The sequence below is a fragment of the Myxocyprinus asiaticus genome, chromosome 2, assembly GCF_019703515.2.
Source record: "Myxocyprinus asiaticus isolate MX2 ecotype Aquarium Trade chromosome 2, UBuf_Myxa_2, whole genome shotgun sequence".
In the NCBI taxonomy this organism is placed as follows: Eukaryota; Metazoa; Chordata; class Actinopteri; order Cypriniformes; family Catostomidae; genus Myxocyprinus; species Myxocyprinus asiaticus.
In genome coordinates this window covers 63,029,971-63,174,149 of record NC_059345.1, presented here as the reverse complement: position 1 = coordinate 63,174,149, position 144,179 = coordinate 63,029,971, and the positions used below count along the sequence as shown (strand labels likewise).

At 41.6% G+C, this 144,179-nt stretch overlaps 4 protein-coding genes across 18 annotated transcripts; 3 read left to right on the top strand and 1 right to left on the bottom strand.

Annotated features, from left to right (window-relative positions):
• Positions 1–30,980: 30,980 nt before the first annotated feature.
• si:dkey-185m8.2 (trichohyalin) lies at positions 30,981–43,649 on the bottom strand. 2 transcript variants are annotated; one of them, XM_051718279.1, is made up of 4 exons: positions 43,421–43,649; positions 41,569–42,330; positions 31,475–36,676; positions 31,154–31,335 (listed from the first exon to the last, which is right to left on the bottom strand). In XM_051718279.1, the coding sequence occupies exons 1-4, from the start codon at positions 43,452–43,454 to the stop codon at positions 31,304–31,306; spliced, it is 6,030 nt and encodes a 2,009-aa protein (XP_051574239.1). In that variant the 5' UTR covers positions 43,455–43,649; the 3' UTR covers positions 31,154–31,303. The 2 variants fall into 2 exon arrangements, with proteins under 2 accessions (XP_051574234.1, XP_051574239.1); XM_051718274.1 differs by having other exon boundaries at positions 30,981–36,676; positions 43,421–43,646.
• Positions 43,650–47,368: 3,719 nt separating this feature from the next.
• Positions 47,369–85,469, top strand: LOC127453271 (coagulation factor XIII A chain-like). Of its 3 annotated transcripts, none has more exons than XR_007899395.1 (8): positions 47,369–47,869; positions 59,982–60,085; positions 61,012–61,119; positions 62,411–62,901; positions 73,289–73,564; positions 73,700–73,860; positions 74,756–74,892; positions 85,337–85,469. XR_007899395.1 is itself a non-coding variant. In XM_051719516.1 (7 exons), exons 4-7 carry the CDS (start codon positions 62,778–62,780, stop codon positions 74,831–74,833), a joined length of 639 nt encoding a protein of 212 aa, XP_051575476.1. In that variant the 5' UTR covers positions 47,369–47,869; positions 59,982–60,085; positions 61,012–61,119; positions 62,411–62,777; the 3' UTR covers positions 74,834–75,314. The 3 variants fall into 3 exon arrangements, 1 of the variants encoding a protein (XP_051575476.1); XR_007899394.1 differs by lacking the exon at positions 85,337–85,469 and adding an exon at positions 75,206–75,314; XM_051719516.1 differs by lacking the exon at positions 85,337–85,469 and having other exon boundaries at positions 74,756–75,314.
• Positions 85,338–90,674, top strand: LOC127453009 (uncharacterized). Its single transcript, XM_051718992.1, has 3 exons — positions 85,338–85,635; positions 85,767–85,894; positions 89,441–90,674. The coding sequence occupies exons 1-3, from the start codon at positions 85,467–85,469 to the stop codon at positions 90,506–90,508; spliced, it is 1,365 nt and encodes a 454-aa protein (XP_051574952.1). The 5' UTR covers positions 85,338–85,466; the 3' UTR covers positions 90,509–90,674.
• Positions 90,522–141,822, top strand: LOC127452923 (protein mono-ADP-ribosyltransferase PARP14-like). Of its 12 annotated transcripts, none has more exons than XR_007899334.1 (11): positions 90,522–90,974; positions 91,102–91,338; positions 93,567–93,788; positions 93,962–94,019; positions 94,259–94,402; positions 94,497–94,556; positions 104,917–105,093; positions 107,037–107,219; positions 107,336–107,769; positions 139,301–139,417; positions 139,498–141,822. XR_007899334.1 is itself a non-coding variant. In XM_051718866.1 (11 exons), the coding sequence occupies exons 1-10, from the start codon at positions 90,537–90,539 to the stop codon at positions 130,992–130,994; spliced, it is 1,908 nt and encodes a 635-aa protein (XP_051574826.1). In that variant the 5' UTR covers positions 90,522–90,536; the 3' UTR covers positions 130,995–131,006; positions 131,206–132,185. The 12 variants fall into 12 exon arrangements, 9 of the variants coding, with proteins under 9 accessions (XP_051574826.1, XP_051574805.1, XP_051574788.1 ...); XR_007899338.1 differs by having other exon boundaries at positions 107,336–107,700; positions 139,587–141,821; XR_007899333.1 differs by having other exon boundaries at positions 139,587–141,818.
• The last annotated feature ends 2,357 nt before the right edge of the window (positions 141,823–144,179 follow it).

The window sequence follows — 144,179 nt, the reverse complement described above, 5'->3', positions numbered from 1 at the left end:
TATATATATATATATATATATATATATATATATATATAGTTGCATAGTGAGGATGTCTTAAAAAATAATGCCATAAATAGTTTTCAGTTATCAATTAATGTCATACAAAGTCCAGTAAACATAAAAGAGCTAAATCAATATTTGGTGTGGCCACCTTTCCCTTTAAAACAGCACCAATTCTCCTAGGTACACCTGGACACAGTTTTTCTTGGTTGTTGGCAGATAGGATGTACCAAGCTTCTTGGAGAATTTGCCACAGTTCTTCAATCTATTTAGGCTGTCTCAATTGCTTCTGTCTCTTTTTGTAATCCCAGACTGACTCGATGTTCAGTTGGGGGCTCTGTGGGGGCAATGCCATCTCTTGCGGAGCGCCCTGTTCTTCTATTCTATTCTATTTGCAGAAGTAATGTTTGGGAGTCTAAAAAGTATTTTTCCTGTTCATACACTAAGAACAGGGGCGGGCGAGCGACCACGAGGGAACGGGAGGTACTCGCATTCGCCTGATTGACCGGAAAGACTTCCAGCACCTGGCCTTCGTAAGTGCGCTGGCCCAGGGAATGAGGAAACTGCTCTTTTATTGACCATGTGGGTGCCGAGGCCCAGGGGGGTGCCGATGGTGCGGGAGCCAGGGCCTGCACCGCAGGGGAACTGCTCTGGCGAGAAGCAGATGGGGCGCGGGACTTTGGAGGCCTGAAGGTGGCGGAGTCGCGCCACGGATGCGCTTAAGTGCTTCGGTCTGCTTTCTCACTGTCGAGAACTGATGGGCAAAATCCTCGACGGTGTTACCAAAAAGCCTCCCTTGGGAGATGGCCGCATCGAGAAAGCGGATTTTTCGGGCAGAAAAAGGTGCCTTCCGCAACTTCGTTAGCTCCTCGTGCACTTCCGGGAAGAAAGGCACCAGGGTGGGGCACCGCCACGAGTCGCGCTCCGAGCCCAGAAACCAATCATCCAGCCGCGAACGGCAGGGTGGAGGGTTCCACTTTAGCCCGATGTTCGCAGCCACCCAGGCAAGCACGGCTGCCATCTCAGCATCCGCCTCATCCTGTGCCCTACCACCCGTGGGCGGGAGCTCAGAAGATTCGTCCGCTTCCGATAGCAGAAGCCCACCCTCTGATGCTACGACCGAAAGCTCATCCTCGTCGCGAGCCGCGAACAACACATTAAACCGCCTGTATCACTCGACAGCTCTTCCGGATAGAACGAGCGTGCTGGGGGATGGGAGGTCCACGGGGGCTGAGCCAGCAGAAATGCTCCCATGTCCACATCCAGATCGCCCGTGGTGCTTGCCGACCCGGCCTGCTGAGCATCAGCCCAGGACGGACCAGGTTGGGGAGCAGCCGTGGTGGCTCCTTGCTTCATGAAGAAGGAAGTGAGCTGCGACCACAACATTCTGATAGGCATGTTCTCACAATGAGAACATGACCCTTCTACGAAAGCTGCCTCGGCATGCTGGTGCCCCAAGCACTTGAGACAGATTTCATGGCTGTCTGGAGAGGAGAGATAACGACCACATCCAGTAGTGCAAATGCTGAAGGACATCTTTAAAAAGACACCAAGCGTTTGCACAAGCTCTTTTAGAAGGAAATATACTCTTTTGAATATACTCTTTTAGCAACCGTGGACTCAGCTGCCGAAGCACCCAGGGGAAACACAACACTCGACCGTGCGAGGCTGACCGCTGATATGCGGCGTAAAAATCCAGCAGCGTAAGCAAAGGATAATAGGGATGAACACACGTGTTCGGCTCTGTAGAAAAAATTTGAATGAGTGGTGCACGTCCTTTTATACCCGTATGTCCGGGGCGGAGAGTGGCATGCAAATTCCACTCGCCAATTCTCATTGGCCTTTTCTAATTTAAGCAAAGGTGATTGGGGCTCTCAAGATCGAACCCCTAGTGTCACTACATCGACACAACGTCGAGTGAGTGACAGACAGGGAACAAGGGCTTAAATACACAAGGGCAAACAAGGGAATGAGGAACACCTGGGGAAAACAATCAGGGGAAAACCAATAATGAAAGAAAACTACAAAGGACTACAAAACTAACAGGAAACAGGAATGGGGAACTAAACAAGAACTTCAACATAAAAGTCAAGGCAAAAACAGGGAATACGTGACATTCGGGGTCCAAGCATATACTGTATAGAGAGCACGACCAAAATAACCAAATTTAAAAGACTTGATCGTGGGTGCTGTGTAAAAGAAGTTTTGGTGTTACTTTTCCACTTCGTTGATTAGAGTTATAATTTTTAAGGTTTTTCTCAATTTATAACGCCCCCTGGCATGATAAATAAATTACATTTTGCAAGTTTTGTTAACTTTGGATATTCCAGTCAAAAGATACAGCCCAAGTACTAATAATGGGCCATACTGAAAATTGTATTGGCTTATATCTTCCGAACGACATAAATCAAAAATCTTTTTATAACTTAGTCACTATTGTCAGAAGCATCTCTAGTTGAATTATACCAAATTTCATGCAGACAAACGGTCTAGGTTGAGTTACAAAAAGTATGTTCCAGTCCATAGGTTCGCTCGATGCAGCATCAGAAGCTGACTCTATGGGAACACCTCCTAGGTGTGACTATACCTCAGCCTTTTATAAAATCACACCAATTTATTGGCTTATGACTCGAAGCACTTCCATCAGGGGACCATTTTACCGATGCCTTATACAGTATATGGAAATTGTGGGTTTGGCCCCTAAAGGGTTGGCATTGTTGAATAATGGTGTAAGGAGGAGGCGAGAAGCAGCTTTCCTGGTTCAGGTAAGGATTTATTTTCTCTCTCTGCAGCACAATTACAGTCTCACAGTCTTTGCGTTATGCACTAAGTTAATCTACAATCACACACCGCTTCACAAAATAAACTCTCATCATTTGTAATAAAAACTCTTTGCTTCTTGTTCGCGTCTGTGGTGCCCAGGCTCTCTCTCTTCTATTTGCGGTGTGTCTCTATTTATGCCGCTCTCCCCGTGCTCACTGAAATTAGAGACAGGTGTTAGACATAATTTAGCTCAGGTGAAAGCGCCCTTACCGCTTTCTCTCTCTCCGGAGAGATGCTTGACCACACCCCTGCTGCCACAAATGGGTTATCCCCCTCCATGGCAGATTGTCAGGATCCTACCACCTCTGTTTGAGTTTCAGTAGTAGGATCCTGTCCTGGTTTCTTTTGGCTTTTGGTTCGAGCACTTGGTTTGTTTCCATTTGCTATGTGCTTTCCTTGCCCTTCTCCACTTGTTTGTCTCCCCACCAAACCATCTTGTTAGCTCTCATTTGTTAATTAGTTTCACCTGTTCCCTAGCACCATTTCTGTGTGTATATATAAAGTATACTTGTCTTGTTTTGTTGGCTGGATTGTCTTATCAGACAAAACAGAGGTACTAATGATTGGACCAACATCCTCTAAAAGTAAGCTACTAAAATATAATTTGACTCTCGATGGATGTACTGTTACGTTGTTTTCTTCTGCAAAGAACTTAGGTGTTATATTTGATACCAATCTGTCCTTTGAAAATCACATTTCCAATGTTTGTAGAACAGCATTTTTCCACCTGAGAAATATTGCCAAATTATGACACATGCTCTTGTTGCTGATGCTGAAAAATTAATTTATGCATTCATGACCTCAAGATTAGATTATTGTCATGCATTACTGGGAGGATATCCAGCAAGTTCAATAAATAAACTTCAACTGGTTCAAAATGCAGCTGCCAGAGTGCTGACTAGAACCAAGGAATATGATCATATTAGCCCAATTTTATTGTCATTACATAGGCTACCTGTTAAATTTCATATTAATTTTAAAATTCTGTTAACTACATGCAAAGCTTTGAATGATCTAGCTCCACAGTGCTTAAGTGACCTTCTGACATGCTATATTCTGTCACATTCATTACGATCACAAAATTCTGGCATGTTAATAATTCCAAGAATATCAAAATCCACAAAAGGAGGTAGATCCTTTTCATATTTGGGTCCTAAACTGTGGAATAGTCTCCCTAACAGTGTTCGGGATGCAGGCACACTCACTCAGTTTAAGTCTAGACTAAAGACTTATCTATTTAGCCAGGCATACACTTCAGTTATCCATCAACTCACAATTAGGTTGCTTTAGTTAGGTCTGCCAGAACCAGAAACATCCATCATGATCTATAACTCTGCATAAAATTGAATGCCGTCTATGCTAATATTATTATATTTGTTTCCAAATTGATTGATTCATATCCCGAGGTTACCAGAGCCTGCTAGATCCAGCTCCGTTCCTGCTTAGTGTCGGACTCCACTGCAACGTGTCACTGAGAGATGATGACAAAATACAGCCAGTGCTAGCCAGACATCACTTGGTGAACAGAGAATGAACTGATGCCAACTCCAACTGTAAAACATCAGATACTTCATATGCCACTGCCTGAACTGCGATGCACCTCATCATATACACTATATTGCCAAAAGTATTCGCTCATCTGCCTTTAGACGTATATGAACTTAAGTGACATCCCATTCTTAATCCATAGGGTTTAATATGACGTCGGCCCACCATTTGCACTATAACAGCTTCAACTCTTCTGGAAAGCTTTCCACAAGGTTTAGGAGTGTGTTTATGGGAATTTTTGACCATTCTTCCAGAAGCGCATTTGTGAGGTCAGACACTGATGTTGGACGAGAAGGCCTGGCTCGCAGTCTTCGCTCTAATTCATCCCAAAGGTGCTCTATCGGGTAGAGGTCAGGACTCTGTGCAGGCCAGTCAAGTTCTTCCACACCAAACTCGCTCATCCATGTCTTTATGGACCTTGCTTTGTGCACTGGTGCGCAGTCGTGTTGGAACAGGAAGGGGCCATCCCCAAACTGTTCCCACAAAGTTGGGAGCATGGAATTGTCCAAAATCTCTTGGTATGCTGAAGCATTCAGAGTTCCTTTCACTGGAACTAAGGGGCCAAGCCCAGCTCCTGAAAAACAACCCCACATCATAATCCCCCCTCCACCAAACTTCACAGTAGGCACAATGCAGTCAGACAAGTACTGTTCTCCTGGCAACCGCCAAACCCAGACTCGTCCATCAGATTGCCAGATGGAGAAGCGTGATTCGTCACTCCAGAGAACGCGTCTCCACTGCACTAGAATCCAGTGGCGGCGTGCTTTACACCACTGCATCCGACACTTTGCATTGCACTTGGTGATGTATGGCTTGGATGCAGCTGCTCGGCCATGGAAACCCATTCCATGAAGCTCTCTATGCACTGTTCTTGAGCTAATCTGAAGGCCACATGAACTTTGGAGGTCTGTAGCGATTGACTCTGCAGAAAGTTGGCGACCTCTGCGCACTATGCGCCTCAGCATCCGCTGACCCCGCTCTGTCATTTTACGTGACCTTACGAGTTGCTGTCATTCCCAATCGCTTCCACTTTGTTATAATACCACTGAATATTTAGTAGCGAGGAAATTTCACGACTGGACTTGTTGCACAGGTGGCATCCTATCAAAGTACCACACTGGAATTCACTGAGCTCCTGAGAGCGGCCCATTCTTTCACAAATGTTTGTAGAAGCAGTCTGCATGCCTAGGTGCTTCATTTTATACACCTGTGGCCATGGAAGTGATTGGAACACCTGAATTAAATTATTTGGATGGGTGAGCAAATACTTTTGGCAATATAGTGTATCTCTGCCTGCATCACCTCTGTCTATTGATGGACTATACTCTTGAAATGGAATACACAGACTATCATTTAATTGCCAACAAAAGCCTTCATCAGTCAACTAACAAAGGACAATGCATCTATGTGAACTTCTGCAGTTAATCCAGGATGGACTTCAAAGACATTAGTCATTCATCTTAAAGTTCATTAAAAAAATATTTTATTTTTATTTTTAAAACTCTGGACCTTAACAAATTTAAAACCATGACTTGCACTGCACAAAAATAATACTGGCATTATATTCATGTTGTTTAGCCAGAGGGGAACTGGACCCCACAGTGAGCCTGGTTTCTCCCAAGGTTGTTATTTTTCTCCATTAACCAACATCTTATGGAGTTTTGTGTTCCTTGCCACAGTCACCTTCAGCTTGCTTACAGGGGTTATAAATACAATTATTATTTAATTATTTAATTTCTACACATTTCACAATCATATTTAATCAAACTACACAATGATCACTGTAAGACATTACAGATATTACAGTTTCATTTTTATTTATTTTTAATGCATGATTTCCTATAAAGCTGCATTGAAATGATGTGTGTTGTGAAAAGTGCTATACAAATAAAAATGGCTTGACTTGACTTATGTTAGTTACTCTTTTGGTACCTCTGTCATGTCAGACTGTTATTTAACTTTGTTATTGAACTCTGCTCTGTTTTCATTTTCTTTTATGGTTTTTCTATAAAACTGTCCCCCATTCACCCATCCATCGTTTGAGTCCTTTGCTCTGGTAAAAAACCTGACATTACAATCAAGCCAGTCAGGACTCTCAGGACATACAATCCAGATTTTCCAGCCACCCAAGGAAGAGGCAGAGAAGGAAGAGGTCTGCAATTCCTCCCAGGGTTGCTTTACAGAGGCGTCTGCCCTCATTGCTGCTTTGCCTCTGGAGGAGCCCGAGTCTGCTGCAGCTTTCCTCACCACTGCACTGGAGGTGCTCGCCTTTGCCACTGCAGCTCCCCAGGTGGTGCCTGCTCTTGACACTGCAGCTCTTCAGTCCCGAGTTCCCACTCCCTGCTCCGCTGATCAGGGCTACAGAGGCCCTCTGTTTCAACTATTCCTTGTCCCGGCCAAAGAGGCCATTCCAGCCCTTTCCCCTGCTTTCGCTGCTGACCCATCTTTCTACCCTATGGCCATTCTAATGCTTTCCCCAGCAGCCACCACTGACCCAGCCCTTGTCACCCCTGCATTTCCCTGCTGTCCTGTCTGTCCCATACAACCCTGCTCTTTTGTATGCCCACCAGGGTTGACTCTCCAGGGGTCTCCAGGGCTGCTGCCTCCTTAGTCCTCTGCTTCTGAACTGGAGCCGCTCTGTCGTGTCAGTCTGTTATTTAACTCTGTTGGTCAAATTGCTATGCTTTCATTTTCTGTTATGGGTTTTCTATTAAAATTTCCCTCATTCATCCCATCCCCAGTGTTTGAATCCTTTGCTCCAGTGAAAACCTTGTATAAAAACCATTATTAATGCATGGGTGCAGTCTATGCAGCATCTGTATTCTTAGTAGTGCCACACGTTTTCGTCTTTATGCACTGCGCACACTGAGGACCCAGTTCAATGACCTACTGGTTCAAAAGCAATGCTCAAAGTATCCATGGCAGCAATTTTGGGTTGGTTAGCATCATCTCATTTCTTAGTTCATAAGAGGTGTGCACAGGATGAACCTTTTTGCGCTTTACGTGTCCCTGCTTGGGACCTGTCCATGGTGCTGGAAGTGCTCTCGGGTTCTCCATTTAAGCCTCTAGTGTCTTAAGAACTGCTTACTATTGAGGCCACTCTGCTTTTGGTATTAGCATCTCATGGTATTTTCATGTTGAGTAGGGGACATTGCAAGTTTACATTATAAGTCGGAACAGCAGTTTATTTGTTTTGGTGGCTGTCGTATGGGTTTGACCATCACCAAATAGAGAGATCTCATTTGGTGGTATATGCAATCTTGCTCACGTACAAGTCGAGCAGATTGCCTGTGCCCATGGTTATCAAGGCCCACTCTTTGAGAAGCATGGCTTCCTTATGGGCATTGGTTAAGTGTATTTCCTTGGAGGACATTTATATGGCAGCAGTCTGGGCCTAACTGCATTCATTTGTTCATTTTCATAACTTAGATGGTGGGCTAACTCCTGCTTCTTAGCTTCTTTCTGTTTGAAGAGGGTTAGTTGTGTGTGTTAGTCTCTTGGGCCACTATGCACTTTCTACACAGGCTAGCAAAGGTGGAAAACAATGAAAGTGTGGCACAAGTGTCAGCTACTGATGCAACACTGAGTAAACCTGTGAAAGGGAATAAGATACTACATAGCTTTGCAACACTTCCTCATCACTGTCTGGTTGATCGTGCCCCTTGGCAGAAACTCTAGGAGATAACATGAGCACCTATAAGGCACCAATGATGCGGCCCCCTGATTGGTGATACATTGCATCATCAGCCAATGACTTGCCTTAATTTTATACAGGCTTCAGGTATTGTCACACCTGGGAGGTGTTGCCATAGCGTCAGCTACTGAGTTAGCATCTCATTCCATTATTCAGGGAACTAAGGTTACCAAGACATTAGCCAGGTGAGCCAGGTGTGGGAGGGATATGGGCAAGCTCTTGTATCTGTTCGCACCACCCAGAAATGCTCTTACTTACTGGAACCACTGTCAAATTCGAAACCGCATGAGAGAGACCCAGCATCTGCGTGATAAAGACTGAACAGCAGTCAAATAAAATAATAGTTTAGAGATTTTAAACTTAAACGTAAATTTTTCTTAACCTTTCCCGCAGTGCCCCCCCAGAGTGAGTTATTTCTGCATGTGACACTGCACAGCCGTTAGAGGGGGGCGGAGTGTAGAGGAGTATTTTTTTCTTTTTTTGATTTCTTGTCATTTCACAAAATTACAAATACTGTACATCACTTAGTAAACATGAACAAATGGGTTATGTCTGCTTTACTGTACTTGTTTTATTTAGTTTATATTAAGCCATAAAAATAAATGAACAAATATTATCAGCAGTATGGTTTGCCTGTGAACTGTTTGTCATTTCAGACATTGTGTGTGTGTGTGACAAACACTAATGTAAACATACGTGGCAGCGTACATTGGACAATCATGCTCAGTATGTGTTCACTGAGTATACGACTTTTAAACTGTTATCGTAGTGCTTTTGTGATAGTTTGGCTGTCTGTTTCAGAAAGCAAACATATCATATGCCTGACAAGACTGTGAGATGCTGTTTGTGTTAATGAAAATTGCATATCTACAAATAAGCAGATATGGCTGCGTGCATGGGATGAACACGTTTATACAGTAGATTTGACGGCTGTTAACTGTTATCGTGGTACTTTGGTGATAAAGTACCATGTAAAAAGTTACATAAAATAAAAGTTTTAATCAAAACCACTTCCGTCAAATCAATACTTCAATACTATATTCACTTATAGACAAGTGAAGCATTCTGTTGGTGTTGGGAATATGGTTCTGTTCTGGGCAATTTCTTTTCCCATCCATGCAGTAATGCATGGACAGACAGAGTGTAGCAAATAAAACCCACCTCCAGGGTTAACATAACAGATCCAGCAGAATTATTATAACATTGTTCCATTTTTTAACATTCTGACAGTGCTACATGCTACAATTGTTTATTTGCATAACACTTACTAGAACTTGAAATACTGTTTATCAAGTTGACAGTCAGGCTCAAGGCAGAATAACACATTGAAGCTAGGGATTCCAAAATGAAAATCAACTGTAGTCTTAGAGCACAAAACAAGACAGATGTAGAAAAACTAAAGGCAAGCTGCCATACAGAGGTGGAGCTGGGGATGGAGGAGGGTGTTAAGTGCAGCTCGCATCCATGCAATGGAAAGACATCTAAGCAATGAATGAATGAATGAATGAATGAATGGAGGACTTAAATAACACTGCTCTGATAAGCGTCTGAATTGTTTTGGTAGCCGTTATAATCAGCTGAGCATCAGCTGATTGCGAGCTTGACTCATGTGACCAGACAGAACTAATGCTATGCTTGATATCATGTGCTTGAAAAGACTCTTTGAGTAGCTGTTTGTGTGACGAATGACAACCGCTACTAAGGTAAACAAACATGGTTGCACACATCATATGATCGCATCTGTGCGTATTTGAGCTGTAGAATTTTTATCGTGGTACTTTGGTGACGAGCTGGATGTATGTGTATAAAATAAAACTTATCCTGTGTTTCAAAAGACTGTATGAGTAACTGTTTGAGCAAATATAAATTACAGGCACTTGACCAGCGCAGCATGTGTCAGCACAAAAGCCGTTATGAATCTGGCAGCTTGTAACTATTCGCAATAGCAGAAACACATGTGAAGCTCCTTTGCGGGGGCCAGTTATTAACCGTCACATATGTATGACGGTACGTATGAAAGGGTCAATTTCAAACAATGCATTTACCATTAATACAGCATAAACCAGCTTAAACACTGGCTAGAAGGGCGGAACCTTTGCTATGTGTCCTCCTGGACTCATTACACTGATGCACACACCAACAAACACACACAAGAGCGCTTCTGTGTCAGTAATAAAATGATGGAGAAAGGGGCTCTTCAAGCTCTTTGTTGTACAAAACAAGCCCAGGGGACTTGTGACACAAATCAAGTATTTTTCAGCCTAAGTACGGTACATTTTAATTACCACAGAAGCACATCAAATCTTAACTATCACCAAAATGCTGAATGAGATGTTTTTGTGTGCAAGTGCTTTTCATGTGTAGTTAGGGTTGATGCCCTAATGAGAATCATGAACATGGCTTCGTGATTGTTGTAACAAAGTGGATAGCCACAGTCTACCGGCAGATTAATATTGTGAAGGATCCGAATTTAAGAGATTTAATGCCTATTGCAATGAATATGCAACGTATGTGGGGACTATCTCTTTCAATTATTCAAACTCCCACTTAGACTTGGGAAACTTTTATTGTTAATTGAATTGGTGCTATTTTAGTGCATTTCTGTCTTTATACTGTGGAAGGCTTTGTATGGAAAATTTTAATAAAGCATGATATTGTTACATATTGTTTTGTTTTCTTTCCTAAGAAGGAAATAAATTCATTTTGACAGGAAAACAAGTATATTTCAGCACTTTCAAAATCTGCGAATAATCGGGATTAACTACAGAAAATTATGCAATTAATTGCAATTAAAAATTAAAACACAATTAAAATGGGCCTTAAAATGAGACCCAAACCTGACCTTTACCCGAGACTATGTGGCCTGACCCTACTCGGCCCGAACGATACCGTCAAATTTTAAACCCGACATCGCTCATGGTCTTTATAATTTCTTCTCCTAGCAAATACTGTTGCAATAGGCTGTATTTTATGTTAGCATTGTAGGCAACATTTGTAACAGTCTTGTAACAGCAAACATGTTTTAACAAGGCACAGCAGCCCCTCAGTACACTAGATCAGAAGGGAAAGAAACATTGCCTCACCGTTTGTCAAGCGCTGAAACTTTGCTTGGTGCAGAACAAAGTGTAATAATCTGAAAACATGTAACAATCACTTCTATGCAGTCTGAACATGTTCAGAACATTTAATCTTTGTAACACCTGTGCTTAAAACAAGCTAGAAGCAGCGCAATGAATAAATCAGAACACAGGTGTCTCGACATGCATTTTTTTTATTATTTGAAGTTCTTTTCAACTTGACACGGTGTCTAAAAATGTGCCGGTCCTGCACAAGACACTAAAGAAACAGTGAGACGCGGTGCAACAGTCTAATACATTCGTCCAGATTAGTTTTACATAGGAAAACTATGGGAAAACAGAGCTGACGTGCACAAAAACACTTTCAGTGTGAACGGCCCCTAACTCGTCCGTTTGTGCATGTCTGTGTGTGAGTGAGTGAGAGAGCATGTGTGAAACAAGTTCAGTAGGCCTGTTTATTTTTTCATTAATTGCAAACCCGATCCGAACCCGACCTGAACCCAATGTTCTACTTGAAAACATGACCCTGGGTCTGGTTGCAGACCTCTACTTCAGTCAAAAAGAGGTGCAAGACTCCAGATTGTCATTTAACAGAACATTTAATCCGGTTGATGTGAATATAAAACATAGGATACTGTTGGATAAACTAATTAGATGAATGATATAAACTTTCAAGCTATCTCCAGAATGCAAAAATAAAGGTACATTATTACTATGAATATTCAGTTAGTTGTTAGATAATATTTCGTCAACTGTAAGATTTTATTAGAAACACAGAATTGCCCTGATAACACACATCTTGTGTAAACCCTACTATCTTCAACGTGTTAGATAACACACCCACATAGAAATAGAAATATCCATAAATAAGGATATGTAGAAGCTGCCATAGTGTCGAGTGACATTAAAGGGATAGTTCATCCAAAAATGAAAATGTTCTCATCATTTACTCCATCATTGCCATCCCAGATGTGTATGAATTTCTTTCTTCTGCCGAACACAAACAAAGATTTTACAATGCAAGTGAATGTTGGTCAGAACTTTGAAGGTCCAAAAAGCATATGAAGGAAGCATAAGAGTAATCCATATGACTCCAATAGTTAAATCCATATATTCAGAAGTGATATATGTGTGGGTGAGAAACAGATCAATATTTAAGTCCTTTTTTATTATAAATCTGCACTTTCATTTTCACATTCTTCTTTTGTTTTTGGCCACTAAGTCATATCAAGTCCAATGCTGACACCTGCCAGTGGAGCTGTGTTACATTGGGAGATTTTTACAGCCACCCCACAAATATACTTTGTAATATTTATAATTAAACAAAGGTGCTGTCATCAAGTTTTAGGAGCTGTCATCATTTTTAGGCAGTTTAGGTGGCACCAACAAACTTGGCTACAGGGCGAGTATAGGTATGACCTTTGATGTCTACCTCTGCATTCCATACTTTACCATCATCATCGGGTATGATTCTTGTAATTCCCAATAGGTCACTTGGTCCATATACAGCTTGCAGAAGATAGGCATCCCCCATGAGCAGCAAGCAGCGTGATCAGATCGGCCCTCAACTTCGATCAGTGCAGTCATTAGGACCTCTTCAGGAACAATCAGGTCTTTTTGGACTACTTGGAGGGAGGCTTTGATAGATTTTATTTCTCTTTCCCATGCTCCACCGAAGCATGGGGTGGTTTGAATTTGAAGGCAATGATTTGCCCTGCTAATTGTTCTTGCAGAACAGGCTCAAGGGCAGCAAAGGCTTCCTGCAATTCCCTTTCTAAACTGCAAAAGTTGGTGCCTCAATCACAGAGGAGTTCATAAAGCTTCATATGGACAGCAAAAAGGAATCAGTATCCATACTACAGAGGAGGTCCAAGTGTACACACCTTGTAGTTAGACATTTTAAAATAATCCTCCTTCATTTCTCATGCCGCGTTCCAATTTTTATATGGCAGATCAGCCATTTTGGGTACAGTAGGCTTGCGACACCTCTTGACACACTACACGCAATTACATTGATGTTTTTTGACAGCCTGTCTACCCCTTAGGATCCAATAAGTCTTTCTTAACTCAGTAAATACCCTATCAGGACCAGAATAGAGAAGGCAGTTATAAAAGTCCTTTATTAGTAACTCCGTAACTGGGTGATTTGGTTCAAGCACTACAGAGTGGATTGCAGCCTCCTCTAGTACTTCAGATTTGCAGAGTCGGCCATCAATACGAATCATACCTAGGAATTGATCATAGATTGGAGAAAGGGAACTCAGTCAGCTGTTAGTGGGCACTGGTTAATGAATTTGCAGGGCTTTGAGTTCTTCAGGAAAACTCTCTGATTGTGCAGTGTAGAAGGGCAATTTCAGTTTGCATGCAGGCTTCAGCAAACATGGATGGTGCGGCAGCCCCAAGACTGTGCTTGTATGCAGCATCTACTAGTTCTTCCCAAGACTCATAATCTATCAGATCAAGAGTTGGATTAGATGGTGACACAGAAGGTAGTCTTATGTACCTCCTCCTCCTCCAAGTAAAGTGGGGGACATGCAGGCCACTGATTTGGAGGCTGAAGCAGGAAAGAAGGCAGCCATTCCTCCAGCTGCAGGGAGCAGACAGCTCTAACAATGTTCTTCCCATTGTTATATCCTCTGCAGGATTGCTGCTGGAATCAACATACCTCCAATTCTCAACTCCAACATATCTTGATTCTCTGAGATTTGGGTCCCCACAAATACTTTATACTGGCAGGACTCTGAGTTCTGTGTGTAGTACTCTTGTCATCTGGGCCCCAGTCAATGCAGCACAAAGTTCTCAGCATGGAACTGACAGCTGCCTTTTAGGTCTGACCCGGGACCTGGCAATAACAAAGGTTAAATAGATGTGGCCCTGCTCATTCTCTCCTCGATGGCAGGCCACAGACTCATAAGCAATCTCTGATGCATCACAAAATATGTGGAGATCAGAGACAGCAGAGTGAGAGTCAGCACATGTGGGAGTGTAGCATCTAGGCAGATATATTTTTTGTACATTAGACAGTTAATTCTCCTATGTTTGCCAAACAGAGAGGATGTCATCTTCTATAGAATTGTCCAATACTGCATCCTTCTTCCAGAGAACCTGAATGAGGACCATGGCCCTGTACACATTTCTCATGGTGGGTGTAACATCAGATAAGGGTTGGTGCTTGTAACCAAGGGTGTCAGAGAGGCAGTACCACTACAGCCCGAGAGTAGACTCCTAAGGTTCAACTTTGTCTTCCATTAGCCAGAGTTCACAATCTTGTGATGTTGCTTTTTTGAGCTACAATATCTGTAATGTTACTAGTCCACTGATGTATCTCAAAACCCACAGCAGCAAGAAGAACTTGGAGCTTATTGATGAATTCTTTGGCTTGTTGTGGGGTATGGAACAATTGGAGACCATTGTCTACACAGAAAGCTTGCAGTACAGACTCCATCACATCCTCTTTGCCTGCTATGTGGTCTCTGACATATTGTTGGGGGACATAGACAGATAAGCATGGGCTACATGTTGTGCCAAATGGCAAAACATGCCATTCATTAAAAAAAAATTGATCCCCTTTTCTCACAATTTGGAATGCCCAATTCCCACTACTTAGTAGGTACTCGTGGTGGCGAGGTTAATCGCCTCAATCCGGGTGGCAGAGGACAAGTCTCAGTTGCCGCTTCTAAGACAGTCAATCTGTGCATCTTATCACGTGGCTCGCTGTGCATGACACTGTTGAGACTCAGCACAAGGGGCTCATGCTACTCTCTGCGATCCATGCCCAAATTACCATGCGCCCCATTGAGAGCGAGAACCCCCATTCTCGACCACAAGGAGGTTACCCCATGTGACTCTACCCTCCCTAGCAACTGGGCCAATTTGGTTGCTTAGGAGACCTGGCTGGAGTCACTCAGCATGCTCTGGATTCGAAATCGTGACTCCAGGGTTGGTAAACACATGCCACTCATAAATGTCTGGACTGTGTCCTCTCTTTCCATATTCCTCCACAAGAAACAAAGCAGGGGCTGGTCTTCAGGGAGAAGTCTCACCTGATGGAACATGGCCTTGATATCCCCACTGATAGCCACTGCATGCTCTCTGAACCATAGGAGTATCCCAAGTAGTGAAGGACCGAGGGTAGGCCCTGGCAGCAGATTATCATTCAGACAGGCTTGCTAACAGTGGTATGAACAACTGAAAACCACTCTAGCCTTTCCATTATGATATACAGTACCATGTGATATGGTATGTACCAAGACTCCTGACTCCTCCGTCATTGCTGATTTTCACAGCGTAACCAGCTTTCTCCAGCTTTTCTATTTCACTGTTGTTTATTGTAGCTTGCTCAGGATTATGGCTCAGGTGAGGTTCCATTGATCTGAAAATAGCCATTACTGCATTGGGGGGAGCTTGGATGTGTGCAGCATTCTTTTGGCAGATAAGGAGAGTAGCATAACGCCGTATTCCATCCACCCTGAAACAAACCATTTTTTCTTCAAGCATGGCAACAGCAGTTTGATCCTGCTTAGTGTGAGTCACCTCCTTGCCATTCTGGAAAGGTTTATCTATGTTCTGATGTAGGGTTTCAGCAGGGGAAAGAAATATGGCATGCAGACAGGAGTTTTCACCTAGGGGGTGTTGTAGAAAGGTTATATGACCATGAACTGTCACTCACAGCAGAGAATAGGCTGCACATTGTTGAAAGCCTTCAGTGGACCCTTTTCACACATCTGCGTGCCGCAAAGAGGAAGTCGTCATAGTTGGCTAAACTTGAATGGCGGTGAATGGGGAACCACAGCAAATGTAATTTTTGCTTCCCTGTTTGCTCCAACAGCAAAAGAAAAAATCAACGATTATGCTTTCAAAGCTTTGAAAAAAAGATAAGAATATACAGTGCTGAATAACATCAGTAAGAAGAGAGAAACAGACCAAATTTTCTGTCACCCCCTCAGCAGCTGTGTTAGAAGCCTCATCGCAGTTATGGTAACTGATTTTTTAAAACATATTCCAGGGTTATATGATACAAAGTACAATGTTATAAATTTACAGTAAAGAAGGAAGAAACACATCATAGCAGGTCTGTGAAAAGGGTCCATGAGATTCCTTTCAAGTGCCCATACCTTTGTTGTAGAGTATCTACTGAACATGACTGTTTTGCCAAGTTCAACTCACTGGCAGTGAAGACATGTAGGATCTGGAACTTAACCTTTGGGTTTGAGATAGCAGACACTTCAAAGAATATGGTAACAATATCCTGTCTGAATGTTCTCAGCATCAATACTTCATCTGTATCTTTTAGGCAGAGGTGCATTGCTGCTGCTTCCAGTATAATTGTCCTTTCAGAACTATTGTCCTATACAGCATATGTATCAAGTGTATACGGAGCTGGACAGGGACTATTTTTAACATGACTCTCCCTGAATGGCTGACTTTATGCATGAAGATAGTATGAGAGTATGTGCAGAGAGTGAGGACACTTGGAGTTTCTAAAGCTGCAGTCTCATGTTGAACATTGAGATGCTGTCCACCACAGCGGGAGCAAGGTTTCTTTAGAGTGCACTTATTAGTCTTGTGTACTTGACCACACCTCCTACACCTTTCCTTCTCTTTTATTCAGTTTTCCTTTTCAGACTGACTCAGTTTGGCAAATTCAACTCAAGTACTGAGGTAATAGTCCTGATTAATACAGTGAGGACAGAATGGCTTAAGTGTCTCTCTCTTATTTGATGTAACTGGAGCTGAAGCACAAGAAGGAGTGGTATTAGTGTTCGCAGTAGCCTTTGTCTCATGCATATTACCAAGGAGAATAGCCATAGTCTTGAACTTCTGAAGCTTTGGCTGTATTTGTTCTCTCTGTGTGGGCCCTATGTGAACTGCCTCTGAAACTCTGCAGGAGATCTGTATAGCTTGACATATTTTCTCAAGCCATTGAGCAAAATCGGTAGAGTGTAGGTTTGAGTACTGCCACTCATGAGAATGCCTTGGGCAAAACAATGTTCAACAAAGGAATCTGTAACTGACAGGTAACTTAGTGAATAATGTGTCCACATGAGAACGCATAGTAGTTTGGCTATAGCAGGCCCATCCAGTGTGCTCAACATACTAAAGTATTCACTGCAGCAGCAAAGTCTTCAAACTCTTGAGCATCATCTGGTTTCATGACTGAGGCATTGAGGATCTCTTTAAGTTCACTTTGAGCCTGCTATCTGGGCTGTCCACAGTGTTGTAGTAGGGCCTGCATTGCATGGGCATATGGCATTGGGCTTTTTACAAAGCACTTGGCATCCTAATAAGCAGTAGGCAATTTCAAATGATCTAAAAGAACTTGGTACTTAGAATCCTCAGTCAGATGGGGGTGAGGGCCAAGTATACCATCAAGGCCTTTCTTGAGGATGAGAAAGTCACTCTTTTTAACTGAAGAGAAAGTACAAGTGTGGACTTTGGTATGTCAAAGGAAGCAGCAATAGTTATCTCCATCGGCCCTGGCATTGTAAGCTGGTTTGGTTGATAGCCTGGGGCTGAGGTTGGAACATATAGTGGCATGGAATAAAATGGATAAGGCTATTGAACTTGTGGAAAGTCCTCTGAGTGGTGGTGGTGAATAGCATGTAGTTTGGTTTGCTGGCTGATTTGGAGGGAATTGCACCACTAATGGTTGCTGTACTTGCTGCAATGGGGATGTGTGTGGTACAGACAGTATGTGGCCAAAATAAGGACTGTGCTGAATGTAACTGTATCTGAAGTGTAACCTGACTTGTGAAGGCATCTGTGGCAGTGAACATGACCAGGGAATTTGCCTTGGCTGTGCAGCTGACTGTGGCCCTGGCACATAGGCTGGACGGGCTAGCTGTATTGGCGGTTATGCAGTGGATGTCCCTGGATTTGGCAGTGTGTGTGCAGGCTGACCTAGCTGTTGAGCAGACGGCTCATAATGCTGTGTTGCTACATCAGGATTTAGGTGTACCACTGAAATTGGTCAATGAAACACATCTCACACTGTCAATTTCTGTCTTAAAATCTCTCATTTCTGCATCCACTCTCCTCCACCGAGTCTCCAAATGCTGACATCCTGAATCATTTTCTCTGCTGGCAGTTATTGCTGGTGTTGAGGTTGTACATATCAACTGATGTGGTGGAAAGAACTCTTCTCTCACTTGATTCGATTCCATCGACACAGGAGAGATGTTCTGTTGTGGTGAATAGCTGTACACAAAGTCCTCCAGATAGGCTGGGGCCCTCTGGCTGCAGACCATCCGACTGAGTGGTTTCTGACCATCATAATAGTCTCAGGAGGTTGCCATGGCGCAGCTGATGAAGATCCGGCTCGAAGGACCACTTGTGAAAGATGTTGTGTGTTGCTAAACTGTTTTTTGTCAGCTGGCCAAGCTATTCATTCAAAAAGAGATGCAAGACTCCAGATTGTCATTTAACAGAACATTTAATCTGGTTGATGAGTGATACAGGTTGTGATCATTCAGATATATATGTGAAGTGTCATGGTTTTCTACAAGAAATATAAAGATGCAAAATGTTTAAATAATGTTGATACATTTTGAATACAAACAGTTGCAAATATACATACATTACCTATGTGAAAATAAAACACAGGATACAGTTGAATATACTAATTAGATGAATAATACAAACTTTCAAGCTATCTCAGAGTACAAAAAGAAAGGCACATTATTACTATAAAAATTCAGTCAAAGGTAAGATTCTAATTACCACCAATTACAATCACAAAATGGCACTGATAACACACCTCTTATGTAAACACCATTGTCGTCAATGTGTTAGATAACACACCAGCATAGAAATATAAACACCCAAAAATAAGGATACGTAGATGTCAGGTTTTGGGGTAGGAAGAGGTAGAGGACTCAATTGCAGAGTTACAAAGGGCTTTATTTAATACAAAATAAACAAAAAATAAACAAAACCCACCCCGAATGAGGAATAAAAAAATGTCACAGGCTGTGTCTCGTTTCAAAGGTTGGTGCCAGGTAGGATGCGTCCTCTGTAGGCAATGGTGTATATAAAGTCCTCAACATAGAATTAGATTTGTTGAAACGAGACAGGACAAACAGAAACCAAATGTATCATGGTTGCTATGACAGCATGCATTGCTCTCAACCTGAGCTAGTGCTCTGAGTGAGAAGGGAATCTCAGAGGTAAACTTTTGGAGCGTTATAACGATGTAGAGCGAAAATAAAAATTGATTTTGTGGCTGTACTTTTACATTGACTTCATAATACATTAATTTACATTATATATTATTATAATTTTATATAATATATATTTTAGTCCTGTCTACTGAGGTACTTCAGCTTGGGAATTAACATTACTTGCATTTGAACACCATATTTTAGCCTCTGTGACATATGCGGCCGACAAATGCGACCTCCGGAGCAAGCCTTCGAAACGAGACACAGCCACAGTCCAGGGCAACAATAAAGATGACAGGCTGGGCTGGAGCAGGGAAGCCTCACATACTGTGCTATCCAGAGCCAACAGGATGGACCAACAGGGAAACTGGACAGGCTTTTAATCAGGAAACGACAGGAATCCAAAACCGAGAACAATGACAGACACCTAACAGGGGAGTAATCCACAACAAACATCCCACAACGAAATGGGAAAAGGCAAAGAACACAGGGTGATTAAATAGGGAAGAAATTAGGAGGGTACAGAGACAAGGCAGTCATAACAGATGACTAACCAGGCAAATGAGGGGGTGGGGTTTCACTAAAGACAAAGCAAATAGGAGTGCACATGGCAATGAAAAAACAACAAAGCCAAGTGCACTCACACAACAAAAGACAAAACATGATTGTCAGGATCCAGCCACAAAAACTATAAACAAGAGCAACAGAAGTGGCAGGATCCTGACAGTAGAAGCTGCCATTGTGAAAAATGAACTTAATTCAAACATTATTACAACCGAATAATTATTGATATATGAAACTGCTGAGTCATTCGGAGTAGAATGAACATACTAAGGCATTAAATGCAACTTACTGTATACACACTGTACTGACATAATTATAGCTAAAACGTTAAATTAAAGCATTAACCATTGGAAACTACTTAATTTGTCAACAACTCACAATACTGCACAAGAAAATACTCCACCAAGATAATATTAATACTGCCAGGTGCGATCAAACCCCACTCAATTTTATCCAGTTCAATGCTGCCACCTGCTGGCGGAGCTGTGTTACTAAGGTAACTTTGTACAGTACACTTAAGCTTGCCAATAAAGCTTGATCTGAATGAAATCTGCCCATTTGATTCTTATAATTAGAAAAGTCCACTGGAAAACGCCAGAAGATTTTGCCAAACTTTTAATTACAGCATGCCCTCTGATTTTATAGCATGTATAGGCTACATATACTTGTATCATATATTTATACCTGTAAAAAATAATTTAACTGATTTAATATTTTAACGTACATAATTTTTTTTTTTTTTTTTAAAACTCACATAAATGATTACTAACCAAGTTCTTACAAGTTCTTTGAGACAATGTATTAAGTAAATATATTGATGGTTATATTTTAATATATATTTTAATGTACCATGATGAATAATCACAATTAATCAGAGAAAACTGTGTGATTGATTAGTTAACACATTTTAATAGATTCACAGCCCTTTTATAAATAAATAAATAAGTATGGTTCGAGTTACATTAAAGTGTGCTGTAAACTGTATTTGTTCAGTATATGCAACACGTTTGTTTGAAGACTACTCTGTCTGAGGGTGTAAGGGTGTTTGCCAGCAAAAGCCTGCCCCCTTTAAATCTCTATTTAAGCACTAGACTGGTCAAACAGATATCTCCTTTCTGCCTTTTACTCTACCGGCTGGACTACTACAGGCTATATTTTTCCATGTAAGTGTATTTCCAGAGAAGGGCACTTAAGTTAATGTAATTCATGAAGCAGCTTGTAATAAATTGTATGACGTTATTAAGGTAAGGGATACATGAATAAAAGAGACATCAATTAATGTACACAATATTTATAAAACATTGTAGAATTCATGAACATGTTTACAGCATATTGTGACCAGACAGTATCCAAAATATTTACTATATCTTATATTACTTTTAAAGGAATAGTTCACCCAAAAATTAAAATGTTGTCATCATTAACTTACATCCTTATGACTTTACAAACCTGTGTGCTGTAATTTTTTTCAGAGCAGCCAGGTTCCTTTGAAGAAGAAAAAACTTGGCGGGTGTATGTTACACTGTGATTGCTTTGTACACCATCCAGCTTGTACCTTGCTGCCATCACCAGAATTAATTAGCTCGAATGAGAGAGATGATATGGACAGATATAACTTAATATTAAATTGTGTTGTAGTATTGTTTGAAAATACATACCTAAAGAGCATTAATTAGAGCTAAAAATTATATATATTGTTTAATTAGTTAGTTTTTAATAGATTTAATTCTGTCATTGACTAAGTTGCTCAATTCTAATGTTAATCTGTGATGTAATTCTCAGATCCAGTTACTTCAAAGATGCCCTACCCAACAAGTCTGCGTTTAATTGGTGGCAGTAAAGGCTGTCCATTTTCATTTACTGGTAAGAAGAATGGTGCCAATTTAGAGAAGATTGGAGTATGCAATACTTTAACAAGTTACTTTAGTTACTTTATCATTTAAAAATATTAACTGTGTTTAATCTGATATTCAATAAAAGCATTTCATGCTATGAGTATCCTATGTCATGAATACACAAAACACTGTGAATAGCAAGATTGCCACACCAAAAAACAACAACAATCTGACCAATTTAATCTGAGTTTGTTTCCAGCACAGTCCTGACCTGCTGTAAGGAGAATGTTTTCCCAATAGGGTCCATAATAAACACTTGCCAAGTACCAAATGAGAGTAAAAAGTGGATTTGGCAACTAAATAGAACTTGCCAATTAACCAGTAACTTGTTACTGTAAACTGTTTTGTTGATTTTTTTCTTTTCTTCTCCAGATTAACCTTATGTAGTCAGACTAATTCAGACATTTAAAATAATATGTATTTTATTTATAATGTTCATTTGTTTAAACTTTTAAAATATAAAATATTAATTTAATGAAAAAGTTTGCACTGTCAATTTGACGTGTTATTTAGTGCGAATACATAACAAAATTGTGTTAAAAAATGAACAATTTCCTTCTGAGCAATTACTGATATGCGATTAATTTGATTAATTAATCGGCACATCAGGTAATTAATTTTATGACTAATTTTCATTGATTGACAGCCTTCAAAAAGATATTGACAATTTAAAGCAGGGGTGTCCAAACTATGGATGAAAGATTTTGGAAATAGAACATAATTTGGCCTGCAATTAAGAAAGTATATGAAATTCATATTCTGAACACTGGGTGTCGCTATCCACATTTCACAGCATATTTGTCTCCACAAGTTGCCACCAGCTTCATCCACTGGACAAGTTCAGTAGTTTGGAATCCTCCACGGTTGGAGGATGTGCCACGCAAAAAGAATGATGCATTTGTTATAGGATTGGTATTGGGTTAGATACTTTGCTCATTTACTCATTCTCAATAAAATGTACCACACATCGTACAACTGAGTAGAACTGCTGTTGTGCAGCGCAACCGGCCACACCGAGATTATTGCATGAGGAGCTCACGAGGTCGTGGCAGGCACCTTTCACCGGTCTCTGAGCTCTTCTGCTCTCACTACCCTCGACGGTGGGGCTGCCAGGGGGTACTCGGCGATTCTCCAGGTGGATAAGGTGATTGCGGTGCACCTGTGCCCACAAAACATGGCGTAAACACCGCGGAGCCGCCCGAGATTCCCGTCCAGCGCCTGTAGGTTTACGTCATCTCTGGCAACTAAGGCCTACAGTGCCACTAGACAGGCCGCCTCCGCCCTGCACGCCATGGCTCTCCTGCAGGTGCACCAAGCTAAGGCGCTAAGAACTGCACGAGGGTAGTTCTGATCCAGGATTGATGCAGGAGCTGCGCTCGCTGACCGATCTCACCCTCCGGGTGATGAAGGTCACAGCACGGACTCTCGGGCATGCGATGTCCACCCTGGTGGTCCAGGAGCACCACCTATGGCTCAACTTGGTCGAGATGAAGGAGGCTGACAAGGTACAGTTCCTTGATGCCCCGTCTCCCAGGTCGGCCTATTTGGCAACACCATCAAGGACTTTTCCCAGCAGTTCTTGGTGGTTAAGTAGATGGAGGCTATTCAGCATATCCTGCCCTGGGATCAAGATCCCACACCCCGTCTGGTCGTCGCCAGGGGTGTCCCCGTGCGGCGACAACACAGGCTCGCCGTAGCCCGGACCAGCAGCATGGCCCCGGCGTAGAGCCACCTGCAGGAAGCAGATGCCTCCCTGTCTCACGGTCCGCCACCAAGAACCCAAGGAGGGCTTCTAGCCGCCCCTGAGATGGGTAACCCATCCTGGGTCACACACCCGGTGTTTACGGCCATCGTTATTGTGATCGCCGGACACTGCACAGGCACGATGCTACGGAGGCGGGCCCCCCGCCCCTGCACGCCCAGCTGCAGCACAACACGCCCGGGCGGTTGTGACAGATTATGAGGACGGTTCCCTCCTCCCCCATCACTAACCGGTCCTATAGTGGGTACCCGGAGCCAGGTAAGTGCTTCGATGTCCCAGAATCAGCATGGCCACGAGTTCAGGGTCAGAGCCTCCTCAACGTGGCACCTCCGGCTCAGCCCCGCCGCGAGGCCCCACCCGCCGGTACGTCCAACGCAGTTGTCTCCTTGTTGCGATGGCTGACCGGGACCATCCGACTCGGCTATGCGATTCAGTTCGCCAGGCACCCGCCTGGGGCTGTAGTAGGGGCTGTAGAACCCTTTCTTCATCTTGGCTGGAGGAACAGGCTCTACCACATCCTTCCGCAGAAGGAACGTGATCTCCGCCGGGAGGGCAGCGGCGTTCTCACCCTACACTTGAGGTAAAACGGACGCCACTGCCCTCCCGGTGGAGATCGCGTTCCTTCTGCGGAAGGATGCGGTAGAGCCTGTTCCTCCAGCCAAGATGAAGAAAGGGTTCTACAGCCCCTACTTCATCATACCAATGAAAGGCAGTGGGTTGCAGCCAATCCCGGACCTGCGAGTTCTGAAACGGGTCTTGCACAGACTCCCGTTCAAGATGCTGACGCGGAAATGCATTTTAGCATCTGGCATCAGGATTGGTTCACGGCGGTAGATCTGAAGGACGCGTACTTCAACATCTCGGTTTCTCCTCGGCACAGGCCCTCTCTTCGATTCGCCTTCGAGGGCCGGGCGCAATAGTACAAGGTCCTCCCCTTCGGTCAGTCCCTGTTTCCTTGCATCTTCACAGAAGTCGCAGAGGCAGCCCTTGCTCCACTAAGGAAAATGGGCATCCGCATCCTCAACTGTCTCGATGACTGTCTGGCTCTAGCTCACTCTCGAGACTTGTTGTGTGTGCACAGGAACCTGGTGCTCAGGCACCTCAGCTGGTTGGGGCTTCAGGTCAACTGGGGAAAGAGCAGCTCTCCCCGGTACAGAGCATCTCTTTTCTCGGGTTGGAGTTAGACTCAGTCTCTATGATGGCACGCCTCACGAGCGAGCGCATGCAGTCAGTGCTGAACTGCCTGAAGTTGTTCAGGCAGGCCACGGCGGTCCCACTGAAGCATTTTCAGAGGCTCCTGGGGCATATGGCATCCACGAAGGTGGTCACGCCGCTCGGGTCGATGCATATGAGACCGCTTCAGCACTGGCGTCAGACTCGAGTCGCGAGGTGGGCATGGCACCGCGGCACACATCGCGTGGTCATCACGCCGATCTGCCGCTACCTGTTCAGCCCTTGGACGGGCCTTGCATTCCTGTGGGCAGGAATCCCCTTAGTGCAAGTTCCCCAGGCATGTCGTGGTTACGACAGATGCCTCCGAGCGTGGTTGGGGTGGCGTGTGCAATGGGCATGCAGCCGCGGGCTCCGGGACAGGGCCGCAACTGCGTTGGCATGTCAACTGCCTCGAGTTGCTCGCAACGTTGCTCACACTGCGGAGGCTTTGGCCGTTGATACAGGTCAAACACCTGTTGGTCTGGACAGACAACACAGCAATGGTAGCATACAGTAGCCGCCAAGGTGGCTTGCGCTTGCGCCGCATGTCGCAACTCACCTACCGCCTCCTCCTCTGGAGTCAGCAGCAACTCAAGTCAGATGCACTGTCGTGGCAGGTCACGTTCAGGGAGAGTGGAGACTCCACCCCTGCTTGAACCTGCAAGCACTGCCCCAGGAGGAGGCAGACCCAGCCTTGTCATTGCTGTGTCCAGTGCGTGCTTTGCAAATATATTTGGACCGCACACAGAGCTTTAGACGCTCTGAGCAGCTCTTTGTCTGCCTTGGAGGACAGCGGAAATGGAGCGCTGTCTCCAAACAGAGGATCGCCAACTGGGACATTGACACCATCACCTTGGCATATCATGCCCAGGATGTGCCACTCCCCTTGGGGCTACGAGCACACCCTACCAGGAGTGTGGCGGTCTCCTGGGCCCTGACCAATGGCGCCTCTTTAGCAGACATCTGCAGAGCAGCGGGCTGGGCAACACCCAATACCTTCGCGAGGTTCTACAATCTCCAGGTTGAGCCTGTATCGTCCCGTGTATTGTCAGGTATGAACAGGTAAGTGTATGGAACAACTGGCCGAGTGTACCACTTGCGCATAGCGCCTTTCCCCTCCTGGAGGGGGAGACGTGCACTTTTACCCCCCAGCCATGTTCACGAGACCTTGGACCCTGGATGTCCTTCCTCCTTAGCCTTGTGACAGGCGAGTTTGCGGAGAAACTCGATGCCGGCCCAGTACTGGGGTAGGTGCTCCACATGCGCTGGTTACCTGTCTGTAACCCCATGTGATGTATCTTCCGCGAGAGGTTTCCCTGTTGGTAAACCCACGTATTTCTTGGGCAGAGTCCCCTCTGCTCCGGTCGCCATGTCTGTAGAGCTCCGTCCACTCTGGGTAGGACCTACCATGGGGACTTCTCCACATGCAACACTGCCGACAAAACTTGGTAAGACCATGTGATGTATTTCCACACACTTCCTCCCCTTCGGGCAGGATGTGGTCTCCACAGTGTCTTCCCTTTGGGAGTGACACCCTCCCCCCCCCAACGCGGACACTTATGGCCCCCAGGCGATTGATTTCCATTCTTTTTTGGGGAGAAAAAAGAAGAGAGTAGGCCACAGCTGGGGTAGCCTGTCCCCATTTTTTTTTGGGCAGTCGACTTGTCCCCGAGGTGCAGGGGACCAAACGACGCTTGTAGGAGCTTTGGGGGATGCCAGGTGCGCTGGATATGAGGCACACAGTGGTCTGCCCGTCTCGCACCGCCAGTCCACATAACACAGTTCAGCTAGTTGTGGCATTTCGTATAGGGACCCCTAGTGTTACTACATCAACACAACATTGAGTCAGTGACAGATAGGGAACGTCCTGGTTATTTTCGTAACCTCCGTTTCCTGATGGAGGGAACGAGATGTTGTGTCCCTCCTGCCACAACACTGAACTACCCGCTGAAATGGCTGGGACCTTGTCTCGGCTCCTCAGCACAAAACCTGAATGAGTGGTTGTGAGCCAGCTCCTTTTATACCCGTATGTCCGGGGGAGTGGCATGCAAATTCCACTCGCCAATTCCCATTGGCCTTTTCTCAAAGATCAGAGGTATTTGGGGCTCCCAAGAGCGACCCCTAGTGTCACTACATCGACACAATGTCTCGTTCCCTCCATCAGGGAATGGTTACAAAAGTAACCAGGACGTTTTGTCTTACAACAGTTCAGAAAGATCAATCAAAACACAGCAAATGATGCTTTCTCACCTTCAAAATCAAAAGTGATCAAAAGAAAGCCTCAAAAGTGACCTGTTACTGTCTAAATGGCCTTGTTTACAGCTAGTCTTATCCATGTCGGGCGGTTGTATGTACAAACCCAAATCCGAAAAAATTGGTGATCTGTAAATTCTATTCACCCTGTGGTATATTGAAAGCACTATAACAACACATTATCTGATATTTTACCTTGTTTTACAAATTTAAGTTAAGTACATTTAATTAATTTTTGTTTTTTTGGGAAATATAAACTTATTTCAAATCAGATGATTGCAACACATTCCAAAAAAAGTTGGGACAGTTGGAGCCCTGCTGGAAAATCCAGCTTAATTATAGAGAATTTCACAGACACATCTAAGTAAACAAAGCAGAAAATGCAGCTCTGCTCATGGATATCTGCTTTATGTTCTGCTACGTGCCTCAAAGGAAACTCTGAATATCTTTTAAAGATTTGATGTCACTAATCTGGCAAATTTTGGCAAATTCTTTGATTATGTTGTCCTCAAATGCGCTCTTTGTATCAACGCAGAAACTTGTGAACACAACTCGGCTTCCAGATGGACTGATAAAACGTCCTGTGTCCGTTTACTCATGGAAGTTCCATCAAACCAGCCAATCAGATCGAGTTGATCGAGAAAGCGTTTTCCACTTTTTGTGTGACAGTTAGTGCACGGACTGTGGGCAGTCCGAGGCTGAGACTAGGCCAACAGATGTTAGTTAAAGGTATAGTTCACCAAAAAATTTAAATTCTCTCATCATTTACTCACCATCATGCCATCCCAGATGTGTATGACTTTCCTCCTCTGAACATTTTTAGAAGAATATTTAAGCTCTATAGATCTTTACAATGCAAGTGAATGGGTGCCAAATTTTGAGGCTCCAAAAAGCACATAAAGGCAGAATAGAGGTAATCCATAAGACTCCAGTGGTTAAATCTATATCTTCAGAAGCGATATGATTGGTGTGGGTGAGAAACAGATCAATATTTAAGTCCTTTTTTACAAGGAATTCTTCTCCCTGCCCAGTAGGTGGCAATATGTACAAAGAATGCAGATCGACAAAAACAAAATAAGAAAAATGACAGTGGAGATTTATAAACCATTTCAAGGATGTAAACAATAACAAAGGAATTCGAATGCTACTGTGCATGTCTGGCCCTGAAGCATTTCCGGTAGCGGCATTTTTATAATCCAGAACTGTCAAAATACAATGACTAGCGCGTACTTTTAGAGTCAAGCTAAAACAGAACAAATAAGATATTTGAAAAAACTGAAAACAATGAGGTATCATTACCGGATCCTTTAAATAAGATTCTGAGTAAACACATTTTCTCAAAGAACATCAAATGTTTACCTGAAGTGACTTATCCAGACGTGTTAAGTGCGTCTACGTGAGAGGCGATGAAAGTGTATCGTTGTTTAGATGCTAACAATTATTTCCTCAGCCGAACCTGTCATATTGTGAACATTTTGAATGAGGCCAAAGTCTCTACAAAAATTGAAAGTTAGCAAATGCAACATTCATTTGTAAAAGTTTTGTACAATCAGGCTAAAACAATGGTTCAGACACCATCCTGCATAATTATAATGTGAATGGAGTGAGAATATACATTATTGCTCCCATATAAACCCTCAAAACCACTTGATCTGACAAAGACAGAAAGATAGATGGGTAAATTTGGTTGTCAATTGCTGTGAAATTAGGCTAATCAGAATCGTTAAGAGGTTTTTCCATCCATTAGACATAACAAGATGCATTACATAAGCATGTCTAGACGAAGATTAGACTGAAATTTGACTTTTTAAGCAGGAGAGAATTTGCAAAGTTTATGCTAGTGAAATTATGTTGGCATAGCTGCATATGTTCAATACCTTAAAAGGCTTAATTTAGCAGATAATGACCAGAAACCCCAAAATAATAATTAATGGACAAATGAAAGGCACATGCTAATGCACTCAGATACTCTTTCCACTAGACTGCATATAATTTTGGGCTAACTGAAGTGTTTTCCTAAAATTTACCAAATGGTACAGACCATATAGGCCTACTTGATGTCATAAGTGATAAATTATGGATTTTTTTAAGACTTGAAAATAGACCCCCTGCAGACAGATATAAACATCCTGGTGAAAAATTAAACAGAGTTGATGAGGGACTATTTTTCAACATTTAATCTGACTACTCCATTCTCCTAATGGGGAGGCATATGTAAGCGTATATATTCTCTGCATGTGTGGGAGCCATAAAAGAACATTTAATTTCAGATGTCTGTTTTTTACTCAATAGTAAGAGTTTATTTTTCAAATGAAACAGACTCCCTGGTTTAAAGATAATAATTTACCTGTCAGAATCGCAGCGGAAGCTCGATCAGCAAGAGGCCATCCTGAATATGCTTGAATCTGTCAATGTTAAATGTAACTAATTTAACAACTTTATATCTTTCCGATGTCCTATCACGTAATCAAGACAACAAAAAAAGAAGAAAAAAAAAATGCAGGCTAAAATTCCCTTTTCACCTAAATAGGCCTGCTCAAGTTTAAATGAGGCAGTTTTGCAACTGATTCATATGAAAACAACAGAAAAAAAAAAGAGAAAACAGCACTTTCCCGCTCATATTTACTGACAAATTGCTAAAGATCAAGACCAAAACACACTGTGAAATGACCTAACAAAACAATTATTACAAGTTCTCCATCGTGTGGTAAGTGTCTAAATTGCATCACACATCTGGAAGTGTCTGTATTGACCTTATCCACAGCAGCGTAATCTTTGATTTTTGACGAGAATGACAACGAGACTGTGAGGTATAGACATACTGTATCTTCAGTGGGTTTTACAGTTGTTTAAATTGTTTTTGGATCCTTCCGCTGACAAAACATTGAAAAAATATTGGTAATGCATTCATCATGTCTCATTATATGTCTTATAATATGATAAAACTTATCCTCAAAGTTGTAATGTAATATACAGTATATCTTAAGTATTGTAAAAGTGCTGTCTACAAAAGCAGCATAGTGTAAACAGTGATAAGGATTTTACTTAAGGATTTAAGTAAAGTTACAAAAGAAATTGTAATTGTAATTGTCTTCTTATATACAATTATAAAATAAATTTCAATAAAAGTCAAGATTATATAATGGAATTTATATATATATATATATATATATATATATATATATATATATATATATATATATATATATATATATATATATATATATATATATATATATATATATATATATATATATATATACTGTATATATAATGCACAGAACACAGAAGGAACACTTATTCTTGATGTAAAGTTTGAGACAGGAAGAAAAACACGTGTAAAGCTACAAGGTTAAAACATATGTAATGTCTTGTAATATCTTATAACCATGTTAACAAGAAGACATTGCTTTTGTCACTTTACTTAAAGCATACCTAATATATATATTTAATAAAAATAGATATAACACATTATAACTTCTACTGATGTTGCTCATGTTATAATGCATTTTATTCTAAGATATAACTATGAATAGGTAAGTATTATAATTATGGTTACAATTATTAATGAGAAGTTACAACAAATTATGAGACTTTACAAATGCATTATACTGGATTTATAATGCATTTAAAATGCATTATAAATATGGGCTTCATAAAAAGTGCTACCAAAATGTCTTTCAAAGAAATTTCAGTAGACAAAAGACTCAACATGAGTTGTGGAAAATTAGATGTGATCTAGGAGGTTTTTGATAGCTTTACAGTGCATGTCACTGAAGAGACTGGAAGTCTATCCCTTACAGCATTATTTGCATTCCCATCAAAAATCAAAGACGACGCTACTTTGAATAAGGTCTATAATGATCAAATAATGTTCTACATACTAAATAATGTGCAGTACTGTATAAAGGTTTTAACATTAAAATGTCCTGACAGAGTGTAGGTCAAGAAGATGAATATTTAGATGTAACACATTTACATTTAAAAAAATTACCAAAAAATCAACTGTGTTTATTGTCACAATGAAAAAACATATTTAAATATTCACAGTCAAGCTCAGTTTAGCTTTTTTAAACTCTTTTAATCCATTTTGTAGTAATGTCCATTGTTTCCTACCACCATTTCCTCAACCCTCTCCAGCAACGTTGTCACGTGAGATTCCCGATGTCTGTTGTCAAACACATAACATCTCTTCCCACACTTTCTAACCAGCCATTCCAGGTCCCCATTTCTCTTGACATGTTGCTGGCCACTTTCTCCTAGCGTCTCCCCCCAGGTGAGCAGGACAATAGTATGCTTCCATGCGCCCTCTCCTAGCACAGACATGGTACGTTCCACTGCACACCTGTACTGACCAGTGAAGGATACATAAGCAGGTATTAACAAGATGAAGGCATGTGGTCCTGGCTGGCATAGGGACACACTATGAGGGATATGTATTTTTAACATGTCTTTGCTATCAGTTCCAGATCGCCATTTCAAACCTTGAGGCTCCACGAGAGTAAGGTGCCTGCCAGATATATCTCCCCTCCAAGGGTTGCTTCCGTCTGCATCAGGCCCCAATAAAATGTGTCTAGCTAAGCAACGTGAAGACCAAGTGTCCCCCAGAAGCATCAGTCTTAACTCCGAGATGGGGAAGTCTATGCCTTGGGTTGTTTGAAAACCATGGCTTGAAGAGTCAAAGAAGTCTTCCTCACTTTCCACATCAGAAATGCCACCCAGCTCTTTTTCTGCATAGATTTCAGCATCTTTCTGTTGATACTTGACTTCCAGTGTCCCTTTACCATTATAAGCCTTTACGAGTCTGTTATTTGCAGAGGAAGAAATCAACTCCATTTTCTGTTCATCGTTCCTTTCTTTTCCAATTCCGTTATGCTTTTTCTCTCTTGCATCGCTCTCACAAATGCTACCATCTACTCCAACTTCCTGGTACATTTTATGGATGTGTTCTGTTTCTGCTTGTTTCCCATTAAATTCAGCATTGCTTTTCCATTGTTGATACTTTGAGAAAGGCACTTTGTTTACCAGTTTGAGCTCTGTGTTATACAGATATTTCTCCCATTTTTCAAGCTCTTCTCGCTTGTTTTTCAGATTGTCTTGTTCATTATTTAAGTCCTGTATTCTGCTCTCCAGTTGGTTTTTACATTCCTCCAGCTCTTTTTCTTTCACCTCTAAAGTTATTTTTAGGACTTCTAGCATTTGCGTTTTTGTCTCAAAATCAGTTTCGTTTTTCTTCACATCTAGTTCTCGGGTTTGCAGGAATTTATCTTTATCTGTCATGTTATTATCTTGGATTTTGAGCTCAGTTTCTAAGTGGCGTAACTCTGTTTCTCTGGTATCTAAAGCAAGTTCTCTGTCTTTCAAAACGTCCTGTTGTTTCTTGAGGCCGTTAAACATGTCTTCATTCTGTTGTTTCTCCTGTTGCAACTGTTCTTCCCTATTTTGCATGACTTGCTGTCTTTTCTCCAAGTATATTTCTTTACTCTTCAGCTTCTGCTCTCTCTGAGAAAGTGCCTCTTCACTTTTGATCAGTTTTTGCTCCCTTTTTCCTAACACTTCTTTAATGCATTCGAGCTCAATTAATTTTTGCTCTCGTTTTTTCACATCTTGATTTAGCTCCATGAGCATTTTGTCTTTGAGTTCAAGGTCCTTCTCTCTCTGAACAAGTTCTTCCTCCTTATTCTGTAATCCATCTTTTCTTTGTAGAAGATCATATTCCTTATTACTCAATTCAGCTTGCCATTTTTCTACATCCTGTTTGTTGTTGTCAAGTTCCTTTGAGTTGTTTGATAGCTCTTGGATCATTACTTCCAACATCTGTTCTCGTTTTTGAAGTTCATTTTCTCTCTTTTCCAGATTCTCTCTCAGCACTTTCAAAGAATTTTCTTCTTCTTTAAGAATATGTTGTTCTTTCGCAAAATTCTCCTCAGTTTCTTGAAGTTCTTCTTCTCTCCTCTTCAGCTGTTGTCTAAGGTTTTCCCAATTTTTCTCCTGTTTTTCAGTCGAATCTCTCATTTCCTTTTGCTTGCTCTCCAATACTTTCTCAGTTTCCTCTAGCTCTTCCCTTTCACTTTTTATCTGTTGCTCTTTTACTTTTATATTTTCCTCCCTATCCATAATTTCTTGCTGTCGTTTCTCGATCTCTTCTCTCATTCTTTCCACATCTGCAGCCAAACATTTGTTGTTTTGACACTCAATTTCAAGATTTTTCTGCATGTCCCTAATCTCTCGCTCTAAATTATTAATTTCATCCTGTCTTGTTACCAAATCGAGTTTGTTTTGTTCTAGTTCCTTCAACTGATCTGCTAAATTCTCTTCTCTTTTTTCTACCTCCCTCTCTCTTCTGTGAAGTTCCTGTTCTCTCTCTGATTCTTGAATCTCAAGTTCTTTTCTCTCGATCAATCTCTCATCATAATATGCCTTCATCTCTTTCATCTCAGTCTCCTTCTCATTCTGCTTCTCTTTTAATTCCTCCAGCACCTGTTTAAGCTGATCTATCTCTTGTTCTTGCCCTTTCATTTGCTTCAGAGTCTGAGCGTCTTTGGTTTTTTGCATCTCATAGCGGACAAATATCTCTTTAATTTCGGTCTCTCTTCTTTCCTCTGCTTCTCTGTGAGCTTGCAGATCTCTCTCAAAACCCTCACACTTAAACTTCAGCTCTTCTAATTCTTTTGCCAGTTCTGCATTCATGCTTTGCAATATGTCAATTCTTTCTTGGTCTTCCTTGTATTGCTGTCTTAGCTCTTCCAAACTTCTTTCATTGTCTCCAAGTTGGCGCTGTAACTGATTTATGGTGTTCTCTTTCATTTCAATTGCCAGTCTATTTTCCTTTTCTACATGTCTGATTCTTTCCTCATGCTGATTTTTTAGTCTTTCCATCTCCTCTGACATCATCTGATTCTTTCTTTTATAATCCTCAATTTTTATTTCAAACTCTTCCTCTAAATGTTTCAATTGTGCTGCACTTTCTTCAGTATTTTCCTGAATGCTTTCTCTTAACTTTTCCAAGCCTCTGTGTTTATTGTTGATAATTTGCCTCAGTGTGTCCATTTCTTTGTCTTTCTCCAGATCTCTTTCTTTTAGTTTGGTTATTTCCACTTCTTTGGTTTTCACTTCTTCCAGCAAAAGTTTCAGTTGAGAAGCACTTTCTTTGGTATTTAAATTAATACTGTCTTTCAACTTTTCTATGTCTATATGTTTGACAATAATATTTTGCCTCAGTATGTCCATTTCTTTGTCTTTGTCTAGGTCTGTTTGCTTCAATTTGGCTATTTCCTCTTCTTTTACATTGAATTCTTCCATTAATTTTTTTAGTTGTGCTGCACTTTCTTCAATATTTGACTGAATACTGCATTTCAACATTTCAATTTCTTTCTGATTCTTGCTAATGCTTTGCTGCAGTGTGTCGATTTCTGCATTTTTCTTCAAGTCACTTTGTCGTAATTTGGTAATTTCCTCTCCTTTTCTAATCAGCTCATCCTCTATTTTTTTCATTTGAGCTGCACTTTCTTCAGTATTTGCCCGGATGCTGTCTCTGAACTTTTGTATTTCTGTCTGTTTTTCACTTATATTTTGCCTCAGTGTGTTCATTTCTTCCTCTTTTTCCAGGTCTGTTTGTTTTAATTTGACTATTTCCTTTTCTTTTACCTTGAATTCATCCTGTAACTGTTTCAGTTGAGCTGCACTTTCCTCAATAATTGACTGAATGCTCTCTTTTAACTTTTCTATGTCTTTCTGTTTTTCGCAAATCTTTTGCTGGAGTGTGTCAATTTCTCTGTCTTTCTCCTGGTCTGTTTGTTTTAATTTGACTATTTCCTCTTCTTTTCTTTTTGATTCTTTCTCTGAATGTTTCATTTGAGCTGCACTTTTTTCAATATTTTCCTCAATACTATCTTTCAACTTTTCTATGTTTTTTCTCAGTGTGTCAAGTTCTCTGTCTTTCTCCAAGTCTCTTTGTCTTAACTTGGCTATTTCTTCTTCTTTCTCCTGCAGTTTCTCTTGTGTTTCAACATTTCGATGCAGCTCTTTCTTTTTATCTCTTCTTGTTTGCTCATGCTCCTGACGCAGGGCAACTATTTCTTCATCTTTCCCTACAAGTTTATCTAAGAGTGTGTTGTATTTCTCCACAACATCTCCATGCATTTCTCTCTCCGTGTCCGTGATTTTTACTTGCTCTTGGAATGATATCCGTAGCTCTTCCATCTCTTGTGTCATCATCTCTATCACTTCACTCAGTTTGTCCATCTCTTTCTCCCTCTTTTCATCTCTTTCTCTCCATCTTTCACATTGTTCTCTTTCTCTGCTCTCAGCCTTCTGAATTTCTGTGAGAATGTTTTCTATTTTATTGTCCTTTTCTTTCAGTTTGCTCTCTGTATCTTTCTTGTTCTGTTCGATGTGTTCTTCATACTTGCGTTGTGATGCATCCATCTCTTTCTGTGTTTCTTCAGCTTTTTTTTTTAGCATATCTTTCTCATTTTCTGCATCAACCAGTTTGTTTCTCAATTTATTTATCTCATCCTGGTGTACTCGTTGCAATTCTTCCTCTCTCTCCTTTCGTTCTTGCTCTTTCTCTACACCCATTCGTTCCACTTCCAGCAGTTTTATTTGAAGTTCATCCACTTTTTCTTTAAGTTCTTCCCCCTCTCTGTCTCTTTCCTCTAATCGCATTACCAGTTGCTCTTTTTCTCGAAGTCCCTGTTTAAAAGCCGCCATGACTTTGCTTATTTCTGTGGTCAGCTCTTGTATCTCCCTCTCCCTGTCTTCCGTCAACCATGCCATCCTCTCCTCCAATTCGCCCATCATGCTCTTCCTGTCATCTTCACCCTTGTATGGCGCCTCCTCCCTTTCTGTCTTCCCAGGGGAATACACTTTGTCTTTTTTTCGTCTTTCGAAAAACCACCTAATGCTCCTCACCTCTCTTTCCTTCATTTTCTTTAGTTCTTCTTCCTGCCGTTGAATCTTCTCATTAAACTCCTTAAACTTAAGTTGGAATTTCTCATTCTTTTGTTTTCCTAACTCCTGAATCTCATGCACTAGTGGCGAGAAGGCCTCGCACCAATTTCCTGCTACCATTTTCTCAATCTTCTCAAGAAGTCCAGTTATCTGTGCTGAGGAATTCCAACCTTTCAAACAAGAGTTGCTGCTGATGACGTGGAACCTATTTGAACATCTTTCCATCAGCCAGTGGAGATCTTTGCCTCCTCCTTGAATATGCTGCTCAATAGTGACTCCCTCTCGAAGCTGATCACCTCTTGTGAAGAGAAGAATTGTATGTCTCCAAACTGTCTCCCCTAGAAGCTCCAGATGCTCTCGGACTGCTGGAGCTTGGACGAGCGCATCCACTCTCAGCGTCAGAAGAATAGCATGAGGTCCTGGAGGACACAGTGTCACACTCATTCCGATTTCTCGCTTCACTCTTTCTGGAGTTATTCCCTCTGGTCCACCCTCCCATCCAGGCACATCCACCACCGTGACCAGTCTGTTTGAAACCTCCGCCTGATGTCGTAAACATTCCTCTGTAGCATCTCCAATTTTAAAGTATCCTGATCCTCCGAGGATGGCATTCCCAGCAGAACTTTTCCCTGTCTCCCGCTCTCCAAGTAGAACAAGTCTCAGCTCTGGAAGACGCCGTGAACCTCTAGAGAAGAGATTCCTTTCGTCCAAGTCTTCAACTTGAAGATTATCATCTAGCAGGGATAAAGACACAATACAAATGATAGCTCAATAAAGATGGTATCTGTAAATTATACTTTTTGTAGAAATATCATTACATCACACTTATTTTGTTAATTCTTTTGCCAAGCCCAAATTATCAACATCAGGGGTTTTCAAACTGAGGGCCGGAAGGGGTTAGGGGGTCTGTGAAAAATTTCAGCAGAAAAAAAAAAAGTGGAAAATAAAAGTTAACATTTTCCAAATTAGACTTTATTACTGTTTCAGGCTGGGTTTCCCAAAGCACTAAGTAGAACGTTAGTCACACACAAGTACAGTGTTATGTAGATTGCTTCTGAAATGTAATATGGTACTGATGACAGATTACACAACTAAACCAAAATATAACTCTTTTTTCACTGTACATCTTGCTATTGCTGTCTCTAGGCACGATCATGATTTCAAGCACAATTACACTTCCAAGTGCCATCTAGTGCTCTGCGCATGTGTCAAGTACTAGGAAGTGTAATCAAGCATGAAATCAGATTGCACCTAGAGACTGCAATGGGAAGATGTACAGTGAAAAAGGAGTTATATTTTGGTCTGTTCTCACTCAAAACCGATTAGATCACTTCAGAAAACATTGATAAACCCACTGGAGCCTTTATGTGCTTTTGGAACTTCAAAGTTCTGTCCCCCATTCATTTACATTGTATGGACTTACAGAGCTGAGATATTTTTCTAAAACATTTTGTATTCAGCAGAAGAAAGAAAGCCATAGACATCTGGGATGAGTAAATGATGAGAGAATTTTCATTTTTGAGTGATCTATCCCTTTAAGTTTACATCCAAAGGAACAAAACTATAGGCTAAGTGAGAGCTCCTTATAATGATTCACATTATGTGCTATTGCATTATATTCATTTTCTAGGGTCACTTTCTTTAATCTCTATAAAGTTGAGCTTCAATACATCTGAAAACCCGTCTTACCAGAGACATCATTATATCTTTTATTAAATTCAGTAGCAGTTAATAACTTTCAGCACATCTACAAGATTATATACAATTTCCATGTTTGACAGTATTTCTGCACTATTTTCATGTTGAGAAGACAAACTCCTGGACATATTGGTGAAAGTTGCTGCCTTTGTTATGTACCTTTTGACGAGACAGCTCCTGTAACGAAGCACCGAAGTCATTTTAAATAATAAGTCATCTATGTCTTACTCATACGACGTTAGTATAAATGAACTTAAAAGCTTAAGATGCAACATTATTGGGAAACCCAGCCTTATTCTGCTTTCTAAAGTCTGTTTGGACAGAGTTATTTTATTCTTTTGACAACCATAAAAAAAAGTTTTTAATCTCTCCGAAGTGTTATTTTAGCTTTATCTAGACTTTAGCTTTATCTTATTTGTGTAAAACACTATTTTCTGTAAAGCTGCTTTGGATCAAAATGTATTGATTTAAATATTTCCCTTGATACAAATACATTTGAATTTACTTGAAAATTATTCTCTTCAGATTTATACATTCAACATTAAACAGTAATGGATAGAAAATAGATACACTGTAAACTTTTCAAGGCTTTCCAGGTAATATTTTTTTTTTGGCTTTAGTACAATGATACTATAAAAAGATCTAATTTTGCAAACATGTTGAGTTTATATCACGATTTCTATTTTTCTCACACAGTATAAATGGTTCTTCATACGTGAAAATATTTAGCTGCCTTTATAATTTAGGAAAAGGGTCCCTCGCACAGAAATTGCCATATTTGGGAGTCCTTGGAATTTAAGTTTGAAAACCCCTGATCTTTTAAAATCACCTTGTTAAAGGAAACTTTTGTCGTCATTTATTCACATAATTCCAAAACCTGTATTATTTTCTTTCTTCTGTGAAACACAAAAGGAGATGTTAGACAGAATGTCCAAGCTTCTGTTTCCCTTACAATGAAAACAGGTGGTGATTTTCACTGCCAAGCTTAAATGGCATAAAAGTTTAATAATCCATGACATCATGACTCGTGCACTACATTCCAAGTCTTCTGAAGCCAAAAAATAGATTTGTGTCACAAGCAGACTGAAATTTAAGCCATTATTTACATTGGCAGTCTGTCAGAGGGCACAAGGGAGGCTGAGCCTCCTCAAATATGTATTCAAAATGAACATAGAAAATTAACCATTTGAATAAATGTACCTACTAGATGGTACATTGATTAAAACAGTTAATTTTCTATAAATTATGTCATAAATTATGACAAATTTTCCTTTAATAAGGTGATTTTAAAAGATAAGGGGTTTTGAAACTTTTTAGAACATTATATATATAGGGCTGTCAAACGATTAAAATATTTAATCGCGATTAATCGCATTTTTTAAGTTAATTGCGATTAATCGCAATATCTTTATAAACATGAGTGGACAAAATATGCTTCATCCAGATGTATTTTTCAGTCATCCACACAAAATCTACCCCACCAACAGAGCTGAACAACAGAAAATGAACACAGAACAACTCAATTCAAATTGTGTACAACATGGTAGTTGTAAGTGTATTATGACAGGATTTATTCGCTTCTTTTTATAGAGTTTTGACAGACATGCAAAAAAAACTTGGCACTGTCATTTACAATTGATAACTCTGTGCAAAATACATCAAAAAACCCTTTTAGACCCCGGTCACAATTGTAGCCGGTGGGATTAAATGGGTTAACCAGTGTAGATTACCTGCAAGGTTCCAGCGATGTCTCCAACTTCTGCATTGGCTAGTGCACTATCAAACAAAGACGCCGTGACAGAACCTTGTAGACAGCAGCAGGGTTCCGCCGCTAATCAGTACCTCAGCTCCCTATAAGAATATTACGCAGTGTACGTAGGGCACCAACTCCCTAGGGGGTTCCCAGAAACGCCACCGGCTGCCCTTACTCGCACGTTATATGTTATTCAAGGACCCGGTAGCAGTCGCGGAACACAGACAATCGCCTCGCGCTCACACTTTCACTTCGTGCTCGCACCGTGCCTCGCAACTTTTGCCACATGCTCGCACTTCGCCTCGCAGTGCAAGGCTGGTGTTCAAATGGAAGCTGTCTTGCCGCTGCAATGATGTTACAATGTTAGAAGCTCTATCTGTGCTTTGCAGGCATGTTCTACTGCTATGCAACATTGCTAAAATGCTTGTGCAGGTCTCAGCATAACGTCTCCCACCATCTGTTATTCCGACGGCAATGCATGTGACATTAGCAGCGTTTGCGCGAATTGACTCACTTCTCATGAACTACGGTGTGTTCAAAGGGTCATATTAAACTAATTTTGCGTTAACGCGTTAATTACGACAGCACTAATATATATAAATTTGTCACATATTTAATATCAAGCATGCTATTCACTGACACTTTTGTTGACTTAGTAAACAAGTACACTAACACAAAATATTAGGGGGAAATTGTTTGGTGCAGTGGAAATGACACTACAACTGTGGGACAGTCATAATTTTTTTTTTTAATTGTTAAAAATCAGTTTTACACATGAACTATTACATTGGTTTATGTTTATTTCACTCTTTGTTTAGATAATCATAGTTTTCAACATGTAAAAATGTATAGACCCACTTTCTATTAGGTGTCTTTAACAACTATGTACTTAAGCATTTGATGTAATGTACTTATTATTAGGGATGTCCCGATACCTTTTTTTGAGGAGGATGAGTACTGATACTTTCTTTTTGATAAATGCCGACACTGGTACTTGTTTTTTTTTTTATTTCTGAATTCTACATCAATAGATTATTTCAATTTTTATCGTAATGTTTTTTAAATAAATGAATTCATAAAATTTTTTATCAAATGTATGTATAACAATTAATTTCAACATGATATTATATTATTTTTATAAAATGAAGGAATATTAAACTGAACCTCACAGCAAAATCCAAAATACAACTATATAAGTTATTTTTGTAAAATAAAGTGCTTTATAACAGAGCATCACAGATGTGAGATATTGCTTAAATATAATACAATTACTATTGATTTATTATTATCAGTAGTAATAGTAGTAGTATTACAGTGAATATTACATAACTATACAGTAGTGATATATTTCTGTCCTACTTTTTCCCTTTCAATTGAGCTTTTATTTTGACAGAGCTTTTATTTTGAAGTGTTTTGTTGTTATGACTAAGGAGCTCTGACTGCTATTTAATTAAAAAAATATGTAGTCTGTATGAGCCTCATGTTAAAAAGTGAATTAGCACTCTGCCTGCTGTCATCTGCTACAAACAGTGTGTGTGATGCTCATGTTGGAGTTTTAAAAGGTATGAGCACTTTGTGTCTTTAAGTCAGCACAACACAGGCTCCACACATCACAAGTATTCATATTTAAAGTGCTGTAAATGCAAATTGCAGTGTTGTTAGATTGCACTTACATTTAAATTACCTGCATTTATTACATCTGTAGTCACACTGTTAACCTTACCCCTAATCCTAAATTCTAACCCTAATCTAAACCCGAACCCTACTCCTAAGCCTACCCCTACCTCAAACTCAGTAGCAGCAAATGTGAATGTAGTTACACAAAAAGTACATTGTATTATGTGTACTTTAATGTTAGTACATAGTAGTTAAAGACACCTACTATAAAGTGGGACCAAATGTATATATTTATTGGATTTTCAGTTTAATATGGTAAAATGTTTCCTATTCAGTTTTGATGAGACCTTCATATATATATATATATATATATATATATATAAAGTTTAAATATGTTCCTTTTAATAAAAACAACCCCTAGGATATCAAAGTGCTTTAGGTTAAAGAAGCGCCCATATGCATTTTGTTGTTATTGTTTTGGCATTTCAAAATAGTATTCTGAATTTTGAAAACATATGAATGTTGACCATCTGTGATGAATCAAATACATCTACTCACTTGTTAGCACAGATCTGATGGTTCCTTTCTGCGTCTGAGCCTCCATCAGCCTCTGTTTCTTCCTCCTCTCTCGTGCCCTCCTTTTGCCCTCCACCTCAAGCTCAATAAGAAGACGATCTGGCTCATAATATCTGCCCTGTCTCTCCTCAACCAGCTTTTCCATCTTCCTCATTAGTTCCTTCACCTGAGTTCTGTCATCAACACGCCGTTTGTTCTCGAAAACATGGAATCTGTTTCCACACCTTTCCAGAAGCCTCTGGAAGGACTTGCCCCCATTTTGAATCCTCTGTTCAATAGGAATGGAGCCCAATTCGTCCCCTCGTGTGAACAGCACCATCGTGTGATCCCACACTGCTTTGCCCAAAAGCTCTAGGTGCTCTTCAATCTGCTGATGGTAGTCTGCTGTCACTGAGGTACAGGATCGTACCACTAGAAGGACAGCATGGGGGCCTGGTGGGCACAAGGACATACTTCGCATTGTCTCTCTCCTTACCCAGCCAGGAGTACCATTAACCGGGTAGTACCATTCCCAACCAGGGGTGTCCACAACTGTAACACGCTTTCCTGCTACATCGGCACGTCTCTTCACACACTCCTCAGTTGGTTTACCTGTCTCAAACCCCCCAGCCGGGCCTAAAATGGTATTTCCAGCAGAGCTCTTCCCAGCACCTTTACGGCCTAGTAAAACCAAGCGAAGTTCAGGAAGAGGTATAGGCCGACTAAGACTTTCTCCAGTGGCTTCAACTGCCTTCTGTCTCCTCTCTGTGAAAGATAATCAGTGTTTGAATGCATTTATGGAGATCTTGAGATTTGTGGTTGTTTCTTTCCTTGCACACAGAATTGGCTTCATGCTTTTAAGGTTACATGTTAAAATATTTCAAGATTGGACATTGTGCAATGAGCAGTGCTTTCATGTGTCATGCATCATCTTCTGTCTGTCTAGTGAGATGTGGCCTAATGCTGTCTTTGTAAAAGCATTTGACACTTTTACAGTATTCGCAAAAATATTGAAATTCGCAAAAATAGTGATATGTAATTTATATGGCTTATTTCAACCCGTTCTCACTCCGAGGCTTCAAATACTGCCACTTGTGCAAGAGCCCAGTGCGTCAACAGATGGACACCAAAAGCAGTTTCCCAAGCGCATTGCTTTCAATGAGAAACGTTCAGCGTCAAAGACTGAAGCAAAGGGCGGCAGTCCCACTCTTGACTCATTCTAACACATTAAAAAATTGCCGCTACTGCACCATCCTCCCATGCTGGAGACGCTGGTTCGAATCCTGCCCGGAGCGGGTCGAGCAGGACTGGTTACAGACACGCTAGGCTCTTGCACAAGCGGCAGTATTTGACGCCTTGGTAGTGAGAACTGGTTGATTATTTGTACTTATATAAAACTCGCCATTGTTGAATTTTTTGTGAAATTTTAGGGTAAGTCGAGCTTCCCCTGTAGTCTTAAAGCAATTGCCATTGATATATATAGTAAGTGAAGGAAAAGTATTTGGACACTTTGTGGTTGTCAAAAGTTAGTGGAACATGTGGATAGTTAATATCATGAACAACATCTATGGTTACTATGCAAGGAAACCTGTGTGAACTTGGACCTTGACATCAGTTGGTTAACAGTCCTTGTAACATTTGCTCAGCAAAGAAAAGTTAGTTCTGAGAAAAGCTCTAGCACAATTTGATTGCACATGCCATTTGGTCTTATATTTTGTTATCTAATGCAATAATTTTTTCCCCAAACCCTTGTTGGGGCCACTGTATGGGGTGACTGGAACAATGTTTTCAGTTGCTATCAACCATCTGCTTTAAGATTGTGTTTCCTCTACAATTACAATCAAACGCAGCTTACCCAAGAAGAAAGAATCTTCTCTCTGTATTTCCATCTTTGTCCTTCTGCCTTTGGCCAAATATTTGTTCTTCCTGTTGTTTTTCTTGAGTTATACTTTTGATAACTGCATAATATATCCTTTGGTAACTACTAAACGTAATCTGTTCACTTCCTACCAATGCACGGAGCAGCAGTAGAGCGGAACAGGGTGCTGAAGGTGGAAGCTTGGTCACGTGACTAGCCTGTGGTTTTCTGTAACTCACACAGGAAACAGCATGTACTCTTGTGTCTTATTTGCATGGGTATGGCGGAAATCCAAGTAGTCTGTGGTCAGAGTTTTGCTCATTTCATACTTGCAACAGAATCACCGGTATAACCATCATCATTGTATTGGTGATCAGGATTGTTTATTTCTGTCTAACACAAACATATCTTCTGTCAGGGAAATCAATTGTCTTGATCAGATAAAATAAAATGCTATATGGCTTTTCACTACATCTCTGGTCTGTGAGCATGAAATGTGCAACCCATTTTACTTCAGCAATTTGATGTATGTCCGAGTGAAACAGGATTTTCAGTGAGAAAACTTGATTTTACCCTTGAAGAATGGATTGAATAGTGTAAAGTGGATGTTTCATGCCAGAATGACTACATCATTTGCTGACTACATCATTTGTTTCTGTCCAAAATGTGGCCAAAAAAAAAAAAAAAAGCTTTAGGGGAGCTAAGTGAAATTTGAATCCTTCTGCATAAATAATCAGTCATTATCAGATTATCATATTCCCTCGCAATACATTTGTTTTCACACTCGCAGTAAATTAACCATGGTTTAACCATGGTTCTACAGTAACCATAGCTGACCTATAGTATTTGTAGTAAAACCATAGTAACCATAAAAGTTACCATGGTTTTACTATGGTGACAATTTTTAACTATGATATTTGTAGTGAAACCATAGCAATAATACAGAAAAATGAAAACTATGGTCAAAAGAATTATAATTTTGTGTCTTCTATGGTTTTACTACAGTAACCATAGCTCAACTATGATTACTGTAGTAAAACCATGGTTAACCCCTCTGAAAATTAAGTATGGTTTTACTAAAGTAACCAGAGTTTTTTTAAACACAAGATTAACCATGGTTACTACAGTCATGGTTACTTCAGTATTACAGTACTATGTTAATGCTCCCCCTTCACGTGCTATCGGAATTCCTAAATACAAGTTTCCTACTCGGAAGTTGCACGTGAATGACCCCTCAAGTTGTAATTATGACTGGGAAAGTCTGAGATAATTTTGATAGCCGAGTTTCCGAGATGAGTCATAAACTTTCAGCAAGGCAGAGGAGAGTACTGTTTTTGTAGAGAATGACAGGTTTGATTCATTTCTGTTCATGGTTATATTCATGTACTGTATGTATATCAGCAACCATTTGATGCATGCTTTACATTTTTACAATGTGAAAAAAAGGTTGTATTTGACCAAAATGCCATTATCGTCAGCAGCCTTACTGAGTAATATGGATAATGCTGTCAAAATAAAAGTTCCTCAAAAACATGTATGAATGAACCTGGCGTCGTCGATGTTTTCTGTTCTTTCAGACAACAAAGCACTTGAGTGCGATGTACTCATAATTACCACTTCAGAATTGGGAAGTAGGATAATTCCAATAGTACATGAAGACAGTACTAAACCATGGATTATTGTATCCAAATCATGGTTTCTGCCAATAAAAGATCTATGTTTGCTACAATGTAACGGGATTTAGCTAGTTATATATTTAATCAAAAATAGCAACTTAGCTACATGTCATCAGACATTAGTTCCTAGGTTTCTATAGGCTGCCATGCAAATGCATGTACTGTATGTAGTTTGACACCTAATGGCAGTCTGAGAGTTGTTTTTTATGTGAACGGATTGAATGGAATAAACTTAACATCCATTAAACATCCATTATGTTATCTCCTCATAACCACCTTTTTATTAAAATATGCAATCTATAAGACCCCAGGCATATGTCAAGCTGTAACGTAGTTAAAAGTTAACATACTGTAAGTGTCTGACATATCTTAGTGTAGCCTGGACTACGAGTAGGTGCTGGCGGTTCCCCCACCTCTTGCAGCCTCTTGTTTAGATGATTACAGGTGTACACATAATCTAGCATGCAGGATGGGGATACATTCCCCTTGTCATTGTTCTCCAAATTGAAGTGCTTTTCTAATTGTCGCCAAATCAGGTCCTGAAGGAGCAAACAGCAACCAGGTCAGATTTCCCAACATACAAAGTTGTGCTGATCATGTTGAAAATTATTTAACGTAGCACTTGTAGTTCTGTTATATTTGAAGGCCACTTTGTATAAATTGCAAGTTACTGTAGCATGTTTGTCATCTTTATCAAAGTACACTTGAGCCAATTCGCCCTTTCAGTGCAGAGCCATCGGCATCCACACTCACTGGCAAGTTTCTGAAACTTGGGATGGCATGGGAAAATACATTTATGTTCATAAAGCGATAACTAATTAGATGATTCAGTAATATTCAACAGGAAAGAGATACCGGATTGGAGAAACACTAACCCAACCCCTAAACCTAACCCTAACATATCAGGTAGAACTTTCATTATTAAGATGAATGAGTCTTCCCTTGCCATTTCTTACATTTCGGAAATCAATCACTTGCTGTATTTCATAGAGATGCGTTTTGTAAATCACATGGTAAACAACATTAGTTATAGTGTAGACTACTCTATGCAACCCCTAGTTACTACAGTCATGGTTGCTACAATATTACTATAATAAACCATGGTTAATTTATTGCAAGGGAATGCAAAGCTATTGCGAGGGAACAAAACCTTTCATAAGGCCACGCAAAACTATTACAGAAAAAACAAATCCCTCCTTGTACTTTAAGGGGCTCTGTTTGCTTGTGATTAACAAAACAAATTTCTTTTAAATACAGGCAAAATATTCATGAAATCCAAATTATTATTGAAGGATCTTAAAACAAGAGAAAGACTGAACGACCGTGCCATATACACTCCCTGAGCACTTTATCAGGAACACTATGGTCCTAATAAATTGCCCAATGTGGTCTTCTGCTGTTGTAGCCCATCCACCTCAATGTTCGACGTGTTGTACATTCTGAGATGCTATTCTACTCACTACAATTGTACAGAGCGGTTATCTGAGTTACCATAGCCTTTCTCTCAGCTCAAACAAGTCTGGCCATTCTTCGTTGACCTCTCTCATCAACAAGGCTTTTTCGTCCGCAGAACTGCTACTCACTGGATATATTTTGTTTTTGGCACCATTCTAGTAAACTCTAGAGACTTTTGTGCATGAAAATCCCAGGAGATGTTACAAAAATACTCAAGCCAGCCCGTCTAGCACCAACAAACACGGTCGAAATCACTGAGATATTTTTTTCCCCCCATTCTGATGGTTGATGTGAACATTAACTGAAGCTCCTGACCCATATCTGCTTGATTTTATGCATCGCACTGCTGCCACACGATTGGCTGATTAGACAATCGCATGAATAAGTAGGTGTACATGTGTACCTAATAAAGTACTCAGTGAGTGTATAGGGGTGAATATGGGCAAAGTGGGACACTTTTGTGATTTTTACTTTGGTGGTTTGTAAAAGCTGTTTGTTTCAGTGGGGACGCTGAACTGCTTATCTCTCTCCTGCCCAGACAGAAAACATGGATATGGCACATTCCACATTCGAACAGAAATGTGACTAAATAATCAACACAAGCTACCTCTTTAACAGATACACACTCTCACACAGACATGCACTACTAGTTTGCACTTCCACTCTAATCACACATACACACCCAAGCATACACTCACTAGAGTTGAAGGCAGGGGACATTCTGTGGACACGCCCATCTGCTTTTATTCTAATCTGCATTCACAGACACACATACCAGGAGGTGTCAAATGCATAATGCTACTCTCACAAACACAAACACATTCTTTATTTCTCTCTGTCACACATGAGCACACACAGACACACACACACGTCGGTGCGGCTATCCTTATGAGGACTCTCCATAGACATAATGATTTTTATACTGTACGAACTATAGATTCTATCCCTTAACCCTACCCCTAAACCTAACCCTCACAAAAAAACTTTCTGCATTTTTACATTTTCAATAAAACATAGTTTAGTATGTTTTTTAAGCGATTTGAATTATGGGGACACTAAAAATGTCCTCATAAACCACATTTATAGCATAATACCCTTGTAATTACCAGTTTGTAACCTAAAAAAAAGTCCTCGTAAATCACTTAAACCCGCCCACACACACACACACACACACACACACGCACACAAACACACACTGGGTTATTCCTACCCCATATATAGGGGAACACAGAGGGCAGAAGTACTTCTGAAGAGCTCCTAGACTCCAGGTTCCAGTCTCTGCAAACAAGTGAAGCCTTTCTACCCCTTAAACCAGGTTAGTGCACTGTGACATGTTTATTATTACAATTTCAACCAAGAAAACAGATATTGTCAAACACAATAGCTAACTGCATAAGCTACATGTATTTATTTGTATTTGGTCTGAATACATAATGGTTAAAACACTTTACAGCAATGTTCCCTTTGTTAAGTTTATAAAGGGGTTCATTAATGAATAATAAGTCATTTAAAATGCATTATAAATCATTGGTACACAGTTATAACAACATGAATAAAAAGGGCGACTTTCATGCAATACTAGCAAAAAAGTGAATATTTTAACTTACACAGTATCATTTCTAATAAATACACTTATATTAATCAAAAACATAAAATGCCCTAATTTATGATTCACAATCATAAATCCAGCAAAAATAGACTATTATAGTGAGATTAAAAGGAGCCATTGTCATTTTGTTACAGTCCACTTTGTGTTTATGTTAAATTCTGTACTGTCTTGACTCTTGGCTTGTGTTGTCACTTTCCTTGTCATGTTGATGTCAAAAGAATAGTGCTACTCCGACTGGTGTCCCAACTTACCAAGACCTAATTACCTCCCTCTGCAAAAACACTTTTCATGTCTTCTTGATCATATAATAAAGACAATTAAACCATACTGAACTTTATGTGCATGGTTTTTGGAATGTTTGCAACTGCTTAATAAATGCTTCATACAGTATGTGTCAACTTCATCAAGATACATTTTCATAGGTTATTTATATTGAATAAGTATTATTAAGCATTTATAACATGTGAGGTTAAAATGGCTCGCTATTTGGCAGGCATGAAAGTTGCTCTTTTAATGCATGTTGTTATAAATACATATTAATGATTTATAATGCATTTGTTAATGAATTATAAGTCATTAATGAACTCCTTTATAAAACTTTAGCAAAGGGAACATCAGTCTAATGTGTTATCTTCATAATATTCCACTCCTATGCTCTTTACCAAACCAGTTGCAGTTGACACATTTGATGCTTCTGAAGAAAATTTCCGAAGAGTGTTTAAAATTATTATTTCTTTTGCCACACTTCTTTTCAATGTGTGGCAATGGTGTCTGTTGTATATTACAATTTTTATTAAGACATACTTTACTTATGTTGTTGCTTATAGTGCAAATTTGTGTGTGATGTGTGTTTGTGTTTCAGAGAGTAGGTCTGTAATGGTACATTACCTGCAGAGCCACATTACTAAAATGTGCGACCATCTGTTTTACATCTATTTGGTAACCACAGCCACAGAAAAAAAAAAAATAAAAAAAAAAATAAATCTTAAAAATCGTTGTTTGTGTGTCTGTGGTGACATATTTTGTACCACATTTTAAACAAACAAGAAAAAAATAAATTCAAACAACTCACAAGAGGAACAGACCGTCTGAAGCATGAAGCACGATTGAGAACAAACCAGCAAAGAAACTAAACAGATCAAAAGAATAAAAAGAGGAGAAAATCAGTCCAGAAAATGAGGGAGACAGGTGGAAATTATTAACGACGAACAAGGCAAATGAGAAGTGAAGGGTCTGTCAGCATCCTGCAAGACTAATACAAATCACGCCAACTACAAGGCCCACCCACTACAAGTTACACCCCCTGTCACATTCATACACTGTGTTTGTTGTGTTTATTTGGAGTACCGCAGCCAGGGTTGGGAGGGTTACTTTTGAAATGTATTCTGAAATGTATTCTGCTACAGATTACAGAATACATGCTGTAAAATGTAATTTGTAATGTATTTCGTTAGATTACTCAAGGTCAGTAACATATTCTAAATACTTTGGATTACTTCTTCAGCACTGGTAGATTTTTTGACTTGTTTTGACTATAAAAATTCTGCCAGTACAGTAAGACAAAATACACATGTTAAAAATACATTCTCTGAAAAACCTAAATATCTTATGCAGTGTTGTTTCTAAAACAAGATCAATCAAATTGATCTTGTTTTAAGGATTTTTAGATATTTTTACAGGAAAACAATACAAAAATGATTATCAAGAATATGATTTTTGCCCTAATATCAAAGGTCTTACTAGAAAAAAAGAAAAAAAAAGAAATTATGATAAAATATGATCGTGCCTGGTAACGTGCATGTAAAATGGCTAGAAATAGCATTTTAGCTGAGCGTAAAGCTGACAATTTACACAAGGTTTATTTCTATTTCTTCTGCTCCAAACTTACTTCAAACTTACTTCTCTGTCTGCTCGTATGAATGTAACACATCATAAGAAAGTGTTTCACCGCTGTTCAAATGCACTTTGGATCACATCATTTATATGTATAAATGTTTTCCATCTGAAAGGACTAAATATTAAATGAAACAAATGACAATAAAATGCAAAGTCATCTCTTCAGTAATCAAAATACTTTTTGAATGTAACTGTATTCTATTTACCAATGATTTAAATTGTAACTGTAGCGGAATACAGTTACTTATACTTTGTATTTTAAATACGTAATCCCGTTACATGTATTCCGTTACTCCCCAACACTGACTGCAGCAACCCTACACCTTCACCAATCCCTACCCCTAAACCTAAAACTACCCCTGTAGCTAACAATAACCACAAAGATTAAAAAAGTATGTAAAATTATTAAATATACTGCAACATAAAAGTTCAATTGAATGCATTCATACTGCTATATCACTAGGGGGTGGCTGTGAGGAGATACTTTATGAAAATGAAGAGCAGAAGAAGATGCTAAGCTAATAGGCTAACCGAATAGCTTGTGAGCTAACTGATAAAAAAAAAAAAAAAGGACAGAGACATGTTCAATTTCACCACTCATATCTTTGGTTTAATAATATGTGACATAAAATATAAATGTTATTCTTTGTCATATTTACACAAATAAGACAACATGTATCATAGGATTTTAAAAATTATTTCAGCCAATAAAATCTAATTAACTGAACAAGAATTATTCAGTGGGTAATTAACTGAAACAGAATTGAAGTCTAGAAGGTGTAGTTCCTAATAGTTGACTAATTATTTAATTTAGTTGGCTATTTTTTTAGTTTTTTAGTAGGGCTGTCAATCGATTAAAAGGTATAATCGAATTAATTATATGACATGTTGGTTATGCTGAAAGGCACACAAATAAAGGTAATTCAATATACAGTATATTATATGAAATTAAATAATAAAAAAAATAATTCTGATTTAGTGCATTATTTTGGCAGATGAGTAAAGCATTGATTAGACAAAAGTGACTTTAAAAGTCAATAAATTATTTGTTTTAGGCCCCTTTCATTGAGCATAATCCTACAGTCGACAGCAATCCATTTTGCAGTTGAGTTCATCAATCTGTCCTGTTCTCACAGGACGCATTCTGAGAACAGTTATCTGTCTGAGATCAGTTAACAGAGGTATGAGCGATACGATTTATTTTATGACTTTTGACCAGTGGCGAACTCTCAGGGCCAGCAAAGCCTTCTCTGCTGGCCTAACATGCCAAATAAATAAATATTTTTCATCCTTTCCTTCTCAATCACCTTTTTGCCTATGTATTTTTAATCGCTTTCCACTCTTAATTAATCTACAAACAAATAGAGAAAAACGAAAAGTTTATCCAGTCAGAATTTATTCCTTGATGCTTACAAGCAAAGTGTGACAACTGTTGCACAAATCACATGCCCAAAGCAGCGCGTGAATTTGAGCTCCACCCCCTCAGGCCTTCAGAATATCCACAGAATCCCTCAACAGTGCAAATGAATGGGCAACTAAAGTCAGATTGTCAGATTCATCAGCCAATCAGATTGATTTATTTGTTCTTGGTGGGTGTGATCTTTAGGATATGTCCCAATTGAGGCCTTCTAGCTGGCCTTGAGTGACGCAATCATGCTTTAAGTGATGTAATTTGAAAGCGAAGAGCACGAGATCTTGCTGAGGAGTCGACTGTCATTACTGCCGCTGTCACCATTGAGAAAGAGATCCTTATGGATTTACAAACCTGAGATGTTCTGCATGACTGTGTGATTGCTTAATTTATTAATCATGAAAGGAGGGCTGATTTTCACTTCAAGTAAATTGGTAAGTGCTTTTTGCATTGTTATAGCAACATCAGGAGTTTTCTAAGTGTAAATTAGGCTGCTGGAGCATTCAGTATCGGATCAAGTTTTGAAAAGTAGTGCTGCGTTCCATTCAACTCGGAAAGTCGGATTTGACAACTTCCTACAAGGAAAAGTGCAATGGAATGCATATTGAAGTCAGAATTAGAACTTGTAGGCTCGTGCAGAAATTTTCACACAAACGTCACACAAAGTAAGTGATAAACATTCACTTTATTAAGTAATATCGATAAATGAGTTTATAATTTATAAACTGCGTTATACCATTCTATGCTAACCTTGTATTCTCTCCCTTAAGACGGGCTCTGGTTATGTGTATATAATTACCACCAGGGGCGTTGGCAGGGCAAATCATTCTGTGTGTTTTGTTTTTAATTTTATTGAGTGGAACTGAAGCGGGAGTTATTAAGTTAATGTTGGTTATTGTTACTCAGCAAGTCGTTATTTCATAAAGATGGATTATTAACTGGCTGTAACAGATGTTCATATTTGGATCAAATCATTAGCGGAAGACAGCGATTCCAACACAAGAATGTCTTTTAATCAACTCAAAACTCGTTCGCTTTATGGTGCAATGGTACAGCTTCACACGCACACAAACTCAAGGCTCTACAATATAAAAGATCAACGACAGTGGCCAACACACATGCAGCTTCTCAGCTGGGATCTCTCTCCCTCTTTCGGTGGACTGGGACGTCTTTTATCTCCCCTGACTCTCACTGTGATCATGGAAACTGTAATTAGTCACAATTCATCTCCTCAATTCATGTCCTCATTGCTTTCTCTCTCCCCAGACGGGCACTTCACCACGACCTCACCTCCACACTGGCTAAAATCTTTTTTTTTTCTCTCCACTTTTCTCCCCAATTTGGAATGCCCAATTCCCAATGCGCTCTAAGTCCTCATGGTGGCATAGTGACCCGCCTCAATACGGGCAGTGGAGGACGAATCTCAGTTGCCTCTGCACCTGAGACCATCAATCCAAGCATTTTATCACGTGGCTTGATGAGCGTGTTACCGCGGAGACATAGCACGTGTGGAGGCCCACGCTATTCTCCATGGCATCCACGCACAACTCACCACGCGCCCCACCGAGAGTGAGAACCACATTATAGCAACCACGAGGAGGTTACCCCATGTGACCCTCCCTAGCAACCGGGCCAATTTGGTTGGTTAGGAGACCTGGCTGGAGTCACTCAGCACGCCCTGGATTCGAACTCACGACTCCAGTGGTGGTAGTCAGCGTCCTTACTTGCTGAGCTACCCAAAATATTTTCTGTCACCTGTTTAGAATCAGAACTAGTGATGCCCAATTTGCAAATTAATTACTTGTTTGAGTCGTTTTCTAAATTAATTGATACTGGCTTGGTTTCTCAATAACATTGCAACTTAAGCTTTTAAGTTCATACGATCATCTAAATTAATGTTGCTCGTTATTTTACGGTGCAGTAATGCCTGTTTCCCAAACCAGCACGTAAATCGTTTGTTACAAAGTAGAAAATAAGTGCTTCGTTAAGGGAGCAGTCCTGCCAGAGGTGCTGATCAATTTGGCCAGAATGTCCAGAAGTTTGTCTTTGCAACATAAAAATAACGCAGAAATACAAACCTTGTTGAGGCACTGAAAGTTATTAACTACTAATGAAATTAATTGAGAAATTAAATAGAGATTAATGCAAGTGACGCAAGAAATGCATTTAATGTGAATACATGTAATGTGAATGCACACAACGTGCATCATAATCAGGGGCTCTTACCTAGCCTAAATTTTTGTTTCTTTGGATAAAAACTGAAATGAACAGATGCACAAAGAACCAGATTTAAAGGATGGGCATCATGCAACATGCAATTTGTGACTGCCATGTAAACACATTATAAGCTACTGGAGCCATTGGAACCAGCCATTGGAGGGAGGAAGAAGAGGAGGAGGAGGAGGAGGAGGAGGAGGTGGAAGAGAGAGATGGAATCGCTCATTGCACACTCTCAAATTCTAATCTCCTTTGTTAATCATACTTTAATCATTTATTTAGACCTATTTATTTAAGTTTAAAACTGCAGGGTCACATTACTCATCCTGTATATGTCTTCTCTAAAATAAGATATGTTTAATAAGAACATATTATCTTTCTATTGCCATTGTAGTTATGTTAATCAAAGAAGGTCATTAAAATGTATACTAGGCCAATTAAACTTTATTATCTGTATATGTCACATGTCCAGACTGAGGAGGCAGCCTATTGATTTTAATGCAATTTTTTCAACACTTTTTATCCTCTGAAACAGTGTACAATGGCTTTCCAACAGGCATGTGCCATGGGCTTTGAGACTGGGCAAGATTTGTAATACACAATATTAAACGCTGTGCCCAAAGCACATTATACGGATGACTGTAATGTTGCGGAAATGTTATTGACGTAAATTGTTGCCATAGAACCCACCAGTTCTATGGCAACAATTGTTTTAAATTCAAGAGACTAATATTGCTCATATCACACAAATGAAAGACTGTCATATATTGTGCCAAGAATGTTTATGTCCATTAAATCATACAATGAACCATAGTGCAAGAAGACCTTGTTTTGACATATATCAAAAAGAAAAAAAAAAGATGGCCAGTTACTAGTTTCAACATCATAGGCCTTACACGTCACTCTTCCCACAGTTCAGAACCACTGGAATGGACAGCGACAATTAACTCATCTGACCACCAAAGACAACAATCTTAACCTGAATGCACAAGGCAAATGTAACGTAGACAGGGCAGTCTACATTCCTTAATATATAATAATTTATAATAATTTTAAACAGACACTGCGTCCTAAACAGACATTACAGAAGAAGGAAATGATTGCTAGATCAATACTTCATAGCCTCAGACTAACCAGAAACAATGACCTAGTATCAATAACACAGATTTTTAATAAATATATTAACTTACCTTTACTTGAACACAAAATCCATGCATCCATCCTTGTGAATGAACACCTTTGTCACTTTGTTGTAAATGTCACCTGCTTGTTGATGTTTTGACAGCCTCTCTTTCTCAATTACATTGAAATCAAATTTGCGAAATCCCCGTAGGTCACATATCCTTACACTATATAAAATTTAACGCTTAATAAGGCATTAGTTACATGAACTTGAACATGTTGACGCAAAACAAATTTCTAGCCTATCAGAGGGTGACTGAAAGAAGGAAATTCTGATTGGCTTACTCATTTAGGTAAGCATGCTTACCTTGGCCATTTGTAGTAGCAGGTGTGATTCAATTTGAATGAACATACAGTGATGAATAAAAGGTCGGTAATCAATGGAATCAGAGAAAGCATTACATAAAGTGCTTATTCCTGAGGGTGGCGCCAAAGCGAATAAATTAATAACTCTCTGTGCTGCTTAACTGAGATGAAAGATGATGAATTTGAAGGAAAACAGTAGTTTATATTAACAGTTATATTTAAATATTTCATAAGCCCTATTCGGACGGCAGTTGTTTCTCAGAGTGACGTCTGTAAAAGTAAATTTTCATGGCTCCTCTGTGATAAAACTCATGCATTCAGATGACAATTAAATGGAAAATTCATTAATCCACAAACTGTGTCTTCTGTAGTTGCATTTAAATATATTTAGAATTATGCTAAAGTAAAAATTCAATTTTTAAAGCATGAGGGAACTGCGCTGCAAAGTGCTGCGGACATTTACAGTGTACATTTTCACATACGGAACAAGCCAAAATTCTTGCAAAGAGTAATTAAACGAATCAAGAAACTGTAGGGACAAGACTGTTTATCAACACAGCTAAATAAATCTGTCAATGGGGGTACGCATGTTTCGTCATCCATATCACCTCAGTTGCGCCACTTGCACGCTCTCTGGAAGCACACGCTAGGAGATATAGAAGCTGCACATATCAAGGACAGTAAAGATAGTTCAACTGAAATTTGAGGAGCTATGGTAAAAATTGGTTTCTTATGTTTTATCTATCAAAATGACATCATTTGGAATTATCTGTCAGAGTTTAAAAAGTGGAGGTGGAAATTAAATCTTTTAAATAAGATTTTAAATAAGAAATAAGACATTAACCCGGCAACTTTTCTGGAACTACTTGACCCGTATAAACTAGAAGTCATGCAAGCCCTATGTTTAAATGTATTTAGTATACGTTTCTACATTAAAATGTTTTATTACATTGCTGCCATAATAATGGACAATTTAAAAAGTTTACGTGATCTGGCTTTCGTTTTTCTTTTCCTTCTATTTAAGAGTTCCCACTCACTGTGGTGGAGCAGCGACGTAATTTTATTATTGTGAATTATTTCAAAAATTTCTGTCCAACTCTCACAACTGTCCATTACTGCCAGAGCTGTTACCACATGCAGCGCAAAAATACGGCACTTAGCAGGGATCAAAAAGGATTTCCAAAATGGCTTTTGGATTATAAACTCAGAGGTATGTACCTCTGAGTACCTCTTTTTTCACATACTCTTGGTGTATGTGAAAAAACAGTAGGTAATTTGGCTGGGAATTTTCTCACAGGAGGTGGGAGAAAAACACTGACATTTCGTATTCGGACAGCAATAAAATCACTGACTACCCTCTGTAAATGCTGGAATTACCTCACGTCCCCATGTAAAATAATTGCCGTCCGAATAGGGCTATAGTGTCATTTTTCTTTTCACCCTTCAGTTAGGTAAGCACTACTTAACTTGCTTATATGGACTCCACGTCCCTGCTTTCCAATTATCAAAATATATTAATAGAATTTATTAGATGTCCCTTTGTCTCTGATAAACTGTGAAAGATTTGAGAAAAATATGTTTATGTTGCACTTAATGGACTTAAAGGTGCACGCCTTTAACTTTTGTGTTTGTGTCATCTTGCACCTAGTGACTTGGATGCAGCATCATTCAGAATCAGTAGTTTTTAGTTGCAGATGCCATTGTAGAAATTCACTATACACAGTCAGTCATTATTAATTTAATCCCTGGTTGAAAGTGTCCAATAGCAAGGCAGTTACTGATATTAAGTGAGTAATATTTGGCTGGTCATGTGAATCTAACATGGCAGCCCTCATGAGAAGACCCTCTCCACGCAGAATAAAACAGCTTTTATAAGGTTACTTGGATTGGATTGGATTGGATTGGGGTCTTCATTTTATGTGAGTGCTCATGATTTTTTACCTATGTTTAAAAATTACTATTAATTTCTTGTGGAGTAAAACTTTTTGAATGAGATAGAAATTACTGAGTGCGCCTTTAAGGGCGGTTCTTTAAGGACGTTTTTCATGTACTATTTAGACAATGATGCTTTTCTGAAACGCGCAGTGCCATAGAGATTAAGTTCTACTGAAGTGCTAATAACCATTGTACTTAGTGCTTCAGGAAACCTAGCCCAAATCGTTGGCAAAACGGTCTGAATTGGTTCACCCTGAATTATTCAGGCGCCTCCTGCACGGACTGAATCATTTGGAGTGGTTTCTCACAACATAACACAGTAATGGGATGATGTAGAACATGAAAAACCAATACCCTTAGCCCAAGTTCCCAAATCCCTGGTAATAACAGTGAATTCTTTCTCAAAATGGTAAACCGAATGTTGCCCTGTAATGTTTTGAAGCATGTTTGCGGAAGGCTTCCTTTCCCCTTTTGCAGTTCCTATGAATTATTTCAAGAGGCAAATTGCCTAGCACAGCAATATAAGTAGCTCATTGTGCATTTTCAGCATGTGTTTGACACTGAAATTTCATAAGATGTGCCAGCCTTTTACAACATCAGGGCACCATCATCACTTTCCCTTCTCTTTGACACACTTCACTTCATTGCCATAACTTCCTTCTGCAGTTCCCTTTTTCCTGATAATTTTTTAAGACATCCAGTTAACTACAGTACAAACACAGGCATTCAATAATTTAAGGAAACTAAGCACTTGATTTACTTGACTTCTTTGATGAATGAAAATCCTATTCATATTAGGACCCACTTCATATTAGGTGTCTTTAACTACTATGTTCTTAAGCATTTGAAACAATTTCTTATTATGTAAATACATGTTGTTGCACTGTACTTACATTTAAAGAACCTGCATTTAATTACATCTGTAATTACACTTTAATTACTCTAACCTTACCCCTAACCCTAAACCTACCCCTAATCATACCCTTACCCTAAACCATAACCCTACTCCTAAACCTACCCATACGTCAACCTCAGTAGTACCAAATGTGAATCTTGTGAGAATTTTGCAGAACAACATGTAGTTACACAATAAACACATTGCATTGTTTATATTTTAATGTTAGTACATAGTAGCTAAAGACACTTACAGTGGCAAGAAAAAGTATGTGAACCCTTTGGAATTAGCTGGTTTTCTGCATTAATTGGTCATATAATGTGATCTCATCTTCAACAAAGTCACAAGTATAGACAAACACAATGTGCTTAAGCTAACAACACACAATTATAATCTCTCATGTCTTTACTAAACACATACCATTAAACATTCACAGTTCTATGGAAAAAGAATGTGAACCCTTTGATTTAATTGCTGGCCGATCCTCATTTGGCAGTAATAACCTCAACCAAATGTTTCTGGTAGCTGCAGATTAGACCTGCACAACGTTCAGAAGGAATTTTGGTCCATTTTTCCTTACAGAACTGCTTCTGCTAAGCCTTTTTCTTAGGATGTCTGTGTCTTGAGGTCTTTCCACAGCATCTCTGTTGAGTTAAGGTCTGGGCTTTGACTGGGCCACTCCAATAGCTGGATTTTCTTTTTTGAAGAATTGTCCTGCTGCATCACTAACTTCTGCTGACCTTCAGCTGGCGCACAGCCACCCTGACATTATCCTGTAGGATATCTTAATAAAATTGGGAATTCAGTTTTCCCTTGATGATGGCAAGCGGTCCAGGCCCCGAAGCAGCAAAACAGCCCAAATCGTGATGCTTCCTCCACCGTAATTCACCGTTGGGATGATGTTTTCATGTTGGTATGCAGTGCCCTTTTACGGCATACGTTGTACTGCGTGTTCTTCCCAAACATTTCAACCTTAATTTCAGCAGTCAACAAAACATTTTTCCTGTAGCATTGTGAAGTGTCAAGGTGGTCTTTGGCAAACTTCAGGGACGCAGCATGTTTTTATTGGAAAGCAGCAGGTTCTTTTGTGGTGTCCTGCCATGGACACCTGTTTTACATATGGTAGACTAATGAACAGAGATGTTAACCAGTTCCAATGATTCCTTCAAGTCTTTAGCTGTCACTCAAGGTTTTTTTTTTTTTTACTTCACTGAGCATTCTGCGGTGTGCCTTTTGAATCATCTTGGCTTGACTGCAACTTCTAGGGACAGTAGCCACAGTCCTAAATCGTCTCCATTTATAGAAAGTTTGTCTAAATGTGGGCATATTCATATATAAGCTCTTAGAGATAACTTTGTAACCCTTTCCAGCTTTATGCAAAGCAACAATTCTTGATCGTAGGTCTTCTGAGATCTCTTTTTTTTTTTTTTTTTGGCAAGGCATGGTCCACGTCAGCAGATGCTTCTTGTGAACAGCAAACTCAAAATGTTTGAGTGCTTTTTATAAGTTAAAGTTGCTTTAACCCACACTTTCAATCTTGTTTCATTAATTGGATTGCAGGTTTTCCAACTACTGGCTCAAATTAGCTTTTATTGACGTCATTAGCCTTGGGGTTCACATATTTTTTCCAACTTACACTATGAATGTTTGAACAATGAATTCAATATTGAAAACAAAAATACAATACTTTGTGTGATATTAGTTAAAACAGATTGTATTCGTTCATTATTGTAACTTACATGATGATCAAATCAGATTTTAAGACAAATTTACACATAAATGCATTATATTCCAAAGGGTTCACATACTTATTCTTGCCACTGTAATATAAAGTGGGACTGTACTTTTTACTGGAAAATTGCACGATTCTTACTGTGGCAGTGGGGGCGTTGTCAAGCATTCGTCTGGAGAGAGAGAAAGCGGTAAGTGTGCCCCCCTTGAGAGCTAAAATGTCTAACACCTGTTTCTGTTTGCAGAAAGAACTGGGGAGAGCGATAAAAGGAGGGACCATCCCAGAGATGGAGAGAAAGAGCTGAGCTTCAGGGTTGTGTTTGTATTGACAAGAGTGTTCCACTGAAAAGTGCGTTGTTTGAGTTTACAAATAAATATTACCATTTTTTAGTTTGACATTCCTCCTATCAATAGATTAGTTACACTTAAACAGTCAAGGCAGACATTTGAGTAAACCAATATGGCCATGATACACATTGTTACAGTATATACCTGTTTACAATGATGCAGTTCTGAATACAAAATGTTGACATGTGATTTGTTGTTGTGTCTAATAGGGTCCAGCCCTATGACACAACATTTATACTAAAGTGACAACAGCAAAAACATATTTGCAATCACACATAGAATTATACATTCCAAGTCTCCGGATTATGACAGAATTTTATTATTTTTGGTTGAACTATATCTTTAGCAACATCATGCATCCACAGCGCCAACCAATGAGTTGGAACAGCAATATTTAGGTTAGAGAAGTTTATTGCTGCACACAGCAGGCAAAGGCACAGAAAAATAAAATTGCAATATTCAAGTAGTGTTTTTGCTAGTCGAATATTTAAAGAAGCAGACTGCATCCCTAAAAGAAGCAGATTGCATATATGTTACAGCAGGATGTCCTGATGTGTTAGATTTTTGGAGTTAGTGTCTTCAAAATAAAATACACATTACATTTGCTGTGGCTTCTTTATGTTACTTTAATGTTTTATTGTTCATTAGAAGTTGTGTATTGTGTAGATGATTTACTGGTGTTAAAGTAGAGATTTTTCATAGTTTAAAATATATGGGTTGATTGCGTCATGTTTTTTTAATTGCATATTTTTCGGATTTGTGCAACACAATTCAAGAATAACAGTATGACTTCCTGCAAAAAAATCTGTCTTGCATAACTCATGAATGTAATCATGGAGCCCATTTAGCCAGTGTGCAAAATAGCTATTTAGGAGTAGAAATATTGCAGTGTGATGTATTTTTGTTTCTGTTTTATGTTATTTCCAGTTTGAATATGGTGTCCTGGATGCCTGTTTGTTCATTTTGGATAAAGCAGAAATGCCACTGTCCAACCATGGTGATGTCATCAAAGTCACCCGCATAGTCTCTGCCATGGTGAGATACTGAAACATTAACCAGAGACTGTAAACCAGAATTTCTGTACTGACTGTTGCTCTTTATTTTCTTATTATCTTATGAGGAACTTCTCTTAGCTTCACTGTAGTTTGTGATCTACATATTTGTTAATCTTCATCTAAACCAGATATAGCCACAACACTCAACATGGCATTTTGTTAACAGATGGATGGCCCTTCCCACAGTGATATCTCACTGGTCCTGCTTCACATAACTTGATATTAAACATCAGATATGTTTTAAATTGGCTGTGATTTTGTCGCTTTATGTAGCATTTTCACTTTAAGTGAGGACATTTATGCATTTGGCAGATGCTTTTATCTTTTATCTTGTCAATTTTATAAGTATGTGTGTTTCCTGAGAATCAAGCCCATGTTTTTGGCATTGCTAATGCCATTCTCTAGCAGTTAAGCTACAGGAACAGTACAGGACAAAACATTTACTTGATGTTAGTAATTTATTGCATTGCGCCTGATTAAAACATGGTGTGGTAACACTACATTAATTTGACCTTTGTTAAGGGTTTATAAAAGGGTTCATTAATGACTAATAAGTCATTTACAAATGCATTATAAATCACTGATATGCAGTTATGCAACTATGCAGTTAACAACATGAAAATTAGTGGGTTACTTTCATGTGCTACTTGCCAAAGAGTGAGCATTTTGACTTACATGTTATAAAAGCTTAATAAATACACTTATTCTTACTTATAATAAAAAACATAAATGCTCTAATTCATGACAGTGCAGAAAAATATTATTATAGACTAATAGGAAGGATTATTTCATTTTACCATCTTATGTGTTTATATATTTACTGTAATATCTTGATTGCTATTATTTGCTTAATAAATGCTTAATATGTGTCCACTTTACAACAAGATAGACATCAAGATACAATTTCATAGGTTATTAATGTTCAATAAGTGATAAGCATTTAAAAATTGTGAGGTTAAATTGCTCGCTATTTGGCAGGCATGAAAGTTATCCTTTTCATGCATGTTGTTATAAATGCAAATCAATGATTTATAAAGCATTTGTAAATGAATTATTAGTCATTAATGAACCCTTATCCCTATTGATGTAAAGTGTTACCCACAGTGTTACACTTAATGACATTTTTTTTATCACATTTTCCTAGATCCAAAACACTGTATTTAAACATGCAATGAAAATTTTTGTTCTAGCATGTGTGCTATTGGCGAATAGTAGCTATTTAACTTTTTTTTTTTTTTTTTTTTAAACACCACTGTTCTGGGCTTATACAGCTGAACTCCCGTGATGATGATGGTGTGTTGGTGGGAAACTAGAGTGGAGGCTACATGTACGGTGTTCCTCTTGGACTGGCAGCGTGGAGATCCTCCTGTGACTATGCAGGCAGCAAAGGCCAATCGGTCGGCTATGCTCAGTGCTGGGTCTCTGCTGCTGTCTTAAACACCCTTACTTCTTGAAATGCTTTCTCAGGACAAGTCATATTAATTAATACTGTAGGTCAAATGATCACTGATCATCTGATTAATTAGTGTCTACCCCACCCTGCCCCCCTCCATCTACACAGTCTTGCGTTGTCTTGGGATCCCCAGCAGGGTTGTTACAAACTTCTTCTCTGCTCACGACAATAACGGTAACTTGAAGATGGACATCATTCTGGATGAAAATGGAAAAGTAGACAAAGACCAAACCAGGGATTCCATCTGGTTCGTGCTGTTTCCAATCCCAAACATTTTGGAAGTTTTGGCATTGTCATGCAAGTGTTGTCGTAAGTGAGTTGGCGAAATTGTGCAAAGCTCATTCATAAGACAGTGGTAGCTAGTGAAAAATAGAAATACAGACAATTTGTGTCTTACATAATTTTGCAAAGTAGTTGCATCGCTCTTGAATGTCAAGTATACCTCTATGACACACTCAAAGGCAGTGTTCGTAGGCACAAATTGCGCGAACACTCCTACCAGGCACGAAAATTGCCCAAGCACAAAAATTGCACTTAGATTTAGTGCCCTCATGAAAATTTGACGTAACGTTGCAGGTAAGAAAATAGAACCCTAAGACTTACTCACCACAGTCTGTGCCACCTAATCAATTATCCTATTCCAGTTTTGATGAGGCTTTATATTACATTTTGCTTAGTTTTAAGTAAACAACTAGACATTTACATTATTTTTGAACGTGGTGTTATCTGTCCTGTTATTCAAAGTTCAAACCATACCAGGGGCGATCCTTAAATCATTACCATTGTGCCACTGATGAAGAGACTCCACATGAAATCAAAACTGACCCTAATTATTTTCTTAATACGCAATACTGGTCTCATTGAGAATGATTAATCTGTGCATGTTATTCCAAAGAATAACGTCTTTTTAATCTTTCATCAAATTGTAGTTACTTGTTTGGCCTCTGTAATATGCCCCTATATGTTGTATAAAAGTGCCTCCTAAATGCCTAATTTACTTGTTTTGCTATTTGGGATGTAACACTAAAAATAGTGGCATGACCAGTTTACCCAGTAATCTACCCTTCGCAGATTATTGTTACTTAGTATTAGACTCCTTAGTGACTTTCTTAATCTTCATTATATTCAATGATTCAGGAATTATCATTGCTGGAATGAGTGTTACATGGCAATGCCGGATCTCCCTACTGGGTGCAACGAATGAAAGAACTGGTTTCATTACTTCCACACTGAAATTTAATGAGATGCAACTGGCAGTCAAACACACATTGCGCAACACATCACACATAAGCTTCAAAAGTGTATTTTTTAGGCACCTATTGAATCTTAATAGATGTGCAAGTTAAATAATTTCAGTAGTACACCTAATTGGCAATATCACACTGTTCCTGTTGTACTTTCTCACTGCTTTGTCAAATAGCAATGTCAAATGTAAATTATATCAATCTCTGAAACAACAGCGCCACCTTAAAGAAAAAGTAGCATGCATATATGTAGTAAACATATGTAAATATAAAATAATAAAAAAATATGATTCATGGAAGTGCAAACATATTTAGCAACACTATTACATATCTCGGGTCACTAACAACCAGCACATTCTCACAGCTAAATCATGAGGATTCGTATGACATTTCTGAATTTGGCTAATTCGTATGATGTTGTACAACTTCACTACAGCCAATGACGTCGCTGGACATCATTTCAATCTAATACATGATAATTACTTTCTTCTGTCACACACAACAGCTTCCTATCATGTTTACACACTCTATTGATTGTTTAGGTTTAGATAAAGGGTTTGGGTAAGGACATAATATCAATAAGTATTAATATTAAAATTAGACATCTTACGAATCCATATGAATGAAATTGTACGAATACAAAATACCTAACTCGTGAAATATGTACGAATTTTCATGAGATTGGGTTGCTAACAACCCTATATACTTCTTGTATTTAAGCAATTAGAAGCATTATTGTTTTATTTTTTTGCAGTTTTTAAATTTTTTATTGTTATATTATTCATAAGAGAAGGGTTGAGGAACCCTAAAGTGGGGTTGGGCATAACTCTAATAAATGGATGAGGCAGAGGGGTTGGAATGATGTCCCAGGTCACAAAAGACATGAGGTAAGCATTTAAGGGTTGAGCACAAACCTCATGTCTGTATTATATTTAGCAACATTGTGCTGGCTTTTTCATTGGTTGATAATAATGATTCCTTACATTTATATAGTGCTTTTCTAGGCACTCAAAGCAATTTATATAGTAAGGGGGAATCTCCTCAATACTCACCAGTGTGCAGCATCCACCTGGATGATGCGACGGCAGCCATACAGCACCAGTACGCTTGCCACACACCAGCAATTGGGGGAGAGAAGAGAAGAGTGATGTAGCCAATTCATATATATATATATATATATATATATATATATATATATATATATAGGGAATTATAAGGAAGCCATGATGGATAGAGGCCAATGGGCAAATTTGGCTAGGACACAAGGGTTACACCCCTACTCTTTATGAGAAGTGCCCTGGGAATTTTTAATTAACAACTAGGACTAACTCCCTCAAAATTTTCCCAAAGACATTTTTTTAGGAATCCCGGACGAGCCCCCAATTATGTTATGACCCCATCGAGAGTAACGGTGTAACATAAACTCGAGATACAGAAAATAATATTTTTACAAGTTTTATTTACAACACCACAAATGAAAGAACAACTTCAGGGGTGAGCAAATTCAAATGCAAAAAAACAAAACAAATAAACCCCCCACCAAACTAACTCAGCAAAAAAACTAATTTACCTAAAAAAAAAGAGAAATAAAATACATTCAATAACCTAACACTCTAACTAACAAGACACAAGAGAAAAAGGATATATACAAATGAAATGGCAACCACCCCTTACAACTTCCCAAGTGGCTTAGCTATTTACAATATTTAAAAAACGAAATATGTCTGATAACAATTAACACACAATGTAACTATGGAGATGGAGGCATGGCCAAGTGACATCTGTGGAGAGTGAGGCCGGGAGAGGAAGAGCGGTAAGGATTGACACCTGTGGGAAATGATCTCTAACAGCCATTGCAGTGAGAGCTGGAGAGAGATACAAGGGCAGTCCAGACCATCAGAAGGGAGAGAGAGCCAAGCTTCCTCTCCTGGCCTCGCTCTCCACAGTTGTCGCTCGGCCATGCCCCCATCTCCACAGTAACAACAATACTTAAAACAAACAAGCAAACAAACACACAGCGAGCAATCAATCAATCAGGCCAACAAGCAAAAGCACACAGCAAACACTCTAATAACATATTTCAATACAAGCAATGGCAACAGGAAATCAGAGAGTTGAGCAGAGCTCCCCCTACAGGTGCAGCAGACTCTTTTATACTCCTGGTCTCCTGGGCCACACCAATCAGGGCAAAGGTGGAAAGAGAGAGAGAGTGATAGAAATCTAGTGGGGGGGGGGTGGCAATAGGACAAAGATTCTACAAACAATACCCCATAATGACAACGTGAAAGAAGTTTGTTTGAAATCTTTGCAAATTTATTAAAAATAAAAAATGAAAAAAATCATGTACATAAGTATTCACAGCCTTTGCCATGACACTCAAAATTGAGCTCAGGTGCATCCTGTTTCCACTGATCATCCTTGAGATGTTTCTACAACTTGATTGGAGTCCACCTGTGATAAATTCAGTTGATTGGACATGATTTGGAAAGGTACACACCTGTCTATATAAGGTCCCACAGTTAACAGTGCATGTCAGAGCACATACCAAGCCATGAAGTCCAAGGAATTGTCTGTAGACCTCCGAGACAGGATTGTATCGAGGCACAGATCTGGGGAAGGGTACATAGAAATTTCTGCAGCATTGAAGGTCCCAATGAGCACAGTGGCCTCAATCATCTGTAAATGGAAGAAGTTTGGAACCACCAGGACTCTTCCTAGAGCTGGCCGCCCGGCCAAACTGAGCGATTGGGGGAGAAGGGCCTTAGTCAGGGAGGTGACCAAGAACCTGATGGTCACTCTGACAGAGCACCAGCGTTTCTCTCTGGAGAGAGGAGAACCTTCCAGAAGAACAACAATCTCTGCAGCACTCCACCAATCAGGCCTGTATGGTAGAGTGGCCAGACGGAAGCCACTCCTCAGTAAAAAGCACATGACAGCCAGCCTGGAAGACTCTCAGGCCATGAGAAACAAAATTCTCTGGTCTGATGAAACAAAGATTGAACTCTTTGGCCTGAATGGCAAGCATCATGTCTGGAGGAAACCAGGCACCACTCATCACCTGGCCAATACCATCCCTACAGTGAAGCATGGTGGTGGCAGCATCATGCTGTGGAGATGTTTTTCAGCGGCAGGAACTGGGAGACTTGATCGAGGGAAAGATGAATGCAGCAATGTACAGAGACATCCTTGATGAAAACCTGCTCCAGAGTGCTTTGGACCTCAGACTGGGGCGAAGGTTCATCTTCCAACAGGACAACGACCCTAAGCACACAGCCAAGATAACAAAAGAGTGGCTACGGGACAACTCTGTGAATGTCCTTGAGTGGCCCAGCCAGAGCCCAGACTTGAACCTGATTGAACATCTCTGGAGAGATCTGAAAATGGCTGTGCACTGACACTCCCCATCCAACCTGATGTAGCTTGAGAGGTCCTGCAAAGAAGAATGGGAGAAACTGCCCAAAAATAGGTGTACCAAGCTTGTAGCATCATACTCAAAAAGACTTGAGGCTGTAATTGGTGCCAAAGGTGCTTCAACAAAGTATTGAGCAAAGGCTGTGAATACTTATGTACATGTGATTTTTTTCATTTTTTATTTTTAATAAATTTGCAAAGATTTAAAACAAACTTCTTTCACGTTGTCATTACGGGGTATTGTTTGTAGAATTTTGAGGAAAATAATGAATTTAATCCATTTTGGAATAAGGCTGTAACATAACAAAATGTGGAAAAAGTGAAGTGCTGTGAATACTTTCCAGATGCACTGTAATAATAGCCTAATAATAATCATTATTATTATCATACAATTATTATTTAAAAAAAATATATTATTTTATTCTTTTTTTCTTACCAGACGAAGCTGAATTTATTAATAATTTTAATTTTAGGCTACATTAACTGTGGAAAATTTTGTGGTTTCTCCTGGTATTTCAGGTTTTAATATCTGCATGAAACAGAATTTTTGTTTGTCTGTACATGTATAACAACATTATTCTGGAGGCAGGAGGTGTCAAGCAATATGTGTAATGTCAAGCAAACATTTTGCAGTGAATAATAAATACAAATTCAAACATTAAAAGAAATTCAATATAGCCTACAAACAGGTGAAAGTCCCGTAAGTCTATCAGGAATTTTTACAATAGTACACCATTATTTAGTTAAATAATAATAATATGAAAAATACATTTATATAGCACCTTACCAGAGTTCAAGAACACGTAACATTTTCAAATTTAGCATAGTTTAAAGAAGAAGAAAAAAGATGGAGCATGTTTCAGTTCCTTTATTTTACATAAGGAGGAATATTTCTAATAGATGAATACTCTATGAAGCATTTAAACCTTTATGGAGGATTTTAACTTTTTTTCGGAATAAAGTTAATTACCTTAATCTCTGATGTTGTTAGAAATGTGGTCAACTTTAAGAGATGGAAAGATGGGCTCCGATGTGAAATCATCACTTCAGGTCAGGAATTTAACATCGTGCTCAGGTTTAGGCTAAATACATGTGAATCACGTGTGAATCGTGTGATACATTAACATGGACATTTCAAGAAGTGGAAAGTGTCTATGATGTCACATCTTAGTTAATGTTACACTTGATAAGCTCCGGACCCGCACAATTAACACAGAATGCGGCCATCCGATCTGAAATCATAACGTGCACATTTTCATTCAAAAGGTTTACACACTAGAAATATTGGCTGCACAGATTCATAAATTCGTTGTAATTTTGGATATGTTTATTTAAAATGTCAATTTATCCTTGTGCTTTCTGGATAATCAGTCATACAAATATATTTTATATTATTTGGATGAATCCGGGATGTTAGGACCCACACAGTGAGCACCCCCTGCTGGCTGCATTGATACCTCTTGCACTAGCAACTTAAGTTTTCTCCAGGAGGTCTGCCATTTATGTACCGACCAGGCTCAACCCTGCTTAGCTTCAGTGGGTAACCAGGCAAGAGCTGCAGGGTGATATGCTGCTGGCTAAGGTCAAGTGGACAGTTTAGTGGATTTTAGATGTGCATCCTAAGTAAAGGCAACACACGACTTGGAGTTACTGAAATCACAGTCCAACTCCATCAACATTTGAAGTCAATATGATTCTATTTACAGTACTTTCTTAATACATATTCCTGCTCTTGTTGTGTATGATTGCACGTAATGCTGTGACGGCTCGTCAGAGGAGGCAAGGAGGCTAAGCCTCCTCAAAAATGTATTCAAAATGATCGTAACAACAAAAGTGATAAAAAATTAACAGTTGTTTTAATCAGTTTACCTACTTACACATATAGGAATGCCTTTAATGGGAAAAAACTATATTTTCTTATATGCGTGGTAGCCCAGGTGAGTTTTAATCACTATATGAATTGGTATGAATACCAGTGGAGGCTGACGACATAAATCAAATCAAAATCAAATCCCTTTATTGTCACTCAACCATATACACAAGTGCAAAAGTGGGTGAAAATCTTGGGTGCAGTTCCGAGCAACATAGCAGTCATGACAGTGATGAGACATATACCAATTTACAATAAACATCAGATTTACACAACACAATTTACATATCTAATATACACATAATTACACACAACACAATATATAAATAATAATATACAATGTACAGTATACAATACACACAATATAGGATACACATACACACAATATAGAATACACATACACACAATATAGGATACACATACACACAATATAGAATACACATACACACATATAGAATACACAGTATAAAATAAAAATAGTATATATAAAATATACAGTGGGCTGTATTGTGCTGTATTGACATTCAGGCTGTCAGTTGATAGTCAGTTGTCAGTGTGTTGTTAAGAGAGAATATAATTTATGACAGTCCAGTGTAAGATTGATAAAGTGCAGTGCTGATGTACAGTATATTGATCGTGAGAGATCAAGAGTTCAAAAGTCTGATTGCTTGGGGGAAGAAGCTGTCATGAAGTCGGCTGGTGCGGGTCCTGATGCTGCGATACCGCCTGCCTGATGGTAGCAGTGAGAGCAGCCCATGGCTCGGGTGGCTGGAGTCTCTGATGATCCTCCAAGCTTTTTTCACACACCGCCTGGTAGATATGTCCTGGAGGGAGGGAAGCTCACCTCCGATGTGTCTGGCAGTTCGCACCACCCTTTGCAGGACTTTGCGGTTTAGGGCAGTGCTGTTGCCGTACCAGGCAGTGATGCAGCCAGTCAGGATGCTATCTACAGGGCTGGTGTAGAACCGTATGAGGATGTGGTGGTTCATTCCAAAAAAGCCTCCTCTCATTAATAAACTGACCAATCAAAATGGATATTCAAATGATGCCATGTCTTCTGCATCTGTCCAAAAAATGGCTAAAAAGGCAAATTGCATTGATAAGGCCTTTCCGCATAGATAACCAATCATTATCAGAGGTACATTTTCAAGCCAGTCAGCTTTCAGGATCACAGGACTCTGTTGTTAACTGACAGGGAAACGAAGAGAAAAAAGCAGTTAAGGCGTGGTCAAAGATACCTTCACACGGCAAAATTCCGCGGGCGAAGATGTAGCTGTGTACTTAGCACCACCCACACAGAGGTCACTGCCAAACCAAACAACTTCCCATTGGTCAACGTGGAAAATTCACCACACTTGAACTACAAGCAAAATCTGCAAGGGGAAATTATTCACCTCCGGAAGTCCATCGCATGGCGATCCATACCACGGATTCCTGAAATTCAGCCTCTGAATTTGGCCATGCTAAGGTTTTGTGACTGCGCCTTAATGCTGGGTGTGAAGTTAAGCGGGTGTTTTCAGTTCATTCCAATGAGAATCCACCTTGCGAGTGTGGCACTCGTCTACCATTAGAAAGAATAGAAAATGCCCGTTTCACTTCACTCACCATGCACCCATGAACAACCAGGATCAATGGGAATCTTTGCGATTGTGAATGTCACACGATGGACTTTCGGTGGTGAAGAATTTCCCCTCATGGATTTTGGAGTTCAATTTGGTGAACTTTGACAGGTGAATCCACCGCTTTCACCAATAGGAAGTTGCTTGGTTTGGCAGTGACCTCTTTGTGGGCTTTGTAAACAGCTACACTGAATAATAACAATGGACAAGGATATCATTTTTGCGGCGAGTCAAAGTTCACCATCTTGAACTCCACGTGTGCGGATTCCCATTGAGATGACTGTATTTCACCCGCGGAATTTCGCTTTGCGAAGGTATGTATAACCGTGCCTTAATGCTGGGTGTCCACTAGCATGTAGTGAGCTCACCACACACACCAGTGGACACCCAGCATCAATAGGAATCTGCCTGATGTACTTCCAGTTGCAAAGAATTTCTCCTTGCGGATTTTGCATGGAGTTCAAGTTTGATGAACTTTACAGGCGAATTTGCCATGTTGACCAATGGGAAGTTGCTTGGTTTGGCTGTAATCTCTGTGTGAGGGTGTTTGGTACACAGCTAGACTGATGCCCTGTCCTAAAACCCACACTTGCGGTTTTGGACTTGCCTACTTACCCACTTGTCTTATGTATTTTCAGTGTTTGGCCACAGTGTGCAAGTAGACGTAAGGACTGCGAGTGCACGTACGACTTTTGATTGCATGTTGGGACACTCGTAGACTTGATGTTGATCCCGGTTGCGATAGCTCTTTTTGTAGTTGCACTCAAAAGACTGATTGTTGCTGGTAGTGGTGACTGTTAAAATAATATTAAGTAACTGAATATTCTTTTCATTTATCATGACACTACTGGTTGTTGGAAGTGTATTTTATTTTTTAAAATATGTAAGTAAATGTTGCACAGTATTTTATTGTGTGAAATTAATTGTAAAAGTTATTTAATTTTATTTATTTTGATTTTCAATACTTTGCACATTTTAATGTTTAACTGTAAACTTGTGTTGTCCATAATTACTGTGAAATTAAAGCCATTTCTTTCTACTTTATTCCTCAATACACTACAGTTACTAAACTGTATACTGTATCCCACACTGGCTGATAAATTACCTAAATCACAATCAGTGTTATGCAAGAATAAGTCAAATAAGGTCATTATTAGGCAAAAAGGAGAACAAAGTGGCACATAAATATACAAAAGCAATTTTTCTTTGAAAATCTGATTAAATAAAAATCTGAACAAAAGGACCATTTATAAATATAACGTTTTTCAAACATAATGCATAAGGTGAGTAGATGTTATTGTACATGGAATGGGGCCCTCCATTCATTTATAAATGTTTGCATTAATCATAGTCTATAGATGGCACTGCATGATTTGTTTCGGGTTTTGTTTCAAGGCTATTTTACAATAAAATAAAACATGACATTTAAAGCCCCTACAATATTTTATTGGTTTGATCTTTCATCAATACTGATTTACATCACCCAGGAAAATTCCCTCACAGACCGCCACTGACATAATCTACATAATCTTTCATCGAAATATAATAACTTGCTCTGCCTCTGAAACATCTCTCCTTTTCGGCTGACATCACATAGCCCATGCAGGCTGTTGATAATGCTAAATGTTAAAGCTAGTGTTACAGGTGATGCAACCTTTCTAAAATCTTGCCGATAGGTAAAGCGGTAATTTAATGCCGACTGCTGGTTTCATGTTCATGTTGAAAAATGGGTTCGATAAAGGTCACATAACTGTGGGGTCTGCTTTAATCCCTCATTGACTAAGTTTACATTGACACCAGAAAGCGGGTTTCCATTTACATGCACTATATAAGCAGTGTACTCTTTACTCCCGTATACATACAGCTCAGTCAGTAAGCAGCTTTCTCCACAGCAATGTAATTTACCTGCAACGCTTGTGTAAATAACAAACATGGTATCCGAGGAAGACTTCACTATTTTATTCTCTGTTGCTTCGCATTATTTCCATATTCCAGAGTTGTTGCTGTGAATGAACTTGTGATTCACCACAAATGTTTGCCAGAATTTGCAGCTCTTCAACCATAGTGGTAAACCTGCAGCAAACCTTTGGCAGAAATGGACAATTTGCCATGAACTCTCAATTTTTGTAAGGGCTGACTTTCAAAGAAACTTTCATAGGTTACACAATTCTAAATGAATATTTACATATGTAAAATACATTTAACACAGGAATTATGTTCATATGTATGTCTGTTTGTGTTTCTATTACAGCTTAAGAGTCACTAACAAGTCACTGTAAGGGAGAAGTGGGTGGTGCTGTGTATAACTTGAGTGCGACAAGAAGATATAGACATTATTTTGAATTAGTTGAACAGAAAAAAAAAAACTGTGAAATGTTTTAGAAAGTAAATTAAATGTAAAGTGAAATTATTAGTAATGTGATTACCCATAAAGTAATGAGTAGTATAATCTGATAAAATTTTTCAGAAAAGTAATTAGTAACTTGCAGTGCGTACATTTTTGAAAACATACCCAACACTGCTTGTTGTCTCGTGTATTTCTCTTTTCTCAGGGAGTGAAGAGGAGCGCCAGGTGCTGGAGAAAGCCAAGGAGTTTGGCTGTCAGAGGGAAAAGGCTTCTCCCCCTAAGTGTGATGTGGATGTGGAGATCCTTAGTCAGGAAGTTCGAGTGGGGGACACATTTAACCTGACAGTGCAGTTTAACAAACACAGTGACCAGTGCCGCACTGTGAACATGTACATCAGTGGGAGTGTGGTGTATTATACTGGAGTCTCCAGCGCTGAGGTTGTGTTTGAATCTCAAAAAGTAAAATTAGAGCCACTGCAGGGTGAATAAATGTATGGGAGAGTGTATGCATGTGTAATCACGTCTTTGCATTGTAGTGTTTGAATAGGTCTCTCTGTCAGACATGACTGGTACTTTAAAATCTTTATCCATTAAATGTTGCCCCTGCTGGTGATAGGTAAGGAGGAGAAAGTGGTGGTGCGAGGTGAGGACTACATGCATAAACTGGTGGAACAGGGAAACATCCACTTCATCACTACAGGGAAGGTTAAAGAGACAGGACAGATCATCACTGCAATGAAAGTCGTCTCAATGCACAAACCCAAGCTGATCATGATGGTCTGACATTCGTCTTTACTGTTAGATCACTCATTACAAAAATATGTAATAACATGGTACCAATATACTGTAGTTTAATATTATTAGAACTATTGAAAAAAAATTATGTCAGTAATTTACTAATTTATTGCATTAGCTATCCACCTTATTTTTCAACTAAATTTGGGCACGGCTATTTTCAAACTTGATTGTGCTCCGCTTCCGGTATAAGCTACCAGTTGGCAGTACAAAAGTACTTAATTCTGCAATATATGTTATCATTAGGGTTGCCACTTTTGTAGTTGTAAAAAAACACTCTCTAGAGTTGACTGAGGGTATGGTACTGACTGATGTTTTCAGATGGTACCTTACCACACCTTCCACAGTTTTAGCACATTTTAGCACAATGTGTGGACTTTTCAGAAAGTCCCTTATCCACATAGGCAACATTTTGAGAAGGGTATAGCTGCAGGCTGAGCTCCAAAAAGTGGTGGGAACTCCAAACCACAAGCAAAGGTATAGGGAGCCCCTAACCTAATTCTTTCCATAACCCTAACCGTGTAGGGAAGTGTCCCCCCAAATAGCTTGTATTTGACCAAAATTCCATTATCGTCAGCAAGCTAACGAGTAATATGTGTTATGGTGTCAAAATAAACGTTCCTCAAGAAATATGTATGAATGAACCTGGCCTCATCCATGTTTCCTGTTCTTTCTGTCAACAAAGCACAACGTACTCATAATTACCACTTCAGAAGTGGGAAGTAGGAAAATTATTAAGGTGGATACAAGCAAAGCAGAGCAGTGTTGTGACATTTGATATCTGCTGCCCTCTTCTGGGATTTTAGAGACTTTTTCAGTCAGATAGACTTCATTGTTTCTCTCTCGCCTCTTTCTGACTCTCTCTCTCTTTCTATAGGTGACAGGTTCTCCAAGAGTGAGTGAAGAGATGCATGTGTCTGTCGAGTTCACCAACCCATTTAAATTCAATCTGTAGAATGTGGTTCTGCGTATGGAGGGTCCAGGAATCATGCCCTTAAAACGCCATGAGTACAGGTGAACTTATTATTGAAAGCCTTGCTCTGTGTTGCACTGATTTTAAAGGAATAATTCACCCCAAAATGACAATTCTATTATTATTTACTCACCCTCATGTTGTTTTAAGCCCGTACCCATATGACTTCTTTCTTCTGTGGAACACTAAATCCATTGTATAGACGAATGTCCAAGCTGCTCTATTTCAAGTCTGAATTTGTGAATAACAATTACATTTTCACTTTTCTTCACACAAAGTATAAGTTCAAAAGGAACACAGCACTCAAGTTGTATGGACAATTTTTATGGTGCTTATTTTTTTTTCATCCGACAGCCTCTGGTCACTGTATGTTTTCACTGGATAAAGAGCTGTGTGAAGATTGATGCGAGCGAAGTATCTCCTTGTATGTTCTGCTGAAAAAAAAAAAAAAAAAGCTTTTGAACCCATACTATACCTTTGTGTAATTTTAGAGCTGTCAATCAATAATTATTTTAATAAAAGTTATTTTTATTACGACATACCGATTTATTGCAGTTAATCACATAGCAATATTTGTTGTAAAAATGCATAATAATTCAAATAATTAGAAATATATTTTATGATATTCAGATTGAAATATTTAGCATTGTGGCAGAGGATAAAGCATTGATTAGACAATACAATAAGTGGCTTTAGAAGTCAATATATTTGTACTATGTGACCTGGACACATTTTTGTTCTCGTCAATTGCTTTAAATAAATTGATACACTTGTGCAGTGCAGTTATGTTTCTTTGGTCACACCTGAAAAAAAAATCGGACATTACATGAGTCCTCCAGCTGTACACAATTTGTGTCATTCTGATTTGTGTGTGTATTCCAGTCTGATAGCTCCAGGCTACTCTATAACATGCACAGAGGCCTTCAGACCTCGGCGGGCCGGCTCTGCTTAATTAATGTGACATTAAAATGTGTTATCAATGACTTTATGCCTCATTCTATGAGTAGAATTCACATGAGGTCAGTAAAAAATTACTAGATAATGATTTAAAGTAATATTTATGTAGTAGAAAATTTTTAATTTGTCTAGTTTAGATTCTGAATTCATGATGCTAATGCGCTAACATGCTATGCACCGATTAATTAACACTGATAATACTGCAAAGATAGGTTTATAAAAGAGTGTTAATATTCAGAATACAAACAAAAGAATGGTGATAGAGGCATATCATACTTTAGACAGATGTGCGAATGGCTTTAGCTGCTGATGGCACATGAGTGAATGGGCACTTGAGAGTTTTTGAGTAGATTTGATTCCTTTTGCATGACATGGTCTTGCACGCCAGTGTGTTCATGTTGAAAACTGACTGAAAAATGTTAACAAAGTAGTAGGTGGAGATTCAGGTCACACCTATCGATTACATGGACTAGTGGCAGTAAGAAGATGTTTAGCAGGTTAGAAGTTTTCCTAAAAGTTCACCCAGTCAAGCTGTTAGGAACCAGAAAAACAAGCACAAAAACACCTTCTATTTGACAGATTTTGTTGGAACTGCAGTCTGCTGCTACTCCTTGTGATTCTGTGGACCACAACTCTACCATTCATCTTGGTAAATCTACACTAACGCCAAACAGGACAGCCAGCAACCTGGGAGTGGTGTTTGATGACCACCTTAATTTCAATGCCCACATCTAGTCAACCACCCCCTCTAGCAGGTTCGTGCTTTACAACATCAGGAAAATCATACCTTTCCTGTCCAAACATGCTGTGCAGCTCCTGGTCCAAGTTCTTGTCATTTCAAGACTGGACTTCTGCAATGCTCTGTTGGCCAGTCTCCCAGCTACATAATTAAGCCACTGCAGATGGTCCAGAATGCAGTGGTACATCTAGTCTTCAACCAACCAAACAAGTTTCACGTCTTTCCCCTCTTGTTCTCACTCCACTGGATACCTCCTCAACTCACTCCTCTAGGTCAATGCCCCCACTTGCTCTCTATGGTCAATAAACTAGGGCCCCTGGTTGTCCCATCACAGTGAGGCACAAAGTCCATTTCACGATCATTCACTTTCTCAGTTCCTCTGTCATGGAATGCATTTCCAACCTCAACCCGATCTGTGGAAACCATCTAAAAATTCAAGAAACGGCCGAAGACACATCTCTTCCAGGAGCATAACCAGTTCACAACCATAATGGCACTTACTATTTAATAAAGAAAATCACTTTCTTTGTCTCTTTCTTCTGCTCTAGCTTTTGTACTACTCTAACTACTCTTGGAACTTGGCAGTGCGATACTGCAGATATTGTTGACTTTTTATGACAAATTGCTTGTTAAGTTCCTCATTTGTAATCACTTTGAATAAAATGACTAAATGTAAATGCAAAAACATTTTGTTTGAACACAGAAAGGACAGTACTATAAAGTGCAGCTGACAGTATACTGTCACATATGACATGACTCTTGAACGACGTGATATTTTTGAACAAATCTTTGTGATGAATGGATTCAAAAGATTCGAGTCAGTGGGATGAACCAAAATCCCCACCACAAATGGGAGTATTGTTAGCAGCTGTTAAGTGGACCCAGTAGTGTAGAAGGTGCAAAAAACATGTAGATTTGGTTATAATGTGCTTATTGTTTTAAATAATTATTCCAGGTTTAAAACAAGTTAATCTCAATCTACAGTATTTGTGGCATAATATTTACCACAAATTACCAAAAAAAAAAAAAATCCCCCCAGTGGTCCTCATCCCTGAACAGGCAGGCTTCCGACCTGGAAAGTCAACAACCAGCCAAGTTCTCAACCTCACGCAGCACATCGAAGATGAATACAAGAGAAGAATGGTGGCAGGTGTCATCTTTGTTGACAGTAAACATGGTTGCTTACTTTGGAAGATCTTGGACATAACGAGAGACATCCACCTGATAGAACTGATTGAGAGCATGCTGAAAAACGTCATGGTTACTTGTGTAACCTCCATTCCCTGATGGAGGGAACGAGACGTTGTGTCAATGTAGTGACACTAGGGGTCACTCTTGGGAGCCCGAGACACCTCTGGTCTTTGATAAAAGGCCAATGAAAATTGCCGAGTGGTATTTGCATGCCACTCCCCCGGACATACGGGTATAAAAGGAGCTGGTATGCAAACACTCATTCAGGTTTTATGCTGAGGAGCCGATATAAGGTCCGGCCATTTCAGCGGGTAGTTCACATTGTGGCAGGAGGGACACAACGTCTCGTTCCCTCCATCAGGGAACGGAGGTTACACAAGTAACCATGACATTCCCTATCTGTCACTCACTCGACGTTCTGTCGATGTAGTGACACTAGGGGTCCCTATACGAAACGCCACAATTGGCTGAACTGTGTTACGTGAACTGGCGGTGTGTGGTGGGCAGACTATTGTGTGCCTCATAGCCAGCACACCAGGTCGACACATAACATCCCCCAACATAGTTATGAGTGTCAACGGCCCTTTGGGGACAAGTCGACTACACAAAAGATAGAGACAGGCTAACCCAGTCGTGGCCTCTTTTCCCCTTCTTTTTTCCACTCCCTAAAAAAGAAGGGGGATTATCCGACTGGGCAGCCAGATCTAGTCGGGGGGTGTCCCTCCCAAGGGGAAGACACCGCGGAGACCACACCTCGCCCAAAGAGAGAGGGGGATATTTAAGTGTAAAAATATGTCACATGGTCTTTCCAACCATGTGGAGAGTCTTCAAGGTAGATCCTACCCAACGGGGGAGGAGTTACTACAAACATGGAGACTGGGGCAGAGGGGCTCTGCCCAAGGAAGATGCAGTTTGCCAACAGGGAAACAAACTAGCAGAAGATATATATCGCGTGGGGTTAGCCTTACAGGGAGCCACATGCGGAGCACCTACCCCAGAACAGGACTCTTAGTTAGCATGTGTACTGGGCCGGCAGCGAGTCTCTCCGAAAACTCAACTGCCACAGGGCTCGGAGGAAGTCAACCAGGGAACAAACTTGTGAACACTACTGGGAATTAATGGCGCACGTCTTCAGCTCAAAAGGAGGTGGAAGGTGCTATGTGCAAGTGATACACCCGGTCGGCTATCCTGCGTTTATGCTGAGGGGAGCCTCGGTCAGGGCTTACCAGAGCAGGCAGTGAGGAGGATTTTTGGGAGGCGAACAGGTGCACCTGTGCCTGTCCGAATCGACTCCAAATCAGCTGGGCCACCTGAGGGTGGGGTCTCCACTCTCCCCTGAGGGTAACCTGTTGTGACAGTGCATCCGCTGTAGTGTTGAGGTTGCCCGGGATGTGAGTAGCTCGCAGCGACTTGAAGTGCTGCTGACTCCAGAGGAGGAGACGGCGGGCGAGTTGTGACATACAACGTGAGTGCAGACCACCTTGGCGGTTGATATATGCTACCATTGCCATGTTGTCTGTCTAAACTAACACGTGCTTGCCCTGGATCAACGGCCAAAACCTCCGCAGGGCTAGCAGAATTGCCAACAATTTGAGGCAGTTGATGTGCCAATGCAGTCGCGGGCCCGTCCACAAGCCGGCGGCTGCGTGCCCATTGCAAACAGCACCCCAGCCCGTTTTGGGGGCAACCGTTGTGACCACGACGCACCTGGAAACCAGTTCTAGGGGAACACCTGCCCGTAGAAACGAGAGGTCAGTCCAAGGGCTGAAAAGATGGTGACAGACCGGCGTGATGACCACACGATGTGTCCTGTGGTGCCATGCCCATCTCGGGACTTGATGCCAGTGCTGAAGCGGTCTCATATGCATCAACCCGAGCGGGGTGGCCACCACTGAGGATGCCATATGCCCCAGGAGCCTCTGAAAAAGCTTCAGTGGAACCGCTGTTTTCTGTCTGAACACCTTCAAACAGACCAACGCTGACTGGGCGTGCCCATTCGTGAGGCGCACTGTCAAAGAGACTGAGTCCAACTCCAAACTGAGAAAAGAGTTGCTCTGAACCGGGAGGAGCTTGCTCTTTTCCCGGTTGACCCGAAGCCCTAGTCGGCTGAGATGTGAGAGCACCAAGTCCCTGTGTGCGCACAACATGTCCCGAGAGTGAGCTAAGATTAGCCAGTCATCGAGATACACTATATTGCCAAAAGTATTCGCTCACCCATCCAAATAATTTAATTCAGGTGTTCCAATCACTTCCATGGCCACAGGTGTATAAAATGAAGCACCTAGGCATGCAGACTGCTTCTACAAACATTTGTGAAAGAATGGGCCGCTCTCAGGAGCTCAGTGAATTCCAGCGTGGTACTGTGATAGGATGCCACCTGTGCAACAAGTCCAGTCGTGAAATTTCCTAGCTACTAAATATTCCACAGTCAACTGTCAGTGGTATTATAACAAAGTGGAAGAGATTGGGAATGAGAGCAACTCAGCCATGAAGTGGTAGGCCACGTAAAATGACAGAGCGGGGTCAGCGGATGCTGAGGCGCATAGTGCGCAGAGGTCGCCAACTTTCTGCAGAGTCAATCACTACAGACCTCCAAAGTTCATGTGGCCTTCAGATTAGCTCCAGAACAGTGCATAGAGAGCTTCATGGAATGGGTTTCCATGGCCGAGCAGCTGCATCCAAGCCATACATCACCAAGTGCAATGCAAAGTGTCGGATGCAGTGGTGTAAAGCACGCCACCACTGGACTCTAGAGCAGTGGAGACGCATTCTCTGGAGTGACGAATCACGCTTCTCCATCTGGCAATCTGATGGACGAGTCTGGGTTTGGCGGTTGCCAGGAGAACGGTACTTGTCTGACTGCATTGTGCCAATTGTGAAGTTTGGTGGAGGAGGGATTATGGTGTGGGGTTGTTTTTCAGGAGCTGGGCTTGGCCCCTTAGTTCCAGTGAAAGGAACTCTGAATGCTTCAGCATACCAAGAGATTTTGGACAATTCCATGCTCCCAACTTTGTGGGAACAGTTTGGGGATGGCCCCTTCCTGTTCCAACATGACTGCGCACCAGTGCACAAAGCAAGGTCCATAAAGACATGGATGAGCGAGTTTGGTGTGGAAGAACTTGACTGGCCTGCACAGAGTCCTGACCTCAACCCAATAGAGCACCTTTGGGATGAATTAGAGCGAAGACTGCGAGCCAGGCCTTCTCGTCCAACATCAGTGTCTGACCTCACAAATGCGCTTCTGGAAGAATGGTCAAAAATTCCCATAAACACACTCCTAAACCTTGTGGAAAGCCTTCCCAGAAGAGTTGAAGCTGTTATAGCTGCAAAGGGTGGGCTGACGTCATATTAAACCCTATGGATTAAGAATGGGATGTCACTTAAGTTCATATGCGTCTAAAGGCAGATGAGCGAATACTTTTGGCAATATAGTGTAGTTGAGAATGCGAATGCCCACGCCCACCTCCCTTAGCGGGGTAAGGGCTGCCTCTGCGACCTTCACAAAGATGCGAGGAAACAGGGACAGGCCGAAAGGGAGGACCTTATACTGATATGCCTGACCCTTGAATGCAAACCGCAGGAAGGGTCTGTGTCGAGGAAGGATCGAGACGTGGAAGTACGCGTCCTTCAGGTCTACCACCACGAACCAATCTTGATGCCAGACGCTTGCCAGAATGCATTTTTGAGTCTGCATCTTGAACGGGAGTCTGTGTAAAGCCCAGTTCAGTACTCACAGGTCCAAGATTGGCATCAACCCACCGCCTTTTTTCGGTACGATGAAGTAGGGGCTGTAAAACCCCTTCTTCACCTCGGCTGGAGGAACAGCTTCTATCTCCGTGCAAGGTAGCAGCATTTTCGTCCTTCACCAAGGTGAAGTGTACACCACTGAACCTGAGCGGACGCCCGGCGAACTGAATCGCATAGCCAAGTCGGACAGTCCGAACCAGCGTTTGGAAAGCACAAGCTATGCGTCCAAGTTCCGCACAAGGGGGACCAAAGGGGCAGGATGTGCCGGATAGCCTCCGTCTACTGCTCCACCGTCGAGAACTGCTGGGAAAAGTCCTTGATGGTGTCGCTGAATAGGCCAGCCTGGGAGATGGGGGCAGCAAGGAATTGTGTTCTGTCGGCCTCATCCATCTCGACCAGGTTGAGCCGAAGGTGGCGCTCCTGGACCACTAATGTGGACATCGTCCGCCCGAGAGACCGCGCCGTGACCTCCGTCGCTGGGAGAGTGAGGTCGGTCACCGAGCGCAGTTCCTGCATCAATCCCGGAGCGGAACTACCCTCATGCAGTTCCTTTAGCGCCTTGGCAGACTTGCAGGAGAGCCATGGCGTGCAGGGCAAAGGCAGCTTGTCCAGCAGCACCGTAGGCCTTGGCTGTCATAGACGACGTAAACCTACAGGCCTTGGACGGGGGCTTTGGGCACCCGCACCAGGTGGCAGTGCTCTGCGGGCATAGGTGCACCGCGAGCGCCTTTATCAACCGGGGGATTGCCGAATAGCCCTTGGCCGCCCCACCATCGAGGGTAGTGAGGGCGGGGAAGCTGAAAAGATCGGGACCGGACAGAAAAAAGTGCCTCCCATGACCTTGTCAGCTCTTCATGCACTTCCGGGAAGAAAGGAACGGGGACGGGGTGTGGCTTTGTGTGGCTCCGTGAGGTCAGGTACCAATCATCGAGCCACGAGGATTCAGGGAAGAGCAGAGGGTTCCACTCTAGCTGACACCCGCGGCTGCCCAGGAAAGCATGTCGTCATCTCCGCGTCAGCCTGTGACTGGGCAATCGTCCCCAAAGGGAGGAGCCCAGCTGAGGCTTCCGCGTCCGACTGGACGAGCCCGCTCTCCGATGCTGCGCTCGAGAGCTCATCACTTTCACGGGCTCCGAATAAGAGGTCAAACTCGCCGTGAGACAAGCCGGCATACTTATCCTGAAGCCCGATTGGGGCAGACGAGCATACTGGGGCATGGGAGGTCCACGGGGGATACCCGGTGGAGGCGGTCCCATTGCGGTCCCCATGCCATAGACATGTCCTCGCAATGAGAACATGACCATCCACGAACACTGTCTCCGCGTGAGCAGTGCCCAGACATGAAAGACAGTGATCGTGACCATCAGAAGGCGAGAGATAATGAGCGCAACCAGGAATAACACACATTCGGAAAGGCATCTTTAAAAAGACGCGTCTTTAAAAAGACGTTCTGTGTATGCCGCACTTTTAGAGAAATATACTCTTTTAGACAAATATACTCTTATTTCTGCCGAAGTGGCCAGGGGCAGTCTCTGCATTGCACAAGTGCAGAGGGGAGAGAAGGAATTCATCTCAGCGAGCATGACCGTTCGGCTCCGAAGAGAAAATCTGAATGAGTGGTTGCATACCAGCTCCTTTTATACCCATATGTCCGGGGGAGTGGCATGCAAATACCACTCGCCAATTTCCATTGGCCTTTTATCAAAGACCAGAGGTGTCTCGGGCTCCCAAGAGTAACCCCTAGTGTCACTACATCGACACAACATTGAGTGAGTGACAGATAGGGAACAGGATGTTCTTTGATGATTTAGGTGGTAAGAAGAGCATATGGCAAAGACTCAAGAATGGTCTACCTCAAGGGAGTGTCCTGGTATCCCTCTTATTCAATGTCTACACAAATGACCAACTAAGAAATGCCGACACAGTAAGGTTCATACAGTATATGCAGATGAGCTAGGTATTGCTTCACAAGATAAGGTGTTTGAAGTGGTGGAGAATGTCTCACTAATGCTCTCAATGAGCTGACCCCATACTATGAGGCCAACCATCTACATGCTAATCCCGCCAAGACCCAAGTCAGCGCATTTTCTTTAGAGTACTGTGAGTTTCCTGTGTACTTCGGTGTCACCCTGCATAGAACCCTGTCCTTTAAGATGCACATTTAGAAAACTAAGTCAAAAGTGTGCACTCGAAATAGCATCATCTGCAAACCGACTTCTACTACATGGGGTGGTCATCCTCAGACACTGAACTACTGCACTAGCCCTCTGCTACTCTACTGCAGAGTATGCCTGTCCAGTATGGGAGAGATCAGCACATGCCTCCATGCTTGACTCTGCCCTCAACAGCACTTGCAGAATGATCACTGGGTGCCTTAGACCCACCAACATGGATAGTCTTAAAATCCTGGCAGGTATTGTTCTTCCAGATGTGAGGAGAGCCTCTGCAAGCAGAAGATAGAGATCCCGCCAAGCCAGTGACAACAGACATACCCACTTTAGCCAGCAGAACAAAGACTTCCATCAAGGAAGGCATTCCTCCACTATGCGCTGCTAGCAGATTCTATCAACGCTAGCACTATGCGCTTAACTATGTGGCAGGAGAGATTCCAGGGCCTGCCCCCAAACGTCTCCATGGAGCTACCAGCCAGGGAGAGCTTACCACCAAGAGCTGATGCTTCATGGAGAGAGTGGAGGTGTCTTAATCGACGAGTTTATGCACCAGAAGATGTAAGGTCAGCAGAGCAAAATGGAGACATTTAAATGGAGACACCAGCTGTGAATGTGTGACAGACCAACAAACGATGGACCACCTCCTGACATGCCCTCTGCTGGCCTCACTTTGCCACATGACTGACCTAGCAGACTATAACGATGTTGGGAAAACTGCGTGAACCTATGGATGGACTTAATATAGATTACTTTGCTGCTGGACACAAGAAGAAGAAGACGACCACAAAAGACTACCTTTTTGTAAAAAAAAAAATAAAAGCAAAAATCGAGGTTACAGTGAGGCACTTAAAATGGAAGTGAATGGGCCAATTTTTTGGAGGGTTTAAAGGCAGAAATTTAAACCTTATAATTTTAATAAAAGCACTTAAGTTAATTCTTCTGTTAAAACTCGTATTATTTGAGCTGTAATGTTATAAATCATCATTTACTGGGTTTACAGTGTTTATCATGTTACGTCATCAGGGCAACGAAGTTGTACAATTTGATATAACTTTACATAGAAAAGGTTAGGAAGTGATTTTATCATACTAAAATAATATAAACACGCATATTGTTTATGTCTTGTGACTATACAGCACTTTTGAAACATTAACGTTAATGCCCATTCACTACCATTGTAAGTGCCTCACTGTAACCCAGAATTTTGCTTTTTTTTTTTTTTTAAAGAAAAAAAATGCAAGTCAACTTGCATTGAACCCGGAATACTTCTTTAAAGATTACTATGATTCATTAGAAATATTTTTGGGATTTGCAAAGTTGCAGGAATAGCAAAATCATTTTTTTTTCTCAGTTTAATTATTTAGTTTCATAATGCATTTATGAATGCATTTTAAATATAATAGTTATATTTTTCATCATATTAATTCCATGTATGTGGGGTTCAAGTAATAATGATAAATCAGTATTGCCTGTCAATGATAATTTAAGTGTGTGTAATTTGGCTGCTTTCAAATGCTTCTGGGAAGCACCATTAAAATAAGATACATAAAAGTTTTAAAACATCTCACCAGGAATCTCATTTTCATCTTTTGCAATTTGTAGTCCATCACTGATAATGATCTCTTTAAGTGATGTTTATGGTATAGATTAATGTTTTTCTGCCACAACCTTATATTACAGCATCAGGAGTAAATGGGATGAGTGGCAAAGGAAACTGAGGTCTGAACAAAGCTGAACAGAGCTAAAACAAAAGTGAAAGTAAATCAGTTCTCAATGCAACACAAAAGCTCAATGCAACCACAGATTAAAGATGGAAAACTACCAGCATGCTGTGTTTTCTGAAGCGAAGAATCTCTCAGATAATACACTTAAACAAATAAAGAAGTACTTTCATATCAAGAGAAAATCTGGAGGGGGTGAGTGTGAAATCCAAAAAGTCAGAGACAATGTCTACAAGATATGTTTTATTGAGAAAGAAGGTGAGCAGATTTATATTTATTTATTTATTTCACTTTCTCTTCATCTTTTATTCAACCAGGTCAAAGGCCTAATTGTTGGCATATTGTTATAGATTTATAGCATAATCTCACTCATGCATTTGAATTTAAAGCCCAGGAAAGAATACTAAGCCAAAAAGATCACGCCATCATTCTACCTGGACAAGAGGAAATTTCTGTTTCGTTAAGCCGTGATAATGTATCTGAGAGCAACAAAAAACCGGAAGCATCTGATCAACAGGTTCGTTGCACAGTTGTCAAACAAAGATTTAGTTCAGATTTGCTCACTGTATTAATGGTTAATTTGCACTGCTATGCTTGGTGCTTATAAAATGTGGACAAACCTGTTTCTGCTGCGGGCAAGAGAGAGACAGACTCTCTGTGTGTTTAAAATAAATGGCTTAAGCAGTTCTCAGAAATCATGGAACAGAACACCATATTTAAATGCAATCATAATCAGTGTTGGGTAAATTACTTTAAAAAAAAAAATTATCCACTACTGATTACTTCTCTCAAATTGTAATCGGATTACTTTACAGATTAATTCATGGTAAAAGTAATCAGATTACTAATTGCTTTACTTTTAAGTTACTTTCTAAAACCAATCAAACCTGTGGAAAATACAAACGTGACACTAATAGCTCTTTTAGTACTTTAATACTGACTGAAAACAATAACAAAGACAGCAACATGGCAAAAGAGTTTCAATGCATTTCTAAAAATGCAACTTAACTTTCTTATCTCAAATATGCTGTAGTAGTATCTTCCGGTGTGTGTGTGTGTGTGTGTCCCCGCTATCTACAACTTTCTAGGCTGTGTGTGGCAGTATGCTTGTTTATCTGCGTTTGTGTTGGTGTGAAAGACAGAAAAAGAATACTACCCAGATAGCATACGTACATCTCCGAGATGTCTGTTTTAGATATTTTCATCTGGAAAGCACGCAGTCTAATTAATCTGCTAAACATCTTACTAAGATCAAATTTACAAACATTCTAAATCATAAATGTCTCAAAGACAAATGCTGAATGTCTTATTGACATCCGAGACATACTTATTGACATACGTCGTATAGACATTTTGCAGTTGAGCAAACAACCTAAAAAAAACATCTTCCAGATATAAACAGACACATCAAATAGACATCTGGGTGATGTACGTGTGCTATCAGGGTAATGAACTGAAATAATTTCTGAAAATGCATTTGCAAACAGCTTTGAAACCATTGTGTATTTTAATGCTTGTTGTTTTTTTTTTTTTCGGTGTGCATATACAGGTTTGCTTGTGTGTTGTATCATGCAGGTGTATGTGTATGTGTGCATATACAGTATGTCTGTTTGTGTGTGTACATGTGCAGCATTAGTGTGTTTACACAACTTTACAGCGAGTGGATTATTTCTACCTCCCTGCTTGTGCTCGGACAAATTGAGTATCCTTTATCACTTGCACATCTGTAACGCTATTGCATTGTATTTGTGTTTTATTGTGAACAGTACATAAAGAACATAAAAGAGCTGTTTGCTTAGCAACATCTTTTTCAAGATGCCGTTCTGCAAATGTTTCCACCTTGTGAGCGATATATTACTCTGTCAGACGGGAACGAGTGCTCTTTTACATATACGCTCGAAACGATCACCTGCCGTAGCAAGGAGTTCTGGGCCCCCTAACTGTATATTGCTCTGGGCCCTTTACCTATTAAAAAATATAATTTTGAATTTGTTGTGGGCCCCCCTGGACCTTTGGGCCCCTAAAATTATTACCACCTTTCACCCCACTAGCTATGGACCTGCCTCTCCTCCTCCCATGGCAGCTGCAGAAGGACACATGAGGGAGGCATGCGAGGTTGGGGAAGAGCGCAGAGATCTGAGAAGGATTTGTCGCCGGCCCAGCCTTGTGTGCCTCTCTCCTCCAGCCAGGGCTGGGAGCATGCTGACACAGCGCTCGCTCAGATTGATTGTGGGTGCATGAAAACTTGAAACATTTTGCTTTCGTTTTCAATTTGAATAAACAACTACACTCCACTGCGTCCATAGTAACGCCACTCACTCATCTGCCATCACCTCATATGTATGTGTCCTCTATGCCATGGTGATTTGTTAGAGTGCATGCTCATTAGCTGACGCAGCAACACATAAAAGGACTAACATAGGAACGTAAGAGATTTTAAAATGCATTCTTTTTAATTAATTTTATTGTCCTAGCATTAAATGTGTAATCTATGTAGGTAATTTTATTAATGTCTGTAACTGTAATCAGATTACTTTTTTAAAAGTAGCATGTTACGTTACTACACGAAATGTAATTAGATTACAGTAATACACCAATTTGTAATGCGTTACACACAACACTGATCATAACAGAGGAACAAGGTTAAATTAAAGACACTCACAACATTCATTAATCACACTGAAGTACATTAAGAGCCAAGATAGGTCTAGATGTGCCCAGCAAGACAAAATTATTGCTCATTCTGCCACATAGAGCCAGTGCAGATTTATTTATTTATTTTACATTTACTTAATAAGTGCATTGGAACTACAGTTCAATTCACTTATCTAAACCAGTGTAATGAATGACAAACTGTAGATCCAAACATAATGTATTTTAGTATGTTTAATTGCCAATAACCTGCAAAATTGCAATCAGTTATACCATCAAAACAGAAAAAAAAATTGTATTCAACCGAATGCCGTCTCAAACTTGTATTCATTTTTTATCTGCAGAACACAAAGAAATAATTTTTTTGGGGGGGGGGGGGTAAGTCCTCGTGGTGGCATAGTGACTCGCCTCAATCCGGGTGGCAGAGGACGAATCTCAGTTGCCTCCGCGTCTGAGACGCGTATCATATCACGTGGCTTGTTGAGCGTGTTACCGCGGAGACCTAGCGCATGTGGAGGCTATTCTCCACGGCATCCACGCACAACTCACCACACGCCCCACCGAGAGTGAGAACCACATTATCGCGACCACGAGGAGGTTAACCCAAACATGACTATTCCCACCCTAGCAACCAGGCCAATTGGCATGCCCTGGATTTGAACTTGCTGAGCTACCCAGGTCCACCAAACAAACAAAGATATTAAGGATATACACTCACTGAGCACTTTATTATGTATACCTGTTCACCTACTTATTCATGCGATTATCTAATCAGCCAGTCGTGTGGCAGCAGTGCAATGCATAAAATCATGCATATATGGGTCAGGATCTTCAGTTAATGTTCACCTCAACCATTAGAATGGGGAAAAATTTGTATCTCAGTGATTTCGACCATGGCATGATTGTTGGTGCCAGATGGGCTGCTTTGGATATTTCTGTAACTGCTGATCTCCTGGGATTTTTATGCACAACAGTCTCAAGAGTTTACTCAGAATGGTGCCAAAAACAAAAAACATCCTTGTTGATGAGAGAGGTCTACGTAGAATGGCCAGACTGGTTTGAGTTGACAGAAAGGCTATGGTAACTCTTGCATAAGGAGACTGCGGGTGTCAATATTTACTGTATAGTAAATAATGACTTAAATTTTGGTCTGTTTCTCAAACAAAACGATCATATCACATTACAAAATAAATAATGACAGTTTTGATTTTCATTGTGGCACACTTTCCACAGGTTGTTAATAATGTTTTGAATGTACTGAATTTAACATTGTTCCTTTATAATGACTGCATTTCAATGTGGTTTGAATTCTGTTCCATACACGCTGTGAAAGAATTATCCTGCTTATTCATTATGAAAAATTATCTACATGCTATTAATGAATGTATTCATCATTTGTTCATTCATTTAGACATATGCAAGTGCTAAAAATATGGAGAAGGTTTTTAAACTTGAGCATTATCTTCTACATTACCTCAAAGAGTGCACAAAGGCAACTTCAGACTTGGAGCATCATCTCTCTTTGCTCGCCAGCACCTTCCAGATCCACATTGACTCTGAAGAGATAGTGGTAGTAAGGGACCAGGCAGCTCAAGACATCTGTCCCCTAAAGAAATGGGATTTTGCCGTGGAGCAAGTGTTTGAGGATCTCCCGAACCGATATACCATCCACTTTGAGGTTGAAACAGACCGATTGGAAATTTTAAAAGAAAACTCTTTCCTCTTCAATGAGAACCTAAGAATCTATTTTGAAGACAAACTACGTGTAGCTGTTGTGGTTGGAGAGAGTGAACAAGTGGAAAAGATTTCAAAATATGTAGATGCCTTGCAGGCGAAACAGCAGGTTCAAAAAGACTGCACCATATCTGAGAAACAATATGCCCTTGTGAGAGAACAGTTTGAACAGACCAGAAAGTGTAGTTTCCCTGCCATCAAAATGAAACAAGAAAGACCAGGCATTGACTTTGACCTCATCAAAGACCTGACTTTGAAGGGTCCAGAGAAAGAGGTCAACGCAGGAGAAAAGGAGCTTTTAAACTTAGCAAGTGGAATTAAAGAAAAGAGTATATCACTGCATCATGCACTAATGACCTTCTTTTCATCAAGTGATGGAGTACAGCACTTCCAAAACCGATTCAAGCAGAGCCTCCGCAGCCCAGTTATGCTTGAAACCGCAGGTACAGAACTTCTTCTGTTGAGTTTATCAGATGGAGCGCTACAGGAGGCGGCTGCGGCCATGCAGAGAGACCTGTGTTTTGAGACTGTAACTCTGGAGCTGACTAACAAGCAGTCATCTGAATTTAATACACTGAAGGAGGCCTTGAGTGAAGCCGTCCAGCAAGCCAATCATGGAGGGGTTAAAGTGGAGCTTAGCTACCAGCATAGATCAATATCTGACCCCAGTATCGACGCTCAACTAGTGGGCTTTACAACTGAAGTTTGTAGGCTGAAGAACATCTTGTTACAAACGAAACCATGAGAACACCCATCACTGCCTCTCTCTTTCCATGCCAGAGATGGTAAAACACTTCTCTGAGATTCTGTCGCTAGTCGGAGTTAAGAAAAGTACTGTGGAAATAAATCCAACAAGTTCACCTTCCCCATGTGTTCACCTCACAGGACCTCGTTGTGAAGTTGAGATTTTGAAGGAAAACCTTGAGTCATGGCTACAGAGTCTTGTCACTGAACGATTCGAGGTAGATGGACCTGGAGTTCAACCATTTTTTCAAGGGGAAGGTATGGAGACCTTGAAATTAGCACAGAATTCTTTTATGGTTCGGATACTGCCCATTGATGAGGGACAAAAAACCAGTAAAGTGCCGAAAGACACAAGCTTTACCAGTCTCCAGAACGTACCAAATACTGCATCTATTGTACAACAAATGCAGACCAATAACAAAGAGATCCACATTAAACTGGTGGTTGGTGGTCTTGAGGAACAGCAGGTAAAACTTATCAAGGCTGAGTACTAATTTTAAATGACTTAGGCTGAGTAAATATCACAGGCCAACTTTTCTACACCTCCCAAGCTCCCATTCTGAGTAAACTTTGTGATTTCCCTCATTAATACAGGCTGATGTGTTTGTTGCTCCAATGATAAAAATGAACTTAACCTCAACCATGGTTGGATTGTGCCTATTGCAAAAAGCAGGACAACAGCTTCAGAGTCATTTCAACAGTGCCAAGGGACAGCGTACACTTACGCCTGGAGATGTGCTGGAGGTTAATGGGACACCAACGCTGGGATGCTCCAAGATTTTCTTTATGGAATGTGTGCCCAAAGGTGGAAAAAAGGACAACAGTGGACAAGTAAGAGACATAGGGTTCTATTTTCATGCCTGTGTTACACACAACATTGCGCTACATCTTATCCAGATCCTTTGATCTAAGTGCAATTTTTTGTGCCTGGGCAATGTGTAACTGGGCATCATGGGAGTGTTAATGCTGTCTGTGGGTGTATGCACACAAACATTGGGGTTATTTGCAAAAATATATGTGAGGTCCATGTAAATGAATTGCCACAAAGTCTAATTTGCTGTTTTTGTGAGAAATAAGTCATTGCACTGAAGATGTCTGAAAACCATGTCTACTCTCAGCACAAAGTCTGAACTCAGTCTGTGCATTGGCATGTTGGTAATGTCCCTGACAATAACAATTAATGCTAGCCATGGTGTTGTATGTCAGTAGATCAATGTGATTAACCAGGTAGGTAAAGTTTGTCAAGAAAACTTTGTTGTTTGCTTCACAAAGCCTTGTCTGAAGTTTAAAATAGTTTAAAGGTTATACAGGCCTTGCAGTCAGACAGGCAAACAGACAGACAAAAAGTCAGACAGAGGAACAGATGGACAGAAAGTCAGAAACTCAATAAAGACAACCACATAGACAGAAAAAGCTTAGAAAGGCAGAAAGTGCATTACTACTGTAAGCGGTTGCTAAAGTCAACTGAATGGTTGCTAGGTCATTGTTAGGGTCTTCTGGGTGGTTGTGGAGCATTGCTAGGGTCTTCTGGCTAGTTGCTAGGCTGTGTTAGCTTGTTGATAGGCTTTGGATGGATGGATGGATGGATGGATGGAGCAAGAAAGAAAAAAAGGCTTGACAATTTGAGTTTGAAATCATGAACATTCCGTGTCAGAAGCTGTGTCCCAAATGACACACTATACACTATGCACTTACAAAACATATTATGCACTCATCCATGTAGTGTATGAATTTTCAAAGTGTAGTATTGTCCCAAATGGAACACTTAACGTTTTTTTACTACATGGAATCATTCGCCATTTAACAGCTGACGGAAGTGACATTTCAAGCGCACGTGATGTGTTGCCGCTAGCTTTACTGAATTAGCCAACCTCAGTTCAACTCACATTTTGTAAAGTACTGTATCCACTGAAGTTTCTCTAGCTGCTACATACTAGCTGATACAAGCCATGTGCATTGAGTGCATGAAGTGTCTAACATTCCACACTCCATTTTGAGGTTTGAAAAGTGCATCATCCGGGTACTTAAAGTACACTTTATTTTTAATTTTCAGTGTTAATATACTACTTGCACTACTTACACTTCAAAATGACATAGAATAGTGCAGAATTGTGTGGTTTAGGATGCACCTAGAGTTTTGGCCCATTTGAACATTCCTCCCATGAAAGTCTATGGGATTTTTAGGATTTTTGATTGTCCACTATGGGAAAACAAAATCTGATCAGTTAGAAAAGATACAGCACACTAAGTCAGAACAGTCTGAATGACTGTGCCGAGTTTGGTGGATGTAGCTTGAATGCTCTAGGAGGAGTTACACTTGATAATTTGGTCTTGGTTAAGGGATTTAAAAAAAAAAACTAAACCATGTCTGTATAATAACAGTACTGTATGTTGGCTTAGTCAAGCCAACATCCTTATACTTACATTTTCTATAATTTAGAAGCATAAATTGTCTATATTTGTATTGTTCTCTAGCTACCAATCACTTATGAGCTCTCTTTATTTATGACACATGCGCTTTGCGTGTACAATTCTGCCCAACCACTTACTCCTAGAATTAGCGCATACTTGCATAAAAATACCAAAACTTCATAGCCAAGCCTACAGATGTATAGCGGTCTTAAAACAGAGCATATAGTATGGTATTAAGAAATAATTAAGTGTATGTTGTGATAATACAGAGTTTTAGAAAAATATTAAATGGACCAAATGTGCCAAAAAAAAATGTAAATAAAGAGTAACTCTGCTGAAAGGACCAGCATTGCTGGTCACCAGCTTATGTTGTGTTTGGGTTCTGGTTCCCCAGCATGGGATGCTGGTGTGCTGGTGTCCCCATCAGGCTTTTAAACTAGCTCAGCTAGCTTCATCAGAAAGGTTTAGCTGGTGAAAAGCATGGCTATGCTGGTCAGCCTGCACCAAACCAGCACTAACCAGCATAAACCAACCTAGACCATCATGGGAATTGCATGCTGATTAAGCTGGTCTTTTCAGCAGAGAAAGTTTTAGTACTTTGGCAGTTGAATTAATCATGTACTTTTTATGTCATGAACTTGTCATAGGCATTACACTCTGGACTTGGCCGAGTTCTGGCACTATGTGAGCAGCACTCCTGGGGTTCTGTTGCATTGCCAATAATTGGACCTGGTTTAGCGCTGTCAGTACCTGTCAAAGATGCCATTAAAATTCTCACTGATGAGATTGAAATTTTTTTATCTGGATACACTGGTTCCCTCCACACCATTTGCATCACCATAATGCCTAATTATGCTCATTCTGAAGAGGTAAACAACCTAAATATAACTCTCTTTAACTGAACATGTGATTTATTTTGGCTATTTGTCTGTTAAGCAACTAAAGATAACAAATCCTTCATATACTGTATGCACACTCATACTTATTATGTTTTCTACATTCTATGCAATGATGTTTACAATATTTTGAAAATATTTTGCAGATGTTCCAGACAGTCTGTGGCAATCTAAGTGCAAAAATGGTGGACAACACAGGGCAAGGCAAGAGTGTCCGATTAAAAATTAAGAAGTATTATCTTATCATTAATATCAAGATCAAATTTATCAAGCACAAATAAAATAATATTTTGAACATCAAATTATTTTATTGTTTTACAATATATCTTTGAAAGGATGATGTCTGTTTTGTTAAAACCCTATAACTATGTTTGTGAATATTACATAAATGCAGCCCTGGAAAGGATTTCTTACATTTGCTTGTCTTTCACTGGCCACCACAGCTCTTTTCCACTCACTGACAACTGACCTTGATGAGGTCATATTGGCAGTAGATGGGATTCAGCTCCATCTAGTGTTTGGTGACATTACCAATGAGACTACTGATGCCATTGTCAACACTACTGATTTTACAGACTTCCAAACAGGTGAACAAATGTCTTAACCAAGAAATTCTTAATATTTCAGGTATGATACACTATTTAGACCATGAAAACGATTTCTCTTTCTCTCATTTCACAGGAGTGTGTAAGGACATCCTCACTAAAGCAGGATCACAAGTCCAGGCTAATCTGACAGGAGGTAAGCAAAATAAACCACCAATTATTTTATAGAATTAACCTAGGAATTAAATCCAAATATGAATAGACTCATGTCAACTGTGTTCCAAAGAAAGTTACAAAATGTTTGAACATGATTCTGTGTATTGAAGGTATTATCACAAATCCTTTAATATACCCAACATGCCTTATAAATAACTTTTCCAATCTTTATATCTACAGATACTTTGTGTTTTTATTTTGTAAAGGGACACACCATTAAATTTGTTTAAAATTGAAAGGAAACCAAAATACGTAAATACATTTGTAACAAGTTCACTTATATTGTACATGCAGGACTCTGAGCTTTAGATTTAGCATATATATTATTACTATTGAGAGCGCACTGAATTCTTTATTTTTTATTTTGTGGTGAATAAAGCAGAAAAGATTAAGTACTTTCTATTTTGAATAAGTAAGTTTAAGAGTGAACTTGAAAATAGTGAGTAAATTCTATATTTGTACTTAAATTCAAACATGTAAGTAAATATTATTCATGATTGTTTGTTATCTTTACAATGTGTCATCATGTATCAGTCCTAAAGTAGAAAACCGTGTCATATTTATTAGCTAATTTGAGTAAATTTCACAGGTAAATAAAATAAGTAAATTTGACTTATTATTGATTTTGCTGATACATTTTGTAACTTATTGTTTTGTGATGTCTGAAGTTCATTTTCTACTCAAAATGACCTTTTCTTGATTTTAAAAAAATTACCTTTTCATTGTTACCATCACCTGTGTTTTGCACGTGTCGAGGTCTGCGTGCGCAGCCCTGTAAGATGATTCTTTCGCCCGTAATGCAAAGTGATGTAGTCCAATAGACTGCATAGCATGCAATAAGCTTCCCTATGGAAGCCTTTGATATGTCATGTGAAGTTAAAATTGTATTAAATGTACATCAGATTTGTAAGTAAAAGTTACTGTATTAACTGAAATTTAAGTTTAGTATACTCAATTTAATGAAGTGGGGCTGTTTTTCTGCCAGAGGTCCTGGACATCTTGTTCAGATACATGGCATCACAGACTCTATTAAATACCAACAGATACTGAAACAGAACAGAAACGAAGGCCCAAAAATTTTATTGTGAGGAAACGCAAAACTTATAGTGAGGGAATGCAAACTCTTGCGAGGAAATGCAAAACTTATTGGGAGGGCCCGCAATACTTATTGAGAAGGAACGCAAAACTCATTGCGATGGAACAAAACATTTACTGCAAGGGAACGCAAAACTTATTGCTAGGGAATGCAATCTATTTCAATGAAACGCAAAAATTATTGCAAGGAAACGCAAACTATTGTGATGTAATGCAAAACGTATTGCAAGGGCCCACAAAACTTATTGTGAGGGCCCACAAAAGTTATTGCAAAGGAACACAAAATGTATTGAGAGGGAATGCAAAACTTATTACGAGGCCCGCAAATCTTATTGCGAGGGAACGCAAAACGTATTACGAAGGCTCGAAATTGTTATTGCGAGGAAACGCAAAACTTATTGTGAGGGCATGCAAACTATTGCGAGGGAATGCAAAATAAAATGGGGAGGGCCCACAATACTTATTGCGAAGGAACGCAAAACGTATTGCGAGGGAACAAAACATTTATTGCAAGGGAACACAAAACTTATTGCTGGGGAATGCAAACTATTTCAATGAAACGCAAAACTTATTGCAAAGAAACACAAAACTTATTGTGAGGGAACGCAAACCATTTCAATGAAATGCAAAACTTATTGTGAGGGAACGCAAAACGCATTATGAAGGCCCGCAAATCTTATTGCGAGGAAACGCAAAACTTATTACGGAGGCCCGTAAACTTCTTGCGAAGAAACGCAAAACTTATTGCGAGGCAATACAAATTACTGCGAGGGAGCGCAAAACTTATTTTGAAGAAACGCAAAATTTATTCTGAGGAAATGCAAACTACTGCAATGGAACACCAAACTTACTGCGATGGCCCGAAAAATATAGTGATGGAATGCAAAACTTACTGTGAGGGAATGCAAACTATTGCGAGGAAATGCAAAAATTATTGCGAGGAAATGCAAAAATTATTGCGAGAGAATGCAAAACTTATTGTGAGGGAATGCAAACTATTGTAATGAAACGCAACACTTGTTGTGTGGGAATGCAAACTATTGCAAGGGAATGCAAAACCTATTGGGAAGGAACACAAAACTTATTGTGAGGGAATGCAAACTATTGCGAGGGAATGCAAAACTTATTGGGAGGGCCCGCAATATTTATTGTGAAGGAAAGCAAAACGTATTGCGAGGGAACAAAACATTTATTGCAAGGGAACGCAAAACTTATTGCTAGGGAATGCAAACTATTTCAATGAAATGCAAAATTTATTGCAAGGAAACGCAAAACTTATTATAAGGGAACGCAAACTATTTCAATGAAACGCAAAACTTATTGCGAGGGAATGCAAAACTTATTGCGAGGGAATGCAAAGCTTATTATGGAGGCCCGCAAAACATATTGCGAAGAAACGCCAAACTTATTGTGAGGGAACGCAAACTATTTCAATGAAACGCAAAACTTATTGTGAGGGAACGCAAAGCTTATTACGGAGGCCCGCAAAACTTATTGCGAAGAAACGCAAAACTTAGTGCGAGGGAACAAATCTTCCCTATCTGTCACTCACTCGATGTTACGTCGATGTAGTGATACTAGGGGTCACTCTTGGGAGCCCCAAACACCTATTCTTTTTCAAAAATAGGCCAATGGGAATTGGCGAGTGGAATTTGCATGCCACTCCCCCGGACATACAGGTATAAAAGGAGCTGGTATGCAACCACTCATTCAGATTTTCTTTTCGGAGCTGAGCGGTTCTATTCATTGAAGTTGAATTCATCCGCGAGTTCATTCATCTCAGCTGCTAGATTTTATGCTGCATTTCAGTGGCTTCTCCCCCTCTGCACCTGTGGAGTGCAGAGAATAACAAAAGAGTATATTCAAAAAAAAAAAAAAAAAAAAAAAAAGAGTATATCTTCATTCTAAAAGAGCAGCACACACGAAACGTCTTTTTAAAAATGCCTTTCCATTTGTGTGTTATTCCTGGTTGTGGTCGTTATCTCTCTGCTTCTGACGGCCACAATCACTGTCTTGCGTGTCTGGGTGCTGCCCACGTGGAGACATCGTTCATGGATGGGTCTTGTCCTCATTGCGAGAACATGACCATGGCAACGTTGCGGTCGTGGCTTGCGTTCATAAGAAAGCAAGCCACCCCAGCGGCTCCCCACCTCGGTCCTTCTACCTATGGGTATGAGGCTGTAGCACTGGGGGCAATTTGGGGACATCAATGGGACCACCTCCGCCGGATATTCCCCCACGGACCTCCCATTCCCCAGCACGCTCGCTTGCCCCGGTCGGGCACTCGGACAAGACCACCGTCGCATCTCAGGGTGAGTTCGACCTCTTGTTCGGAGCCCGGGAAGACGATGAGTTATCGAGCGCAGCATCGGAGAGCGGGCTCGTCCAGTCGGACACAGAGGCTTTGACTGGGCTTCCTCCTTCGGGAATGGTCGCCCAGTCCCAGGCAGACGCGAAAATAATGGACATGCTTTCCCGGGCAGCCACGAGCATCGGGCTACAGTGGAACCCTCCACTCTCCCCTGAACCCTCGCGGCTCGATGATTAGTTCCTGGGCTCGGGGCACCGCCCATGCCCCGCCCCTGTTCCTTTCTTTCCGGAAGTGCATGAGGAGCTGACAAGATCGTGGGAGGCACCTTTTACTGCCCGGTCCCGGTCTTTCAGTTCCCCCGCTCTCACTACCCTCGATGGTGGAGCGGCCAGGGGGTATTCGGTGATCCCCCTGGTGGATAAGACGCTCACGGTGCACTTGTGTCCACAGAGCGCTGCCACCTGGTGCGGGTGCCCGAAACTCCCGTCCAGGGCCTGTAGGTTTATGTCATCCCTGACAACTAGGGCCTATGGTGCCACTGGTCAAGCCGCCTCCGCCCTGCATGCCATGGCTCTCCTGCAAGTACACCAAGCCAAGGCACTAAAAGAACTGCACGAGGGTAGTTCTGACCCGGGATTGATGCAGGAACTGCGCTCGGCGACCGACCTCGCTCTCCGTGTGACGAAAGTCAAGGCACGGTCTCTCAGGCAGGCCATGTCCACCCTGGTGATCCAGGAGTGCCACCTTTGGCTCAACTTGGTTGAGATGCGAGAGGCTGACAAGGCACGGTTCCTTGACGCCCCCATCTCCCAGGTTGACCTGTTCGGTGACACCGTCGAGGACTTTGCCCAGCAGTACTCGGCGGTGAAGAAGCAGATGGAGACCATATAACACATCCTGCCCCGACGCAGCTTAAGACCCCGCACCCTGTCTGCTCATTGCTGCAGGAGAAAGCCCTTGGCGACAACACCGGCTCCGCTGCAGCCCACCCCCGTGGCCCGGCCCCGGCGTGGAGCCCGTCTCACGGCCAGCCACTAAGAACCCGAGGAAGGGTTCGAAGCACCCCTGAAACAGGCGACCCAGGGGCGAGGAGGAAAATCCTTTGTTTCATTTTTTGCCACATGCCCAAGAGGCTGCAGTACCCAAATGTTCAACAAAAGAGTGGTTTTCTCATTTCCTGGGTCACATGTCCGGTGCGCACGGCCATTGTCATGACTACCGTCCACTGTCCCATTTTTGCAGGTATGGTGCTCCAGCGGCGGACCTCCTGCCCCTGTGCGCCCAGCTGTGGCACAAACACGCCCACATGGGATTGGTTCCGATGGACTACAGGGACGAGATGATTCCTCCCCCCTCCTCAGCCAATCTTATGGTGACCGGCAGGAGCCAGGTTAGTGCTTCGATGTCCCTGGACTCAGCACGGCCACGGGGCTTGAGTCCCCTCGATGTGGCACCTCAGCTCCGCCCTGCCGCGAGGCCCCACCCGCCAGTACGTCCGACATGATCATTCCCTTGGTCCCCCTCGCCCGGAGTTTGGGCGCATGGTTCGCGCTTTCCAACCCGTCGCGATGGCTGACCCGGACCATCCGACTCAGCTACATGATTCAGTTCGCAAGGCTCCCGCCCAGGTTCAGTGGCGTCCGCTTCATCTCGGTGAAGAGCGAGAATGCAGCTACCTTGCATGCGGAGATCGCTACCCTTCTGCGCAATGGCGTGATAGAGCCTGTCCCTCCAGCTGAGATGAAGAAAGGGTTCTACAACCCATAATGGTGGTGGGTTGCGACCAATCCTGGACCTGCGAGTACTGCACCGGGCTTTGCACAGACTCCCGTTCAAGATGCTGATGCAAAAATGCATTCTAGCAAGCGTCCGGCATCAAGATTGGTTCGCAGCGGTAGATCTGAAGGACACGTACTTCCACGTCTCAGCCTTACCTTGACACAGACCCTTCCTGTGGTTTGCCTTTGAAGGCCAGGCGTACCAGTACAAGGTCCTCCCCTTCGGCCTGTCCTTGTCCCCTTGCATCTTCACGAAGGTCGCAGAGGCAGCCCTTGCCCCGCTAAGGGAAGTGGGCGTCCGCATCCTCAACTATCTCGACGACTGGCTAATCCTAGATAACTCTCGAGAGTTGCTGTGCACACACAGGGAGCTCGTGCTCTGGTACCTCAGCCAACTGGGGCTTCGGGTCAACTGGGAAAATCCCGCGGCTGTGTTGGCACATCAACTGCTTAGAGTTGTTGGCAGTACTGCTCATCCTGTGGAGGTTCCGGCCGTTGATCCAGGGCAAGCACGTGTACATCAACCATCAAGGTGGTCTACGCTCCCATCGCATGTCACAACTCACCCGCTGTCTCCTCCTCTGGAGTCAGCAGCGCCTCAAGTCGCTACGAGCCACTCACATCCCGGGCAACCTCAACACCGCAGCAGATGCGCTGTCACGTCAGGTTACCTTCAGGGGACAGTGGAGACTCCACCCTCAGGTGGTCCAGCTGATTTGGAGTCGATTCGGTCGAGTACAGGTAGACCTGTTTTCTTCCCGGGAATCCTCCCACTGCCCGCTTTGGTATGCCCTAACTGAGGCACCCCTCAGTATAGATGTGCTGGCACACAGCTGGCCCCCTGGACTACGCAAATATGCATTTCCCCCAGTGAGCCTTCTTGCACAGAGGACAAGGAGCAGATCGTCCTAGTAGCACCCTACTGGCCCACCCAGACATGGTTCTCGGATCTCACACTCCTCACGACAGCCCCCCCCCCCCCCCAGCGAATTCCCCCGAGGAAGGACCTTCTTTCTCAGGGACGGGGCACCATCTGGCACCCGCGACAATAACCTCTGGAATCTTCAGGTCTGGCCCTTGGTCAGGACGCAGAAGACCTAAGTGGCCTACCACCCGCGGTGGTAGACACGATCACTCAGGCTAGGGATCCCTCTACAAGGTGCCTGTATGCCTTGAAGTGGCGTCTGTTCGCTAAGTGGTGTTCTTCCCAACGCGAAGACCCCCAGAGATGCGCAGTCGGATTGGTGCATTCCTTCCTGCAGGAGAGGCTGGAGGTGCGGCTGTCCCCCTCCACCTTGAAGGTGTATGTAACCGCTATTTCGGCTCATCACAATGCAGTAGATGGTAAGTACTTGGGGAAGCTTGAGGATCACCCACTGGGTCATTGACGCCATAGCAATGGCATATCACGCTCAGGACGTGCCGCCCCTGCAGAGCTACGAGCCCATTCTACCAGGAGTGTGGCGGCCTCCTGGGACTTGACCAGTGGCACCTCTCTAATGGACATTTTCAGAGCATCGGGCTGGGCAACACCCAACACCTTTGCAAGGTTCTACAATATCCGAGTTGAGCCGGTCTCATCCCGTGTATTGGAAGGCATGAGCAGGTAAGTTCCGGGACAGCTGGCCGGGTGTACCGCATGCGCATAGCGCCTTTCCCCTCCCTTGAGGAGAAGACGTGCGCTCTTAACTCCCAGTCATGTTCACAGACTGTGATCCCTGGATGACTTTCCTCTTTAGCCCTCTGGCAGTTGAGTTTGCAGAGAAACTCACTGCCGGCCCAGTACGTGTGCTAAAGAGACCCTGTACAGAGGTAGGTGCTCCACATGTGCTGGTTCCCCGAAGGCGACCCCATGTGATATCTTCCGCAAAATCGTTTTCCTGTTGGTAAACTGTGTCTTCCTTGTGCAGAGGCCCCTCTGCCCCCAGTCGCCATGCTTTGTAGAAACTTCTCCCCCTTCAGGTAGGACCTACCATGGGACCTCACCACATGACATACTTCCAACAAGACTCGGTAAGACCATTTGACGTATTCCACTCAAAATACCCCCCCCCCTTTTGGGCGGGGTGTGGTCTCCACGGTGTCTTCCCCTTGGGAGGGACACCCCAAAGTAGACACTTACGGCTCCCAAACAGTTAACAAATTCCACTCTTTTTGGGGAGAAAAGAGAGGAAAACAGGCCTTGGCTGGGCTAGCCTGTCCCTATTGTTGGGCAGTCGACTTGTTCCTGAAGGACCGTTTGATGCTCATAAGAGCTTTGAGGGAGGTTACGTGATGGCCTGGTGCACTGGCTATGAGGCACATGGCGGTCTGCCCGTCTCGCACTGCCAGTTCACGTAACACAGTTCAGCTAATTGTGGCATTTTTACAGGGACCCCTAGTGTCACTACATCGACACAACGTCGAGTGAGTGACAGATAGGGAACGTCATGGTTACTTTCGTAACCTGCGTTCCCTGATCGAGGGAATGAGACGTTGTGTCCCTCTTGCCACAACGCTGAACGTCCTGGTTACTTTTGTATCCTCCATTCCCTGATGGAGGGAACGAGATGTTGTGTCGATGTAGTTACACTAGGGGTCACTCTTCGGAGCCCGAAACTCTTCGGAACCCTCTTCGGAGGCCAAGGAATTTCCGAGTGGTATTCGCATACCACTCCCCCGAACATATGGGTATAAAAGGAGCTGGTATGCAACCACTCATTCAGGTTTTGTGCTGAGGAGCCGAGACAAGGTCCCGGCCATTTCAGCTGGTAGTCCAGCGTTGTGGCAGGAGTGTCACAACATCTCGTTCCCTCCATCAGGGAACGGAGGTTACGAAAGTAACCAGGATGTTCCCTATCTGTCACTCACTCGACGTTGTGTTGATGTAGTGACACTAGAGATCCCTATACGATACACCACAACTAGCTGAACTGTGTTACGTGAACTGGCAGTGCGAGATGGGCAGACCACTGTGTGCCTCGTAGCCAGCGCACCAGGCCAACGTGTAACCTCCCCCAACGCTGTTATGAGCATCGAAGGCCCTTCAGGGGCCTCGTATCCTCTTTTTTTCTCTCCCCAAAAAAAAGAGTGAAATTTGTTAACCGAGCCTTTTCAGAAGTATGTCATGCGGAGATGTCCCATGGTATGTCCTACCCAACGGTGGAGGAGTTTTCTACAAACATGGTGACGGAAGACGCAGTTTACCAATAGGAAAACGATTTAGCTGAAGATATACGTCGCATGGGGTCACCTATGGGGAACCAACACATGCGGAGCACCTACCCCAGAACAGGGCTTAGTTAGCACATGTACTGAGCTGGCAGCGAGTTTCTCCACGAACTCGTCTGCCACAGGGCTCGGAGGAAGTCATCCAGGGAACACATTTTATGAACACTACTGGGAGTCAACAGCGCACGTCTTCAGCTCAGGGGAGGTGAAAGGCGCTATGCGCAAGTGATACACCTGGCCAGCTGTCCTGGACTTACCTGCTTGTGCCTGCCACTACACGGGACGAAACCGGCTCAAACCGGAGATTGTAGAACCTCACAAAGGTGTTGGGTGTTGCCCAGCCTGCTGCTCTGCAAATATCTATTAGAGAGGCGCCACTGGTCAAGACCCAGGAGGCCGCCACACTCCTGACAGAATGGGCTCATAGCTCTGCAGGGGCGGCACGTCCTGAGCGTGATATGCCATTGCTATGGCATCAATGACCCAGTGGGCGATCCTCTGCTTGGAGACAGCGCTTCCTTTCCGCTGTCCACCAGAGCAGACAAAGAGCTGCTCAGAGACACTAAAGCTCTGCGTGTGATCCAAATAGATGCGTAAATCACGCACCGGACACAGCAACGTCAGGGCGGGGTCTGCCTCCTCCTGGGGCAGCGCTTGCAAGTTCACCACCTGATCCCTAAATGGGATCGTGGGAACCTTGGGCACATAGCCCGGTGGGGGTCTCAGGATCAAGTGAGAGTAGCCCGGACCGAACTCCAGGCACCCAACACGGAACCTGGGCGGACACCTGGCGAACTGAATCGCGTAGCTGAGTCGGACGGTCCGGACCAGACATCATGACAGGTTGGAAAGCGCAAGTCACACGTCCAAGCTCCGGGCAAGGGGGACCAAGGGGACAATCTCGTCGGCGGGTGGGGCCTCACAGCAGGACAGAGCCTGAGGTGCCACGTCATGCCGTGGCCGTGCTGAGTTCAGGGACATCGAAGCACTTACCTGGCTCCTTGTGACCACCCCCGGAACAGCCTGGGATGGGGGAGGAAGAGGCTTGTCCTCGTGACCCGTGGAGACCCTCACATCGGGGGCAGATTTGTGCCACAGCTGGGCACACAGGGGCGGGGAGACCGACGCTGGAGTGCCAAACCTGCCGAAATGGAATGGTGGACGGTGGTCATGATGATGGCCGTGCACACCAGGTATGTGACCCAGGGACAAGGAAACTGCTCTTTTGCTGAACTCTTGGGTACTGCAGCCACTTGAGCATGCGGCGAAATTAAATGAAAAGGTAACAAAAGATTCTCCTCCCAGCCCTCCACTGGGGGATGGAGTGGTCTGCTTACCAGCTCCAGAGCAGCGGGTTTCCTCGCCCCTGGGTCGCCCATCTCAGGGGCGCTTCGAAGCCTTTCTCGGGTTCTTGGCAGCCGGCCATGAGACGGGGGCATCTTCTTCCTGCCGTGGGCTCCACGCCGGGGCCGGGCCGTGGGGGCGGGCTGCGGCGGAGCCGGTGCAGTCACCGCAGGAGGACGCCCTTGGCGATGAGCAGATGGGGTGCGGAATCTTGAGCCGCGCCGGGGCAGGATGTGTTGGATAGCTTCCGTCTGCTGCTTCACCACCGAGAACTGCTGGGCAAAGTCCTCGACGGTGTCGCCGAACAGGCCAACCTGGGAAGGTAGGAGAGCCATGGCGTGCAGGGTGGAGGTGGCTTGTCCAGCGGCACCGTAGGCCTTGGCCGTCAGGGACGACGTAAACCTACAGGCCCTGGATGGGAGCTTCGGACGCCCGCGCCAGGTGGCGGCGCACTGTGGGCATAGGTGCACCACAAGCACCTTATCCACCTGGGGGATCACCGAATTCCCCTTGGCCGCCCCACCATCGAGGGTAGTGAGCAATGATACAGTTTGCAATATGCCATGTACTAACACTATCCCTTTTATTTATATGATCTTCAGCTCAGGTACAGCGTGGAAAGATCTTTACAACCCAGCCAGGAGGCTTCCCCTGTAAGCTGATCATACATGTGTGTGGACAGAGGGACTCGAGTGTCATCAAGTCCTTGGCAAAAGAAATAGTGATTTACTGTGAGTCCGGACACTATAAGTCAGTGGCCATTCCTGCTATCTGTGCTGGTCAGTAGAGCTTAATTTTTACTTTGTACTTACTTAAAGAGAAAAAAAATACTTTGCCTATTTTAAAGATTTACGTATTTCAGTTTCATAAAAAAAATTCCATCAGATTGAATTGCGTAAACTTTAAATTAAATTAATAAATCTTAAATGTATTCATGTTTTATTAATTTAATTTAGTTAAAGGTTACACAATTCAATTTGATGGAATTTTGTTATGAAATTGAAATGTGTAAATCATAAAAATTAGGCTAAAATATGTTTTTGAGTCTAACACTTGAAAAATAGTTATCATCAAGCTGTACATGAGGGGAACAAGTGATATATACTAGAGATATCTTCTATTGCTCAGTAACAGATTGCAGACACAGTGTGTACTACTGTGGTTGAGATTTTATTTTATTTTTAATTCATTAATGAACTTTTCTCAGTTATACATTTTTGGGGATATATTTAAGCAATTTACACTCAATATCAATTAACCATCAGAGACCCCTGCATAGAGATTGATAATGTATTTTCTTTTTATCCTCCTTGAACGTGTTTTTGTGTAGCCACTGATTATAAAAATCTTGCAAATTTTTCTTTGAGGTGCCAAGCTGTGACATTCAATATGCAATTTCTTTCCCACCAAAACATTTGTTGTGCTACAGTTCAGAGTGTCAGCTACTGTTATGTGTAGATATTTGCTGTTTTTAATAAAAAATAAATAGGTATTGTTTAATTGAACATTTCTACTACGCTGGGTCTATGAGAGTTAAAAAAAAAAAAATGGTGGACTCATTGAGTGTCAAATTTACCAAGTTCTTTGACATTCAAAGATTGTGCATTTTGGATATATTATTTATATTATTATTTCTAAAATATATATATATTATATATATATATACACACACACACACTACCGGTCAAAAGTTTTAGAACACCCCCATTTTTCCAGTTTTTATTGAAATTTAAGCAGTTCAAGTCCAGTGAATAACCTGAAATGGTACAAAGGTAAGCGTTAAACTGCCAGAGGTTAAAAAAAAATAAAAAATTAGGTTACCAAAAACTGAAAAATAATGTACATTTTCAGGGCCTTTTTCAGGGAACGTGTAATGGGTTAACAACTTACAGCTGTTCCAGCAATGGAAGTAAATTAAGCCTTGAAAGTTGACGCTAACAATTCCTACAGGTGTCCCAACTTTTTTTGATTACTTACAAACCCTCTGTCTGTATAAAAGCAGTGTTGGAACAGACTGTGTTACTACACCCTCTTAAGCATTATTTGGACAGTACTGTACTGCAGGAAGTAGTATATTGCTCTCATAATGGCAAGAAAAAGGCAATTAACAAAGGAAGACAGACAGACCATTATAACCCTTAAAAGTGTAGGTCTTTCCTTTAGAGAAATTGCAAAGAAAGTCAAGGTGTCAGTGAGTACAGTTTCCTACACCATCAAAAGGCACTTGGAAACTGGAGGAAACTCTGACAGGAAGAGGTCTGGCAGACCCAAAGCCACAACAGAGCTAGTCAACAGCTTGCGTTCGGTTGTAATATCTGCAAAAGGTGGCTACTTTGAGTCAAAAATTGATTACATTTTGTTAAACAAAACAATTCCATGATTTATTTTTTATCTCCAATTGTTTATTTGTTCTGTGCTTTAATTTCAGAGTACACTGAGACATTAAACTGCGTACATTTCAATAAAAACTGGAAAAATGGAAGTGTTCTAAATTTTTTGACCGGTAGAGAGTGTGTGTAATATTACATTTATTTATTTTTTAACTACAAAAATGTATTTTATTTAATGTGTGTGTGCGTGTGTGTATATATATATATATATATATATATATATATATTTCAGTTTATCTGATTAGAAGTGCAGGTAAATGGAACAGATATTTTGGCACTGAAAATGGCCTGTTGCCTACTCCCATATAAATTTTAACTTTTGGGCTGTGCAGGAAAAGGAGGTATGGATCCAAGTGTGGTGGCCAAGTCCATTCTACAGGGAGTAAAAGATGCTGTTCAAGGAGCTAACCCTATGTATCTCAAAACTGTTCGCATCATTCTACTGAAGATCAACGTTTTTCTTAAGTTTAAAGCTATGGCACAGCAAATCTTAAGCGTTAATAAACAGCTGACAGGTGAGGACAAATGCGTGCATTGAAGAGGCAGTAACATTTATTAGATTTGTCTGATTCATTGTTTATCTTATTTCACAAGACAGTCATTGTCAACATGGCACTTGCATATTTTTCAGCTCCTGCACATCTTGTACCTACCCATTCAACCACCAGAGGACGCAGTGCAACCACTACAGGGGGCAGTGTATCAAGAAGAGTGCGTCGATCACGGTCTTTACCATCTTCAAGTTTTGACCTTAGTTCTCTTGTGGCGTCTTTGCCTGTAACTCAGCCCACAGCTGCATTCCTTGTCATTGGATTTACCTATGACAATGTGTTTGATGCCTGCCAAGAAATTCGTCGGGCATATGACAACCAGTGTTCTACACACTCTTTCTCCTCTGAGGACATTGGATGTCTCACTGATGATGAGGTGGATCAGCTGCGCTCGAAACTAAATTCATTGCACCTGCAGATGCGACAGAGCAACGCAGATTCCTGGGTAATGACAGGGCTGAAGGATGGAGTGAATGAAGTGGTTAGACTGGTACAAGGTGCACTTCGCAGGCAGGTGTGAAATATAATGGAATCACATTATATGGTTTAATGTAGTGTTTTGCAGTATGTTAATCTTATTTATTTATTTACTTATAGTTTGTTTGTTTTGAAACAGAAGGGATTTTTATAAAGTTAACTTTCGATTAACTAAGTCTGACAATAAAATGAGGTCTAAACTGAAATCGTCATGATTTCGAAACATAAGATAGATTTAGTCTATAGAGTTGGGATCATGGGCGTCACTTTGTTTAAAAAAAAAAAAAAAAAAAAAGTGGTGGGGACAGTTTGAGAGTGGGTGTTGTTATGTCACTAAGTGGCGAAACTCATGAATATTAATTCGAATATGTGCAGTTCTGTGAAATTCTGAGGAATTGTTTACTAGTGGCAAACACACAAGGGGCAGGGAATATTTAATTCTGTGAAGGTTTCTACATCTGCAGATTGTGTATTGGCCTGGTTATTACTTTCCAACAATAATCTGATTAACGAATGCACTTATAACACATTCCCTCTTATTGCTAATCTCTTCCCATGTGAAAATATATACCAATGTTTTCTTGGGTTGGAAATTTTTGGTTGGGTCCAATATGCAGTGGCAAGAAAAAGTATATGAACCCTTTGGAATTAGCTGGTTTTCTCATAAAATGCGATCTCATCTTCATCAATGTCAGAAATATAGACAAACACAATGTGTTTAAGCTAACAACACACAAACAATTATAATCTTATATGTCTTTATTGAACACATCCCATTAAGCATTCACAATGCTGTAGAAAAAGTAAGTTAACCCTTGGCTTTAATAACTGGTCGATCCTCCTTTGGCAGCAATAACTTCAACCAAGCATTTCCGGTAGCAGCGGATTAGACCTGCACAACGTTCAGAAGGAATTTTGGACCATTCTTCCTTACAGAACTGCTTCAGCTCAGCCATATTCTTAGGATGTTTGGTGTGAATGGCTCTCGTGAGGTCATTCCACAGAATCTCTATTGGGTTAAGGTCTGGGTTCTGACTGGGCCACTCCAAAAAGTGGATTTTCTTTTTTTGTTATTAAAAGTTTTTATTGATTCCATATAATATATATATATATATATATATATATATATATATATATATATATATGTAATACACTGATGCCTTGTGACCTTTTCCAAAAGCTGTAATCACCACTCCCAGAGTATCTGCCGCACTAGGGGGGTGCGTGCAACTCCCAAAAACCGTGCAGAGTAGGTGGCGCAGCTGTAAATACTTATAAAATTGAGATGTGGGAATCCCAAAATTTTTAACCAAATTTTCAAAAGGTCTCAATACTCCACACTCATATAGGTCACCGAGTGTATTAACCCACCTCACAGTCCAGTCTGACCAACAGAAAGGGGACTTATTAATGCGTAGTTTAGGGTTCTGCCATATGCTCGAGGCTATGTTTAAATAAATATCCGAATTTAACACTCTGGACACTTTTGTCCATATCGAGTGTAAATGCAAAATAATGGGGTGTTAACTTCTCTGATTAATTTGATCAAAAGGCTTTGCAGAGGCGAGATAGGGGCAAGAGCTTCCTTTTCAATACAAAACCAGGGAGGGGCTCTCTCAGGTGGAAGCGACCAATGAGCCAAATGTCTGAGACCGAATGCATAATAATAAAACAAAATCTTGTGTAGGCCTAACCCACCTTTGTCAATTGGCCTATGTAACTTATTGAAATTTAACCTGGCACGCTTACCATTCCAAATGAAGGACTTTGCTATGCTATCAAATTGCTTGAAATAAGAGGGGGGGACATCTATAGGGAGAGATTGCAACAGGTAGTTGAATTTTGGAATACAATTAATTTTAACCTTCCCAAGCCCACCTGTCCACATCATTTGAAAACCTTTTTATTAGGGGATCAAAATTAACTCTGACTAAATCATACAGATTTGCTGGGAATAAAATTTCCAAATACTTAATGCCCTGTTTGGGCCACTGGAAGGTGCCCGGCTGGAAGGCCGTTACTGGACAGTACGCTGTCAAAGCCAAAGCTTCAGATTTAGACAAATTGACTTTGTATCCTGAGAACTTGGAAAAGGAATGAATAATTCTGTGGAGGCAAGGCATAGATCTAGTGGGGTCGGAGACGAATAATAAAATATAATCTGCGTAAAGCAGAAGCTTATGCACCACACCTCCCGCAACCACCCCTGGAAAATCATCCTCCTTTCTTATGGTTCCAGGGCAAGACAGAACAATAATGGGGAAAGAGGGCAACCCTGCCGAGTGCCCCTATTCAGAGTAAAATAATCTGAAATTAATCCATTTGTTTGTACCGCTGATACAGGGTGTCTGTAAAGTAACTTATTCCAACCAATAAATGTACTCCCGAACCCATACATTTCCAAAATCTTAAAAAGATAATCCCATTCTACCATATCAAACGCCTTTTCGGCATCAAGTGAGATGGCAGCGACCGGAGACTGATCATTCGCTACTGACCACATAATATTGATGAGACGCCTGATGTTATCAGAAGAGCTGTGGCCCCGAATAAACCCCACCTGATCTATATGTATAAGAGATGTCATAACCATACTTAATTGGTTAGCCAAAATTTTTGACAAAATTTTTACATCTAGTTGGATCAGGGAGATTGGACGGTAACTTTTACACTTGCTTGGATCTTTGTCCTTTTTAAGAATCAGACTGATCCGGGCTTGTGTCATGGTTGGAGGAAGCTTTCCATTCTTTAATAATTCAGTATAAGCTTCTAACAAAAGTGGAGCCAGTTCTGTAGCATAGGATCTTAAAAATTCTGCGGCAAAACCATCTGGCCCCGGAGCCTTGCCAGTAGGTAGGGACTTAATTACCTCATCAAGCTCCTCCAAGGTTATCTCAGAATCAAGAGAGTTTTTTTGCTCAGTCATCAGTTTAGGAAGATCTAATGGTTCCACAAAGTTTCTAATATCTTCATCAGTAGACGAAGATGTGGAACTATAAAGATCAAGATAGAACTCTTTAAAGGCATTATTAATATCAATGGTCAAGGTAAAAATTTCACCACCAGCAAATTTCACTGAGGGAATGGTAGAAAGAGACTCTCTCTGCTTTATATATCTAGCCAAAAGCTTCCCTGCTTTGTCCCACGACTCAAAGTATGAATGTCTTGCCCTGAATAACCAAAACTCCACTTTCCGCGACAAAATAGTATTATATATGTATTTCAATCAAGTCAATTCTCTGAGGCCATCAGATGACATATGGCGCTTCAGCTCTGCCTCTGACTTTTAATATTTCCTTCCAACTCCAAGAGTTCTCGTGCCTTGGATTTTTTGATGAATGAGGCATACTGTATGATCCGGCCCCTAAGAACTGCCTTAAGTGCCTCCCAAGCCACGCCTACAGAGGATACTGAGGACCAGTTGGTCTCCATATAAACATTGATTTCAGTCTTTAACATTTGTTGGAAATCAGGATTTTGCAAAAGGGACACATTAAGGTGCCAACTATATGATTTATTTTCCTCTGTATATGGCAACACCTCTAAACTCAGCAGGGCGTGATCCGAGACTAAGATATTTCCAATTGAGTAATCAACAATGATGAAATGAGGGATTTGGATATAAAAAAAAAAAAAAACTATTCTAGAATAAATCTTATGGACTGATGAAAAAAATGTATAGTCCCTACCAGATGGGTTCAAAAGTCTCCAAATAAATCTGTAAGACCAAGATTTTTACACATCCTGTGAAGTGTCAATGTTGCTCTAGGGGGCTTACACACTTTTGCTTCACTATGATCAAGGACTGAGTCCATCAAAAGTCTCCTCCCAATATTATATCATGAGGGGTGCCAGCGGTTTGTAGCATCTCTTCAAGATCTATAAAAAAGCCCTGATCATCACCTTTGCCCCTGAATTTCAGATAAAACAATAATGACTCTCCCTAATTTATCTTTAGTCTGTTTGAGACATTTGAATTGTAGATGTTTATTAATCAATATAATGACTCCCTTGCTCTTACTTGAGCCAGCACTAAAGAAAATATGTCCACCCCATATCTTCCCAAATTTTTTGTTTTCTTGAAGAAACACTATATCATATTTCTTACGTTTAAGAAAAGTAATAACCTTCCTTCTTTTTATGGGGTGCCCCAACCCATTTACATTCCATGTGGAGAGAGAAAATCCACTCATATTAACATTTGACATTTTGATATAATAGAAAAAATAAATTGTGTGTCAAAAACAAAATTATACAGACCACATTCCCCATTAGTGAAACAATCAAACCCCGAACTTCCCCCCGAACAAAACAAACAGAAAAAAGAAAAATGTGAGCACTAACACCACGCATGAAAGCGCAAACCGGCGACAATCCCTCTAAACTCAAAAGGTCCATGAACGCCCACGAGCCCCCACGACAACTTTGCCATCGGATTGCTCAATTTTGCCTCACAAATTTGTGAGGCAAAATTACATAACAGAGAATACTTTGTAAAATAAACCCCAGCCAATAGGAAGAATGAACACAAAGAACGTGTAGATTGATTCACAGAACTGTCTCAAAGGTGTGATCCTCCACAAAACAAATTCCAGCTGATATAAAACCATACAGATTCCTCAGACAGACAAACAAATGTTCAGTGAGCCGGCTGTTATGAGTTCAGCGGATGACATAATCATTCCAATATCCCGTAAAAATACTCAACAAAACAAACTCCAGCCAGCAGGAGGAATAAGCACGAAGAACGAACAGATTAATCCACAGCTGTTCCAAAGAAGTGTTACAAGCTCCAGCCGCTAGGCGGAACCAATACAAAAAGAAACAAAACCGGCATCCCGGTTACCCAGATGGTCGAGTCAATTCACTCGGAGGCCACATAAAAGTATATACCATCACTTACTCAATCCGTCAACTTTATAAAAGACATCCTTTGTGTGAGCATGTAGATATTTTGCGGTCATCCGTAGTGTCCACTCTCAGACTGGCCGGGAACTTCTATGCAAATGTAATCTTCCGTCAAAGCAAAAGTTTCTTTAAGGAAAAGTGTTATTCACAAAACAAACTCCAGCTGCTCGGCAGAGCCAACGCAAAAAGAAACCAAAATGATGCCCAGCTTCCTCAAAAGCCAGAGTAAGTACAGCGAGTCGACCCACTCACATGAGAAACACCCAATGGTTTACTCACCCATTGATTCTATAAAAGACATTGCCTGATTGGGACATGTACATACATTGCGACCGTCTTTCGTTTCTATTCTCAATTTGGCCAAAAAACATCAGAGCAAAAGTGATCTTTTGCCGATGTAAGAGTTTCTTACATTCCTTGAACTGATCGCATTTCTCTCATCGAACTCGCAAAATCCGGGAACAAGAAAATATTGTGATTCTTCCAAAAAAGCTTCCCTTTGCTCCTTGCCTGGCGCAACACAAGATCTTTATTGGATGATCTCAGAAATTTTGCCAGGATTGATTGGAGCCTTTCTCCCTCAGCAAATCTGTGAGCTGGGACTCTGTGAGCTTGCTCGATTTCCAGTTTATGGCCTGTTATGTCGAGCAGACTCTGGAAAAGCTTGTCTAGGAATTTCACCATATCTCTGCCCTCCTCATGCTCAGGAATTCCAACAATTCGAACATTATTCCTGCGGCTTCTATTCTCAAGATCTTCAAGCTTTTCAAGGAGATGTTCCAAATCAACTTTGGTCGTGAGCAGATTTGCGGTTAATTCCCTCTATGAAGACTCCAGACAATCGATTCATCTCTCAACATCAGTCACTCTTGTAACTAACTCAGAGAATTTTATTTCAATCGCCGTAATCGATCGACATACAGCGAGATCCTCCAAGTCAACAAGAACCTTCGTCAGCATCACCGACATGTTGGACAACTGACGCTGGATCTTCTCTCCCGCCGCGCCATCCAAATCGAGTCCCTGGTCTGTAGGCCTGTCGGGGATTTCATCCTGAACACGTAAGTGTCTTTTAATGTCTCCAGAGCTCGAGGATTTTGACTTCTTTGCCATGTTTTGCCTCAAAGAGCAAATGTGTAACTGGGTGTATCAAATTTCATCAGATTATAACATGAAAATAATAAAAAATTTAGCAAAGTGCGCAGACCCCCCGATTTTCTTTTTTTGAAGCCATTCTGTAGTGGATTTACTTAGATGTTTATGGTCATTGTCCTGCTGCATCACCCAACTTCTACTGAGCTTCAGCTGATGCACAGCCACCCTGATTATACTGCAGGATATCTTGATAAACTTGGGAATTAATTTTTCCCTCTGATGGCAAGCTATCCAGGCCCCGAAGCAGTAAAGCAGCCCCATATTATGATGTTTCCTCCATTGTACTTCACCGTTGGGATGATGTTTTCATTTTGCTATGCAGTGCCCATTTTATGCCATATGTAGTGCTGTGTTTTCTTCCCAAACAATTCAACCTTAGTTTCATCAGTCCACAAAACCTTTTCCCAGTAGCAATGTGGAGTGTCAAGGTGGTCTTAGGCAAACTTCAGGCATGCAGCAATGTTTTCGTTGGAAAGCAGCAGCTTCCTTAGTAGTGTCTTGCCATGGACACCATGCCTGTTTAATGTTTTCTGTATAGTAGACTCATTAACACAGATGGTAGCCAGTTCCAATGATTCCTTCAAGTCTTTAGCTGTCACTCTAGGGTTCTTTTTTACCTCATTTAGCATTCTGTGATGAGCCCATTGAGTCATCTTGGCAGGAAGGACACTTCTAGGGAGAGTAGCCACAGTAGTAAATCGTCTCCATTTATAGACAGTTTGTCTAACTATGGACAGATGAAAATCTAAGCACGTTGAGATAACTTTGTCACACTTTCCAGAAAAGCAACAATTCTTGATCGTAGGTCTTCTGAAATCTCTTTTTTACGAGGCATGGTCCACGTCAGCAGATGCTTCTTGTGAATAGCAAACTCAAAATGTTTGGGTGCTTTTTTGTAAGTCAAAGTAGCTCTAACCCACACCTCCAATCTCATTTCATTAATTGGATGCCAGATTTGCCAACTCCTGACTCTAATTAGCTTTTGTTGACATCATAAGCAAAGGGGTTCACATACTTTTTCAATCTACACTGTGAATATTAGCATAGGCAACTGTTTTTTTTTTTTTTTTTGGGCCAGGCAGTGTATTATTATAAGTAAATTAAACGGACAAATTCTGCTTGTGTACAACAAAAAACATAACGCATAACGTTGCTGAGCCTAAACCTGACCAATTGAAGCAACCCAAGATCGTAACACTGCCTTGTACGGTGAGCACTATGCATGACGGGTGCATCGCTTAATGTGCTTCCCTTCTTACCCTGACGTGCACATCCCTTTAGAAAAGGGTAAATCTGGACTCATCAGACCACATGACCTTTTCCCACTGTCTGATCTTTATGCTCCCTAGCAAATTGAAGTATTTTTTTTCTGATTAGCCTCACTTAACAAGTGGCTTTCTTGTGGCCACACAGCTGTTTAGTCCCAATCCTGTAAGTTCAGGTCACATTGTGCATGTGGAAATGCTCTTGCTTACACTATTAAAAATAGCCGTGAGTTCTACTGTCGATTTTTTACGATGTGACTTCACCAAACATTTTAGTAATCTCCGATCACGATCATTCATGAGTTTTTTCCGACCACATTTCTTCCACGAAGCTGACGGTTCACCACTATCCTTCCAGGTTTTAATAATGCATTGGACAGTTCTTAACCCAATTCCAGTGATTTCAGCAATCTCCTTAGTTGTTTTCTTTGCTTGATGCGCCTGCAAACAATAAATTGTTCTAATTAATAATCAATAATTTGCCCCACATCTTTTCCACGGCTACGGGATATGTCTTCTGACATATTAAACCAGAACACTTAAAATCAACTTAATACATTTATGTTTGAGATGAGAATATAATTATATTGCGTAAAGTCCAAGTGATATTCAACACAGTCATCAAAAAGTGATATGATCACATTGCTATGAAATGTTCAAATGGATTCGGACTTCTAACAAATGGTGTTCACGTGTGTGTTCAAATGGTGATTTTTACTGCTTGCTCAATTAACTTATTTAAAATGAGCTAATTCAACACAATTCTTTATCATTTGGTCTCAACTTAATTTAATTGTGTACAATCCATCATGTTCACTTAATCCATTTGTGTTGGGACTATGTGAATAATACTTGTTGCATCAATGTATTGTTGAAATCGGGCAGGGGATTTCCAGTTCCAATCATGCATTGCATGGGATTGGATTTGTAGAGTACATTTTAAAATTAAGTGTTATTTGAATGTATTTACGTATATGCAAAATGAAACAAGTAGGAGACTTTTTATTGTTTAATGTTCTGTTATGTTCGGATTTAGAGGAGTGTCTGTCATGCTTAATTTTTTTGGAGGTTCCCATTGTGGAGAAGAGTGGAGCTAATGTTTAGGCCAGTGTTGGGTACAGTACTACTGAAAAATCAGTGTGTATTGCTTTTTTCATTAAGTAAATAGTGAGGGATCATAAGTATAATGACTGACCTATAAATTCTCAGCAGTACCATACTTGTTATACAGCACAAAAAGATTTAGTATATAATATGCTGATGTGTTTGTTGCTAGCTGGCAACAAGCTGCAAAGTTATTTGATACACAAAGTATTTGAGTAGAGGCTACATTTTAATTGAATATAAAAGAAAATAATTTTCATTGTGCAGAACCAATGTCCACAGTTGAATTAAGTTCAACCAATGATTTTTCTTCAGTGTATATTCCTAGTAATCAGAAGCCATATGATAGCTTTGTGTGACAAACAAACAGAAAATTTAAGCCATTATTCATTATTCCAATGAGCTGTTGGCTCAAGAATCTTTACGACTGGATCATTAGCCACTTTTCCACTATCAAACCAGTGCGAGCCAGGGCTATCAACTGTCTAGCCGGGGCCAATAGCCTCGGACCTCGAGTCGCGAGACCAAAATCGATCTGCATTCCCACCATAGGGCCAAAAGCCCTGCAGTGTTGCCCTTAAACCTGCCTTTAATATGCCGCCCTGGTGCCAGCATCACACTCCCCACCCATTTCACAAGCAAGAGGGAAACTCAAGCTGAGGTATCATGTTTTATAGTTATCTAGAATAGTGAGTTTATATTGAATATAAACATTAGCTAGCTAGCAAGGTAAGTTAGTGTTGACATCTCACCGACTGCAACTGCCATGGTGTCCCAATTGGTCTCTCCACTAACAGCGGGACGATGTCCCAACACACCATCCATGATTTTGAACCATGAAAAGTTCTTTGTTTGGGCACTTCTTTGTCCATTGTGCATTTTAATGTATTTGTACTGTGCCTGCAACTTAAAACATTTTCCCGAGCCTGTACCGTTGTGCGCTGGATACACAACCTGGCAAGTTTGGCGAAACTCCACCTTTGACACTGACCCCGCCACAATCCCCAGTTGGCCTTGTTTGGCCCAAGGTTAAACTGCAATTCTAAATGTAACTGGAAGCCACTGTAAAGATATGAGGACTGGAGTGATGTGCTCTGGTGAGAATCCTGGCAGCAGCATTCTGAATGAGCTGCAGGTTTCTAATGGTATTTTGGGAAGGGTGGTGAGAAGTCCATTGCATTAGTCCACCCAACTGGTGATGAATGCATGAACAAGCTTCTCTATGTCTTGACTGGATACAAAATATCTAATTCTCACTATATTTTTTTAGATGATAGTAGGCTGATTTAGTTATTGCTTTGATGTGACTGTGACTGAAAATAAGGTCTGACTCAAATGACACGACTAGGGGTCACTCTTGGGAGCCCCGAACACATCTGATCTTTGAGAAAAGGCCAATGGGAATTGGCGAGTGGAATTTGCATGCCTCTCCCCCGGACATACGGGTATAAAAGGAGCTGGCTTGCAACCACTCATTCAGATTTTCTCTTCGGAGCCAAGCGGTTCTATTCGTTGAGCTGAATTCTTCCACTGAGTTCATTCACCTCATCTGCTGGATTTACGGCACATTTCAGCAGCTTCTCCCCCTCTGCACTGGTGCAGTGCAGAGAACCCTGGGTGCTTTGGCAGACTGAAAGAGTATATTCTTCCTGCTGAATGAGTATATTTTCTTCTTCTAAAAGAGTGGCACTTACGGGAGCATCTTTTTAAAGATGCCTTTCCGTTTGTGTATAATTCCTGGTTGCAGTCGTTACCTCTCCGCTTCTGATGGCCACGATCATTGTCTTACGTATCTGGGCGCTGCCCACACGGAAACATCATTCGTGGATGGGTCATGTCCTCATTGTGAGAACATGAATATGGAAACGTTTCGGTCGTGGCTTTCTTTCGTAAAAAGGGAAGCCACCCCAGCGGCTCCCCGCCTCGGTCCTTCTACCTATGGGTATGAGGCCGCGTCGGTTAGCACTGGGAGCAATTTGGGGACTTCAATGGGACTACCTCTGCCGTGGAATCCTCCACTCTTCCCTGAACCCTCGCAGCTCGATGATTCGTTCCTGGGCCCAGAGTGCCGCTCACGGCCATGCCCCGCCCTTGTCCCTTTCTTCCCGGAGGTGCATGTGGAGCTGACGAGGTCATGGAGGGCACCTTTTACTGTCCGATCCCAGTCTTTCAGCTCCCCCACTCTCACTACCCTCGATGGTGGGGCTGCCAGGGGGTATTCAGTGATTTCCCCAGGTGGATAAAGCGGTTGCAGTGCATCTATGCCTGCAGAGCGCCGCCACTTGGTGGAGCCGCCCGAAGCTCCCATCCAGGGCCTGTAGGCTTACATTGACTCTGGTGACTAGGGCCAACGGTGCCACTGGACAGGCCGCCTCTGCCCTGCACGCCATGGCTCTCCTGCAGTTACACCAAGCCAAGGTGCTAAAAGAACTGCACGAGGGTAGTTCTGACCCGGGATTGATGCAGGAGCTGCGCTCGGCGACCGACCTCACTCTCCGGGCGACGAAGGTCACAGTGTGGTCTCTCGGGCAGGCAATGTCCACCTTTTGTGGTCCAGGAGCGCCACCTTTGGCTCAACCTGGTCGAGATGAGGGAGGCTGACAAGGCACGGTTCCTTGACGCCCCCATCTTCCAGGTGGGCCTATTCAGCGACACCATCGAGGACTTTGCCCTGCAGTTCTCGGCGGTGAAACAGTAGATGGAGGCTATTCAGCATATCCTGCCCTGGCACAGTTCAAGACCCTGCACCCCATCTGCTCATTGCCAAGGCCGTCCTCCTGCTGAAACAGCACCGGCTCTGCCGAAGCCCGCCCCCGCAGGCCAGCCCCGGCGTGGAGCCGCCCGCAGGAAGCAGACGCCACCCGTCTCATGGCTGGCCGCCAAGAACACGTATGTTTGATTGACACCACGAGTGAGCATATTGAAGGGAGTGGAGCTGAAAGTGCTCATGATCACGTTACATCATGTTTATTTGTTGTTTAATTCGTTTTTATACACGTTTGCAGTCTCTTTATCCTCCCTGTGCTCACAGTGCAGCAAGTCAGAATTACTACTGTAATGACTCTAGAAAATGGGCAATTTAATATTCATACACATGTAATTCTTACTCATTTTTAAAAATGAACTTGCATATTCATCTGAATAACAGCATGTCTGAAAGATTACATTTGTGCATACTTGGAACTGCCAACATTTCACCCTCCAGAGGCCACACTGTCGAGCATCAAGGGCTGAGAAAGCGCTCATTCATTAGAGTAGCACTGTATGTGTGATTCCCTGCATGCTGCAAAAAAGATCTGCCCTGATTCTAGGCACGATCGCCGATCACAGACTTAAGATGAAGATCGGCCGATTTAGATCGGTGGCTGATCGATCAGTGCACCTGTGGGAAATCTCTGACAGCTGTTTTGTGTTACTGTGAGAGCTGGAGAGAGATAAAGGAGCAGCCAGAGCCACAGTAGAGGAGAGAGGAATGACACATGCTTGATGTGTGTGTGCATGTGTGCATGTGTGTGTGTGTGTGTGTGCATGTGTGTGTGCGTGTGTGTGTGTGTGTGTGTGTGTGTGTGTGTGTGTGTGTGTGTGTGTGTGTGTGTGAAATTTTTGTATTCAGTGTATTGTGACACTGAAAAGTGACTAATCGAAGAAAGATGAGGAAGGTGGAAATTCATCTGGCTCCTGCTTCCTCATTTCATGGGGAACTTAAGAACCTGTTACACCTATGTTCACATAGTAACCCCTCCTATCTAGATATGACCTGAATCAGCTGAGGACCGTCCCAGAGAGCCCTACCCAGTTTTCCAATATTTCTAGAAGAATGTTGTTAGAGATATCTAGATTGCTCTTTTTTAGAAGAGGCTTGACAAATGCAGTTTTCAGGGACTTCGGAAACATGCCTGAAAGGAGTGAGGCATTGACTATTTCTAACAGATCTTTTTCCATACCGTTAAACACATTGGGGAGTGTGTCAAGATAGCAGGTCGATGTTTTAAGATACTGTATTATTTCTTCCAATATTTTTGCCTCAAAATCAGAAATAGTGGCCAATTTCTGAAGTTTTAAGTGATCTTAAGTGAACAACTCTCTGGAGGGCAATATTATCTGTGAATAATGACTTCAATTCCAGTCTTTTCCGGTGTAGACAGCCTCAAGCCATTGCATCGCGTCACATCATCACCATAAACTATCACACAGTCATGACATATGAAATATTGATGAATGAATCTGTTAACTCACTTTCCCTATCTGTCACTCACTCGAAGTTGTGTCGATGTAGTGACACTAGGGGTCACTCTTGGGAGCCCGAGACACCTCTGGTCTTTGATAAAAGGCCAATGAAAATTGGCGAGTGGTATTTGCATGCCACTCCCCTGGACATACGGGTATAAAAGGAGCTGGTATGCAACCTCTCATTCAGATTTTCTCTTCAGAGCCAAACGGTCATGCACACTAAGCTGAATTCCCACAACTGTTCATTTACCTCTGTTGGATCTGACAGTGCATTTCAGCGGCTTCTCCCCCCTCTGCACTGGTGCAATGCAGAGAATGCCCCTGGGCGCTTCGGCAGAAATAAGAGTATATTTCTCTAGTATATTTCTCTAAAAGAGCGGCACACACGGAACGTCTTCTTAAAGATGCCTTTCCAATTGTGTGTTATTCCTGGTTGCGCTCATTATCTCTCGCCTTCTGACGGTCACGATCACTGTCTTTCGTGTCTGGGCACTGCTCACGTGGAGACTGCGTTCGTGGATGGTCATGTTCTCATTGCGAGGACATGTCCATGGCAATGATGCGGTCGCGGCTCGCCTTCGTAAGAAAGCAAGCCACCCCAGAGGCTCCCCGCCTCGGCCCTTTTACCCATATGTATGAGGCCAGCGCGGCTAGCACTGGGGGCGATTTGGGGACCCCAATGGGACCGCCTCTGCCGGGTATCCCCCCACGGACCTCCCATTCCCCAGCACGCTCGTCTTCCCCGATCGGGCTTCCGGATGAGTCCGCCGGCTCGTCTCACGGTGAGTTCGACCTCTTATTCTGAGCCCGCGAAAGTGATGAGCTCTCAAGCGCAGCATCGGAGAGCGGCTCGTCCAGTCGGACGCGGAAGCCTCAACTGGGCTCCTCCCTTCGGGGATGATTGCCCAGTCACAGGTTGACATGGAGATGATGACATGCTTTCCCGGGCAGCCGCGAGCATCGGCTAGAGTGGAACCCTCCGCTCTTCCCTGAACCCTCGCGGCTCGATGATTGGTTCCTGGGCTCGCAGCGCCACTCAAAGCCATGCCCTGCCCCCGTTCCTTTCTTCCCGGAAGTGCATGAAGAGCTGACAAGGTCATGGGAGGCACTTTTTACTGCCCGGTCCCGATCTTTTCAGCTTCCACGCCCTCACTACCCTCGATGGTGGGGCGGCCAAGGGCTATTCGGCAATCCCCGAGCGGATAAAGGCGCTCGCTGTGCACCTATGCCCGCAGAGCACCACCACCTGGTGCGGGTGCCCAAAGCCCCCGTCCAAGGCCTGTAGGTGTACGTCGTCTCTGACGGCCAAGGTACCTATGGTGCTGCTGGACAAGCTGCCTCCGCCCTGCACGCCATGGCTCTCCTGCAAGTCCACCAAGGCGCTAAAGGAACTGTACGAGGGTAGTTCCGCCCCGGGACGGAGGTCACGGCGCGGTCTCTCGGGCAGACGATGTCAACATTAGTGGTCCAGGAGCACCACCTTTGGCTCAACCTGGTCAAGATGGGTGAGGCCGACAGGATACGATTCCTTGCTGCCCCCATCTCCCAGGCTTGCCTATTCAGCGACACCGTCAAGGACTTTGCCCAGCAGTTCTCGACAGTGGAGCAGTAGACGGAGGTTATCCGGCATATCCTGCCCCGTCGCGGCTCAAGATCCCGCACCCCGTCTACTCGTCGTCAAGGGCGTCCCCCTGCGGCGACTGCACCGGCTCCGCCGCAGCCTGCCCTTTTGGCCCAGCCCCGGCGTGGAGCCCACCGCAGAAAGCAGACGCCACCCATTTCGCGGCTGCCCAGAACCCGTGAAAGGCTTCAATGCGCCCTTGAGACGGGCTATCCAGGGACGACGAAACCCGCTGCTCTGGAGCTGGTAAGCAGACCTCTCCATCTTGTTGTTACCTTTGCATTTATTTGCGCTGCATGCCCAAGTGGCTGCAGTACTCAAGAGTTCAGCAAGAGCGGTTTCCTTGTTCCCTGGGTCACGTACCCGGTGTGCACGGCCGTCATCACAACCACTGTCCACCACTCTATTTGGCAGGTTTGGTGCTCCAGTGGCGGTCTCCTGCCCCTGAGCACCCAGCTGTGGCACAAATCCGCCCCGATATGACAGTCTCCACGGGTCACGAGGACAGGCCTCTTCCTCCCCGTCCCAGGCTGTTCTGGGGGTGGTCACAAGGAGCCAGGTTCGATGTCCTTAGACTCAGCACGGCCACGACATGGTGTGGCACCTTGAGCTCTGCCCTGCCTTGAGGCCCCACCTGCTGGTACATCCAACGACATTGTCCCTTTGGTCCCCCTTGTGTGGAACTTGGACGCGTGGCTTGTGCTTTCCAATCCGTCGCGATGGCTGGTCCGGACCGTCCGACTCGGCTGCGCGATTCAGTTCGCCAGGCGTCCGCCCAGGTTCAGTGGTGTCCACTTCACCTTGGTGAAGGATGAAAACACTGCTACCTGCAGTGATAGACATGAACACTCAGGCTAGGGCCCCCCTCTACGAGGCGCCTGTATGCCTTTAAGTGGCGTCTGTTCGCTAAGTGGTGTTCTTCCCAACGGGAAGAGCCCCAGAGATGCGCAGTCGGATCAGTGCTTTCCTTCCTGCAGGAGAGGTTGGAAGGGAGGCTGTCCCCTCCCACCTTGAAGGTGTACGTTGCCGCCATAGCAGCACACCATGACGCAGTCGACAGTAAGTCCTTAGGGAAGCACGACCTGATCATCAGGTTCCTAAGAGGCGCCAGGAGGCTGAATACCCCCAGACCACGCCTCATTCCCTCATCGGACCTCTCTGTAGTTCTTCATGGTCCACAGAGAGCCCCCTTTGAGCCTTTTCAGTCAGCCGAGCTTAAGGTACTCTCCTCGAAGACTGCCCTCCTGACTGCACTCACTTCCATCAAGAGGGTATGAGACCTGCAAGCGTTCTCTGTCAGCAAAACGTGCCTGGAGTTCGGTCCGGGCTACTCTCACGTGATCTTAAGACCCCGACCGGGCTATGTGCCCAAGGTTCCCACGACCCCTTTTAGGGACCAGGTGGTGAACCTGCAAGCGCTGCCCCAGGAGGAGGCAGACCCAGCCCTGTCATTGCTGTGTCCGGTGTGCACTTTACGCATCTATTTGGATTGCACGCAGAGCTTTAGGATCTCTGAGCAGCTCTTTGTCTGCTCTGGTGCACAGCGGAAAGGAAGCACTGTCTCCAAGCAGAGGATCGCCCACTGGCTCACTGACGCCATAACTATGGCATATCACGCCCAGGACACACCGCCCCCGGTAGGGCTATGAACCCATTCTACCAGGGGTGTAGCGGCCTCCTGGGCCCTGGCCAGGGGTGCCTCTCCAACAGACATTTGCAGAGCAGCAGGCTGGGAAACACCTTTGCAAGGTTCTACAAACTCCAGGTGGAACCGGTTTCATCCCAGGTAGTGGCACGCAATACAAGCGGATAAGCTCGGGATAGCCGGCTGGGTGTATCACTTGCACATAGTGCCTTCCACCTCCTTTTGAGCTGAAGACATGCGCCATTAATTCCCAGTAGTGTTCACAAACTTTGTTCCCTGGTTGACTTCCTCCGAGCCCTGTGGCAGTCCAGTTTTCAGAGAGACTCGCTGCCGGCCCAGTACACGTGCTAACTAAGAGTCCTGATCTGGGGTAGGTGCTCCGCATGTGGCGGTTCCCTGTAAGGCTAACCCTGTGCGATATATATATCTTCCGCTAGTTCGTTTCCCTATTGACAAACTGCATTTTCCTTGGGCAGAGCCCCTCTGCCCCAGTCTCCATGTTTGTAGTAACTTCTCCCCCATTGGGTAGGATCTAACTTGAAGACTCTCCACATGGTTGGAAAGACCATGTGACGTATTTTTCCACTTAAATATCCCCCCCCCTCTCTTTGGGCGAGGTGTGGTCTCCGCGGTGTCTTCCCCTTGGGAGGGACACCCCCCGACTAGACCTGGTGGCCCAGTTGGATAATCCCCCTTCTTTTTTAGGGAGTGGAAAAAAAGAAGGGGAAAAGAGGCCACGACTGGGTTAGCCTGTCTCTATCTTTTGGGTAGTCGACTTGTCCCCAAAGGGCCATTCGACACTCATAACTATGTTGGGGGAGGTTACGTGTCGACCTGGTGTGCTGGCTATGAGGCACACAGTAGTCTGCCCACCACACACCGCCAGTTCACGTAACACAGTTCAGCCAATTGGATCGACACAACGTCGAGTGAGTGACAGATAGGGAACATCATGGTTACTTGTGTAACCTCCATTCCCTGATGGAGGGAACAAGACGTTGTGTCCCTCCTGCCACAACGCTGAACTAGCCGCTGAAATGGCCGGACCGTTTATCGGCTCCTCAGCATAAAACCTGAATGAGTGGTTGCATACCAGCTCCTTTTATACCCGTATGTCTGGGGGAGTGGCATGCAAATACCAATGGCCAATTTTCATTGGCCTTTTATCAAAGACCAGAGGTATCTCGGGCTCCCAAGAGTGACCCCTAGTGTCACTACATCGACACAACGTCTCGTTCCCTCCATCAAGGAACGGAGGTTACACAAGTAACCATGATGGTTTTTGCGATTGCGTCTATGTGTTTTAACTGCCCCATCCTTCAATAACAGTTCCTTTGCAAAGCTTGAATCATATTATGACAGTGGTATTATATGAGCAGAACATACAGTCCATTCTAAAATACGCTGAAGACATATACATTTTCCAGTAAAATTCCATCATGTTTTCATACACCAACAAGTAAAAATAGCACTGATGGGCGAAATAATCAGTAAGAGGCAGCAGCTTCTCCTCTTCAGAGTTGTAACTTGACATCGCATCTTTTAAAAGTGACCAGAGATATGTAACAATCGGTCATAGACTGATCTGTCTGTGCATGTTTATGTAGAAAAACATTTAAATTCAGACAGGCACGTGAAGGTGTCCTACATAAGTCCACTTGAATCTGCCATGACAGGCCCAATCTCTCTCCACTTCAACTGTGTGACTGACTGAACACAAGGGGTGGGGCAAGGGTGCAATGACAGGAAAATAGACATTGCATATGCAGATGTATTTGGTCCTTGTGACGTCACAAGTTCCACAAATTCCAAACGAGCCATTTTTGCAGCTTGGTTTAAATAAATGCTCTTTTTCTATAAAGGAGGAAGTTTTCAGGTCTGAAACTTACAGTATGTTTTTATAGTACAATTGCCTCTTATACAGTGCATCCGGAAAATATTCACAGCGCTTCACTTTTTCCACATTTTGTTATGTTACAGCTACATTCCAAAATGGATTAAATTCATTATTTTCCTCAAAATTCTACAAACAATACCCCGTAATGACAACATGAAAGAAGTTTGTTTTAAATCTTTGCAAATTTATTAAAAATAAAAAACGATTAAAAATCACATGTACAGAAGTATTCACAGCCTTTGCTCAATACTTTGTTGAAGCACCCTTGGCAGCAATTACAGCCTCAAGTCTTTTTGAGTATGATGCTACAAGCTTGGCACACCTATTTTTGGGCAGTTTCTCCCATTCTTCTTTGCAGGACCTCTCAAGCTCCATCAGGTTGGATGGGGAGCGTCGGTGCACAGCCATTTTCAGATCTCTCCAGAGATTTTCAATCGGGTTCAAGTCTGGGCTCTGGCTGGGCCACTCAAGGACATTCACAGAGTTGTCCCATAGCCACTCCTTTGTTATCTTGGCTGTGTGCTTAGGGTCGTTGTCCTGTTGGAAGATGAAACTTCACCCCAGTCTGAGGTCCAGAGCACTCTGGAGCAAGTTTTCATCAAGGATGTCTCTGTACATTGCTGCATTCATCTTTCCCTCGATCCTGACAAGTCTCCTAGTTCCTGCTGCTGAAAACATCTCCACAGCATGATGCTGCCACCACCATGCTTCACTGTAGGGATGGTATTGGCCAGGTGATGAGCGGTGCCTGGTTTCCTCCAGACATGATGCTTGCCATTCAGGCCAAAGAGTTCAATCTTAGTTTCATCAGACCAGAGAATTTTGTTTCTCCAGGTGGGCTGTCATGTGCCTTTTACTGAGGAGTGGCTTCCGTCTGGCCACTCTACCATACAGGCCTGATTGGTGGAGTGCTGCAGAGATGGTTGTTCTTCTGGAAGGTTCTCCTCTCTCCAGAGAGAAACGCTGGAGCTCTGTCAGAGTGACCATCGGGTTCTTGGTCACCTCCCTGACTAAGGCCCTTCTCCCCCGATCGCTCAGTTTGGCCAGGCGGCCAGCTCTAGGAAGAGTCCTGGTGGTTCCAAACTTCTTCCATTTACGGATGATGGAGGCCACTGTGCTCATTGGGACCTTCAATGCTGCAGAAATTTTTATGTACCCTTCTCCAGATCTGTGCCTTGATACAATCCTGTCTCTGAGGTCTACAGACAATTCCTTGGACTTCATGGCTTGTTTTGTGCTCTGACATGCACTGTTAACTGTGGGACCTTATTTAGACAGGTGTGTACCTTTCCAAATCATGTCCAATCAACTGAATTTACCACAGGTGGACTCCAATCAAGTTGTAGAAACATCTCAAGGATGATCAGTGGAAACAGGATGCACCTGAGCTCAATTTTGAGTGTCATGGCAAAGGCTGTGAATACTTATGTACATGTGATTTTTTTTTTTATCGTTTTTTATTTTTAATACATTTGCAAAGATTCAAACAAACTTCTTTCACGTTGTCATTATGGGGTATTGTTTGTAGAATTTTGAGGAAAATAATTAATTTAATCCATTTTGGAATGAGGCTGTAACATAACAAAATGTGGAAAAAGTGAAGCGCTGTGAATACTTTCCGGATGCACTGTATATCAAAAGAGCTAGGAAAATGTAATGTCATGACTCCTTTAAAGTAGTTAAATGACAGTTAAGCTACCCTTGAGAAAATGTAGTTGATAATGATGATAGTTGAACGTTTAGATTATTACACAAATGATTATTTTAATATATAATATAACAATAATTTTTTATACTGTTACGTCCCGTTCCCCTTTTGTCTAGGGTTTGAGGAAAAAGCTAACAAAAGAACATGAAACACATTCAGGAGGCTTTGTCTCCTGTCCCAGAATTATTGCACAGACTTCCAGTTCTCAAAACAAAGATATTATTTAATGGTTTAAAATACAATCTAAGATGGCTTCAGGAGGGGACCAGGCCAAAATAATAAACAAAATGGTATACTAATTGATTATGAGTAGAACTATCTAACCTTTAATCAAATAAAATGCAAACAATAATCTACCCTTACTCCCTAACTAGACAAAAACAGTAGAAAAAGGTGGTCAATAAACACAAAATGGCATCCACCTCCCAACAATTTTCTATATAAACAAAGTGTTAAAAAATGTTAAATAAAGTCATGTAATTTAGTACTTTCTTCAGTCTTGGCACACAGCACAAGATGGTAGAAAAATACGCAAAAACACTGCTCACAAAGAGGTTCAAACACGACAGTGTTTGAACAGCAGAATCAAAGATCAGCAGAATCAAAGATCCCTGACGACACGTGCATGGAGAGTAAACGACAAGTCTCTCTCCCTCATCCACGAAAGGAACTCTAGCTATGTCTCGTTTTGAAGGCTGCGTGCTAGGTAGGATGCGTCCTTTGAAGGCTGCAGTATACTGAGCGTCCTCCTTTAAACAAGTCTCGTTTAAACGAGTCGGTCTTCGTGGACAAACGGAACGTAACATGGTTGCTATGACAGCATGCCACTCTTTAACAAGCGCGAGCGCTTCGAGTGAGAAGGGAGCAAAGTCCCACTGGAAGGGAATGTATGAGGTACATTTTAGGAGAGTTATGATGTAAAGAGAAAAGAAAATAGATTTTACAGGTGTACTTTTATTCTAATACTTTATTTTAGTTATATATTGATATAATTATACATATTATATACTCTGCACCCATCTGCTGAGGTACTTCAACTTGGGAATTAACATTACTTGCGTTTGAACATCATATTTACGGGCAAGTTGGCGTTATTTTTTTTTAGACATTTCCGTTGAAGCAAAGAATTGTGGGTTGTGAGTGCCCAGGAAGGATACACCTCATGCATCCTCCGAATTCCTGTGAAAGAAGGTCGCATTCGAAGGCTGCATTCGAAGTGTCCTACTCGCTTTTATGAAACGAGACAGCCTCGATGACGTATGCGGCCGACAAATGCGACCTCCGGAGGACGCATCCTTCCAAAGGAGACACAGCCTCTGCCTTATATAGCTCAGATCTCGGTCATATCAGGGTGTGACTGCTTGCAGCTGCTGCTTCAGCTCCTTCATTAAAGAGAGAAATAAGAAAACACAGAGAACACCACCCCCAGCAGGCATATAACAGCATTACAACAACAACGTCAACCCGCATAACATTAAAATACGTCTCAAAGACATAACAATACATATAATTAGAACAGTATTTATCTGTCACAAACTACTGTCTACTCTCAAACTACTGAACATTTTTGTGTTTGTTGTGTCTGATTGTTTGCTCAGTTTGAAAACTATATGATTAACTTATGGCCCTTTTTATACACTTCTCAGCAACTCTCTATGGTTTTGGAACGTACTTTGCTGTGAATGCGAGCTACTCTGCCAGCCCTGTCTACTCGGTCCCTGCCACAGATGGCACCCAACTCATGTTTGTGGCCCTTGTGCTTACTGGTCATTACGACAAGGGTCAGGGGAACAAAAATACACCCCCTGTTCACCTGCCACCCGACCATCTCTTTGACAGCGTGGTGGATAACACGCAGAACCCCACCATGTTTGTGGTTTTCCATGACTGTCAGGCCTACCCAAATTACCTCATCACATTTAAACGAACCATATCGCTTAATGGACACCTGAACCTGGCTTGCTCCATTAAATTGTACATCTTAGCACTGAATGAACGAAAAGCATCAACTGAAAACATATAACAGAGGAAGGTTGTTAGTTTGTTTATCAATATAATTTATCCAAAGTTCGTTAAATAATTAGTTAATTAAATGTTTAAAGGGATAGTTCACCCAAAAATTAAAATTCTCTCATCATTTATTCACTCCCCTGCCATCGCAGAAGTGTATGATTTTCTTTCTTCGGCTGATAACAAATGCAGATTTTTAGAAGAATATTTCAGCTCTGTAGGTCCTTTCAATGCAAGTGAATGGGGTACAAAACTTTGAAGTTCCAAAAAGTACATAAAGATAGCGTAAAGGTAATCCATACTGCTGCACAACACTCCAAGAGAGTGGTCAGGGTTGGGGAGTAATGGAATACGTGTAACAGGATTACGTATTTAAAATACAAAATATTAGTAGCTGTATTCCACTACAGTTACAATTTAAATCATTGGTAAATAGAATACAGTTACATTCAAAAAGTATTTTGATTCCTAAAGAGATTACTTTTCATTTACTTGTCATTTGTTTCAATTAATATTTAGTCTATTCAGTTGAAAACATTTTTCCATATAAATGATGCGATCCAAAGAGCGTTTGAACAGAGGTGAAACACTTTCTTATGATGTGTTACATTCATACGAGCAGACAGAGAAGTAAGTTTGAAGTAAGTTTGGAGCAGAAGAAATAGAAACAAACTATGCTATGCTAAAATGCTATTTCTAGCCATTTTACATGCACCAGGCACGATCATATTTTTTTTTTATCAAGAAAATCCACATTAGATCATATTTTTTTTTCTCTAGTAAGACCTTTGATATTAGGGCAAAAATCTTATTCTTGATGAGAATTTTTTATTTTTTTTATTTTTGATTTTCTGTAAAAATATCTAAAAATCCTTAAAACAAGATCAATCTACTTTATCTTGTTTTAGAAGCAACACTGTAAAAGATATTTAGAATTTTTTCAGAGAATGTATTTTTAACATGTGTATTTTGTCTTACTGTTCTGGCAGATTTTTATAGCCAAAACAAGTGAAAAAAATCTACCAGTGCTGAAGAAGTAATCCAGAGTATTTAGAATACATTATTGACCTTGAGTAATCTAATGAAATACGTTACAAATTACATTTTACAGCATGTATTCTGTAATCTGTAGTGGAATACATTTAAAAAGTAACCCTCCCAACCCAGCCATTGGTTAAATCCATATCTTCAGAAGTTATATAAAAGGGGTGGGTGAGAAACAGATCAATATTTAAGTCCTTTTTTACTATGAATCTCCACTTTTGATCAGTTCCCCTATGCACATTCACGAAAGGATCGAGTGCTTCTTCTTTTGTTTTTAGCAATTCGCCAAAGGGGGACAAAGAAAAGGAAAAGAATAAATAAATCATATTTGCACAACAGCCCAGTAGGTGGCTAAATGCACGAAGAATGTGAATCGGCAAAAAACAAAAAACTCTGGTGTACGTGCATAGGAGTGCTGTTTGAAAGTGGAGGTTTATAGTAAAAAAGGACATAAATATTGATCCGTTTCTCACACACACCTATCGTATTGCTTCTGAAGACATGGATTTAACCACTGGAGTCATATGGATTACTTTAATGCTGCCTTTATGTGCTTTTTTGAGCTTCAAAGTTTTAAACCCTGTTGACTTGCATTGTATGGACCTATAGAGTTGAGATATTCTTCTAAAAATCTTTGTTTGTGTTCAGCAGAAAAAGAAAGTCATACACATCTGAAATGGCATGAGGGTGAGAGAACTTTCATTTTTGGGTGAACTATCCCTTTAAATATTTTCACAATATTCACTTAAAATTCACTAAAACATATGACAGCAACAGGAAAAATGTTTAATGTTTTGACATGTTTTTACATCAGGTAATGTCAAAAAATGTCAGTAGATTTTTGAACTGTTAAACAAGTGCAATACCACTTCTGTTTTTCTGCCAGGCATTGTGAGATTATCGTCATCGGCCAGATACTTTAGTCTGTCATTTGCATAAATACAGCTGAAACAGAATGACGTGGATTAATGAAATTGGTTCAAAAGTTACATATTTCTTATGTATGGCTTCAGGGCTATCCATTCCAGAAAATAAGCAAAGGCATTGGAATGTATTTTGGTGATACTGTTACACTGCCTTCTCAGTTCCCAAATCAAATAGAATTCCTCTTAGCAGACATTCAACTCTTTGTTGTCAGTTGTCAGTTGCATAATTTAAAGGTACAGTTTGACTCATCAAGCAGTGGAACAGAACATACAGTGTAACTCTTGAATAAAATGTTTTTCTATTTGGGATGAACCTCAGGAAAAAGTGTGTATTGCTATAGAAGAGACACATATTGTTGTTTGTATTGTTTTCTCTTATAATCTTTGACTCGAATCTCCTTCATGCTATGAGTCTATACAGCTTAAGGAAGCAGTACCTGAAAAATGTTGTTGTATTAAAATGTTATTGCCTCATTGTTTTAATAAATTATCTACCTGTCCTGACAGCACATACTGTATCACAAGGCAATTTATGACACACTTTGTCAATTTTGAGTTTTCTTTGGATAAATTTACCTTCTGTAAGTACAATACTAGTCAAAAGCTTAGACACATCTACTCATTCTTTATTATTAGTTTATTCACATTTTAAAATAATAGTAAAGAAATTTTTATAGTAAAAAACAAATTATGCAGTGACCAAAAATAGCCACATTGTTGCGCACACAAATGTAATAAATAGTGTATTGAATTGTGTATTTCTATATATACTTTATTTTCTATTCACTTTTTATTTTTACTCTATTTTATTTATTTGTATTATTATTATTATTATATCTGGCTTGTTATTGTATTGATTGTGCCCTGGAAGCTTCTGTCACCAAGACAAATTCCTTGTATGTGTAAGCATACTTGGCAATAAAGCTGATTCTGATTCTGAATGTAAACACATTTGTTCCTGAATATAATTAAGGGTCTAAATAGTGTAGTAGTAACACTTTACATTAAAGCTCCCTATGTTAAGAGGTTATGAATAGGTTTATTATAGCAAGGGGCATAATTAAGCTGATTTGCATGCAGTAATTGCCAAATAGTGGTAGATTTTTAACACAGGTGTAATACATGTTTATAAACAATCATACCTATTTAAAAAAAACAAAAACAAAAAAAAACATTAAATGTAATGCCATGTTTAGTTTTTTATTTCTTTATGATTTATTTTATTTAATTTTTCATTCTAAATGTAGTTATCCAGTAAAATGTGCCAAATGGTGTTTGTTATATTTTAGTCAAGGTTTTTTAAGTTTGAGCTTGCATATTTGTAAGCAATATCAAACTCGCAGTCGTGCTGTATGGCCCTAAATTAGCAGGGCTGTGATTACCTATGGCACTCCAATCACAGCCGTGCTGATATAGGGCCATGCAGCATTCTTGCTCATGTGATATTGGTTATATACAACAGTTCAATGAACAAGTAAATAAAAAATTAGGAAAAACTAAGGACTGTCTCCAAAAAAAAAATGCACTTGTGCATGGAACTACTTTCATATGCCACGGGTCAGGATCTGCCGTTGCTAGTTCTAAAGATGCCTCTGTTACTAATTAAAAATGTCACTTTAGAACTAGTAACACCAGTTTGTACTGTTTCTAACAAGTTATTGGTGAAACAAGGGTGTGTGTGTGTGTTTGAGAGAGAGAGATTGAACGTGTGAGATTACCTGCGATTGTAGCGAACTGTTGCGAATCCCAAGCAGAGATGAACAAATCAAATCAAATCAAATCAAATCACTTTATTGTCACACAGCCATATACACAAGTGCAATGGTGTGTGAAATTCTTGGGTGCAGTTCCGATCAACATAGCAGTCGTGACAGTGATGAGACATATACCAATCTACAATAAACATCAAATTAACACAACGCAATTTAAACATCTGTTATACATAATTAAACTCGACTTAAAACATCAAATTAACACAACACAATTTAAACATCTGTTATACATAATTACACAACTTAAAACATCAAATTAACACAACACAATTTAAACATCTGTTATACACAATTACACTCAACAATATACAATAATAACATACATTGCACAGTATACAATATGCTGTTTTTGTTTTTTGTTTTTTTTTGTTTTTTTTTACTATATAGATACTATATAGATACACATTATTCAATAAAAATTAAAATATATATGAAAAAAGTATATATATAGAATGTACAGTATTGTACTGTATTGACATTCAGGCTGTCGGTTGATAGTCAGTTGTTAAGAGAGACATAATATAATGACAGTAATATAATTTATGACAGTCCGGTGTGAGATAAGATTAATAAAGTGCAGGGATGATGTATTTTGATCGTGGGAGATCAAGAGTTCAGAAGTCTGATTGCTTGGGGAAGAAGCTATCATGGAGACGGCTGGTGCGGGTCCTGATGCTGCGATACCGCCTACCTGATGGTAGCAGTGAGAACAGCCCATGGCTCGGGTGGCTGGAGTCTCTGATGATCCTCCGAGCTTTTTTCACACACCGCCTTGTATATATTTCCTGGAGGGAGGGAAGCTCACCTCCGATGATGTGTTTGGCAGTTCGCACCACCCTTTGCAGTGCTTTGCGGTTGTGGGCAGTGCTATTGCCGTACCAGGCGGAGATACAGCCAGTCAGGATGCTCTCCACAGTGCAGGTGTAGAACCGTGTGAGGATGTGGCGGTTCATTCCAAACTTCCTCAGCCGTCTCAGGAAGAAAAGGCGCTGATGAGCCTTCTTCACAACGACTTCAGTGTGGACGGACCATGTGAGTTCCTCAGTGATGTGGACACCCAGGAACTTGAAGCTGCTGACTCTCTCCACTGGTGCTCCATTGATGGTGATTGGACTGTGTTCTCTGTCTTTTCTCCTGAAGTCCACCACAAGCTCCTTTGTCTTACTGACGTTGAGGGAGAGGTTGTGCTCCTGACACCAGTGTGTCAGAGTGTGCACCTCCTCTCTGTAGGCTGTTTCATCATTGTCAGTGATCAGACCTACCACCGTCGTGTCATCAGCAAACTTAATGATGGCATTGGAGTTATGTGTTGCCACACAGTCATGTGTGTACAGGGAATACAGTAGTGGGCTGAGAACACAGCCCTGCGGGGCTCCAGTGTTGAGGGTCAGTGATGAGGAGATGTTGCTGCCTATTCTAACCACCTGGCGTCTGCTTGACAGGAAGTCCAGGATCCAGCTGCACAGCGAGCTGTTTAAGCCCAGAGCCCGGAGTTTCTCATCTAGCTTGGAGGGCACTATGGTGTTGAATGCTGAGCTGTAGTCTACAAACAGCATTCTCACATAAGTGAGATCTTATACAACAACACAAGCTCTTATTCCTCAGCTGTAATGTTAGTCAGCTTGCTTAAGATAATGTCATTGTGGTCAAATGCATCCTATTTTCTCTGTGTAAAATGTCGTGGTTACTTGCGTAACCTCCATTCCCTGATGGAGGGAACGAGACGTTGTGTCTATGTAGTGACACTAGGGGTCACTCTAGGGAGCCTGAGACACCTCTGGTCTTTGATTAAAGGCCAATGAAAATTGGCGAGTGGTATTTGCATGCCACTCCCCTGAACATACAGGTATAAAAGGAGCTGGTATGCAACCACTCATTCAGGTTTTATGCTGAGGAGCCGAGATAAGGTCCGGCTATTTCAGCGGGTAGTTCAGCGTTGTGGCAGGAGGGACCCAACGTCTTGTTCCCTCCATCAGGGTAACCATGACGTTCCCTATCTGTCACTCACTCGACGTTGTGTAGATGTAGTGACTTTAGGGGTCCCTATACAAAACACCGCAACTGGCAGAACTGTGTTACGTGAACTGGCGGTGTGTGACAGGCAGACAGCTGTGTGCCTCGTATCCAGTGCACCAGGCCAAAACGTAACCTCCCCCAACATAGTTATGAGTGTCGAACGGCCCTTTGGGGACAAGTCGACTACCCAAAAGATAGAGACAGGCTAGCCCAGTCGTGGCCTCTTTTACCATTCTTTGTTTTTTTCACTTCCTAAAAAAAAAGGGGGATTATCCAACTGGGCCAACCAGGTCTAGTCGGGGGGTGTCCCTCCCAAGGGTACCCTGAGGGTAACCTGCCATGACAGTGCATCCGCTGCAGTGTTGAGGTCGCCCGGGATGTGAGTGGCTCGCAGCGACTTGAGGTGCTGCTGATTCCAGAGGAGGAGACGGTGGGCGAGTTGTGACATACAGCGAGAGCGCAGACCGCCTTGTGGTTGACATATGCTACCATTGCCGTGTTGTCTGTCGGAACTAACACGTGCTTGCCCTGGATCAACGGCCGGAACCTCCGCAAGGCGAGCAGAATTGTCAGCAACTCGAGGCAGTTGATGTCACAAGGCGCTCCAGCCCATCTTGGAGGCGTCTGTCGTGACCACGGTGCACCTGGAGACCTGCCCTAGGGGAACGCCTGCCCATAGAATGTGAGGTCGGTCCAAGGATTGAAGAGGTGGTGACAGCTGTATGTTGGTCAGCACCGACTGTGCGCGCTCGTTCGTGAGGTGCGCTGTCAACGAGACTCCAAACCGAGAAAAGAGATGCTCTGAACCATGAGGAGCTTGCTCTTTTCCCAGTTGACCCGATGCCCTAGTCGGCTGAGGTGCGAGAGCACCAGGTCCCTTTGTGCACACAACACATCCCGAGAGTGAGTTAGGATTAGCCAACCATTGGGATAGTTGAGGATGCGAATGCCCACTTCCTTAGTTGGGCAAGGGCTGCCTCTGCGACCTTCGCGAAGATGCGAGGGAACAAGGACAGACCGAAAGGGAGGACCTTGTACTGATACACCCGACTCTCGAATGCAAACCACAGGAAGGGTGTGTGTCGAGGTAGAATCGAGACATGGAAGTACGCATCCTTCAGGTCTACCGTCACGAACCAGTCTTGATGCCGGACACTCGCTAGAGTGCGTCTTTGCCTCAGCATCTAGGAACGGGAGTTTGTGTAAAGCTGGGGCAGAGCCTGAGGTTCCACACCGTGTTGTGGCCGTGCTGAGTTCAGGGACATCGAAGTACTTACCTGGCTCCTTGTGACCACCCCCGGAACAGCCTGGGATGGGGGAGGAAGAGGCCTGTCCTCGTGACCCGTGGAGACTGTCATATCGGGGGCGGATTTGTGCCACAGCTGGGCGCTCAGGGGCGGGTAGACCGCCGCTGGAGCGCCAAACCTGCCAAATAGAGTTGTGGACAGTGGTCATGATGACGGCCATGCACACCGGATATGTGACCCAGGGAACAAGGAATCCGATCTTGCTGAACTCTTGGGTACTGCAGCCACTTGGGCATGCAGCGCAATTAAATGCAAAGTTAACAAAAGATTCTCCTCCCAGCCCTCGACCGGGGGATGGAGTGGTCTGCTTACCAGCTCCAGAGCAGCGGGTTTCGTCGTCCCTGGGTCGCCCCCTCTCAGGGGTGCTTCGAAGCCTTTCGTGGGTTCTTGGCGGCCGCGAGACGGGTGGCATCTGCTTCCTGCGGTGGGCTCCACGCCGGGGCCAGGCTGCAGGGGCGGGCTGAGGCGGAGCCAGTGCAGTCACCGCGGGGGGATGCCCTTGGCAACGAGCAGATGGGGTGCAGGATTTTGAGCCGCGCCGGGGCAGGATGTGCCGGATAACCTCCGTCTGCTGCTTCACCGCTGAGAACTGCTGGGCAAAGTCCTCAGTGTCGCTGGACTGCCAACTCGGGAAATGGGGGCGGCAAGGAACCGTGCCTTGTCGGTCTCTCCCATCTCAACCAGGTTGAGCCAAAGGTGGCGCTCTTGGACCACCAAGGTGGACATCGTCCGCCCGAGAGACCACGCTGTGACCTTCGTCGCCCAGAGAGCGAGGTCGGTCACCGAGCGCAGCTCCTGCATCAATCCCGGGGTGGAACTACCCTCGTGCAGATCTTTTAGCGCCTTGGCGGACCTGCAGGAGAGCCATGGCGTGCAGGGCGGAGGCGGCTTGTCCAGCGGCACCGTAGGCCTTGGCCGTCAGAGACGATGTAACCTGCAGGCCTTGGATGGGAGCTTTGGGCGCCTTTATCCACCTGGAGAATTGCCGAATAGCCCTTGGCCGCCCCACCATCGAGGGTAGTGAGGGCAGGGAAGCCTCCCACAACCTTGTCAGCTCTTCATGTACTTCCGGGAAGAAAGGAACGGGGGTGGGGCATGGCTTTGAGGGTTCTGGGGAGAGCGGAGGGTTCCACTCTAGCCCGACACTCGCGGCTGCCCGGGAAAGCATGTTGTCATCTCCGCGTCAGCCTGTGACTGAGCGACCACACCCAAAGGGAGGAGCCCAGCTGAGGCTTCCACGTCCGGCCAGATGAGCCCGCTCTCCGATGCTGCGTTCGAAAGCTCATCACTTTCACGGGCTTCACATAAGAGGTCGAACTCGCCGTGATACGAGCCGGTGGACTCATCCGGAAGCCCGATCGGGGCAGACGAGCATGCTGGGGAATGGGAGGTCCGTGGGGGGATACCCGGCGGAGGTGGTCCCATTGGGGTTCACAAATCGCCCCCAGTGCTAGCCGCGCTGGCCTCATACCCGTGGGTAGAAAGACCGAGGCGGGGAGCCTCTAGGGTGGCTTGCTTTCTTACGAAGGTAAGCCGCGACCGCATCATTGCCATGGACATGTTCTCGCAATGAGTACATGACCCATCCACGAACGCTGTCTCCGCGTGAGCAGTGCCCAGACACGAAAGACAGTGATCGTGACCGTCAGAAGGTGAGAGATGACGAACGCAACCAGGAATAACACACAAAGGAAAGGCATCTTTAAAAAGACGCGTCTTAAAAAGATGTTCCGTGTGTGCCGCTCTTTTAGAGATATATACTCTTTTAGAGAAATATACTCTTTTAGAGATATATACACTTTTCTTTCTGCCGAAGCGCCGAGGGGCATTCTCTGCAGTGCACCAGTGCAGAGGAGGGAGAAGCCGCTGAAATGCGCTGTCAGATCCAGCAGAAGTGAATGAACAGTCGTGGGAATTCAGCTCAGTCAGCATGATCGTTCGTGACCCCTAGTGTCACTACATTGACACAACGGAGAGTGAGTGACAGATAGGGAAATAGACTTAGAGTGGAGGTATTCCTCCCTATTTCGTGGTTGCCGGTGGTGGTGCACAAGAGTCATTCACTCTAAAACCATACACTCCTCCACCATGTTGAATGTTTTTACATCTCCTCACAAAGCGAACAATCCGGTGTCCAATAGAATCAGGTAAGCATATGTGTGATTACCAGACTGTTGTGTCTCTCAGCAGTGATAAGCCTTAAAGCTGTAAGTTTACCTGTATTTCCCAGCTGTAGTGTAGTAGTAATCCGAGCACAGAGTACGAGACAATACCACTGACTTCAAAGAAACCGCTCTCTGACTGACAGTGCTGACTCGAACATCAGCTCAACTCGCTCATAACACAAAAAATTTTTAGGCATGGGCGACATGTGCAGTTGCCCAGGGTGGCATCTTCTGGGGGGGTGGCACGAGGCACTTTATTACGTTTAGGACCAATTATTAAATTTGAGCTCTCTACACACTCTTTGTTTATAGCTCTGCATACTTTGGCCATTTTCTCAACCAACTTCATAAGGGGCATCCTGGCCAGCTTTTTAAATGAAAAGAGTTCCCTTGCTGTATGTTTGTTGGTTACTTTTTCTTCATCATACAGTTTAACTCAAAATGTAAAAAAAATATATATTAAAAAATGTTTAAGCTTTGTAGAGAAATTAATACATAGGCACAATTTATATTTGTGTACAAAACAAATTTTAAGCTCTTAAGCAATAAACACTTATCAAAAGGTTTTTAAGATGAAAAACAAATTCAGTCAAGTGTGTCAAAACTTTTGACTGTTTATCAGAAAATGGGGATGCAATGTGATACTATGTGAGAAAGTTGTGATGTAGCCAAGGTAATTGTGTGGAATGAGATTTTATCTGTTATGCTACCTGATTTCACATGCCCTGATACCAGTGTCATGGGAGGATTCATTCTTCTGGTTTGCTGCTGTGTGTCTCCAACTTGTTGTTGCAGGTGCAGGGGAGGGGATAATCACACGGCAGTGTTGCCCAACAATGCTCATTACCAGCCGCTTGATTAGCTTGGCACCTGCACACTATCTGCTTTTCCCCTTATAAGCAGCCCTTTTGTGTGAGTTCAGTATCGGATAATTCTCGTGTTGTGTGCTTTGTTACTCATGTTTCTCACGCTATTCTTTTGTATTTTTCTAGTCTGTATATTTTGCCTATTTTCCTGTGCTTCAGCCATTACCATCTCCTCCACTGACCGGATCACTCACCTCTGTTTCTCTTTGCTCCAGTCGCTGCATCTCACACCACTCCTTGGAATATATTATCTCTACTCACTCCCTGCTGCAGCTGTCGCCGTCAGAGGCCTCCTGTCATCTTCACCCATCTCATCCCTGGACTGATCTGTTGTTGTGCTACTTCATATTTTTAAAAGTCCAAGTATCTAGCCAAAAACGTACTTGAAAGTAAAAAGTATTCACATTAAATTGAACTTTACTATTAAAAAAGTAAAAAGTAACTTTTTTCGTAGCTAGAATGAAATCAAGAGAGGAGATTGTATGTGAGAGGATGTTAAATTCATTTGGTTTGTCAAGTCACCTTTTTACTGTCTCCAACCTGGTCATATAATCATGTTACAATAACTAAAGTTTTGCAAAATGATTTTTATGTGGCCTGTTGTACGTAACACATATGTCAATTTCCTGGTGGAATGAACACCAGAGGCACTAAAACAACAATGACTTTTATCCCCTTTCAATCAAATCACGAGTAAAAAGGCAGATTATCAGTTCATAAACACTTTTCGCTCTGTTCCTCACACAGTGCTATCTTATGACATATAACACCTTAACTATAGCACACAACTCATTTTGACATTTGCATTACATAATCAACTACATTTACAAGCTTGTTCGTGTGTGATCAAATTGCGTAGTAGCTCAACTGATAGATTGTTGCACTTGTGACGTAAAACACCAGGTTACGAGTCCTGAAGAGCACACAACATAAAAGTGTTATAGAAGCACCACAAAATGACATGGTTGCTTCAGAAGTTTTGTTTTTCATCTCGCATTTGCTTTTTATGACACTATCGGTTATGTTTAGTTTAAGGTTTAGGGTAGGGTATGTATTCTTGCCTTTTTTTCAAACTTCTTGAGGTATCACCCTGGGATGCTTTTTAAACAGTATTGAAGGAGTTCCCATCTATGTTGGGCACTTAGTAGCTGCTTTTCTTTATTATTCGGTCCAAGTCATCAATTTCAAAAAAGTTTTTTTTTTATTAAATTTTAGTTTTATAATGAAATAAATTAATAAGGTGGCACAATTATATTTTTGTCTACAAAACTAATTTCAAACATTTAAGCATACACCTTCAGATCAAAAGATTTTTAAGATCATGAGAAACATTTCAGTCAAGTGTTTCAAAAGTTTTGACCGGTAGTGTATATATTTGCAACGTGAATGATAATTTTTTACTTCATAACTGTCCGATCTGTAGAAGTAGCAGGAGTTTAGAATAAAGTTTAGGACAAAAACCATCAGTGTTTCTCAATTACATTACAACCCTGCCTGGAAGTCTTGCAATAAAGAGTGCAAGTTTAAACAAACTAGAAGTGCCAAAGTTACTCTGCGGACAGAATGTTTCAATAAGGACAGATGATCAACTCTTCATTCTGCTCTTTTGTGGGTGGGATTTTCTGCAGCACACGTACGTTTTGTTAAGCTTTACATCACATAAAGAGTGATGTGGTGTGTTTATAAGCAATGTGTATTAGTGCTTTTGGTTTCGCAAGATTTCAACATCATTAGGAATAGGATCTGCAGGAATCTGCTTTGGCCTCCAAACATTTAATATCTGAAAATGATGAATCGTAAATCGTGAGCTTGGAAGAGGCATGTTCATCATCAGCTGTCTAAAATGTTTAATGTCACATGGATAAACTAAAAGACACACATCTATCTCTTTTACACATCTGTGCTGCTCTAACACTTTGATTTAGAACGGCACAACAGTGAAGCATCCGAGTGCTGATGGTATGAGACATCATTACTCATGGAATGTCTCTCGTCCAATCAGATTGACCGGAACTTACTGTTGTAAATATACATATATTAAATGGTATGGCCAGAATAAGGACATTTCCTTTGGATATTTCCTTTTCTTTTTCTTTACATAGACTAGTCAAATCAATGAGTCATCAGTAATTTCACTACTTTATAACATTGCAAGGGGTTCTTTTTAAGGAACTGATATAACTGTGCAACGGAATCAAATAAACTATTGCTAGATTTACCCTCTGGTTAACATAAAACTTTAACTGGTGCAACAAAGCAATCACATGTAATAAAGTTATGTCGGTATGATGACGTCTCAGTCAAGACTCAGTTTGTGTAGGTGTGGGTGTGTTTGAAGGACACGTGTGTTCAGGGCTGTTATCTTTCCATTCATCATTTCCACCCACTCTCATTCACAAGTATATGGCTGGGCAATATATCTCAATATTTTTCAGCCTTTTGACGATATTTGATATATATCTCGATTAATGCTGATACCAGTAGCGATTTCTCAGGGCCAGCAAAGCCTTCTCTGCTGGCGTAACATGCCTAATAAATAAATATTTTTTCATCCTTTCATTCTCATTGACCTTTTTGCCAATGTATTTTCAATCGCTTTCCACTCCTAATTCATCTTAATTTTTTTTACCTTTATTTAACCAGGAAGGTCCCATTGAGATACATGATCTCTTCTTCCAGGGAGTCCTGGTCAAGATAGCGGCTTACATACATAGTTACAATAAAAGCAAAAAAGGTACAATAATAAAACACATTCCACACAACAACAACAACAACAACACGAAGAGAGAAACTACAGCAAACAAGTACATGTTTCTTTCAAATTGAAATATAAAAGTTGAAGTAGGTAGAGATTTTAAGCTAAGGACATCCTGCATATTATTCCAGATCCATGGGATAAAATAAGCAAACGAGGTTTTTCCAATTTCTGTACGTACTCTCAGATCTTCTGTTATGGCTATGATGAGTGTAAGTTAACAAGTTACAAATATACTTTGGCAATTTACTTAATAATGCCTTAACAACAAAGATGAGCATGTGTTTTCCTTCTATGGTATCTACAAACGAGTAGCAAAAAACAAAATGTTTATCCAATCAGAATGTATTCCTCGATGCTTACAAGCGAAGTGTGACAACTGTTTCACAAATCGCATGACCGAAAACACTCTCCTTAGCCGAAGCAGAGCGTGAATCTGAGCTCCACCCCCTCAGGTCTTCAGAATTTCCACAGAATCCCTCAACAATGCAAATGAATGGGCATCTAAAGTCAGATTGTCAGATTAAAATCAATCAGATTGATTTATTTGTTCTTGGTGGGTGTGGTCTTTATGATATGTCCCAGTCCAGGCCTTCTAGCTGGCCTTGAGTGACGCAATCACGCATTAAGTGACGTAATTTGAAAGCGAAGTGCGCAAGATCTTGCTGATGAGTCGGCTGTCATCACTGCTGGTATTGCCGTTGAGAAAGAGATCCTTATGGATTTAAAAACCTAAGATGTCCTGCATGATCGTGCGATTAATTAATTAAACAGGAAAGGAGGGCTGATTTTCACTTTAAGCAAATTGGTATGTGCTTTTTGCATTGTTGTAGCAACATCAGGAGTTTTCTAGGTGTAAATTAGGCTGCTTGGTCATTCAGTGTCGGATCAAGTTTTGAAAAGTAACTGTGTACCCTGTCGGAACAATTTATTGCAAGCAAAATTTAAATCGCAAATATTATTAGAGAGCTTTTTCTTCATATTAGACCTCCTTGGTTCTGGCTTTCATGCATGGACATGTTTTTAAAATGTCAATTGGTATTATTAGTTGACTGCCACGTAATGTATGATAGGCATTCGGTGCCTTATTCATTGTGAAACTGTGTTTTCTTTATGTCATGAATCGCAATGAAAGGGCCTAGACTTAAAATGCACGGGCTGCCACTGGTTGACGCAATACCAAAATTTCAGTAGTCAGTACCGATACCAGTAAATTTTCATGATTCTCGATACCAATTTCGACCAAAAAAAAAAAAAGTAGTATGCTATTGAACACGCTCCTTTAGCCTATTGAAATTTTACATTTAGATGTCAATAATAAATTAAAACAAAAGAATGTTTCCTTCGAATGTTCCTTAAAGTTTTTTTTCAGTAGGACCCTATAAAATCAAAAGTTTAATTTTGTTTTTTCTAAATTCATTTTATTTTTCCCCCAAATTCCATGTTTTCTTTTTCTGAATTGTTTTGAACTTTAATTCAATTTCATCATCAGAATTGTGTCTTATTAAATGAATCCAAACTTTAAACAAATGAAAATAGAAAAATTACTTTTCAACATACCATTGCATTTTTTTTTTTTTTTTTTTTTGCTTTAGTAAAGATACTCACAACATAATCTAAAACACAACATTGGTCTTATTTTTGTCAAAAAAGTGCTGCACAACAGACCATCACATTATAAATGAAAACATTGATGAAAACTTCTGTACAAAAGCACTCTTGTGAGATATATGTTCAACAAAATAATAATAATAATAATAAAATAAATTTTTCTAAACACTATTAATATATCTATATATATAACAGTTTCTTAAATTTCACACGTCAAGCTTTTATTTTGAATCTAACTTTTATTTTGATGTAAAGGCCTTTCTGGTTCTGATAAATTGATGGTAGTTTCACACTTCTGTATAAGACATTGCTGATATGACCCAGTATGATTACTGAAGCCCTAAATGCTGTGATTTAATTCTATAAATATAAAGTCTGCAGGCTCTGTGTGCATCACAGAGAATGAGCGCTCTGTCAGTTATTACAGTCAGTGTTGGGGAGT

Coding starts and splice junctions, on each gene's coding strand:
- si:dkey-185m8.2 (XM_051718274.1), bottom strand. CDS start 43,454: ATGGAAATACAGAGAGAAGATTCTTTCTTCTTGG. Junction 42,331..43,420: donor AGAAGATTCTTTCTTCTTGG/GTAAGCTGCGTT, acceptor TATCTTTCACAG/AGAGGAGACAGAAGGCAGTT. Junction 36,677..41,568: donor CATCAGATCTGTGCTAACAA/GTGAGTAGATGT, acceptor TATCCCTGCTAG/ATGATAATCTTCAAGTTGAA.
- LOC127452923 (XM_051718811.1), top strand. CDS start 90,537: ATGCCAGAGATGGTAAAACACTTCTCTGAGATTCTGTCGCTAGTCGGA. Junction 94,557..104,916: donor CCAGGCTAATCTGACAGGAG/GTAAGCAAAATA, acceptor TATGATCTTCAG/CTCAGGTACAGCGTGGAAAG. Junction 107,770..128,911: donor AAGGTGCACTTCGCAGGCAG/GTGTGAAATATA, acceptor TACACTTCTCAG/CAACTCTCTATGGTTTTGGA.
- LOC127453271 (XM_051719516.1), top strand. CDS start 62,778: ATGGACATCATTCTGGATGAAAATGGAAAAGTAGACAAAGACCAAACC. Junction 73,565..73,699: donor AAAATTAGAGCCACTGCAGG/GTGAATAAATGT, acceptor TGCTGGTGATAG/GTAAGGAGGAGAAAGTGGTG. Junction 73,861..74,755: donor AACCCAAGCTGATCATGATG/GTCTGACATTCG, acceptor CTCTTTCTATAG/GTGACAGGTTCTCCAAGAGT.
- LOC127453009 (XM_051718992.1), top strand. CDS start 85,467: ATGGAAAACTACCAGCATGCTGTGTTTTCTGAAGCGAAGAATCTCTCA. Junction 85,636..85,766: donor ATGTTTTATTGAGAAAGAAG/GTGAGCAGATTT, acceptor TTGAATTTAAAG/CCCAGGAAAGAATACTAAGC. Junction 85,895..89,440: donor CGGAAGCATCTGATCAACAG/GTTCGTTGCACA, acceptor TCATTCATTTAG/ACATATGCAAGTGCTAAAAA.